The 111,147-nt window shown below is 48.0% G+C and overlaps 2 protein-coding genes across 3 annotated transcripts in view; one reads left to right on the plus strand and one right to left on the minus strand.

The window, feature by feature from the left end:
- Positions 1-2,326, plus strand: part of LHX4 (LIM homeobox 4) — a 13,516-nt gene extending 11,190 nt beyond the window's left edge. The window contains exons 3-6 of the mRNA XM_074597766.1: positions 91-293; positions 501-655; positions 1,667-1,838; positions 1,929-2,326. Coding sequence (XP_074453867.1) covers positions 91-293; positions 501-655; positions 1,667-1,838; positions 1,929-2,326 — 928 coding nt within the window. The remainder of the gene's footprint in view (positions 1-90; positions 294-500; positions 656-1,666; positions 1,839-1,928) is intronic.
- A 4,481-nt stretch (positions 2,327-6,807) lies between these two features.
- On the minus strand, positions 6,808-97,811 carry ACBD6 (acyl-CoA binding domain containing 6). Of its 2 annotated transcripts, XM_074598065.1 has the most exons (8): positions 97,556-97,807; positions 91,014-91,078; positions 90,391-90,487; positions 70,624-70,706; positions 59,305-59,410; positions 52,369-52,458; positions 11,608-11,638; positions 6,808-7,452 (listed from the first exon to the last, which is right to left on the minus strand). In XM_074598065.1, the coding sequence occupies exons 1-8, from the start codon at positions 97,751-97,753 to the stop codon at positions 7,298-7,300; spliced, it is 825 nt and encodes a 274-aa protein (XP_074454166.1). In that variant the 5' UTR covers positions 97,754-97,807; the 3' UTR covers positions 6,808-7,297. The 2 variants fall into 2 exon arrangements, with proteins under 2 accessions (XP_074454166.1, XP_074454167.1); XM_074598066.1 differs by lacking the exons at positions 6,808-7,452; positions 11,608-11,638 and adding an exon at positions 41,034-41,162 and having other exon boundaries at positions 97,556-97,811.
- Positions 97,812-111,147: the final 13,336 nt, after the last annotated feature.

The raw sequence follows: 111,147 nt of genomic DNA on the forward strand, positions 1-111,147 counted from the left end.
TTAAACTCTGCCCCGTCTCCTGGTCCCCACCCAGCCTCCGGCGAAGCCCACCTCGGTGGGGAGCTCAGGGTTGCCCTCTTCTCCTTGCAGGCGTTTCGGGACCAAATGCACGGCGTGCCAGCAGGGCATCCCCCCTACCCAGGTGGTCCGCAAAGCCCAGGACTTCGTCTACCACCTCCACTGCTTCGCCTGCATCATCTGCAGCCGGCAGCTGGCCACCGGCGACGAATTCTACCTGATGGAGGACGGGCGCCTGGTCTGCAAGGAGGACTACGAGACCGCCAAGCAGAACGGTAGGCACCCCGAAAGGGCGACGAGGTGGGACATCACACCGAGGGGTGGCCACGGGTCATGTCACCGGCGTTGTCCCTGTGGGAAGGGGTTGCTGCGGGCTCTGAGGCGGCTGGTTTTAGGGAGCTTTTCCCCAGTGCCGTGGGCTGGCAGTTCAGGGATGCTCACGCTGCTGTAGTTGGGGCTGGTACGGACTCCTTGGCTTGCAGACGACTCCGAGGCGGGTGCTAAGCGGCCCCGGACGACCATCACGGCCAAGCAGCTGGAGACACTGAAGAACGCCTACAAAAATTCCCCCAAGCCCGCCCGGCACGTTCGGGAGCAGCTCTCCTCCGAGACGGGGCTTGACATGAGGGTGGTGCAGGTGAGACCATGGGGATGCCCCTCTCCACCCTGCCCCTAGGGAAGGGGGACACTGGGGTCCCACGGGGCTGCAGGGGTGCCAGGGTGCAGGGGATGCAGGGGTGCCAGGGGTACTGGGGTGGCATGGGTGCCCAGGAGCCGGATTGCGGGGATGCTGGGGTGCGTGGGTGTGTGGGAGCTGGGTAGCAGGGGTGCCGGCATGCAGGGGTGCCAGGGTGCTGGTGAGCCAAGGTGCTGGCATGCCGGGATGCAGGGGTGCTGGGCTGCAGGGGTGCTGGCGTGTGGGGTGTCAGAGGTGTAGGGACGCTGGTGTGCTGGGATTGTAGGGGTGCCATGGTGCTGGCATGCCGGGATGCAGGGGTGCCTGGACGCAGGGTTGCAGGGGTACTGGGTTGCATGAGCGTGTGGGAGCCGGGGTACATAGGTGTTGGCATGCTGGGTTGCCGGGGTGCTGGCTTGCGGGTTTACATGGGTGCTGGGTGACAGAGGTGCAGGGAAGCTGGCATGCTGGGATGTGGGGATGGCCAGGCGCCGGCATGCCGGGATGCAGGGGTGCCTGGATGCTGGGTTGCCGGAGTGCTGGCTGGCATCCTGTGTGGGAGCTGGGATGCTGGCATGTAGGGTTCCAGGGGTGCTGAGTTGCATGGGTGTGTAGGAGTTGGGTTGCAGGGTCCCTGGGGTGTTGGGATGCAAGGGTGCCAGGGTGCTGGCATGCTGGAGTGCAGGGGTGCTGGGTTGCATGGGTGTGTAGGAGTTGGATTGCAGGGTCCCTGGGGTGTTGGGATGCAAGGGTGCCAGGGTGCTGGCACGCTGGAGTGCAGGGGTGCTGGGTTGCATGGGTGTGTGGGTGCTGGGTGGCAGAGGTGCAGGGATGCTGGCATGCTGGGATGTAGGGATGCCCGGGTGCTGGCGTGCCGGGATGCAGGGGTGCTGGTATGTTGGGTGGCAGAGGTGCCAGCATGCAGGGGTGCCAGGGTGCCACGGTGCCATCGATATCCCCGTTTCTCCCCAGGTGTGGTTCCAGAACCGCCGGGCCAAGGAGAAGCGGCTGAAGAAGGATGCGGGTCGGCACCGCTGGGGACAGTTTTACAAGAGCGTCAAGCGGAGCCGCGGGGGCGGGAAGCTGGAGAAGGAGAGCTCGGCCGAGGACTGCGGCGTCAGCGACAGCGAGCTCAGCTTCCGTGGTGAGTGGGGCGCTGGCGTGGGGTGGAGGGGCTGTGGGGCTCCCCCTGGCACTGACCCCCTCGCTCTGCTCTCCCTCTTCTCCTCGGCAGAAGACCAGATCCTCTCCGAGCTCGGCCACACCAACAGGGTTTACGGCACCGTGGGGGACGTGGCGGGCGGACAGTTGCTGAATGGCAGCTTCTCCATGGAGGGGACGGGACAGTCGTACCAGGACTTGCGGGACGGCAGTCCCTACGGCCTCCCCCAGTCGCCGTCCTCCATCTCCTCCCTGCCCTCCCACCCGCCCTTGCTCAACGGGCTGGACTACGCCATGGACGGCAGCCTGGGGCTGGTGGCCCACGGGGCGCAGGGGGTGAGTCAGACGCTGCGGGCCATGGCTGGGGGGGGCCCCACCTCCGACATCTCCACGGGGAGCAGCGTCGGGTACCCAGACTTTCCCACCAGCCCGGCCTCCTGGCTGGATGACATGGATCACCCTCCTTTCTAAGCGCCGCTCGCCCCCTGCCCCAGCCCCCTCCTCGGTCCCCCCCCCAGCCGGCAAGCGCAGCACTGAGGGCACCCGCCGGCGGTGGACCTTTCCAGGATTTCCCATGGGAATCGTCCCCGGAGGAGGGCTGGAGGAAGGGAGGGGGTAGCATCGGCGACGGCTGGGGGGGGCTGTGCCCAGGGCGGGGGCGGAGGGGGGGGGGCATGGATGCCTTTGGGTGTAAGCACAAGAGAGGTGTCGGCACATGGGACGCACGGCGAGGACTCCGGCGAGGGCTGGGGCACGGCGGGATGTGCGACAGCTCGAGCCGGCGGGAGGGAAGGACAATCAGGGATGGCAGAGTCCGTCCCAGCGCCCCCGCCAGCCCCACACCGCCCCGGCCGAGCACCGCTGCTATTTTCAAGAGTTATTTTTCAATACGGAGTTGAAACGCGACTTGGCGCTTGCCTGGAGCCTCAGCGGAAAGAGAAGTCTATATTGTAGAAGGGTTTATTTTAGCGAGGCCGGGGACATGTCCAGGCAGGGCCGCTGCCCGGGGGCAATGCTGCCCACTCCGGGTGCGGTGGGAGCGGAGCTGTCATGTGGTGGCTTTGGGGGACGTCGCTTGTCCCCCGGGCACGCAGGAGTGCTTACGGTGCATCGCTGTGGGTTTTACCTTGGTCAAGCGACAGGGAAGAATTAGAAAAGAAAAAAAAAAACAACACAAAAACCCGCCTCTAGCCCGAGATGCCCCCTGGCCGAGCTGGGCTGTGGCGGGGGATGCTGGGGGCTGGCACACGGAGAGCAGTGCTGGGGGAGGGTGGGTGGGAAAGGTGGGGAATGTTTGCTCCCAGGGTGTTGCGAAAACCTCCCCAAAACCAAGGGGAAAAAGGACTTTTCGTCAGCTGCAGAGGCCTCCGCGCGCTAGGGACTGGAGGAGAAGGTGGGGTGAGACCCCTGGCATCGGCCACCCACCTCCACGGTGCCACGGGGCCGAGGGGACCGAGCTGGGGGGTGCAGGCAGCCAGGGAGGACCCGGGTGGTTCCGACACAGCCCGTGAGCCCCGTGGGGTCACTCCTGGCTGAGCAGGACCAGCCCCTTTCTCAAAACCCACATCCCTGGGCTCCTGACGCCCACTTGCCCATCTCACCCAGCACAGCCCGCACACACACCCCCCCCCCCCACACCCCCCATCAGGATGGAGACGTTCATCCCAATGGATAAAATCCAGGTCCACGCTCGCTGCATCGGGGTGCCTGGCTCTGCCCCGGCCGCATGGGGCTGCCTCGGCCCTTGGGTCCCCGCTGTCACCCCCAGCTCCAGGGTGATGCTGATGATCCCAAGCTGCCCTTCACGGCGGGGGGGGCGGGGAGGGGGGGCTGGATCCCATTAGCTGGCTGCTGCCAGAGGCTGCGTTGAGGCAGGTGGGGGTGTTGCGGGGCTGGGGGGGGAGCTCCAAAAGCAAAGGAGAGAAAAGATAAGTGTATTAAAAAAAAAAAAAAAGCCACACAAGAAAGCACATCACTGGTATGTCCCTGTCCCCCCCCCCGCCCCGCCCCGAACCCAACCCCGGCTGGGTGTGCTGGTGCTGCAGGAATTGCTCCGGTGGCACCCATGTGCCTCCCCCCTCCCTGCCTTGGGTGCTGCTTTGTGCCAAGCCCCCGGCCTCGTCGGGCACTGGGGGTGGCTGGTTGGGGAGGGGGACAGTGGGGGGTGGGAGGGGAGCTACATCTGCTGCTCTCCACCCCACCCCCCCCCCACTTCGAGAAGGCCAAAAGCCCCCTCCCCTCGCTGTGTAAATTTTGTACAGTTCCAGAAAGTGAGAGTCTTGTTTCCTGGGGTGGGGGGGAAGGGGAATAAAAAAAAACAAAACAAAACAAAACGAAAAAAACCCAACAAAAAATAATAATAAAAAAATTTCAAAGAATAAAACCTTAATTTATTGCCATGTCTTTGGGGAGAAAGGACACACACCCCCCCTCCCCCCTTCCCCAACAATCCCCCTGAATTCGGGCCCGGGGCGCTGCTTTTGTACCCTGTGCGTTGGCATGAGATGTGTATGGTCACCCCCCCCCCCCCCGCCCACCCCCCGCGTCCCCTCGCCTGGAGGGAAAGCGATGTCAAATAAACTCGGGATGCTCTTTAGCAAGCTGCTGTCTTGGGGATTTTTTTTTTTTTTTCTTTTCTTCTTCCTCGTCGGGGAGGGCAGCGGCCACCATCGGGCATCGCCCGTCTCGGGCGCCGTCGGCTTTTTGGAGCCGGGGGGGGGATCCCCCCGGGTCTTGTCCGGATGGAGGAACCGCCATCCCTGGATGGGGCAAGCGACACCCGTGGCTGTGCCCCGGCTTTTTTGCAGGCACGGAGAGGTGGGCGGGTATCCCAAAATGTTTGGGCATCCCAGAATGTTTGCAGCTTTCCTGCCACCACGCAGCAACGGCGGTGGGTGCCCGTGGTCCTCCCCCGGTGCCGGCCGGCACCGGGGGAGGACCACGGGCACCCACCGCCGTTGCCCACCCACACCACCGCAGCACTCAGTGGGCACAGGTGTGTTGGCTTTCTCTGTTTTAATCATTTTAACATTTAATGCTTCTCAATTAAAGTGATTTCCCGGAGTAGATGCCAAGCTTAGGCTGGCTGCACATTAACCACTTTCCATAGCGGTAGTTAAAGGCAGCGAGGGATTTAAACAGCAATCCGCAGGGCCGCTGGGGAAAGGGTTGGCTGAATAAAGCAGATTATAAACAATAATATATGTCTTTCTCTTCTTACCCCCCCTACCCCCCCCAACCCCTCCTAGTTGTTTGCTATTTTTTGGAAAGGCTCCAACCTCACAAACAGACCTAAAGTGCTATAAACATCTCCAGGGCTGAGTGCTCGGCCCTCCCACCCCCCGCACCCCCCCCCCCACCCGCCACCAACCCCCAAATGTGCTCGCTGAAAGCACTGGCATCGCGGCTACTGCTTTTCAGCCCTGTTTTTAAAAGAAAGAGAGGTGTTTTGTGTTTTTTTATTTATTTATTTATTTTATTGCCCATCGAACCAGGCGGTGGCTGTGTGCGTGGTGGCGCCGCACAAAGGTGGCCTCGCTCGTCCCTCACCTTGATGCCAACCCCATGCCCGCATCCCAAAGGGGTCGGCGTCTTCGCCTCATCGGCACCCGGATGCCGTCACCGACGACGGCGTTGCTGTCGTCACCGATGGCTTTTCGACCGCACGCGCTCTGGCTGCGATGTAGACCGGGCACCGCCACTCTTGGCAGGGTGGGAGGTGAGCAGAAGCCACGGCAGGTCCTCGCTCGAGGGTCAGGGGGCTGCTGCAACGCTTCCATCAAATAAACATCCGAAATAAGCACCCGAAATTTCCGAAAAAACCCTGAAGAGGCCTTTTCCCCCCGCCCCTTCAAAAAACCCATCGCTGCAGCTCCCCAGCCCATCAAACCCCCTCCAATATTAAGTTGATGGAAAATAAGTTGACGTGGCCGATACAAGGGCTCACATGGCCCATTAACTTGCCCAAGCCTTTTTTGTCCCCGCCACCGAGCCTGCCCGTGCCTCGCATGCATGAGCCATGCTGTGGCCGTGTTTCGGCTGCTGGCAGCGTTCAGGCCAGCGCAGCAAACTTCGTCAGCGTTAGCAAAAGCTGGCAGGAGCCGGCAGGTGCCGGCAGGGGCCAAAACCCACGCGTGCCTCCAGCCCAGCCAGTCCTTAGCAGAGGGAATGCTTCCATTTCTTTTCCTATGGCTGGATGCGCTGCTTCCCGTGGATGGCAAGCAGCTTCCCATCAAGAGTGATGGAGATTTCCTACGCTCCCCCCCAGGCTGTAAACCTCTTTGTCCGGGGAAAAGCAGGTGGCATGACAATGCCCTGCAGGGTCTCCTCTTGCCGTGTACACCCACCCACAGCTGGCCCCCTCCCAGCCTGGAGTTAGCCCGCAGCACAAACCCATCCCCAGCAGGTCCCCTGGACCACGGCTGACCCAGGGGGGAACCCCATGAGGATGCAGGAAGCCCCGCATCCATCCCACCTCACTCCAGCACCTGAGGTATTGACACGGACTTCCCATTTTTCTGGGTATTTGGCCAGCTGAGAAGCGGCCGAGGCAGGCCCACAGGGTGACAGGCTGAGTGCAAGTTTATCTCCACACCCGGCTCTTACAGCCCAGCCCTGAATGAGCCACCCCGGGGACCCGCATGTGACAGGAGGACCTGGAGCTGCTGACGGTGAAGGGGTTTTAACGCTGCTTAATTCAGCAAAGCGGTTGTGAGACGTGGTAAAAGTCCTGTCGGCTTGGAGAGGTTGGTTGTAGCCATAAAGCACTTGTCTTCCATACGTTAGGTGAGAACCAGAGGGATGGACAGACAGCTGTACAACCCCGCTGTCTTTTGTAGCCCCCTCTCCCCAGGGGCAGAACTTTCCAAGGGCTATGCCAGCGCGGAGCTGCCTCCCACCCTCATTGCTTCCAAGGAATAAAGTCGCTCCCTGCAAGACAAACGCGCAGAGGCTCCATCCCAACGCTGTGCTTTTATTTATAATATTTCGTTTGGACCCAGAGGAAAAAAAATAAGAAACTAAAACTCACCCCGAAGAGAAAAGTCGAGCATTTCACCTGGCCCAGCCACCCTCCCCTCCCCACGGAGGAGCCGCCCGGTCAGCACAGGCTGCCCTGGTGAGACATCCAACGCAGTATTTGTGTTTAATACATTAAAACGATAGCTGGGGCCTTCTCCAGGCCCCCGCTCCCCTCCCTCGCTCCCTCCCCATTCCCCCCCTCCCCCAAAATACTGATTAATGTCAGAGCATGCAAAACCCTGATCCCATCCTGCCCCGGATATGCGCTGGGCCGGCCAGCCCTCCTGCTGGAGCGCTCACCCAGCCCCGGTGCTCTAAAAGCTCCCCTTATAACCCCCATGGCATTTCAGAGGGCAACGGGGGAAGAGAAGGGGCGTTATTGCGGAGCATCTCTGTCCTCCCGTGCCGCTGGTCGCCGCGGGGTTAGGTCTCACTGGCGGTGTGCTGCCGCAGAGCCGAAGTGATGGCTTTACAGTCTGTCACCTCCTCCGGCAGGCAGCCCTCCTGGTCCCGGAGCGCGGGGTCAGCTCCCGACTTCAGCAACAGTTCCACGATATCCAAAAACTCGCAGGCGGCAGCTGGAGGAAGAAAGGGAAAGGGTTAGTCTGGGGATCCTGACCCGAGGCGGGGGTGATGGGCGTTTCTGGAACGGTGCTGTCGCTGGTGACTTCCCATGCTTGTGCCAGAGGCAAGAAACGCCATCTCAGCACCTGGCCCGGCGGAGCACATCATTTTTCAGGGCAGTGTTCAGTACTCAATGTATTGCTTGCCTTCGGATTTCACAGTGCAAAGGAAAGAGAAAAGACAGAGCGAGAGCGATGAAAAGCCAGAAGCCCTGAGAGGGTGTTACTGGTGCAGCCACGGCCCCAGAGCCCGGCCGGTTTGCAGGGCATCAGGCGGGAGGACGCACAGGGTGCCCGGGCGCAGTTCGGCTAATGCTCCTTCACCTCCAGGATGGGAGAAGACCCTGGGAAGCGCTACTGCAGCACCACAGAGAGCCCCAAAGTGCCACCTGGGAAAGCCTTCCCTGCCTGCTTTTGTACCCAGAATTTATAATGGATTTATAATTTATAACACATTTATAAACCCTTGCCCCTCACCTGCCCCCTGAACCTCCCAGGGCTCCGCAGGTGGCACGTCCCAGGCCGGACAGTGTCAGCACTGCCTCGCTCCCTGCTTTCATCCATCGTTTCTCCTTGCAGAAAATTTGGATGGTTCTTAGCTGCCGGCTGGACTTTTCCTGAGCACCAGCTCCAAGGGCACAGGCCAGTGCCCACGGACAGCCGGTATGGGTATTTCTAACCCGTACGTCCACTAGCAACTATTTTTTGAACCCTGATTTCCTCTGCCGAGATAGAATCAAGTTTTGACCCGAGTTCTTCCCTGTCCCGAGGACAGCCTGGCAGCTTGCAGCTCCCTCTCCGACCTTGCCTAAGCTTTTTTAAGTAAGAACCAGGAAAAGCAGGAAAACTCTCAATACTGAAGAGCTGGGCTTGGCCGATGGCAGCAGAAGTCCCGGTGCCTGGATTCTCCCTTAAGCCCACGCAGAGCAGATCCCAGCGAAGCTGAAAACTGCCTCAGCCCTCACCTGCCTTACGGTACCGCGAAGCCGGCAGCTTCCTATCACGCTGGCAGCAATTGGTTTTAATTATATTTCAGGCGCTTTTACAACACAACCAACTCTTTTTTTTTTTTGCCGTTAAACATAGTAATTAGAGCGTCTTTTTGCATTAACTCTGCAGTTTTCTACTGACCCAAAGGGACAAGCAGCAATGTTTCATTAAACTAAATTTGATGTGTGACCGGAGCTTATACTGAAAAAGATAAAAAAAAAGGGAATGAAAAAAGGGGTATGGGGTTGGTGAGGAAGCAGGTGGGGGTGTGGGTGAGGCTGAGCTGAAGGGCCGGGGGCACATCCCGGGGCGACGGCACAGCACCCTTGCAGAAAGCTGACTTCCAGGGGTGCCAAGGATGCTGTGGTGGCAGCTCCTGGGGATGGGGAGCTGGTGCCCGCCTGGGGAAAGGTGGCTTCCTCGTCTGGTGCCGCTGGCAGGCACAGCCCGTGTCCCTGAGCGGGCCCTGGGATGTCCCCCCCCCCCGGGGACGAGCACGGCTGCTGGATTTATCGCACCCTGGGAGCCTCGATTTGTCAAGGGCCGGAGCGGCAGCCCTGACACTGGCACGGGTGAAGATGGATTTCCATTCAGCGCAGTTCGCCTTCCGACTCCATTAATCCTCAGGGTTCAGATGATGAATTTCTTTCTTTTTTTTTTTTTTTTATTATTTATTTTCCCGCCAGCGTCCCCTCCCACTGCCCTGCCACAGCAGAGAAAGAGCCGAACAGATGGTGCTTTGCAGGGAAGCCGGAGCGCCCATGAGGATACAGAGCCTGCCCACTCCACGGCCACGTGGCCACAAGTGCTCGGAGAAGCCTTGATTTCCTCTGGGAGAGGCAGCGGCAATGATTTTAGTATTCCCGGCGGGTGGGTGGATGGATGGATGGAGAGGAGCTGAAGACTAACGGGCTGTTGAGCGGGGAGACTGTGCTCATACCCATCAACCCAGCCCCGACCGCCGCCTCCAACCCGGAGGAGAGCCGGTCCCACCTTGGGTCCCACCGATGAGCCGGTGCCTTCGGACCATGCTGCCAGCTGGCCTCCACTTAACCTCCGATTAAAGCCGGGGTCGGCGCCAATCGGAAGGAGGCAGGATTTATAACCCGCAGCAGGATGCAGTTTGACACCGGCTGTAATCAGGAGAGCTGTCACCACAAGGACAGCTGTCAGGCCCACGCCGGCTCATAAAAAGGGATGGAGACACCCTAAAAGCAGTGGCTGCCTTGCTGGCCTTGCTCGTGGGATTTAACCCTTCCCTGAACAGCCTCTAACAAAAGGGGAGGCCTTATAAACGCACTGCTCTGCTCAGCACCGCCAGAGACAGTTTTCATACAAGCTCTCATGCCTCCCCGCTGCAATTAACGGCTCGGTGATGAAGTGCTTACCGAGGAGATTTTCAGTGAGTTCCAGTTTCAGGCCAATAGCCACTCGAATCAAACCCGTTCTCTCATTTAACAAGCTGTTTTCAAGATGGGGGTGATTATATGACCAGATCAGCTAAGTAAGGGAATGAGGACAGCCTGGGTGCAGCGATGGTCGGCCAGGGACAGCGGGGCACCCGCGGGGACACCGGACCCGTGTGCCAGTGACGCAGAGAGGCCTCCCCAAAGATAACGGACAGGGAGGGGAAGCGAAAAAATCTTAAGACTCAAAAAAATTCATGGAAAAAGCCTGCAAAAGCGTCACGATGGAACCATCTGAGCTGTCAGGGTGGATCAGAGAAACCACATGTGAAATAACGTTAATTAAATCAGTTATGTTTGTTTGCTTGTGTCAAACAACCTGCGCCAGCCACAGGGATCCACTTGCAAAGAATTTACATTGAGGCGATGCAGCCACCCTCTCCTCTCACGTATTGAACTTGCTTGAAGCAGGTGCTCTCGGATAACTTACGCTCTGCTTTTGCACAACCTACTATAACCCGCCACGCACCCCCGGGGTAGGTAGATGTCGGTGACAGAATGGGGAGTGGGGGAAAAGCATCTCCCCGGGAGAGAGAAAGCCCGAAATGCGGAATGAGCTGGGCAGAAAAAAAGGCAACCTGGCATTGAGTGCTGTCGTTCTGCGGACGGCAGCAGATTCGCTACTTCGGTCAGAAGGGTAAGAACTTGAAAAATAAAGCATCCCACGGGAAAGAGGGCATGGGGAGAAATCATACGCGATCGTAATTACAGTCTCAGTTCAGGGGCCCTGGAATCTGGTAGTTTAGATCCAGGTCCAAATGCTGTGCCTTGGACTGATCGTCTGCAAAGCAATTTTGCCTTCCCGCTAACGTCCTTGTGGAGAGATCAGAACGAGAGAAAAAGACACAAACACTTCAGCATAACAAGTATGCTCTTAATTACACAGTGGCAGGCATAAAATAAGAACTGGTACGTCTTAATTTTGGAAAAAAATTATGATCTAGACTAAATCGATACTTTTTTCCTATTCCCCACGCATCAGCTCTGCGTGTGTCACTTTAGTCTCTACTTCTCTCATTTGGAGACGGAACAACCTTTCAATTAAAAGGATTGATACAAAATCTCATATCTAATTAGCATGTAATTGTAGGAGGGACACAAACCGTAACTTCGCTCTGCTGGTTTTGGTAAGTAGAGGAGCTGCTGCTCTCTCTCAGTTACCATCAGACAGGTTTGTCACCAGGACACGTGGAGGTGAAGTCCAGCTTGCTTGTCCCCTTCCCCTCCCCTGCGAAACCTCTTAAAGCCAGGACAGACCCTCCTCTCTGCCTTGGCATCCCCCAACCAGAGCCACTCCTGGGGCTGGAGGTGACAGAACCAAGTCTTGGAGGTGGCGGAACCACATCTTGGAGACATGACAGGCGCGCAAAACAAACGCTGGAGAAAGTACATCGCTAACTGGGGGGGAAAGGGAGGCTTTAAGGGGAAATTTGCAGAGGAGAAGGAAGGGAGCACAGCAGTCTTCCTCGCTGCTTCTCCCAGGACTCCTACTCATACCACGCTGGGATTTGCTGGCGGAGGTAGCCGCTGGTTAATCAAATCCAGTTTCCCCGCTCGTATTTCTACTGAAATTTGCTTTCTGTACGTAGACCATTTACTCCAGCTGCAAACCCATCCTGTTAAGAGGGAACAACCAAGCTAAAAGGCAGCTTACCGTAATGGAGTGCAGTCTGGCCTTCCCCGTCCTGAAACAGAGAGAGAGAGACTTGATTTTAGAGGTACTGGTAACGTCGTGGGGATACAAGTAAATCCCAGTTTTAAATAAAAAAGCTGAATCACGGCAATATTTAATTGACTAGATAAACAGCCCAGGACACCCAGCTACCTGGCAGTTAGGCTTTGAATCACCATCCCCCATCAATCCATATTGATGGATAATCAATACCTATCCACCCATAAGAGTGCGTGGATCACGTCATGACACGAGTATAATTCAGTTCATAAGCGTTATCACTTCCAGCCCATAAAAATGAAGGATTTCAGTCCTACGGCCTTACTTTGGGACCCTCGCTAATCCCGATGCTTTAGTGCAAGATGCTTCCGTGCAAGCCCAGCCTTGGCCGGCTACTACAGAGAAGGGTAAAGCGGTGGGACGCTGTGATGTGCTGCACTCTTCAGCACAAGGGAGCACACAGGGGAAAACCCCACTTTTCCTCTAGCTGAACGAATCTTAGGTCCTTGCCCTTCAGAATTCAGGTCTGGACATAGGTAGACCCACAAAGCCCAAGTAAATCAAGGTCTCGGTGGAAAGAGACCTGTGAGTCCTGGGGGACAACAGGATGACCATGAGCCAGCAATGTGCCCTTGTGGCCAAGAAGGCCAAGGGCATCCTGGGCTGCATCAAGAAGAGTGTGGCCAGCAGGTGGAGGGAGGTCATCCTCCCCCTCTGCTCTGCTCTGCCCTGGTGAGGCTGCACCTGGAGTACTGTGTCCAGTTCTGGGCTCCCTGGTTCAAGAGGGACAGGGAACTGCTGGAGAGGGGACAGCAAAGGGCTACCAAGATGCTGAGGGGACCAGAACACCTCTCTTATGAAGAAAGGCTGAGGGATTTGGGTCTCTTCAGTCTGGAAAAAAGACGGCTGAGGGGGGACCTTATCCATGTTTATCAATACTTGAAAGGGTGGGTGTCAGCAGGATGGGGCCAGGCTCTTCTCAGTGGTGCCTGGCAACAGGACAAGAGGTAATGGGCACAAACTGGAGCATAGGAAGTTCCACCTAAACACGAGGAGGAACTTCTTTCATTTGAGGGTGGCAGAGCCCTGGCACAGGCTGCCCAGAGATGTGGTGGAGTCTCTGTCTCTGGAGACATTCCAAACCCGCCTGGATGCGTTCCTGTGCCACCTGCTCTGGGTGACCCTGCTCTGGCAGGGGGGTTGGACTAGATGATCTCCAGAGGTCCCTTCCAACCCTATCATTCTATGATTCTATGAAATCCCCGCAGGATGAGGGTGAGGAAAGGGCTAGGCGCAACGCTCGGGAATGAGAGCCGGTTGCTGAGCTCAACCTTGCGAAGCACCTGCAGTGCAACGGCAGAGCAAAGCACGCGATTTGAAGACATGGGCACGCAGTTCCCTCTTCAACTAACACATACGCCGCTGCATCGGCCGCAGTGGTTTGGGAAGCGTGTCCCGTTCCTGGCCTCAGCAAGCGTGGGCAGGGCTTTGCCTGTGAGCAGCTCGTGCTCCCGTGGCACGTCCAGCACCGCAAACCCAGGCACAGCCCCGTGCCGCAGCCCCGTCCTGCCACAGAACAGGTGAAATAACAGAAGGAAAGAATTATTGGCCCCTTTGCTTTCACTACCCCACCGGGATTAGCCTCTAATTCAGTTCTTTGCCTCCTTAATTTATTTGCATCTGTTTATGGAGACTTAAGTTTTTAATTACCATTATCTTTGGGATTAAGGTGCAAATTCTACAGTCTGCTGGGGATTCTGGAGCAGGCGAAAGGGAAAAGAAGAACAGGAAAACAGGTAGAAATCCCACCCGTAGCTGTTTTGGGCCTTCTGGTTTCCCAGCCTAATATTCTTTTGACATTAGCCGTGTTCAGCTGAGGACCTAGGAATGACTTGGGTCTCAGGGCGGGAGGTGCAACGCTTTGCTCTGGGACACCGTTCCAACACAACAAGCACGGGAGCAACAGGGACAAAAGAGAAATGCCCGATTTAAAAGGCATCTGCCGCCTAAACATCCATTTCACGTCTTTGCTGGGGAAAATGCAGGGGGTGAGATTGTTCCTTCCCCCTGCTCCATGCGTGGCCCTCACGCCATCGTTTGGAGGCGCCTCACTTCAGAAGCCTGCTTCTGCCCAAACTGCTAGCAGCGCAACGCGAACGGCTGTCACTAGAAGATCCCACAAACCAAAGAACTGAAGGAATCAAAGACGGCATCCATTGATTATTCCACACTAATAAGGTAACGGATCTGAGCCAGAGCCCCCGAGAGGTCCTTAAGCACATGCCTTCTCGGAGGAGTGACAGGGCCAGTACTGACTTCAGCAAAATACGGAGCAGGGCTGGGGAAGAAGAGGCAGGAGGGCTACGAGTGAGTTAGTGGAAAGGCAGGCTTTCAAATAGGCGGGTCGTGTGTGTGCTGGGGGGTGGGAAGCCAGCTCCCCTCTGCATTGCCGCCTTCAAAACTTTTGAGGCCGGCAAAACCCGCGGGTGAACGGGATTGGAGACGTGCAGCAGAAATCCCTTTCCATGGGAACGCTTTGCTGCAAAACTCCTTAGAAAATACGTAGGGCTGCTCCGGGAATACCACAGCCATTTGCTCCTCTTCCAAAGGAAGAAAAAGGAAACCTTCAGCAGCAGGCTTTTGGCTAACGAGGCTTTTTATTTCTCTTAGATGTACTTTCTGGCATTTATTAGGCTGAGAAGAGAGTGCAAGTCCCAGCATACGAGATGCATCTCTTTAATCCCAGCATGGTTTTTAAAAAGAACTATTAATCCAATGTTATGCAAACACTGGTTACACTTTATTTACACCGCGGATTTGTTTTTTTTTTTCCCCTTTGAGCCTGATGGCTGGCCAAATGCTATTTGTTATACTTCTCAGATGCTATGCTATTTGCTTGTATTTTCTCTGTGACAAATTTTAATCCAGGTAAATGGAAAAAGCTCTAGTGTGGTCACTCACTAAGGGCCTTGAAATGCCCTCCAGAGGCTGCTGATCTCAATCCCTCTTTGACTGGGCTTTTCCGAGCACCGTGGCTAATGGGAGCCCGACGCGCCCAGCTGCTCCACGCACGGCGCCTGCCTCCAGGTACGGCAGCGCTGAGCCTTCAGCGCGACACGGTCACACCTGGGAACTAATCAAAGACGGGCCGTGAAAGCAAGGATTACAGCTCCCACCGCGGAAATTATGGGAGACAAATATTGCCTCCCAGGCGCGGGAAATGTTTCTTTTACAACGAAATAAGACGCACAGAAGTGGTCTTAAGATGAATTGTAGCTCGTGCAACGGATATTTCCTGACGTGTGACAGAAAGCAGTGGTTTCTGGAGCATCCTAGGGAAGGTGCAGAGTGACCTTCTCCCAGGATGTGCCTCTGTTGGGACGAATGACCCCAAACGGTGAGCGGGCAGGGACAGCCTGACACAGCCTCTGCCCTCACCTCGCTGCACCCTGCCCAGGGCACCCGTAAATGTCACCTCCCAGCCTGGGATCGCCGGCACCAGCCAGGAGCAGGGCATCCCGCTCAAATCTCTGCAGCCGGGAGGAACGCAGATGCCGGCAGCAAACAGACAGGCTGTTCCACTCACCTGGCTTCTAAGCGGGGCAGCTAATTTTTCTCCATTGAAAGCCATCAGGATTTTTGTTGGTTTATTTTACACAAAGTACTGAGTTGGAGGGGGGTGTCTGTCACGATTGTTTACTTCTTCTCCCTCCAGTTTAGCTTTCAGATTACAGAAATGTAAATCACACAGAGCTGCAAGTGCAACAAGACCCAGAGTCTGTCAACACACACTGAAACCAATCATTTGATAAATCTGTAACGTAAAAACCTGAATACCGTAACCAGTTATTCCGAAACTGTGCTTATGGAAAGTTAGGTAATCACACTGTGTTATCATTTCTGTGCTAAGGCATGTGAAAAGAAATTAGACTTTTTTTTTTTTTTTTCCTGCAATAAGATCTTCTGTAGCGCGAGAGGAGCACAAAGCGAAGGTGCTGAGTAGGGGAGCTGGTGTCAGGGAGAGCAAGAGAAAAGAGCGCAGCTCTGGGGCCAACACCGAGCTCTGCTCTATGCCAGGATGCTTCTCAGAAATGCCCTTTCAACATTCGCGCATCAGCTGGAATAATGTCAATGCCACAGGTTAAAAAGGAGGCACTCGGCGCTCCGATTCCGTGAACTCCAACACAAAAGGGAGAAAAGGCCAGGCTCAAAGCAGTAACGCTTAGTGTTTCTGTACAGCTTTGCTTTCCGCTTGCAAGGCACCGGCAGGTACCTGTCCCAGAGCCCTTTTAGCAATAGCCTGGGCTAAAAAGAAGGAGCTTGTGGAAATGGCAGAACCCATAGAGGCAGACAGAAGACAACCAGAAAGAAAGGAACGACCATTCATTACACACTCAAATGCACTCAGTCCCACATATGCAAGTTACTGACCAAAACCAGGTCGATTCCAAGCTTTCTTCTTGCCATCTAACGCTGCGTGCCGTCCCCGGTGCCTTTTACAGCCTCCTGGCACATCTGGCCGTGGCAGGATGACAGCCGAGCTGCACGGCCTTCGAGGGAGACGAGAGCGTTTCCAAAGACTTCAAAAACAAAACCAAATGTCCACGACCACCAAAACCATCAAAACAAAGATGCTGCAAAATCACCAGTACCTCCTACGTCCATGGCCTGCGACAGATGTCACTCAATGAAAATCCAACTACTAGTGGGTAACTTATTGGATAACAGGATTGTGTTCTGCTCCTGAGAAATTGAAGCAAGAGAAATGAGAGAAGATGGACCGAGTGCAGATGGACCAACTGTCTTATCCGTTAAGTGGTACTATGGCTACTGCACATCAATTTTGTCTTATAAGTGATAGGATTATATCGGTGTTGCCATCCCACGTTCCTTCCTTGGGAATTTCTGTACCCTGCTTAACCTAACACAAGGTTTTGGGACTGAGGGGCAGAGACATGGAATCGGCTCGGCTGAGCGCTGCTGAGATGCCGCACATGCTATAAAACACGATTCCTGCTGCCCTGCCATGGCAAGCAGACCTTGATGTGCCGGTGTTTGACTCTGCTGGTTTCACGGGACAGTTTTTAAAGCAGTGTTAGACACGCATTGACCTTCACTCTCAAAGCTGCGTGCAGAAACCTCTGCGAGTGGGAGGGCGGCCCTAAGGGAGACCCCGTCTCTTCATCTCAGGTGTTTTATTTAGCCCAAGTACAGAAAGAGGCAAAACAAAACCCTGCTGGTTACCTTGGTGATCTTTGGTTCACGTGGACCCCCTATGGGTGATGAAGCTGGGGCCGGACAGCCCCCCACACCGTCTGTGAGGGTCTGCACAGGATCCCAGACCTCCTTGAGTGCTGGCCCACACTGAGACCTCGTCTCTGTGCCTTCCAGCGCATCGCCAAGCGCAGACACCGCCAGCGCGGAAAGCACAGCAGAAAACATACACACTAGCCTCTCCCTTTTGAGGGATAGCACATGCACTCTTTATTTTAAGGTATTCTTCCCCCCCTACCACCGCCGCATCACCTCTTCTTTCTGTTCATTTGCGCACCTTCTAAGGTGCACACTCGTTCCCATTGACAGACTCCAAATGTTGGCAGGGATCGCAGGAGATAAGAGCGATGAGGTGATAAGAGTGTTTAACAGCGCTGGGTCCTGGGCAGCATGGATGGGCCGGAGGGAAGATAAACATTTACACTACATCTTTAGAAGGCGAGTGAATAAAAAGGGCTAGAATACAGCCTCTGAACAAGCACTGGTGCTTAGGAGCTGTGAATATAAATCTCTGCAGCCTCCCGACACACACTCACTCAAGCCAGGGAGATGAAAAATAGCAAGAAAATACTTCCCTCCACTTTTAAAAAGGGTTTTATTTCTCATTTATTTCCACTTTAGACTTCAACTTCCCAACAATTTACTTTAACCTCATCATCTTCTTTTTCTCTCTCTGAAATTTTATCCCCAAGATGACTGAGGGTGAGACTACAGCTAAAAGCACACCAGGATTTACATGCTAATACCCACCAATACGTAAAACCAGGCAATGCGGGCTAATACGACCAGTCTGAACTCCACCAGACAATTCAGTAGATGGCCTCAACACGGTCTTTATTTTCATTTTACACACAGCAGCCTGGGTTTGGACACGCACACTAATACATGTAAAATGAATGCTTGCCCGATCGAAGCAGACAGACAAGTGCAAATCGCTGTGTGTGCAAATGCTGGCATAGAAAAGGAGGGGTTCAGTTTGCAAACTGATACTGCTCTTTTAAAAACAGAACCTTAGACCAGTGTGTGCCCACACGCACCAGGACTTTTGCTTTTAGTTGCCTTCTGACCCTTTAAGAAATGCCAGCAACAGTGCAATCTGAGAAACAAGACGGCTTTGTGCCAGAACATCTAGAGTCCCAAATAGCTCCGACAGTAGGAAAATGAAGTGGACTTTTATCTTTTCTCCTCATTTTTCAGCTTCTGATTTCGCGAAAGCAAAATACACTTGTGACAGCTCAGCTTCACCTCCTTTTTCAGACTGGGTGTCCCATACGAGGATAACTGGTTGGCTGGTGTTTATGAAGCGCTTGCGTTATTGTTAAGCGTGGGCTGTTGTGAGACGCCGTGATGCGCATCCTTGGTACCAGCTCAAAGTCAGCTCAGGCACTTGCCAAGGACCAACGCCGCGGGACAAAGGATACAGAGCAACCTCCGGTAGAAGCAAAACCAAAATCCATGCGCTGTCACAGGCAGCTTATTTGGGGATTGCAAATAGCCCAAGCTAACAAGAACAGGACTTGGATATCCCCTAAGTTTGGTTCCCCAATTAAATCTTCCACTTCCCTTGCATGTGGGTAGGCTTGGCCGGGACCCTTCTCTTACTGAGCTCTCTGTCTCCAAGAGCTCTCTCCTCTGCCCCCTTCCTCCCATTCGGACCTTCGCCTGCACTGTGCCGGGCAGATATCCGTAAGGATGGAAGGTGCTAGACAGATCTTTATCATCACCTCGTGGGCCGTTCTCCAGAGCCTATCGCCAGGCTATCATTTGGCCTATCTTCTAAGTGCCTACAGATAAATTAAATCTGCATAGAGAAGCAATTATTACATTTCTAATGGCATGGACCCTTACAGCACAATCTGCTACTGAAAGGCAAAGGAAATTGCATTAGCTTTTGTTTGATTCAAAATTACGATCGAGGGAAGAGGGATGTTGAAGCCCTTTAAAGCCAAGCCTCTGAGCTGGGGATCATTCTGCCTGGGGACCTCCCTATTCATATCGGCTGCCTCAGCTCATACTCCCGGTTCATTTAGGTGCACTAATTCGGAGGAGCCCTCCACTTGCAAAGCTGCTGCGAAAACCAGCGCTAAGAAAACTCAGAGAGGACACGATGCCCAGGAACTGCCTGCCGGTCCCTCCCTCCCTCCCTCCCGAAGCCTGCATCTGCTAATGCACCCAAACACCACCGGCCCGAGGAGTTCAGCGTGCCAGGGTTACGCTAATCCCTCATCGCCCTAGTTTCTAACTGGTGGTGTACCTAAATTTCCAAGTGCAATTTCAATGGGATTTATCACGTCTACTATCATCAGCGTGTAGCGCCGCTGGCACAGATACAGGCTCTCCATATCCCACCACAGACACGGCTGTCTTTAATTGCAGAACAAACCGATTTCTGAATCGCACACAGCGGCTCTGAAACTCTCCGGGCTGTTTTCCTATTGAGCATTTTCACCTCAATTTGCAGCCGGCATTCAGAGCACAGCTGCGTATTTGTACGTACGTATTTATAGCTTGCTCCAAAGAGTATTTGCTGCCGCTTGTTACTTCCAGCATCAGGCATCTTTCTGGTAATCAAACAAGTGTGTTGCTGCTATATAGAAAGCTGCGGGGGAGCTTCCTCTGCCCGGGGATCAAAAACGTGTTTGGAAAGAGACGGTGCCCAGAGCTGTAACAAGCGTCACGGCGCTGCAGCTGAGCCGGCCTCCCACAAAACCCTGCAAACAGGACAATATTCCTAAAGGCAAGATGCTAAAATCTCCCTTCTCAGGGTGCTTCCCTGCCCCCTCCCTGCGTAAAAGTTAGTAGCTCTTGTACGGCTTTATCACTTTAGCGTGGCTGAGGCAGATACCTGGTTATTTAAGGGGCAGGATAAATGGGCTGAGACAGCTTTCCCATCCCCAATTCACTAGGGAATGCTTGGAAATTCCACCTGACACCGGGACCGCGCTGTGCTCTTAAACAATCTCCCGTCTGATCCGATTGTTCCCCAGTGGGGAGGCAGGCTGCAGCTCGCTCAAGAGTCATTGATTGGATTAACAGCCTAATTCCCAACAGATGAATAGAATACTGATGTCTTGTCAGCCCACATCATAGAAGGAAAACACAATCTGCTTCTACAGCCCCGAAATTTAACCCTTTGCTTCCCCGCTCCCCGTCCCCAGGGCACGGGGCTGAACGCATCGGTCTGGCACTTTCAGCTTGAGATCCGACCTGTCTGAGTGAGAAAAAATATATTAATCTTTGGGATGGTTTGCCTAATCATCAACGTGCCACGGGATCACACGTTATTCTCCATAAGGTTAATTTTGCAAGAAGCCCTCTCTTCACCCTTTCTAGACAGAAGAGATTTATACTGTGGACCTTAATTTTTTTTTTTCTTCTCTATTTTTACCACCTGCCGTTATAGGAAATACCGTACACTTCACAGTAAGTGGCCGAAAACGCATAACCTTAAAGATATTTTTTCTGAAATATACAGATATTGAACGTTTTCTGAGTCTCTCATTCGATGAGGAGGGCAGACCTGCCTGGAGAGGAGCATCCAGCCGCGCTGCAGGAGAGGCATCGCTGCAGTGCCCTCTCCCTCCAGCCGCTCTTGGCAAGCCGCAGGGCAGGGGAGAGAAGCCGCCGGGCACACCATTTGCTCTCGGAGAGCTCCCGTTCCCCACCTCCTAATGGAGACACTAATGTTTTCTTACCTCATAGAAAGACCGTGATAAGAAATTAATTGCTACTGGTCAAATGTTCACTATTACAGAAGCAGGACTGTATGCATGTTAAAGAGATTCTCCGAGAACAAAATTTATTTATGGCCTCCTTGGCACTGTCCGCATTTATTTCCTTGCTTGGGAGACAAGAATAAATAAAAATCATCTGATTTTAAGACACGTATTCAAAATTACTTATTTTTTTCTCAGATCACTGGGGTCCATGACGCTGTGGGTTTTGTTTCCTTCTAACAGCCACCTTTGATGCTTGCATTTACAAACCAGGCAGATACACATTTGAATACTGTCATTCTTTAAGCAGCAATCCCAGAATATACAGAAACAAACAGAGCTACAGCACTCATGCCAGGACTGTAACCCGTATCGAGAGGTGGCCTCTGGAGTAACTCTGATCCAACAGTCTCAGCGGCAACAGCTGACCAACTCTTCAGCTGTTTTTCCCACCTCTGCCAGGTGTACATCACCTGAGAGTAGCCAGGTTGCTCTGGGAAACAGCAATACAATATTTCCAGTTTCATTTGGATTTTACAGCTTGCGGGCAGAGTGGAAAAATTCCCTCCATCACTCCTTAATTCTAAAAACCTAATTAGCCCAGCACACGCGACAAATAGGAGAGAACGCATGAAAGGATGGAGGTGGACACTTTTTTTTTTTCCCCTTTTCTTTTTAACAGTACCTGCTAGCTACGAGAGTTTTTTCTGGACTTCATCGTTTCACAGCATTAATATGCATACAAAAAACTTGCTAGGAGACTGACTGAAAGAAACAGGCCTTCCTTCTCCTGGCTGCCGATACAGCGACCCTCCAGAGAGACGCAGGGTGCTCCGTGCTCGCAACGCGAGCAGTGGGGAGGCAACAGTACGTGTCAATGACCGAGCTGCCTTAACCAAAACAATTAGCGAGAGATGCCGCATCGACTCAAACAATTCGATTAATGCAGTGTTAGCGCTGGTATTTTAAAGTAATTTGAATTATTAGCTCCTTTTACAATTTGAAACCATAACGTTTCATTTGCAGCCCAGATGTGAATTGTTTCAGAACAGCAATAAATAAGTTAAATGACCCCTGTCCTTTCCAGCCCCTGTCCTGTGACATGGCAGCGTTGTATATTCACGAATCCAGGTTAAGGATGGGGACTGGGGCAGTTGTGCCCTGGAACTAGCAGACTGCAGGTTTTATAAATACATACAGAAATAATTAAAATCTAAGGGGTTTAGAAGGGTTAATCTCCTTTAAATAATCTCTGCCACAAAGCCTGTAAAGTCACTGCTGGCACCGTGCCCGCGTGGGACCGGCTGTCGGATATCAGGACAGCACGTGTGGACGGGAGCAGAGAGATTAAGCGGAAGCGCCGCGGCGGTGGCCCGGCAGACACGCTGCTGCCCCGCATACAGCTCCCCTTGTCACCTCTCATTTCCCGGGGCTGGAAATGCTGCGAGCAGGATGGGATCCGGCCCCAGCCGGCAAGTCAACATGCCACTTGCTCCACCTGATTAAAGAGGGAGAAGAAGCTTGATTAGGCTGCTAAATCTAGCAGGTTGGGCAGGGGACAGCGGGAGCCGAGAGCATTGCTGCCACTGCCCAGTTCTCCTGAGCCCTTTCTGACTTCAAGGCAAATGCTGGCTTATATTTATTTAAAGGGAAATAAATACCTCTTTTCCTATACAGGCTTGAAGCGACAGCCCTGGGCAGCCAAGGAGACGTTGCACTTTTAATTGTCAGCTAGCATGGACTCAGAGCAGCCACTCTGCATTTCAGGACGCCCTCTTCGTATAAAGTGTCATTTTAAAGCCAACAACCCAGTGGCCATTAGAGATAAAGAAATAATAAAAAAAAAACAGAGAAAGCACCCCTGTGTGGGCTAAAGCAGTGCCCTGTCTGAACCCACAGTTTGATTTCTGCTAATTTGGGCAAAAGGCAGGGTCAGCTGAAATGCCCAGGAACCCTGCAGTCGCGGCTGGAGGGAGGTCGCAGTATCGTGACGACTTGCAACAAAACCATGTCTGCAATAAAAGTACAGCTACGCTGCACATGGTGACATGCCGCAGGAGGAGCAGAGGTGCCGCTAACGGCCGAGGGATCTTTTCCTCTTTTAAGTCAGCGAGGATAAATACTCTGAAGATGCTGTTTTGGTCTCATAAACCTTCCCTGTCTTGGTGTGCAAAATCAAAACTTTCCACGTTGAGACGGCCTGAACCATCCTCTGAACTCATTAAATGAGAGCCGGATTTTATTAAGCCAAGCTTGGGGAAGCCTGGGCTCACACGGGAGATGAGTTACAGTGGCCCATGGCCCTCAGCTTGAAAGGCACATTTTTTTTTTATTCTCCTTTAGAAAAACCCAATACCTGGGAGCTTGCTCAGACGTTTTAAAGCATCTCAGGACAGTGCTGTGCCCTGCAGCCTCCAGACAGCCTTTCCTTCCCAAGCACGCCTGTTTCTTAAGCATGCCGACTCCTCTTTGTGGCTAATCTGGAATTAGAGAGGACGTTCGCGCACTCACAGCCGTCTGCCAGAGGGGGAAGGCATCAGAGCCCGGATCCTGGCCCGAAGTGGACCACTGCCAGGGACAAGCTGACTGCACGTGTTGAGTTAAGAAGCTCCCGTCTCATCACCTCAAAGGGCTGCTGCTTTTGTGACATCCAACAGCCTTTTAGCAGCCTCTGCAAATTCTTTTAGTAGCTGATTTACCATTTTTTATTTTATACGGCATGAAGCTGCTCTTTCATGTGATCGTCCACCACCAAGTACAACTACACGTCAGACTGAAAACTCCCCTCTCAGCCTACGATCATTGGGACTGTTCCCTGATGGAAGAAAGGAGAAAGAAATACAGAAGCAAAATTGGTGCTGCGTATTCGCAGATAGACAGGTTTCCAAACAGCTATTAATAAAGTGTCAATACTAAAGGAGAAAAGGAAAAACGTCTGCAGAAAACCGCCACAGGACATCAAACCGTATCAGTTACTGGGATTTCTCGATGGAGCCACAATGCTATTAAAATCAAGCTGAACTAAGTACTTGCAGTTTGGTCTGTCATTACTTATTTAGTGAGATGCAAAATTGATCTTCACTTTAAAGGGCTCTTTCAAAGTCGAGAGGCAGCACTTGCTCCCTCCTTGTGCTGTATAATAGAGGCGTTCCTAATGAAATTCAGCAGGGGCTGGAGGCAACCAAGGAAAACCGCAGCCAACTCCATAACAGGCAGATTTATGTTCAGAGATGTCCTGCTTTTTGAATGAGTTATTCTGCACAGGGCAGGAATAACAGGTTCGCCATTCACGGGTCGTACAAGCGCGGCAGAAGGTCAAGTTCCCCGGCGGTGCTCAGTACGAGCCAAAGGCTGGGCCTGCGCCGAGCCGGTCCATCCCATTTCTGACTAATGCAGCCCAGGGAGCCCGCCGGGACCCGGACATCTGTCCTCAGCGCCCAGAACTGGGACCAGCCCATTTGGCACTGGGCGGATGGCTGGGGAGGAGCAGATGGCAAGGACTGGTGGTGGCGACCGACGTGGGGCAGAGCTGAACCAGTGACCCTGAGGTGAAAGGCTTCGTATCTCCCATTATCAATCCCCAGAGCCCCCTCCGAAGTAAGTGTTGATACATTAATCTTTCTGACTGATGGAAACAAACTGCAAATATAACGTTCCATGGGGGAATCTTTTATTATTTTGAGCCAAAATAATAAAAGCTTAAAAACCTAAAGTTAAGGGCATTCTTCGGTTTCGTTCTTTCATCAATGTTACTATTTAATGCCATCCTTTTCCTCTTCCACGTACCAAATTTAAAGAGCACGTCATCACGCATTAGTCTCCGAGCGCGGCCCCAGTGTGGATTGCTGCAGTAAATAATAAACTGGTGTTTGTGCTTCCTCCTGTGCATGCTGTCCTCCTAAATAGTTTAATAACAAAGGAGTATCTTTAGGAGCGCTGCTGGAGTGCCTCGATGAAGCATGTTGCGTAGCATAAATACCTACACATCAGGACACTTTTCAAAGCCATCAGGCAGAGGGGTCAGTCTGTTGTGGGTTTTTTTAAAACTGCACAAGCTAATGCTTTAAGAGTGTCTTGATGGAATCAGGGAAATTGGATTGTCCCCCCATTTGCTGGCCTAAAACAAGCCTTTTTTTATTTATCCCATTAGAGGAACACAAGAGAAACCTTTTAAATGTCACTAAAATTTTCCCTGCATTGCAAAACCCAGTCAAAAGGGGTTTAATTTTCCCTGAGACCTCTTAAGTAATGCAGTATGTCAAGGTTTAATACATTGCGCGTAGGAGATTCTCTATATTCTGTGCTGTTTCACCAGGGTGACTCTGGCGGGTCGGTCCTGTTTGCTGGATTCGGTCCCTGCCAGCACCCAGCTGCTCACCCAGCTCGCACCTCTTTAGATCAGTTCTGGTCAAACAAATAGACAAGCGATAACGAGACGAGACGTGCCTTCCCAGATCAGTCCGGGATTCCCGAAAATTCAGCAGTGCCTGCCACTCTCCAGTAATTCTGCTCTGTGAGATGGGGCGGCCTCTGCTTTTGTGAGAGCTCGTAATTTATAGGCTTTATTTACTTATTTACAGGAGGACTAGAGAGACTTGGCAAGAGGCACTTATGTACACAAGGCTCCAGATTCCCCCGGAGTATTTAATATGACAAACATAAGCCGCATACCAGAGGCGGAGCCCAGGATTGAAAACTGGCAGCGCACAAAGCGCTAAAGCCTGCCGGCTAAAGGCAGCGACAGGGTCACTTACTCTTTAAAGGCCGGGCTGGTGCCCGCTCAACCCTTGCTGCCCCAATGGCCGTGGGGCATTAACGCCAAAACAGCTTCTCCCGGCCGCTCCAAGCCCATCCCACTTGTCAGCCAGCCTGTAAGAGACGGGTGACCTGTTCTCCCAGAGTAATGCCAACTAGTAACATTTGCTACTAAAATACACCATTATTTCGCTCCTGCAGGATAAGGGAGTTCTCTGTCCGCCCCGTCCTTTTTGCAAACTGCGAACACGTTGTCACAGCACAGCAGAAAAGGACCTGGGGCGGGGGGGGGGGGGCTGAGTCATTTTGGGCTGACTGTATAATCCTCCCCAGCCCTGGTTTTGTAGGGAAAGGAGGAATTAGAGGGCAACGAGCATCCAAGCTGGGGTACGTGAGCCCTCAGCCTCCTGTCCTCAAATCCACATGTACACACCGAGAGCTGGGGAAGGAGCAGAGACGGGGAGAGCAAGGAGGAGGGGGCAAACCCCAGCCTCTCAACTAGTTACAATAAAACACAGCCCAGCGACTAAGATGCTGCCTCCTGATCTTCCCTGTAGGGCTGCATAATCTATTTTACAGAATGTCAAAATTCAGCATGAAAATTGGAAAAAGGGTGGTGGTGGTGGGGGGAAATATCCCAGACTGGCTGGTTATTGGACCAAGGGCTGTGTTAAAAGGATCAGGAGGTGGTGGGCCGAGCGGTGGGGGAGGGAATGGGATAAAGTAGTGGGTCTAATCAAATCAGTTTAAAAAGCTGCAGCCTCTCCGAGTTAACCTTGCCAATCAGAGAGCGAGCAGGAGCATGTCTGTGCACATTAAAGCGGGAGCGTGTCCTTGAACCCGCAGCGTACTCCATCCTCCCCCCGGCAGCCCACGCAGGCTGGGTACCCAACACCCTCGGCAGGCAGCCGCAGAAAAGCCCAGGATTAGGCACCCTCCTTAGCCTCGCTCAAGTGGAAGTCGACACGGCTCGGATGCTTCCCTGCGATTAGAGGTGAGCTCATGGGATTAAGCCGGCAAGAGTTGGAGAAATGTTAAAAAACAAACAAACAAACAAACAAAAAAGAAACGACAAAGAAATCCCTCCCATTGACAAATGCTGTCGTATTGAGCCTGGCAGCTGTGAGACGCATTACTAACCTTTGCTAATGACTAAGGGCACTGAAGTCACTTTAAAATAAATATTCACTAGGAATTACACGGGTAATCTAAAGGGATTATCCTGCTGCCTTAACAGGTCCATAAACTAAATGTTAAATGGTCCACACAAGTGTTTACATTAATTTTGACCCAAATCAACCCTTCTGCTAAAAGCTGCGGAAAGCCAGACTCAATTTTGGAAACCACTTGTCTGCATTGAGTTAGCGTTTTTACAAATGTCCCCAGATCCCCCGTTTTCTGAAGGAAAAAAGGGACTGAGCTCTTGGAAGCCAGGGGCCTGCCAGCAGCCAGGGAAAGGCTTTAGCAGAAATGTGCATTCAGAACACGGAACAGCAGGCACAAATCCAGTCTGCCACATAATCCAGTCCCTGTGGCAAAAGTATCCATGTTCAGAGTCTTAGCTCCAGCCCTTCTTCCCTACGGAGACAGGCAAAGCACAGCGTGGGGAGAAGGAGCTCTGCCAGAAACAGTGGCTGAACCCCAATCATTCCGTGCCTCAGTTTCCCCACCTGTAAAATGGGGAACATGCCATGTGCCTTCCAGCCGGGGCACTTGTCCCCGTGCCTCCCATTTCAGGAGGGGAATTCCGCTGAAGCAGTGCTGTGTGTCTCACTGAGGCTCGGCAGGTCTGGAGAGCAGGAGTTAAGGGGTATGCTTCAACAACGGGGACTGCATTACAAGAGGAGAACAGCTCCTGTGCACCGGCCTGCAGCTCCTGACAGCAGCTTCAGCGTCTGTACGTGAAAAAGTATAGTCTAAAAACACACAGATGCCTTAAAGCCCCCATATGCAGTTGCCTGAATTGTGTCAAATTCCCAAAATAGTATCAAACGCAAACGGGGAGTAAGGACTACACAGGAATAATTAAAACTACATCGATGCTCCCCTCCAGCAGGCATTTCAGACCCAGCCTTAGAAAAAAAGGACTCGGGGTTATCCTCATTTCCCAGCCCGCGCTGCCGGCCAGGGAACACACTGGTGTGTTCAGGGCCCCTCAGCCCAGCAGACAAGGTGCATCTCCAGCCTGTGATCAGACACACTGCACCTGTGCACGCCTTTCAAAACTATGTCATTTTTTTAACCCGGACCCCCTTAGCCTGTCTATCCGAGTCGGCCAGCAGGCACACTTCTGAAGGCAGCTATTTCTCTAAGGCACGCCGAATTCACTTTTAAGAACGCAACAGCACTAAGAGAATGGAAGAGACATAGACTCCTTTGAAATCCCACTGCTCCTACACAATCGCTAGCAATAAGCCAGAGGCAAATCAGGAAAGCGTGGGACATGATCAGGCTGCTTGAAGCACAGAAACGTGCTATGGCAATGGATCTGAACAAACCCAGTCCCTGGGGCCCTTGGAGGTCCACTGTACAACTCGGAAAAGAAGAATCAAGCACAATGGGAAGCTGGCAGACAAAGCACAGTCCAGAGAAAGATCAATATTCAAAAACCTCGCTTTTACTGGTGGAAGGAAGAAAAACACTTGTGACCTTCATGTTTTTTCAACACTTCTTCACGATGTTCAGAATTTCCTTTTTATTAGGGAAAAAAGGAGGAAGGTCTAACCTGGTAAAAGCTAATTTCACGGGAGATCTTCTTCGAAAGCCTTGGCAATAGGAGTGGGAGCGCTGTCTATCACCCACCGAAGGCAGCGCAGGAGGAGCGCTCCAACAAGCGCATTTTAAACTCAAATGCCAGGCAAACATTAACAGCAAGTAAATCCACAATTTTACACACTCTCAAATGAAAAATCATTCCACTAAATGAGATTTCCTCCCTCCAAAATCCATATTTTTATGAACTCTTAAATATATGCTAGAAAAAAAAATTAACATATAAAAACTAGGACTTCTGTCTTTAAAGATGAATTCTCCCCCCTTCCTTTTTAAACAAACAGTTTCAAAGTTTTCTTCATATATTGTAAAAGAATGATCAAGAGGAATAGATCAACATCCTCCTCACTGGTTTCCATCTAAGTGACCTAAAACAATCTCCTGCAGCTGAAGGAGCCCTGAACAAATGGGAGAGTATCACTACTAAGCCAGCTCTAAAACAAAATACTGACCGCTGTAAAAAAGGCACAGTTGCTATTTTCACTCCCCATCCCAGCTGCCAAAGGCTGGGATAAGAAAGCTTTTAAGGAGAAGCCACAGAGGGTGGCAGGGCAAACCCTTACCCACAGGAGTGTCCCTGCAGGCATAGGACAACTCACCCACAGACACCAGCCCCACAGGGTGGGCTGGCACCATCAGCCCTTTCTCAATTGGTGGATAATTCACACCAGCAAAAGTATTTGCACTTGCCAATGAAGCCTTAAATAGGGATTCAGAGCACCAGGTTTGTTGCAGGATTTAAATTGGCCGAAATCACATTCCTGAGTCTATTAAGAGGGAACACCTGTGAGACGTGGTAGTATCGGCTGCTCTGCACTGCAGCTACTGAGGACGTGTGAGTGGAAGGGGAGACCTCTCAGCTCTGCCGAAAGCAACGTGAAGCCTGATAGCTGTATTAAACACGGCTATTCAAATATCAGCTCCTTCCTGAAAAGCTCCTCCAGAAAACTGACAATCCATCCAGGATAACTCCTGGATTGTTGAAGTTCAACAAGGCCAAGTGGAAGGTCCTACACTTGGGTCAGGACAGCCCTCGTTATCAATACAGGCTGGGGGATGATGTGATAGAGAGCAGCCCTGCAGAAAAGGACTTGGGGGTAGTGGTAGATGAAAAGCTAGACATGAGCCAACAATGTGTGTGCTCGCAGCCCAGCAGGCCAATCGCATCCTGGGCTGCATCAAAAGAAGCGTGGCTAGCAGGCCGAGGGAGGGGATTCTGCCCCTCTGCTCCACTCTCGTGAGACCCCACCTGCAGTACTGCATCCAGCTCTGGAGTCCTTAGCACAAGAAGGACATGGACCTGTTGGAACAGGTCCAGAGGAGGCCACAAAGATGATCTGAGGGCTGGAGCACTTCTGCTGTGAGGACAGGCTGAGAGAGTTGGGGGGGCTCAGCCTGGAGAAGAGAAGGCTCCAGGGAGACCTTAGAGCCCCTTCCAGTACCTGAAGGGGGCTACAGGAAGGATGGGGAGGGGCTGTTTACAAGGGCAGGCAGCGATAGGACGAGGGGCAATGGTTTGAAACTAGAGCAGGGCGGGTTTAGATGAGACATTAGGAAGAAGCTCTTTACAGTGAGGGTGGTGAGACACTGGCCCAGGTTGCCCAGAGAGGTGGTGGAGGCCCCATCCCTGGAGACATTCAAGGCCAGGCTGGATGAGGCTCTGAGCAACCTGATCTAGTTGAAGATGTCCCTGCTCACTGCAGGGGGGTTGGACTAGATGGCCTTTAGAGGTCCCTTCCAACCCAACACATCCCATGATTCTATGAGCTCACCCTTACTGCACTTCTTGGTCACACCACAACGCCTCCCAGCACCTAAAGCAGAATGGAAATGACTGCTCAGGAGCTCCAGTTTGTACTGGAGGCAGCAGCCCTCCGTATCTAAATGTATCTACTGAAAGCATGCAAAGTTTAGGTAAGCGAAGCCCTTCTGTGGGCTGCATCAATGCCTGATGCCTAACCAAGACTGAATTTGGATATGGAAATGCATTCATTACTGTATTTCTCTGAGGTGATACAAGCAGCAAGGTATGGAAAAGCTATGTGATATCTGGGGGCCAAGTGGTTTGGGGTTTTTTTGGTGGTGTTTTTTTAATCTTTTTTTTTATCTTTTTTTTCTTCACAATACCCAGTTATGGACGATGCTTACTAAGGAGAATGGGTGAATGTGGACTTTGATCATCCTTCCCCCTCAGGAAACCTTTTCTGCTGTAGGCAGGACTCCTAGTTCAAACACTCCTTGCGCCATTCTGTTGCTTGTTCTGCAAAACTTGCCCCACATCTCTGTGACCCTGTGAAGGGAGAAGCCCCCCAAGTCCCTATGATTTTATGCGGTTGTAGCTGTCATCAGAGCAACTGTGCAACAGCATAAAATTCAAAGATAGATAGCTTCACTTGGTGGCTTTTCACACCTTGAGTGCTCAGGAGACAATACCCTTCTCTGAGAAGAGGCACAGTACTATAGAGCGATGGTACATATTAATTTCTAAAAGAGGATTTTAATCATGCAACGTCCTCTGCAGTCGCACAGAATTTAATCTCATTGCTGACAGTGGGTGATGGGGGAGCATGTTAAGTGGAAAAGTTGTATTCAAGACCTTCTTGCAGATATGTGCTATGGGCAGTCCCTTGGGAGGAAGAAAATGACCCAAACTGGTCTCTCTCACCGGTGAACATCCCGGCCCAGGGCCCTGACGTACCCCAGCCGCTCGCACAGCAGAAATGCAGGTGCATTCCTAAAAGTTCGGTGCAAGGTTCAAGTACGTGTATTAATACCGTTAGCATTTATCAAGGCTTACTTTACAAATATTGATTTATTAATCTAAGCAAGACCCAGGGACATCTGCACATAGTATTCCCCCGTTAGTTACAGAAACTGAGACACGCAAAAAAAAAAAAAACCAACCCACTGTCTGACTTACTCAAGGTCAAACGAGGAACACAGCCCACAGCCAGGATTAGTTTCAGGATCCTGAGCTCCCAGCGCTATGCTCTGACTATCAGGACATGCTGTCCTTTTCCACGCTAGGTCTACCCGCTTCTCATAAGATACATCTTCACCTAAGCCTATGTTCAGTCTCACCTTCATTTAGTAATCTGGGAAGAAAAAAATAACGAAGAGCCAAAAGTTGAAAACCATAAGCCATGAACCGAATCTCTCCCAGCTGCTAAGGAGACCCGCCACAACCGGGTTGGCATCTTAGTTAGCACATGCCTCCTGGATGGTTGTCTTTGGTCTTGTTCTGCTTTTACCAAGGACCACTCGCAGGCAGCTTTCACAAATCAATCAAACAATTAAAGACAAAAATCCCAAAGGAATTAATATAATTTGTTCCACCAGTTTTAATGGGACCTTAAAGCTTATATGAAAACTTGTGCTTGGAATCATGAATACATTCTTTTTTAAAAGCTCCAATTCTTTTTTAAAAGCTCCCACGGAACAAAAGAAAGTAACCACTGCCTAGGAGGGATAAAATTCAATTATTGTCCCCTGCTAAAATAAAAAATACTTCCCTAATATATCTGAAGTTAGGGAAAGCTAAGCGATGGCTCAACAGAACACAATTCCATAAAACCACTACAGTTAAATGAAAAACGGTGCATGTTTTCAGGCAGCACACATCTGATGTCTGCTTTCTAAAGTCAAACTATTGAGCAGGTAAGTCACTCTGTAATCCCCCGTAACCATTCTTTTGGGGTATAAGACCATCTTTGGACTACTCATGGATAAAAACACAGTATGAGACAACAGATCTCCTAGCTTTAAAATCCTGACTAACTGGGAAGAATGACCATAGGGTTTTGTACACGATAGCCATGTCGGCAGCATGGGAGCACTGCAAAAAGGTAAAAGTATCTGAGTGATAACTACCTACACACTATGTCTGAAGGTAGAGCTTTTAGAAGACATGAAATTCAAAGAATACTGCAAAACCCTGCAGGAAAATCATGCCAATGCGTTATGCAAACTTCTTTATAATTTGTGTCACTCTATGTTCTTTATGTCACGGTATGTTCTTTCCACTCTCAGTTTGCCCAGAACATGAGAAGCGTGCTTCTTAGGAAGCCCAAAGTCAAGCCCAAAGTCTCAGGGTAGACAAGAGACAACATGAGAAAAGAGGATAAAACTTTACCAAACACTTAATGACAGAATTAAAGCCTATATTTAGTCCTCATCTTTCTCCAGTTGCTCCTTGACTTCGCTGCTAAAATCCTTGATTTTGTTACCAAAACTTGAGCAGGAAAGTTGCCTACCAGACTGTGCCAGGTGACGTCTCCTTTAAGAAGTATGTTATTCATAAAGACAAGGAAAATTCTATTTATTTGTCTCCTTCCAAAACCAAACCCATCATATTTATGGTGAGGTTTAAAGTTATTTTAAAGAAGTGTTTGAAAACTTCCTTTAAATTTCATTTAAAAAACCCCCTAATTTCCATTCAGATGTGCTTAGACACAAGCGAAACCAAAATGACTAAGTCTAGCAGAGAAGAAACGATTCATTTGCTGTTTTCTAGCCTGATTCAAATGTAAAAATTAAGAATGTGAATACACTAGGTTAAAATACATAATTAAGTAAACATGGACAGACACTGTGTATGTGATTAGCAAAAAGAAGAACTGAATTTACTATAAAGGCTATATTTAGCTGTGAATGAACACATTCTAATGGCTACTAACCAATGAAAATCAACCTTTCCTTAGGAAAAATAACCAAGAACTAGATTTAAATTGATTATTAAATCAATTAAATCAATCCAACCTGTCGGAATCTCTCTCATTAGCGTCACTGTTAGATGCAAAGCTGCTGCCTGTGTGGTATGCCCCCAAAACGCAGGCAAAACACAAAACGCTGCAGTGGCAAAGGTCAGCGATAGCACAGCACCTGCACGGCACGTCCACCCAAAACTACGCCAGGCACTGCCGAATCCTAATGCACGCACACACCTCTCCCAAACCCAGGGCGTCCATTAATACGTGAAGCCCGTTAATGTGTCCTATTTTCCCGTCTTAACCAACCAAACATTAAAAAGCGGGGTCCCTGTAACAGTCCGACCCGTTTTGAGAGTCCAGCGAAGCCAAACTGACTTTTATTTCTTAGAGGGGAAAAAAAAAAAATATTTGTGTTTAAATATAAAGCAACCAGTTGCAGCATTGCGGGATTAGTTGGATGAATCCTTCAGCGGATATAATCAGCTTAATGGCAACAAAGATCACAGCGCGGTTAGTGCAGCTGTGACACTCGGAAGCATTTCACCAAAGGGGAAGGTTTGCATGAGGCTGGAACGGTCCCTTTTATTTCCAACCCTTTTTCCTCTCTCGCTGTGTAGTCAACCTCCCCGTCGGCTCCATTAGCATGAAAGAATTAAGGAGGCAAATGGGTAGGGTGGAGCAATTTACGTCTGCGGGTCAGCGTACTTACACAGCGTCATATAATTCAATTAAATGGACAAATAAAGTGGTGCTAGTTGTTTTCCAAACTCAGGTTAATTTTAACTTAATTCCCATGCTGCTGCGGGCTAAAGGGCTGCCTGCTGTCTGAGGCTGCCTGATGCGCAGCTAAATGACCAGCGACGTATTCCGGAAAGGAAGGCGGTAGGAGCCCTCCTGCTCTTACTGTTAGGATACTCCTGAGAGTATCCTTTCTCTGAGGATATTCGTAGTATTCCTCATCTCCCTGCAAAAAGAGAGGCTGAAAGTAAACACTTAATGATAGCTGTATTTGCACCAGCAAATCCATTGCTTTGTATTGTATCTACTAAATTGCAAAAAAAAAAATAAAAAAAAAATACAGTAGAACATAATAGATATAAGGACATTTAAGCCTGCCCTGTAAGAAATTAAGAAACGCTATTTTCCAGGCTTCTTAAATGAAGACTTTCATCATTAAATCCAGTGATCTACCTCTCATATACAGTATTAACGCACATAAAAATAAGCGACTAAATCCTAATCTATTTACCACTGACTGTTTCTGGGTTTTGCTTCCTCCAGGAAAAAAATCCCCTGAGATGCAGGTGAATGCCCTAATGACTGAATCCAGCTGAGGGTAAATACTGGAGACCCACAAATCTGTTATCTGAAGGAAACTGATGGATAGATAGAACAAAAGTACAAACTCCTTGGAAAGAAGGCATTTGCTGGTAGAGCTTGCTAAGGTCTTCTGCTCTCCAAGCGGGTAAAACTCAAGCCTGTGCAGATGCGCTTTGGAACAAAAGCTCCAAAGGCAAATTAATTCCTGTTCTGTTTGCAGAATAAAGACCTTTTTAAGTACCGCAATGTTTTGGAGCCTTTAAAATAAACCAGTGCTTGAAGATCCACACCACCACTTTCCAAAAGTAATACAAGCGTGCCTCTTTTTCCTCAGCCAAAACTCCTTTGCTTTCTCCAAAACGTCAGTTCAACACCCTGCTGTCATTCTCCCCACCAGAAATACTTGCGTTTCAGCAGTTCTGCATGGATATAATTTGTAAAGTGCTAGGCAAATAAGCACACTCTGAAATGGGAAATGTTATTGACAGACTACCTGGCACCAAGCTTTCAAACCCAGCAGGAACGTCAGGAGGCCAGATTTGCACATGTCAAGTCCATCACCTTAGGAGGCTTTCAAAGTTTTGCTTTTTGTGACTCTACAAAACGCATCTCTGGAGCCATTATATGAATTAGTTGGAAAGGGGTGGGGGGGAAGGAGGAGCGGTTAAGAACAGCAATACACCCCTATGAGGACATTTAGAAGCATCTGGCTCAGAGATATTAAGAAAGGAAAGAAAAATTAATCATGCCGGCTGGGGAAAAAAAAAACCTGGCATCAGCACAGCCACCTTGTCATAAGGCAGATATTAATAATGTGAACCTCCAGGGAACACTCAGACATCTGAAAGATCCACTTGTTGGCTATCACAGAGCAGGCAGGTTTAACTGATGCCTCTTTGAAACCTTCTGAATCTCACTCTAAAACATTGCTGAGGATTTTTTTATTTCCGCAGCAAGACAAAACCCTTGGTGCTAAAGATCAGACATGGACTGCGCTTCTCTCTTTTTCCTAGACGGTATCGAAGAGCAACCCCCCTTGCTGCTTATCATCATGTGCTATCGGCCGCAGCAGAATGGAGCAAAGCCCGGTAACTGGGTGCAAAAATACCAGATGCTGAAGCTGTGGATATCAGATAACTAGGATGTTAGGAAAAAGAAAACACAAGGATTAATTCCTGGGGATACCTAGGCACCTCGCTCCAACAGACTTTAACAGTGGGAGGCTTGATCAGGCGTTAGCGACTTGATGTTTTGTAGACCTGTAGCTTAGCCGCCCAGTAGCTATGAGGGACACACAAGAGAAATGGAGGGGAAAACCAGCTGGGTATTTTAAAAAGAGATGAAACAAAAAGGATCTTGCTGGAATGGAAGACAAGGGGAAAACCCACGCCTGGGCAAGACACTGTGGCAATGGGGACACGTCCTGATACCACATCTCAAATACAACTCCCCAGGGTTAGAGTAGGATGCAAAGTCGGTGGCAGCAACAATAATTAGAACTCACATACTCAAGAGGATTTATATAGCCAACAAAACATGGCAAAACCCTCCTCTTATTCTACCTTCTCTACCTTGTTACCTCAATCATAGAATCACAGGGTTGGAAGGGACCTCTGGAGCTCATCTAGTCCAACCCCCTGCCAGAGAAGGGTTGTCTTAGAGCAGGTTGCACAGGAATGCGTCCAGGCAGGTTTTGAATGTCTCCAGGGACGGAGACTCCACCACCTTTCTGGGCAGCCTGTGCCAGGGCTCTGCCACCCTCAAAGGAGAGAAGTTCCTCCTCACATTGAGATGGAACTTCCTATGGTCAAGTTTGTGCCCGTTACCTCTTGTCCTGTCCCCGGGCACCACTGAGAAGAGCCTGGCCCCATCCTGCTGACACCCACCCTTTCAGTATTTATAAGCATGGATAAGGTCCCCCCTCAGCCGTCTTTTTTCCAGACTAAAGAGACCCAAATCCCTCAGCCTTTCTTCATAAGAGAGGTGTTCCAGTCCCCTCAGCATCTTGGTAGCCCTTTGCTGTCCCCTCTCCAGCAGTTCCCTGTCCTTCTTGAACCAGGCAGCCCAGAATTGGACACAACACTCCAGGTGCGGCCTCACCAGGGCAGAGCAGAGCAGAGGGGGAGGATGACCTCCCTCCACCTGCTGGCCACACTCTTCTTGATGCAGCCCAGGATGCCCTTGGCCTTCTTGGCCACAAGGGCACATTGCTGGCTCATGGTCATCCTGTTGTCCACCAGGACTCCCAGGTCTGTCCTGCCTAACAGCAAAAGCAAACACAATAAAGGAACCACTAATCTGCTTGTGTTTGGGAAATGAGGAGTGTTGCTAAAAGCACACCAGACACCCGCAACGTAATCTTATACACATCTGCTGATCTCTTGGACCATCTGCGACTAGCTGTAACTCCGGATTCACAGGATACACAGCTGACTCACTGAAGTGTAGCACCAGCTACAAACTAAATGTCTCAAAGACAAAACGATGATTGAAAAGCACCAAGTTGGATGTTTATTTGCTATCTGATGATGCAGGAGATGCTACCATAGGAGCTAACAAGCAGTCTCCTCAAACAAGATGGGTTGTGGTTGGTAAATCTAGATGGTCAATTCCCAACTTAAGGAATATTGTTCAGATATTTTCAGTTTAGGAGCAGCAAACTCCTACATTTAAATGGAAGATGACATCCTGGAGACCAGCACTGTACCAGGTGTTTTCAGTAGCTGGGCACAAAGTTGAAAGCATCATCCGTCCAGAAATGCAATGCCACTGTCTGCTTAAATCAGAAACAATTTTGCAGCTGGATGACTGTGTTTTCAAACTACCCTATCCCAGGAGGAAACACTTTCTGCGCTGGGTACAGCTGTGATACATTCCTATGCAAATGAAGCAATTTTCTCTCTTTCTCTATGAAAAGTCTCCCATTTCTTCCCCATCACTGAATTTATCTCCCAATGGACTTGATAAAATGCAACACTTGCCGTTTGTTTTTTTTTTTTTAACCGATCACAGAAAGGGACACATTGAGTCCTAAGATACAGGCCAGTAAAAGTCCCATTGACTTAAGCAGAGAATTCATGTGTTTATCCTTCATCAGAAGTCCTCAATAAAGACACCTTTCCATCCTTTAAATCCTCAGTCAGACTACTTCTGCCATGACCCTCTGTGTCACCGCTGTCTGGCATTGCTTGGGGAAACGATGAGCCAAGAATACCATTTTTCTGCTGATCTCTGTTTTGTTCTTTTCTTTTTACTTCCATTCACTCAACCTTTCCATCTGCACTACCTGTTGCGCTGTATCTGATGCCAAGATGATTTCTTTGGGTTAGGGACGGTCTTCGCTCTTGCTTGATGCCTTGACTGACATTTCTACTAGCTATGACAGACAAAATAAGGTAGAAAAGCTGAGGCAAAATTAAACCTGCCGTTATCTATGTGCCAGTTTACCCAGTTCCATGGGCGCATGGAAAGGCACTGTGGTCACACTCACTGCTCACGTGCATCTGAGGAGAGAACTGGGCAGGGCAGTGGAAACTTGCGTTTTCAGTAAACGTTTTAAAAGCTTGAAAAGCTTTTCGTTTCTGCTCAAGTTGGGCTTTCCTTCCCCCTAGGCAAAACATAACATAACAGTTTCTCTATGATTTTGAGTTATTCTTAGGTAAATCCAGAGACCTTTTCATATTATAATTTACCGTGCACAAGAGGAACACTTGAGCCGATAAGCAAAAAAGAAAAAAAAAAAAGATTACTTAAAACAGGCCTAAATGAATAGTTTATTTCATCTTCAGTTTTAGACTCAAGATACATTTACACATTGTGGTTAATCCCAAGCAACTGGGCTCCCGTGGCTTAGCAAGTTGTTTCTTACCAGCTGATGGGGGCAAACTGACCACATCCGCACTTAACTTTTCCATCCGAGAAGTAAAATTGATGATTTGAAGGCACCACAACTCTAAGTTTTTCTGCTGCTGTGAAACATCCAGATCGAAACAGCCTTCACGGTTTAAATTAACCTCTTTTACTTTGCAATTAGGACCGGAGGTGAGGGTGTATAGGATCACTTCCCGTCATTCAAAAAACAAGCACTCGGTTATTAAGCTATGAAGAATTGATCATTTGCAATCGCTGAGCCATAACTTTACAAATCTCTTCTGAGTTTGACCACTGGAATTTAAAGTGCAATGCTCAATTTCATACCACTTCAGAAGCCAAATTACCATGTAATCTGTGAGCACCGCTTGAAAATATCCTGACAATAGCACCTGGAATAGGGCACCACAGAGAAGGTAACCAGGCAGCTTCAGCAGACCTGGATTCTGACTCAGATTTCATCTGTACAGTCTGAACGTGATTAAAACTTGAGTTTAAAAAAAAAAAAAAAGAAAGAGTAAATTGAAATTTCCTGCACGCAGGTAACCCTGCCTCTGGCCGAGTCCAAGCATGTGTCAAGGTTTCTCTGTAACTTGTTCCAGCCTATAGGTTTCTGAAATACTTCTCTTGTCTTCCTTCTGTGTTGGAGAAAGTCAACCACTTTTGGAACTAGATGATCTTTAAGGTCCCTTCCAACTCGAACCATTCTAACCAGTCAAAACTCCTTCCTTACTGTTTTGGTCATTCATCACTACTTTGTTTTAAGGGCCATGCTGAAAGGGAGACTTTTCTCATCTGACCACCAAAGCTGGTGCTTTCCACCTCTCTCCCAAACGTCTCACACATACACAGAGCTCACCACTAACCGTGCCCAGCCTCTCCATTGGCAGCAGGGATGCATGGCGTTTTCTCCATGACAGGTTCGCCTCAGCAGAGATGCTGCCCGGAGGTATGGCCATCTCTGGCCACTCGGCTCCCCTTGGTTGCTACCCCTCACCATGGCTCCGCTGGCAGAGGCACAGCTGCCCGAAGCACGTGCATGCCATGAACCAGACCTCCGAAACAGTCCTGGATGAGAATAACATTTAATGTTATTCCCAGTCCTCTCCCTTGCTTCACAAAAATACTGCTGGGTGTACAGTAAAGGAAGGAAATACCACGGGGGGGGCGGAATCAATTAAAAGAAATTTGCAAACCATTGTATTTGAGCATCTCATTTAGAGGAGCCACTTTTTATCTATAGGGCAAGTAATTGCAGTACTATTGCGGCAGTAACATCATGCTTCAAAGAAAGCGACAACATTTTTAGGGGTATTTATTGTAGGCATACTAAATTCACGACTGTACCCCGCGAATTAATTTTCAAGGGTGACAGAAGTCAGCTGGCTGGAGCTGTTATTGCTAATAGCTAGAAAAGACCCACTTAATCACTTTGCATTTTTATTTGCAGAAGATAAAGAAACATTTCTTTCACTAATAGTTTCATGCTTGTTTCATCTCATTTTATCCGGACTGCAAGATCTGTTTAATTTCATTTGATCAGTTTTCTAAGGGTCTTAGAAGTACCATATTTTTATAATCTTGTTATATCCATGAGATAAAAAACGATTATTTGCCCCAGCGTTTCCCAAATGGGAAACCAAGACAGAAAGAAATCAAGTGGCTTGTTCAAGGTCATGCCAGGATTCTGTAGCAAAACTGGAGAATTAGAAACCTGAACTCGAGCCTGAAAATAACCATAAAGGGAATTTCCTCACTGAATCAACAGAAAGTCTACAGATCTGGACACCTACTGCTATGTTTTTTAATAACATACATAACTGTGGATAACCCAGCTCTGAATGGACAGATCCTGTTATCTCTCTCAGCTGAAAAAGAAAAAAGAAAACTCTCTCACTAATAAACAAAACTAGCCTCTGGCCACTACCTGGTGGGGGGAGCTGGAAGTTTAGCAAATGCACTTGAAAGTGTATCAATTGCTCGTTCTGAAAATTTCAAATAGCTGGTCTGCATCCCAGGTGTGTCTCTATGAAGAAGAAAAAAAATGGTAATATTTTAAATTTTTTCTCCTAAACCTTAGCAGAGCCATAACGCAAGCTAAAGGACACACGTGGCTCACGACACGTTACTGTTAACTGGTGAATTGTCTGGCACTGCGGTATGTCTGGATTTTTCTGTTAGTTTTTATACGCACACAAAATAAATTACTCAACCCTCCTCTCTCCCCGGTAATGGGGAAAATGACAGTTGCCAACGCAGTTTTGTTTGCGACTGTTACGTGTTTAACAGCCTCAGGAACTCTCTTTTGCTCCTGTCTGGGCTGGGCAGGAATGAAGCTGGAGCGCACAAACAACACAACAGAAACGTGGAGAGGAAAGCCATCAATTTATAAGGCAGAGGCCGAGGTTGTGCTGTGAATGGGACATGAAGGAGGATAGTAAAGTAGTATATAGTAAAAGTAGTCTATAGTAATAGCAAGTGTATATATGTACTGAAGAGCTGCCTTGTTCACTGCATTCCGCCCATACGAAGCAACGACCCGCAGTGGAAAACAAGAGATGTTTTCCAGAGACAGTTCCAGCAGAAATAGCAACAGTTGCTCATTATGTTAAAACCCAAAAGCTGACCAGACAAGGCATTTGACCTAAACCTCTAAACCTCAACCATGCAGCCGAAGAGATCTTCTGAGTATTTTTGGCAAGTCAGACGTTAACAGATGCTTTAGACTTATGCAGTGTTAATGGGAGGAGCAGGTATGTCAAACTAAGTCACTAGCTGCGTCCAAGCTGCGGTTTCCATCTCTCTTCCAAGCCGTGTTGAAGTACATTGGCAGAACAACATCCATCAGGGATGTATCGAATGCTGACCACAGCAGTATTTGTCCTCTGCAAAGAGGATACGAGCGGAACAGTCAAATCTGCATAAACATCGCATTAATAACAGACCGGGTGAAGATTGCATTTTAATATTTAACTCAAGTTGGAGTACCTACCTGTTTAAAAGTTCAGAGAAGCTTCTTCAGTTGTTAGTATTGACGAATATTTCAATTCCCACTCCTAGGGAAGGCTGTGTGGACAATGCAATGCCACAGGTCTCAGGCCAGGACCTCATGCTTCTTGCCCTGGTTGGGGAGTTAGGGGATCAGTGTTGCAGTCAACACCCAAAGTCATGCTGTCCTTGGGTAAGGGCTTGGAAAACCAGCCATCACGAGCACATACAAAACCCTACAAACGTTTTGGAGGTCAGAACAGACACACCGACTGCTTTTCTGAAGACCAGATGAGACCACATCTGCCTCTGCTGGTTTCTCTCACACTACAAATGATTATTTACACTTCTCTCTTCCAACCTTCCTCTCTCCTCTTATGTAAACATACTATAAATACAGACTTGGCATAAAGCCCATCAATCTACTGCTCAGCTTCCCCCGGTCCTAAAGGTCTTTCTCTGGACAAGCTGTGATTTAGCTCCAAGTTCCTGTAAGCCTGAGCAACTTCTTCCAGCCTCCATCAGCACTAATGTGACACATGCCCTTGTGCTACCGATAAGGGACCCGTACCTTGACAAACCAAATGCAAATTTCAATGTGACTCACACGGACTTCTCTATGGGTGTTCTTCTGCTGGGGCTCCCATGAGGCCTTTGCGGGTTCTTCAGGGTTTTGGAAGGAACACTGACAAAAGTCACCCTACACTGTACATGCCACAGGACTTTGCCCTGAACAAGACCAAGACCTCTGGCCAGTGTCAGATAATCCGTCACTATAAGCTACTTGTATCCAAGCCAGATATTTATTGCTATTGATCTGCCTGGTCCCAGCGAAAGACTTTTGTTCTCCCAACCCGGGACTTTGACCTCAATTAAGTTATGAATTTCAATCCGATAGACTGCTCCACTTACCCTGCTGCTCTCCCTGACTGGATTAATTAGAATTAGCTAGGCTGGGAGTCACCCCGAGCGCCTCATGGATCATGTTATTTTAATAATAAATAAAGAGACGGCAGCAGCATACAAGGAAGGATTTTGAAAGATTGTTCATCCAAGAGCATCATTCAGAACCTGCCAATACTAATTTCTCTGAGTTTGATTACCTCATTTACTTCTTTTTATTTCTATTCATTAATTGAGTTTTATCCCCCATTACTTCAGCTCCCCAAATGTGCCCTTCCTATAAAGGAACCAGACACACGCTTTGCTGTTACAAAGTTTTATTACTGCAGCTCATCAAAAGTATAGTTAGCAGGAATGGAATAGTCATTAAGCATTTTTAATACTCTAATAGTGCTGAGAAAATATATATATAATAGGGGAGGGGAAAAGGAAGGGAGAGGGACAAGGCATCCCTGCCTATCGCCATAAAGCGTGCACCGAGGGCTCTTTATACAGACAGTTAACTGGCTGGTGGACAAAACCAAGCGTTATCAAGAAGGTAACATCTAAGACTGGAGAAAATGCATACATCCATCAGGGTATTTTCTGACGTCACAATAATGCCTTTGGAAGGAGCCTAAAAATGGGCTGAATACCGAAGAAATGTGATTGGCAAGGAGAAGTTTCTCAACTAGTGAGTCGGGGCCCGATAGCTACATTATCCTTATTACTTCTCTTTCCCTATAAAAGCAATTACATGCTCGAAGATGTCGGGTTGCCCAGGACTGTACCAAAATGGATTGTCTCGGCCAGCCATGTCACAGACACACTACAGAGTTATTGACCCATAAATGAACGCTTATTTGTCATGCTCATTTTAACGTTTAATTGGCTGGAACAACAGAAACGGATTTAGATGATGGAAGTTTACCAATTCTTCCAACCCTGCTACCCAGCTTGCAGATAGTCAACTCTTAACCCAAGAACAAACGTGTCAGAAAACTTCTGCTACCCCTCACACCAGTGGGGATGCCTCTTCACATGGATTTCCAAAAGCCTTTTGATACATCCTCTCGCCAAAGGCTATTAAACGATTCTGTCGTAGAGCAAGCGGGAAGTCTTTGCACTGCTTGACAACGGATTACAAAAGTAAAGGTTGGAGAGGAATAACCAACCAGCTGGCACAACTGCTGGTGATGGTTGGAGTCTCTGAGGCATCTGTGCAAGGGCTTGGGTTGTTCAACGCACACAAATGAAGAGGGGAAGCAGGCTGAGAGTGAAGCATCCAAGTCTGTTAAACCAAAAGCTGACTGTAAAATGCTACAAAAGGATCTCGGAGTGACAAGGTGAAAAATCTGCCGATGAAATTCAGCGCTAATAAGCACCAAGTAATGCACATGTGGAAAAACAATCTTCAGTCTAAATCCAGAGTGATGGGCTCCAAACTAGCTATTACCTCTGCGGAAACAGATCATGAGTTATAATAGACAGCTCTATTATAACACCAGCTCAGTATTCAATGGTAGTTAATATGAGGCAAACAACAAGGAGGCATTTGGGGAAAAAAAAAAGATTAAATAAGAAAACATTGTTATGTTGCTTCATTAAACCTCATATCGCACTTACAGCTTGGGTGTCGAGAGAAATGCCACTGCTGCTCCCCTCATTTGGAAGGAAATAAGGAAGAACTAGAAATGATTCAAAGGGTGACAAGGAGGAGCAAAGTTACTGAGCATCTTCCAAACAGGGTACGATTAAATAGATTAAACTTCTCCATCTGAAAAAGAAGTGATCAAGGGGAATCAAGGAGGCCAATAAAGTCAAAAGCAGGACAGAGAAGGTAACTGTGGGAACAATTACTGTTTCTCATTACACAAGAACGATGGGCTCTCACATGAAATGACCGTGGCAAGTGCAAAGCAAATGCACAGTTAAACTACAGAGCTCCCACTGGCATAAAAGGTTGGGAATCCAAAGAGGGATGAGAGAAATTTATCAAAGAAAAATCCAGGAGCGCAAAGATAATACCAATGGTTCAGAAAGCCTCCGAGCCACAGACTCTGGGAAAGTATATGAAATTATCACTGCATTCTTACCCTACTCTGTCCCCTACGCATTCACTCTTCCCTGCTGCTGGAGATGTGATCCTGAGCTGGAAAGACGACTGCACTGACAGCTATTCTCATGGATGCACAAGTAAGACGTGGAAGTTGAGAGACAGGAACCTCCTAAATTAGCTTTGCCATTTTGAGTGTCGTCTTGCCACTTACAATTCATGACGCCAAGAAACAGCTATGATCACACACAAAAAAATATCTTAAAGTCTAAATGAAATAAGCATAGGCAGTGTTCCCCTGACATCTAAAGTGTTAGAACAATCTTATTTAGGAAAACGTACAAAAATATTTTGCACCCAAGACTGCAAATTCAACATGCCCCAACGATGCCCTCAGAATTGCTTTTTTGTTGGTTTGTTTAGTTTTGTTTTTTAGAGCAAAGTGGAAGATTCAACTGCTGAAAACAGGTGAATACAAAATTCCATTTGGAAAGTAAACCCAGACTTTCTCATATTGGAAAGTCCTCAGGGGGAAGGTGAGTGGCAGAACTCCTTCAAAACAGGGAACGCTTTTTCAAGAGGCTGAACACACACACACACACACAAACAAACACACAAACAAACACACACACACAAAAATGTTCTAGGAACCCTCTCTCCTGAGCAGAGTAGCTGATTGCTTGGCAAAGGTGGTTCCTCTGGCAGGGAGAGGTGACGCCAAGGCTAGCGGAAATGAAGCAAGGCTAGAGACCATTCCTATGGTGATTAGAGACCATTCCTATGGTGATGTGTTCACCTGAAAAACCAGCCCGGCCATCCGTGGTATCCTGTTTGTGCAGTTAACCAAACACCTTAATAAGGGGCTAAAGCATTTCCAACAATGACTTCACAAATTACAGGCGTTTTAACACATGCGTATTTCAAAGATGACCTGGGGACCAAGAGAAAAAGGGGCACAGGACCACCCCATGGCCTCGAAGAGAGGCTTTCAAGGTAAGGTCCTTCCCTGCCTCTGCAGACATATCAAGACAGTAGAAAGATACCCGTTTCTCCTCTGCACCAGAACATACGACAGCACCGTGGTGCCACCTGTACTGACCCCAAAGCTCACTGTTGCTGGCCTCTGTCTACTGTGAGCTTTGTCAGAGATTGCAGACACTACACCACGAAATAGCTGTGCTGGTCAGGCATGTGAACAGGCACAAGGCTCCTTGATGCGGAAGGTGGTCACGCTCCCTGAGCTAAAACTGCGTGCCTACCACCAGACTGCATTCCTTCTGCGCCAGCACTGGCCACCAAAGTGCCTCCCTCTGCACAACACGGCTCTCAGTACAAGGTGATGCCCACAAGCCACGCAATCTCCCAGCAATCCGCTAAAAGGTGCTGCTGTCCTCCATCCCCGGCTTTAAACCCTGCATTTTGATTACCCTGAAAGCAGCCTTAGATTTTGAGGGCAAAGCAGAGACTACTGCCAGTTTTTTCAGGACCAGCTTTTGGATTTCACTTTTCAAATGCTGGTTTTGCATGTAGCGGTTGAAAGGACCGCGTGGACCCTGAAATTTCTGCTGGAACAAGGCAGAAGCCCTGCAGTTGCTTTCTCGGCTGGTGAGCCTGCTTTGCAGGCAATGCTGGACGCGTACTGCCTGAGCGAGGGTGCCAACTGCTTTGCTGCACCAGCAACGAAGCAATGATTCATGTGTCTACGGGGAGCAGAAGAAACAAAGACTGTACACGTCGAGCTGGAAGATGGGAAGAAACAATGCAAAAAAGCCGAGCCTGCACAAGCAGGAGGAGACATCTCGTTATCTGTACAACCTACAGTTTGTGTTGATGAGGCTTGAGGTGTCTTCAGAAGCTGAAGAGCAAACCAGGGGTAAATCTCTGCATCCCCCAGCATAAATTTAGAGCTGCAAATATTTTGCAAATGTTTCTGCTGAAAGGGACTTTTCTCCCAGTAGGTAAAATCAGCATCTGCTGAGTGGTGACCATTTAACATTCAACCTGCTGCCAATCGACATTCCACAGAGAGACCCGCAGGAGAGACATGGAGCTGTGCCACTTCTAATAACTGTGTGACTGGCACCATGTCAATGCTTTAATGTAGAAAGCTACCCTCTGTCACTAAGCAGATCTCTCCTTTCTTTTGGCTAATGGCTTTCACACCCATTGGCAACAATGTCAAGACTGAAGGGGTACGAGCCTGCAGAGCCTTCTGAGATCTGCCTGGCAAAGCTGACTACAGAAATATCGAGACAGGGACTGGGGGGCCAGGGAGGTATAAGGAAAGAAAGAAATGATTGCGGTTAATAATTCTGCTCTCATTGCTTTGCTTTTCATCTTTGTTTAGTGCCTTCATCCATTTGCCACCATCCCTTCCCACCACAGCAATGGCCAATTCAGCAGTACCTGAGACATCCTTTGCTTGCTGCGAGCGTTAACTATGCCAAACCCTCTGCAGCAATCATCAGATCCAGGACAGGGTCCCTCCTGGCTTTATGAGCCAGGCTTTTAGTCTATTTAGGGGGAAAATTTATACTAGGGACATTAACTGCAAGGGCACAAGGCTCAGACATTTTCCTTTTTAATGCCAGCCAGGTTTAGAGAATGGCCGTAACGACAGAGCGCTTTGGCAGACGGCGTCCCATCTGCAAGTGTCTTTGCACCGATCAGCTTGCAGCAGAGACGGTGGCTGCGTGGACACACACGCGCGCTCGCTGGGGAGGGGGAAGGCTGTGTAGACACCGCCTGTGGCCTTTGGTCCTTGGTCAGAACAGCCAAGATGCCCACGCTGATTTCCTCAACGTGTCCCTACAGCTACAGAAAAATGAGGGCATGACCCGTATTCAGTGCAGGAGGCAGGGAAGGGACGCGCGTTTGCTGGGACCAGCTTCATTTTTAAGTGTCTACACAACGCCTCCAACCCGAGGCCCGTGCAGAGACTGAAGCAGTTTGTATTCTTGCTGTGAAATCCAAACGAACAAGACTGAAAAGAAAAAAAACCAGGCAATGACAGGCAGGCAAGCAGGCCTGACTTTTCCGTGCTTCTTTTTTTTTTCCTCTACAGACACAATCCTTTTAGAGTCAGGGAGGAAAACAGAAAAAATATACAAATAAACAAAAACCAACAGACCACCAATCTCAACAATCTTCAACGTCTGTAATTTCTACTTCATTTTTAGCTAATGGTGGAAATTAGTCTTTGGGTAGTTGATAAAAATCAACCTGTCTCTGCTGGGTTAGTACCATGATCTGTGGCCCAGCAACTACTTCCAGTACAATTGATTTTCCTTTTTGGCAACCAATAGGCCAGTCAATAATAATGTTGTTTGAGAAGGATTGAGTCATGAGGGAGATGAACCCTCCCTGCCATTTATTATGTTTGTATTGTCTTCATTTGAAAAGATTTTTTCTTTTTCTTTTTTTTTTTTTTTGTTCCCCCAATAAGGATGTGAGTGAAGGTATTACAAAGGGATGGCTACTCCACATCTCCCCCTCTCCAGAAGCTCTCCGACTCACAAGCCTGTTAGCATGCAAATAGGGAGGAGGTGGGGAGGCAACCACACTCCTCCTGCTACTCTAGATGTCTTTTAGGGAAAAAAAAAAAAAAAAAAAAAAAGGAAAAAAAATCCAGCTAATTCACATGCTAAGAAGCATGACTTCACACAGCCGTGCAGTGAATGGGTACAAGACACAAACACAACAGTGGCACCAAAGAGCAACCAACTCTTCCTGCAGACAGCACAGACACTACATGCTTTTCACTGAAATTACTGGTGGATATGAATGACTAAAATAAAGTCCACGTATACTAGCAACAGATTTCCTATCCTGGTGATTTTCAGCTTGGGTTCTCAAACTACGTCGTTCTGGAACCCCTGACGATCCACAGGTGACCACTGAGAACTTGCTGACAAGCGGTTTAAAGTCCCAGTGCAGTGATCTGCACCTTTACTAGGAAAGCGAAAGGCCAGCAACTAAAAACTGAAGATCAGTTACAGCTTTTTTTCATACTTGCAGTAATAATTAGAGTACAATTTTAGCATACACAAATGATTACCGTAACATTGGTAAACTGCTTAATAGACCTGTACAATGATGTAGTTTAAAAATAATATTTAGATACAATTTTAACCGAGCTGCTCTACCACACAGATACACACGTACACAGCTCTTAATTATCCTGCACGCCAAGTGATACGGTTCCACTTACAACTAACAGTATTTATTTTAAGACTTGTTTTCATGGTCAGATAGGCTTGAAAAGCTTTTTCAGAGTAAGCTGATCTGAGCAACCGCTCCAACATAGTTCCCCGAGCATTCCGAAGGGCACGCCCTGAATGCACAGATTATTATTTGGGAGCAAAGAGTACTCACAAATGGAACAAAGTGCAGCCACAGCAAGTCCGGGAGGAGAGTCTATCGTCTACTGTTTTGATGTTACAAATGAGAGATGCTATTTGTCTTTCTCTCTCTCATTGGACAATTACTATACCACAATGCCCTTCATCTTTCTTAAAACAGCACTAGTAATTTGTATACCTGCAATGCTCCCTGCGCAGGACGAGCAGTCACGTGGGGGCCTTTTCACCAGAGGGCAGAATCCGCCTTTTCAAGCCACCTTACTTGCCTTGCTCTTGCAGGAGGAGGTGACCAGACTTAGATCTGGCCCCAAGAGCACTCTTCCAGCTCATAGCACGGAAGCAGTACGCTCTGTCTAAATTTCCCCCTAAATACACTAAAGGAGCTCTTCTGAAAGCTGGTTGAGCAGCATCTCACATCCAGGAGCGGAGACAAGTTCTGCTGTCTCCTCCACGCTGGCACTGCACCACAGGTACAGCTGAGGACCAATAATGCCCGTGACGGGGCCAGCTTGCTGCTCTTGGCGCGGGGAAGGCTGAGGATGCCATGGCAGAGCCGCCGGGGAGCACGAAGCCGGGGTGCGATTCTTCCATTCGGTGCCTCCCCCGGCCCCAGAAAACCTCCTTGCCAAGGCCAGAGAAAACATTGCAAGGAAGAACTCTCCCTTGTAGGGGGAAAAGGTTTCCCTTTGTTGCTCATCCTCTGCAAGGAAAAAAACATTCACGTCTTCATATATTTTAAGCTAGAAACGGGTATTATAATCATGTTGCCGAGCTCCTTCGTAACTGTTATGTTATGAATATACTCCCCTTCCTTTCACTTCATTGCACAATTAAAAGCCTACATGTTGGGCAAACAGTTCCGGTGGAAGGAGGCTGTTTTCAAGACTAAGCCCCAAGCTCTGGCTATTTCCAGCAGAGCTCCAAAATACCATACCACCACCCACTTTGAAATGGCCTCTGGCTCTGAAGATTTAGGTAATTCAATTACACAAATGCCCCTTTTCAACAAAGTAGAGAGGCCTGTTGCCTTTCTGTATCCCCTTGCCCATGGCAATCGCTTACCACCTCTTTTCAAATATGCTATTAGAACTAATTATGAACAATCAGAGAACTCAATGGCTGTAGCTTTTCACCGACATTTAGTGAACCACCCTTTTGAAACTGCAGTACCACTGTTTAAAGCCAAAAGCGCAGGCGCTGGACCACTGCAGTCCAGCAGTGTGTGGGTATTCCCAGAATTAAAGCGGTTTTGAGGATGCTACAGGAATCAAGCAGAGCCAGGCGACCCTTCCTCCTGCTCCCAAGCTGTCTGTTTACCAACAAAGAGCAGTAAGTTGACTCTTGCCGAGCCTCTCGACACAGAGACTGCAAGTAGATGGACAATAGGTAGTACAAATATAACTAAAATAAGGCAGCGACACGTGAACAAGGCACATCTACAGGCACAGAGAACTGGTATGACTCGCTCCAGGTCACCTAGCAAGAGCACCACCGTCACCATCTGCTTAGGGCAGCTAAATCCTTTAGCACACACCAAGAGAGCCAAGATGGAAGAGCATTTATTAAAAAGGCAATGGAAGAGAGCATAAATCTGCCATGCTGTTTGACTAACTTTTTAGAAGCCTACTAAAACACAGGCAATTAAAAAAAATAATTGGTCTGTAACATTTCTCTCCTTCACTACCTGCTCGTAACTCTCATAATCCCTAATTTATTCTTTATCTCATATGCTTCCTGCACCCAGGTACCGTTGTAAAATTGAGCAAGACATAAAAACACCTGAAGACCTGAGCAGTGGGTGGAAATCGCAGCGGCATGTGTCAGCAGAGGTGTCACATGCAGCCTGCAAAGGGAACCTCTACCGGGAGCACATCGCGCTGGAATAACAGCGACACTGATCCAAGTCACCAGAGATTCCCTTACACTTAACCCGCCGTTCTTTATAGCCTACACATTAACTGATACTGCATTTGGTAATGTATAATAGCAGGCGCTGCGGTGCTTATGGCCTGTTAGGAAGGCAGAGTTTTTCCCTCCCCCTTTTTCTTCTGGTTGCTCTGCTCTTAAAATTCCTTCTGCTTTTGCTTTGGATGTGAATTCTTAGGGGGTAAAGGTCAAAAAAGAAAAAAAAAGAAATAAACATTAGGTCGCAAAGTCTTGAAATGTTATTGCAATTTATATATGGCTGAGAATAAAAATGTATCTGCCTTCTCTAGGAACACACCTACGTGTGAGCAGAGACCTTTATAAAAAATTCTCCTTTATTACCTTGGTGGGGAAAAAAAATATTCAAAGATTGATTTTTTTTTTTAATGGCTATTATTAACCTTTTGTTACTGGCCAAAAATAATCTGGTTGGGAAATGTGCAATACATCAAAAAGAAAAAAAAAAAGAGAAGAAGAATTTAACAGAAAGTTATTGTTCAGGGAGAAAATAAGATGACTTTCCCTTCAGCCTTTTCTTCTGAGTCAGACTTTACCTCCAAAGAAATGAGACAAGCATCAGAGAAGTGACTTTTCAAACTGCTGCGGTGGTACGGCATCCCAGACAGAACCCGGCTGCCAGGGCAAAGGGGGCAGGCAGGTGCCTGATCCAGTTCTTCCCTGATTTCAAGGCAAAGCTGTTCCCACGTTTATCTGACACGTCACTCACCAGCTCTGACTGAAAGGCCGCAGCTGACAGTGGGGCATGCAAAGCCCCCCATTTGGACTGGTTCTACTGCCCCTCTCCCATGTACGGAAAAACTCCTATAAAATCCATTACAATCAAAATCCCCGCGGTTTAAGCACGAAATGATTCTATGATTCTATGAAGATATGTCTCTTACCAGCTACTGCAGAGCCACGCTTCCTAACACCCATTCCACCTGCAATTCTGCCCAGGCAAGGGCAAGAGTGAGTTTTTTTTACAATGATTTCATGTGGGCAAATACCAAGACAGCTGTTTGTAGCCTGCGAACGCTACAGGCCTGCTGACAAGCCTTCAGATTGCAACGGTACTTAAGGTCTACCTCTTACAAATTCCTGAAGCATTTATCGCAAGGCTGCTTAAGATCTCACTGGTAAGAGCTAGCAAATTTGTCAGCAGAGGTGTATCTATGTCCAAACCGGGCAGGGGAACAATGCCAGTAAGTGCCACACTGGTAAAGAGCAGTCAATCATAATTTGACAGAAATATGTTGGACAATTATTTCCGAACACGATCGCAGTTACACAGGTCAGCCCTTAATTACAACAAGCTGACAAAACTAGGAGCGTTGACTCATGAGCGCAGGCAGACTCGAGCTGGCTGGCTGGAAGGAACCACTTGCAAAGCAGTTGCTGAGCAGTTCACAGCCTGGTCTGTTAAGGTTACCCGAAAACTGCTGCTAGTTCAGCTCAGACGCGCGGGCTGCAAACCGCGGTGGCTAAAAAGCTGCTTTATGTTAAGTCAAACTGTGCTAGAAATAGTGACCCCCAAGGGGGTGAGGTGGGTACGTGGGGATGGAAGTGGCATAAACCGTTGGACTTTGCCCTCAGTCAGCACCGAGATCCTACTGTAGCCGTCACATGCCCACCACGCCGTGACCTGAGGCATCACCTAACCCTGGGGGGTGCTCTGCCAAAACCAGGCACTTAGTGGATCCTTTTCTGCTAGGCAAAGTGGGATTCCCTTTCCGTTAGTCCATAAAGGTCTGCTAAGAGTATAGTCTTACAAAAAATACATTGGAGAACGCACTTTATGTAGGAAGCTGCCAAACACCTCGTACGCAGGAAATCCCTATTTCCATCAGTACCATGAGTCACACTGGAAGCCACAGCCAGTGATCAAAAAACTTTACTGCAGGGAGAAGTTTCATCAGGAACTGAAAAAGGCCCCTTATGACTATATATTTCATGCAACCAAATTCTGTTATTTTTCCCAGGTTACTTTTTTGGATGTTCTTCTGCCCTGAGAGAACTTTCTATGGAGTTTTGGAAGAACTCCGTTTCATTTGAAACATTTGGTCAGGAGGCTACATAAGACATCAATCAAATTCAACTTCTTATTCTTTTCTTACCTGGCTGTTAACGTCAGCAGCATGCTGTAACAGTACTGAAACCAGCTCCTTGTGTCCTCTGTCGCACGCCCAGTGGAGCAGAGCCCGGCCCTGCAACATCCAGGAGAAAATTAACAAAGCCAGCCAAAAAATCACAGTGTGGCAATTAAGTCTTGCTATTAAGTATTGAATGCTAACAACAAAATTAACACAGACTTTTAAAAAAAACCCACACTAATATTAGGATGCAACACGCTATTGCTCCTGATTTGGACTTAGAGAACAATGCCAGAAACGTTGCAAGTGATGCATGGTTCGATTTTTCGTTAATTTAGCATCAAACCCAAAAGCCAGCAAAAACTATAGAGGGGAAAAGCAGCAAAGCATGAAAAGCAGGAGCCATGACATGATTTTTTTTTTTTTTTTCCCCCCTACATAGATTTGGGATTTTGACACCTCTGACTTTTCTGGGAGCGACGACTTACACAGTTAAGGGTAAGATTTTCAATGCTGCCTAAGTCACTAAGTCCCCAAAAGCTCATTCCTCTGGCAGGTCTGAAACACCCAGCCCACGGGCCCCGCCTCTGCTGCAAGAGAAGATTAAAACCGGGTGTCTGGGCAGGCGTCACCCACCGCCGTCCCCCTCTCAGCTCTGCAACACGGGCTGCTGCATCCATGGCTCCAGCCCCTCCCAAACCTCCGCAGTTTTCTTCCCATCGTCCTCCTATAAGTCGCCGCCACCACGGGAGAGGATGCGATGGAGGTTCAGATCTTCCTGCCTGTCAAGGACATGGGAAGTGGCCCAGGACCCCTCCGGGGGCTGACACGCACATCTGAACAACCCAGCTGGCCTCGGAAAGGGCTGTGGATGTAATGAAGTGAAGTCAAGCTTTTGGGCCCGGGGTCACGGGCGCCGCACTGATTTTGGGCTAGCACAGCCCAAACCCTGTGAAGGGTAACACTTGTTTTCGCAACAGGACATCAGAGCAGAGCCGTGACACAGTCTCACACCCTCTAACAGTCCTGTGCTGAGGCCGGAGTGCTTATCCTCTTAAATTCCCAAAATGCATTTGAAGCAGCAACAGAGCCTTCTGACCAGCAGCTCTCAGGCATTTTCTATGAACTACAGAAGATTTTATATATCGGCCACTCCAAAGGGAGCTCAAGGTACTCCAAGGTAGCTCAAAGTAGTTTGAGATGGAAGGTTTTCTTCTTTGTTTGCTATGTACACTTAGCACTTACTGTTAGTACCAGTCTCTCCTGATTTAGCATGGCATGTGGCACGTTTGCAGGGGATTCCTTGGAAATCACCCTGCAGATAACCAAGAAATCATCCCCCGAAGCTGTGACACCGTCAGGCTGACCCGTGTTTTCCAGTGTGCTACACAAAACAGTCGCAGACCTTCACAGATGAAATCAGCTAAATTAGCCCACGCCTGCTCATAAATCTCTTGCCAGAGCAGTGGGGAACAAGGTGAGCAACTCATTTATCTGCTAATGGGAACCGAGAGCCAAATTTCCCGACCACAGTGCCAAAACAGCAGGAAGGGCAGAAGACACCTGCAAGCGAAGCTCACGCTGCTTCTGCTGGATATTCTTGGGCAAGGCAGCAGAGGTAGAACATGATTTTGAGTATGGAAATGTGATCTCAGACACAAGGCATTAAGCTTTTTAACACACTTTTTGACCCAGCAAGTAATTAATTTTTGTAACACATAATTTTAATGTTACACTAATTAACCTTGAATTAGAATGAATTTTCTGACCATGACTGTCTATGGAAGCACTGATGACATCCACGGGCCATTTAATGATTAATGTTCTTGAACTCAACACCACTATCAAAGTCTAAAAGGGGGAAAGATACAATTTAAAACAATTGGTAAACATGGAAATAACTTTAATTCATGTTTAGCATCCTTAGCTCATCTCTGGACTGGTAATTACTTAAGATGTAAGATTTCAGTTGGACAAATACCAAGTTTTTTTGCTACAGATGTTTATTTCAAAACAAAGAAGCACTACCTGCAATATGCACAACAGCAATAAATACTTCAACAAATGATTTCAGTTTCTTTATATATGTGTAGAGGAATAATATTGTAATTACACAAGCGTAATCATTGTGCAATTACACGACAAAACAAAGGCATTTCCATCCTTTATATCAAAACTCACATTACAGGCTAGTGGCTGTCATAGGCTGGTTTGCGTTTGTCTCTGGACAAGCACAATCTCATTTTATTGGTACTGAACTTGGCTGAGACCAATAGAGGAAAACCAATTCTGTCAGCTCAGGGGTACTGCCGCACTGCGCGACTGGTCCCTGCCCGTGACACCGGAAGGCCGGTCCTGCTGCAAACATTGCCTTTTGAACAAGAAAAGAAACCGAAGCCTGTTCATCTATAGTCATTAAAAATCTCCTTGTGCTATTTGCAGGAGTATGGATTTCAAGTCTTGGGCCAATTCCACTTTGGGTAATTACACTCTGCTTACCTATATATTTTCTCTGCAATTCTAAATGGATACAATATTTTCCAATTAGTGCCTTAAATGGCTCCGCATTGTAATTGTGCGCTATTAAAAAGCTGACGCGTTCCACCCAAGAAACGTCTGCATCCTTGCAGCATCCTATGCCGTAAACACGGGGCGTAAGGGACTTCGGAGACATCCTGTGCAAGAGCATACCAGTTGATATGGAAGTATCTCAACATACTTACCATATAACAAAAAGCATTACTAAGAAACTTGTATTTAAAACAAGATAACATTCACTACTGTTTACATCAGACAAATTAAAACACTGAGGAGTTCTAGCTAATGTACTTACGCAGCTCTACAGCTACAAAGTCCACTTGTTTCCCACGTCTTCCTTAAAACAAACCTCAGCAATAAGGCAAACAAGCTGAATGTACAGTTCAACTCTCTGTATAGCACGGGTATCACCTGTGCGCGTTGCAAAATCCTTTAGTCTGCACAGCTGCTGCTTTATATCAGCATATAGCATGCGTCTGTGTGTTTAAATAACATGGCAAAAATCTTAAGGGCCACAGATTGAGCTTCCCCAAAACAGTTCCCATATGACTATTTCATTAAGCAGCGAGAGACTCAGAGCAACACAAATAATTTCGTATCGGAAAGCACTGCAGTAGCGAGGTCTTGACTAAATGCAATCAAACATCAAGGTACTCCCTCCATGCAACTCAAACACACAACAGTTGCTGCAGAAGTTACTTGAGAGGATGCACTTCCCCCTGCCTTTGAAGTATTTAATAAAAAAAGCATAAAAATAGCCCCAGTGCACTAACCCTGCCTCTTAAATCTTCTGTGCTTTGCTTGGGTAACCGCTGCCAGCTTGGCCAGCTTCTGCAGCAGTTTCTCAAGCCAACAGCACATCAATTTTGCTCAGCTCCAAGTCACAGGGTGTTCACAAACAAAGCACAGGACAGGGATTTGTCTCAGATAGACCGAGTCTCGGCAGACAAACGGATGGGAATGATTTTCACATCAATTAGCCAATGCAGAGAAAGAGGAGAACAAAGCCAAACTGAATGGATGTGCTACAATATTAAGCTATACTTCTAGGCACGTTGTTTGCAGCTGGAATGGCTGTATAGTGATGAGAGCCACTCTAACTTGTGGCAAGTGTTTTATTACCGGTAATTAAGAAGAGAGATATGTATATATAGAATGGCTGCATCCGCCCATGACAGCAAAAACAGTGAACGGAAGGGTCGTTGTTGTGATTATACAGGTAAACTCCAGATTTGATTCGGGAGTCAATCATTTCCAGAGCTCTGAAACATTTGGGGAAGTTTTTCTAATGGGAGAAAGCCTGTAAATCCAGAAGTACGAGATCCTTCTTCAAACCCATTTTTCCCCCCCCCGTCCTTTCCTTGGCAAGCTGGCAGCAATTTGGCACTTGCCGTCTCAAAAGCACGAGGATCGGGGACTAAGCGAGCGTCATTTCAGACGCCTTTTGTTAAAGTTTTGGCAAGGGCTTAAATACTGCACACAGGTAACATGTTTGTTTGCTGGGTTTTCTCCAATGATTAAAAAAAAATAATAAATATTTCTCTATCTACAACCTCCCCAGCCTTTGGCACAAATTACAAAAGCAACTCATCTATACTTTTGAACAGTTTCTGGTTTGTTAAAAAGTTGAAGAAATACTGTTCTCAAAAAGGCAGGAAGCAATCCACGCTACCGGGATGTGCCTGCGGCGACTTCACAGCCACAGTCCATTTCTTATTTCATTAGTCCTGCTGACATACGCAAGAGAAACGGCTTGTTTTTAGTCTGCGCTACTTCTTCTAAGTGAATGCAAGCTATTCTGTTGAACTCTGGGCAATTTAGATACAGTAAATGGAAGCCGGTACATGATTACTGTCATTAGATTCTTTGTTTAATTCTAAATTGAAGTTTATTATATCCAAACTGTTAGCAGGTATGCTGGCTTGAATGCTCTACATGAGGATCTTTATTTCTTGTGGGGAGAAGACCACTTATGCTTTGAAAGTTACCAAGCGCATCTATCTAAGCCCCAGAGATTTCTATTACCCTTTTTTAAACCCTATTGATTTGAGTAAGTTGGCTTGTCCCCATTTTACGTTTTAATTCTTGATTTCTTTTCTCCTTTTGCTAACTTATTTCAGGTTTGCACAAAATGAGGGGACACAATTAGATACAGTACTAACGCATCACATAAAAATAAAATCTAAACACGTTACAACCTCAGTCAAGGCTTTATTGTACAAGGAAAGGCTGAGCCCAGCATCTTTGCAGTTTAGCATGAGGCTATTTGGTGCTTCAGTAGATTTTGTTTCCTAACAAGTTAACTCTTTGTATGTATTTCTGCTGCCATTTTAAATTTATAGGCATTTAAATCAAAGGACTGACAGCGTGAGTTATGTTCAGAGGGCTAGGAGAGGCATCTTTTGGATATGGCAGGATGTATTTATACAGTAACACTAAAAGAGTTAATAAAAACGACAAGATTATGCTTGCGTACACTTCACTATACCAAAGGCTCGGTCTGGGTTATCTCCAGTCTAAAATAGGTTCTAAAACTTCAATCAACCGGCATGATACTGGAAAATAAGCTACCCTACGTGAAGAACATGTTTGGATACCAAACAACATCGGTAATGGTTTCAGCTCCTTAACGTGACATGAAATATTTCTTTCAGATTTTTCTTTTTGGTATGCTAATTTTTTTTTTTTTTTGGACCAGTTAGAGAAAAGCCTAAGGAAGCCAGCACGGAATAAAAAAGTTCTTACTTCCCTGTTTGAGCATTTGCTGAGGTAAGCCAAAAATCACCGAGTCTGTGAGAATTTCATCTCTGAGGGAATTTTGCACCAGGGGGAATCTTCCCCTGAGCCCTTCACAAGCAGGCAGCCTTTTCAGCTCCTCTCTGTGCCGAAGCAATTCCGTACTCTGCAAGAGTCATGTGCTAATACCCATTAGTTCAGAACTAGGTCTCCTCTTACATCAGAGACTCATGGATAATTCCCAAAGAGGATGTCACCTGGCATTTTTCAGATCTGGCTCTAAACAGATCTAAAATATCTCAGCCCTCTTTCACAAAATATTTTGATTTTTTTTTTTTTTTTTAAAACCCCAAAATTTATTTGGCTGAAAACAAGCACATTTGCTGCTTGAATACAAAGTGAGGTACAAGCTTCTGGACGCTTCTAACTATGCAAGAGCAGCTGAGCAGTGGAAACAAAGCAATGCTAGCAATAAGTGTATAATAACATCATGCAAGCGTGTGATCCCCAAAATGATCTTTTATTAATGAAAGGATTCCAGCCACGTTCTGTGGGACTGCCCTGGACATTTACTTCTGTAACCTGTGATCGGCAGAAGGAGGGATGGAGCTCGGCAACAGCGCTGTTGCAGCCACTGTGTGGCACATGACAGTTTCAGTTCATTGAATTTATGATGTGAAATTCCAACCCTGATCGTGAACACCCTCCCCTCCTCTCCTCTGAAAATTAATTCACATGAATTCCTGATTAATAATAAAAGGCCGTGCCATCAGCATTCAGAGCCCCAGCCGGGGCTGTCATGGCTCAGAGGGCAGAAATCTGCTTAGAGCTACAGGAGAACCCAACTGAATTTGTGGCGTCTCAGTCTATGAATGTGTAAGCACTTCATCTGTTCACCAAAACACAATGTGCTGGAAAGCAGCGGGCAAAAGTAGCTGTACGTACGATGGACCAGGAGCAGGGCTAGGTGGCAGTATGCAAGCATCAAAACCAAGGCAGTAAAGCTGGTACTGCTATGTTTCCTGAAGGATGAACAGGAAAAACCATCCACACCAGGGTGTTTACTTTTACCAAGAAAAGGATCAAGCCAATTCGCAATTTTAGACAAATATCTTTTTCTTGGGGTTTCTGGCAATGCCTGTATTACCTCCCTATGGGGAAAATGATGTTTTGAGTTTGATGAGCAGGGAAAAAACCAGACAATGTCACTGCTTTTGTGAAGCTGGAAAGCCTGTGGCACTCATGTGCCTTCTGCTTGGGAACGACGAAAAGCTGATGGCGCAGCAGAAACCCTCCTTCACCCATGGACAGAGTTCATCATTCAAGAAAAGCCATTTCCCTCACTTCCTACTTCTATTTGACCACATTTTGCATACAAGGTGGGGAAAAGGGGGTCTTCAGAAGATCTTATTCTGCAAGTGGCTGCTGGCGTTGCTTAAAATAACATAGAAAGTAAGTTTCTGGTATGCTACAGCATCGCAGTCAGTACATCCACACTACCAGAAATCCAGTGGAAAATAGATTTTCTAGATTTTCAAATAGATTATCCCTGTCTTGATGACCAAATGTTTGTCCGACTGTTTAGTACCTTGTTCTAACAGTCCTAACCAGGGAATTTTGAAAAGGAGCAGCACTGAATTAATAGACAAAACAAAAGACTGACAGTGCTCATCTTTTTCTCCATACCTCCTCATCTGTGACGTTCACATCCACTTTTTTTGATCGAATGGCTTTGGTTACATAGTCAATGTTGTTTTCTCTGCAGTAATCAAAAATGTTCTTGTCCTCTTCCCTATTCAGGAAACAAAAGCAAAAGGAGCATCATGTTACTGCACAACACAAAGGCCACATGCACATCATACACTCTGACTTTGGTACAGACGTTTTAATAGTATCACTGGACTGAAATAGACACCTAGTATTGCACATGTAGAATAATATGTTTTTTTTTTTCCAAGGTAAGAGACAGAAGATCCTGCTTCCTAAAAAACAAAGGTTGTTTTTAAACAATATTATGCCAGGACAAAAGTCAGCTTACTTCTGTAAATTGCACAAGAAGTCTATAAAGTTAGCCAGCAAAAAATCACATTCCAGTCCTGGTACAAATCACTGCGATCCCACAGAAGGTAAAAGGCTAAAGCTGCTCTTCTCCCCGCTATACAAACTTGTAACAGCCATGCAGGGTCACACCAAAGACCCTTCTGATGCCATCCATCTCAGACAGTGGCCACTAACGGTGGCTTGGAGAAAAAAGCAGATGAAACAGGACACACGCAAAGTAATCTGGCCCTGGTTAGATCCTCCCAGCTTCAGAAACGCAGTGGCTTAAGGATTTCTGTAGCTAGAGGCTGCATCCAGATGAGATTTTTATCAGCCTTTTCCAGGTCCTTTTTCCACTCTGTTCTGCTCTTTAGCCCGTTCATACTCTTGGCCTCTCTAAAGGACGAGCTCCACAACTTAGCATTTTGTGTGTGAAGGGGTGAACACTGGGCAAGTGCTTTCTCATGGTGACTTCAAAACAGGTGCCTGCTATTATTGGATACTCTTTGGTAAGTGATTCTCCAGGTATTTGTGAAATCTTTGGTGTTTGTCTTGGAATCTGACCACAGGGCTTGGTTTTTCCTAATTTTTTTTTTTTAATTTACCACCCTGCAAGTGACCTAATTGCACTCCTCCTTTTTTTTGTTGACAGTGTTAAGACAAACTTGACGGTGATCTCTGCTCAGAGCAGCAGGCTGGTGTATGGAGAGGGACCGGCACGGGTCTGTGCCAGGATGCCAGGGCGTCCTCGCTTACACCTGCCTGCAGGCAGAAAGATCAAGTTGTGGTGTCACAGGTGCTTGAGTTACACCTATAGCTTCTTCTACAGCTAGAAGTAATACCCTGGCTTCAGACCCAGTAAAACTTCTATTCTTACCAGCCAACCAAACCTGTAATGAAGTTAAGGCCTTTCACGGATTCTTAAAACATTACAAAAGAGCTTTGTATGAGTGACTGGAGCTACAGTGCTTCGTGGCAGTTGCTCTGTCACCCTTAAAGTAAAGAAGTTTTTCCTTGTGTTGAGATGGAATTTCCTGTGTTCCAGCTTGTGCCTGTTGCCCCTTGTCCTGTTGCCTGGCACCACTGAAAAGAGTCAGGCCCCATCCTCCTGACACCCACCCTTTAGATATTGACAAGCACTGATGAGGTCCCCTCTCAGTCTTCTCTTCCCCAGGCTGAGCAGACCCAGCTCTCTCAGCCTTTCCTCATCAGACGTGCTCCATTCCCTTATCTTTGTAGTCCTCCACTGGACTCCTTCCAGTAGTTCCCTGTCTTTCTTGAACTGGGGAGCCCAGAACTGGACAGAGTACTCCAGATGTGGCCTCACCAGGGCAGAGCAGAGGAGGAGGATGACCTCCCTCGACCTGCTGGCCACACTCTTTTTAATACACTGTAGGAGACCATTGGCCTTCTGGGCCACAAGGGCACATTGCTGGCTCACGGACCCATCAGCATTGCTATGGGACTTGGCAGCTTCACAAGAGTTAAACGCAAAACAGTTGCCTCTCGTGACATCTCCAGTTTCACCTTAACTTAAGACAGTCTGGGATGTTCAGCAGAACTCAGGCCCGACAGCCTCAAAGGAAATTTGTCATAAAAAAAATTGTTGCTGGAGAAGGTCAAACCCACCAGGGAGGTCATTCTGCTGTGGGCCTTTTGGGCAGGAGAGAACCACCTCTGCAACACAATGGGTCAGTTCGAGAACCAATCCCCTGGTGCTAAAAGGCAACTCCTATTCATCTGCACTGCTCTTGAACCTCACAGGCTGAAGAGCATCAGAGCAAGGAAAAGTACAATCTAAACGTTATTTGCATTTCTGAGCAATGGGTTACAAACAAAAAGTGATGCTCTTCAACCTGTAGTCCCCAGAAAAATGAAAATACCAATGTCACCAAGATCATGTTCCCTGCTCCCATCAGGACAGGCAGAGCTCCATGACTCAACTTTTACTTCCACTCTTATTATTACACACCTGGCTTACTAAGCTACGCTCTGTTCTTCAGACCTCAAGCATCCCTTTTCTTCCTCAGTGCCAGTAAAAGGTGGGGAAAAATGTACTGATATTTAGCTCCTGTACTAAAGTGCTGCTTTCCCCAAAGAAATAACTTCCTCTGACCTCTCTCGCACGTTGCTCCTTTAGTAGCACTGTTCTCCTGCACACCACCCCTGTTCTTTATACACAAAGAGTCCTTCCTGATAGCCAACTTGCACTTTTCTGGCAGAGCCAGATGCTGCACAAGATTTCACAGTCCATGTATAGGCCTAGGGACATTACAGAAGTCTTCCAGGTTCTTAACCAGCCTCTCATGAACTCATTTGCTGGACATCTTGTCTGTACACTACACAAGCTCCTGGGAAATAGATCACTGCATGCTTTAGATGCAATTACTTTGAAATCTGGGGGGGGGGAAAACAAAAGAATCCCATGGCGGGATTAGAAAAGGCAAAAGCTTATTTTGCTCGAGATGGAACTTGACAGATTCATGATGGAGGTTATGAGACATGCCTGCCCCCACTAACAAGGGCTGACTTGATGTGCTGGGAAGTCCCTCTAGTCCTACCTTGTTAGTCCAACCTCTCAAACACACCCGTAGCTGCTGAAAGCAGCCCTTTGGGTGAAGCTGCTTTTCAGACAACGCTGTATAGTAACTTGGTTCCAGCAGCTTTTTCCCCCATTACACTTTGTTTATTAGAGATCACTCTTTCTTCCGTAACACCAAAGCAGAGCCCAGTCTCTCCTTGCTAGAAAAGTCCACAACCATCCTCAGTTACTCCTGGATGATCTTCCATGTCACAAACGCAAGCCAGAGGTACCAGCAGAGCAGAAGGTACGTGGCAGCGATAAAGCGACCGTGCTCCATGGGGAGCGTGCTGCGGGGTCTGCACCAGCAGAGAGAGGGAACATTAATACTGACGCAGCAAAACCAGGCAATCTTCCTACCACAGCCTCCAGACAAGACTTCTACAGTCTTTTCCCAAGTATATTATTGTCTGTAAGGTGGAAATGACATGACACAGCTATTTGGATATGATTTAGCTTTTCTGGAATAACCACCTCTGCAAATGCTCTATATACCCCCCCCTTCCAAAAAACCACTTTTCTTTCAGAGGTCTCCACAATGGAATTTATCCAGAATAGCAATTTCCCCACATGAAGATATGGTTTTGGGAAATTTTGTCTTTCTGCTTGCATTTATCGGTCAAGCTTTAAACCATTCCTCTGTTCCTGATGCCTCCTTTAAAATGAACATTAGCATATATTATCTACAACTTTTCTATAGATATTGCCAAAGAGAAATGAGCCCTTTCCTGAATAGATTTGAGAGAAGTCCATATAGTCCTAAGAAAGACATCTTGTCTGCAAACCAAATAATCACATTTAAATGTCTGCATTAATTAAAACAATTTGATCTAGTCACATGCCAAAACCAGGAAGGGAAATGGAGAAAAGAGCTCAGAGGAGTTAAAACCATTTTAAAGATTTTTGGAGGGACCAACACTGGGGAAAAAGCTTGGCTTGAATGGTAAATGGAATAAAGATAAGTTACTGTTATTTGCTAACTTTGCATTCAAAACCACACAGGGCAAGTAAGGAACATAGCTTGAGAACATTGCAGCTCAGGGTTGGGGTTTTCCCCCCCCTTTATTGCACATGTGTGCATGCGTACATGCTGAATAATCCCTCCACCGTAGTAGCTACAGGAAAACAAAAAGGATGCCGTGTTTTTATCAGACCAGTTCCCAGCAGGAATTCGCATTCCCCATAAAACTGGTAGGAGTCAGCAGCAAGGGCTAGAAACTGGTAGAAACAGTCTGAAAACCACACAGACAGAGGGACATCAGAAATACAAAAGTGACACTGCAAAGACATTGCTCAGATAATGTTGGGGGGTGGCTGGGTGGGGGACGGAGACGAATGATCCCATGGCATTTGTATCAGTGTTTTCAGAAAAAAAAATAAAAATCTTCATTTAAGTAGAAATACAGCATTCAAGACATCTTCAGATGGGAAAGACCATAAAACTCAACCTAATGGAGATGTGCACAACTATTTAAAACTTGTAGCTAAAAGAAGACTGAGACGCAATTTTGTTTCCATGTCACATTGTCTGATATACAAGCAACAGCACTTTTTGTTGAGCTAAAAAAGAGTCTTCAAATCAGTGACCACTTGACTGTCAGTAAAAGCAGCGAATATGTTTATAATTATTTCTTGAGGACGGCCAGAAGGGTTTCTCTTCTCCCTTGCTGACACATGTTCAACTCCCAAAGCTAATTTCTTCTGCTCTCCCCCATCCCCAGTAAGAGATGCTAACTCTGATTTAATGTCGAGCTGAAGCCTCTCTGTTGCCTGCAGGTAACACATGGGCAGCTTTACCACCCTTGAACAAAAGGATGTGGAATGACTTAAACCAAGCCATCTCTTCCCAGGCCTGGAAGGCTTCATAAGCTGTCCAAAACAGACGTTTTGAGCCTACCGTTATTAAACAGCTCATGGGAAAGATCTGCCACTGGTTAATCAGCCTTCACTTCTTACCTGGAGTGCTATGAACCTATTTACTTCCTAAACAGCCACCGAGACTGCCATGAAAAAGGGCACAGAAGAGACACTGAAATTCAGATATTCCGCTTGTGCGCAGAGAGCGTCCTCCAGGTTTGCCGCGTCCCCTTCCTCCCCCCCTTGCAGGTTACCTCCAGCACAAAGCTCTGGGCAGGGGGCTGCGATCAGGTGCTAGTTTGGGCGTCCTCTCCCCTTTTTCCCAGGGCTGGTCCAAGCCATGTCCCAGCGGAGCGGCCCCGGTTGCCACTAACAGGTGGCTTTGCCTGTCCAGCTTGGCACACTGCAGCCGGGAGAGCGGGAGCGCGGCAGAGCGGAGCAGGCAGCGCACAGGGAGCTGAGAGACACTCGCAACACTTACTGTTTATGTCAAGGCCCTCGGCCCCCAAGGGACCCATTTTCACATAATCTATAATTATCTCTTCGCTTTAATCGCCTCGTCACTTCTGAGGCTCTCCTGGGCACAGGAAGAGGAAAAGCTCATTAACTGAACCTTTTCTCCTCTCTCCAGCCACCCATAGCTTTTAATTGCTTGGTGTTGTTATTATCTATCAGTGCAACTGGGATCATTTTCATAAGAAAGGGTGGTGGGAGGGAGGGAGGCAGGAGCGGGTCCCTGAGGTATGCACCACAGACAAACCTTTGCTTTCTCAATTATTTATGCCAGCTGAGGTTTTACAAGCTGAATAAATCCATAACTCAAGTTTATTTTGAGCCGGCAGGCTGTCCCGGGGGAAGTGTTGCCCACTTGCTGGCACACTCACGCGCCGTCCTCTGAGAGCAGCCGGGACATAGCGAGACACGTGTCATCCAATTCCCCACCCGTCGCTGCGCTGCGCCACGCACTTTGGCAGATTAGTGGCAGCACCAGAGGGGAGGCGGCCGTGCAAACCCCAAACAGGAGCCGCCACCAAAGGATGAGCTCTCCCAAAGGGAAGGCAGGCCGAGCCCAGCTGCCCCTTTGCACAACAAAGCGAAGCCCCAAGGGTCACTGCTCCGGGGACAATAAAAAGGGGGTGGGAAAGCAATAAACTTGGCAATCATCTTGAAGTCAGGGACTTGACTGCTAAAGATCACCAGAAGAGCATCCATTTCTAAATAACACTGACCTGAAAAAAATACCAACCCCAAGCCCAGCTGCCTGGACCCGCAGGTGTTTTGTTTGAGACGCGCCACGGCTGAGCACGCCAGGGGCTGCGTGGGCTCCGCACAACCGGGAAAGCTCTTCTGCAGGGATTGCACAGCCCGGCATTTGTGCAAGCGACGGACATCTGCGGCACAACCACCCAAACGCATGCACAATACCAGCCCGAGCCCGTGATTCCCAACACGGCAAGGATGCCTGCCTCCCACACCTCCGCAGCTTTGCGCTGCCGACAGTGGGGACGAAGGGAGAGAACAAAACCCCAGTCGTGCTCCGGAGCGCTGGGCTCGTCTCAAAAAGCTGTCGCCGCTCCAAAGCGGCATCCTTGCAATGGATGCTGGAAGCAGCTCTTTAAAATTCAGCAGCCTTTGTGCCTGACCACACGCAGCGACCTCTGGTATTTTCTGCCAAAACAGTTCATTTGTCTCACACAACAACTAATCAATTCCTGAGGCCATCCATCACGGGGGCTCGTGCGAGCCGGCCCGGCAGCGGGGCCAGATGGCGGCTGCGTTAGTGGGATTAATAAAATTCTGATAGATTACATGGCATCAAGCAGGCTCCCAAATAACGAGGGGTGCCCGCTCTGCACCCTGATCCTAAATGAAGCCCCACTCGCGGCCAGGGTCACTCCCAAGCATTATGGGAAAGAATGGAAGTTTCTACCAGAGAAGGGCTTCTCCAGCATCCCTCGGCAATGCATAAAGCTTAGCTCAGGGAGGCCTCTGTGCCGACCTGGCACACCGAGGCCACATGGAAGTAGCCCACGGCAGAATGCAGGAGGGCTCCTCCAGTGGAAGGGGAATGGGACACAGACGTTTGGCAACATTATTTTGCATTCTCCATCTGCCAAGTCAATGCTTTCGTTCCCTGGAAAGACTTGTAAACTGCCTACCCCCTCATCCCTGCTTGAAAGTTGAATTTCCAATGCTACAGTATTTTTGGCATCTCCCTCAGTTTGTGTCTTAGATTAGATTTATATGGGTGACACATCAGTCAACCTCATCTCACCGCTCATTTCCCAGGTTTGTGAAACTGTAATTATAGCTATTTGATCATGAAAAAGCGCAACTACTACTGCTTTTGTTCTGGTAATAAGATCAGAAAACAGGCATAAAGCTTTATGCAGCAGTAAAAAGCCCACTGCTATACCCAGCCGGAAATCACAGGTAATTTCTAAATCCTCCTTCCAGAGGAACCTCCAAGTCCCATCATCAGTCACCAGCACGCGTTATTTTTATGTAATGCCCAAAGTGAGAGAAGTGATTTGCAGAGAAACACAGAGGCAGAGCACTATGCTAATACATTCTGCAACTGCTCCCCATTAGTCACTGGGGGTACTTGCGCTCTTTATTGCCAGGGTTTATTAATGACTCTTAATTGATGACCAGTGCCCAGCACCCCAAAGTAAATAACTGCTATGCCTCATTAGCTCAAGAGACCTTATCCTGATTTGAGGATTGATCTATGAACACACAAATTGCACTGATTTAACCGAATCTCTTTCTAAATTGATTTAATTAGATCGGTATAACCTGTTTCTATGGATGCTCTTGAATTTATTTGGAATCAGTGCAACATACTTCTGTGAGCCAGAATGACCATTTTTCTATCTTGTTCTCAAAGCAGAAACATTTGAGATAATTAGCGATATGGCAAAATCAGCCCTGGCACCATCCCAGTTCCTCCTCCTTCTGATCCACCCGACCTTAGGGTAGGGTATGGTTACTCCACTTTGTCCAACATTTACAGATTTGCACCCTAAAACCCAAGCATTTCATTCCATAAAAGGAATATAAGCATTATTTATGCCTAATTTTAGACACTCAGTTTGAAAGCAATGACATTGCTGCTTCACTTGATAATTTACCGTTGATGGTAAACTAGTGGTTCACAATATTTAAAACAAGATCTCTCATCTTCTTGTTACATAGCAGTAGCTTGGAGGAGGTTAATTATTTGACAAACTGTTCAAAAGCTTCTGGTAAGAAGAAAATAAGCGAACCTGCTTAGGTGAACCTTCAAAACTCTGCACTTGCATTCTTGTCTGTCTCCTGGTGCAAGGCGAGGTTGGGAAGATGCCGGGCTCCAGATAAATTAGACAGCCTTTTCCTGCCTTTGCATCAGCAGAATCCTAAAAGGGCATATGGTAGGCTGTGTTTGGCAGAGCAATGCCTGCTAAGAAATTGCTTTCAGCGGTCTGTCAGAACCCAGGGCTGATGAGGACCTCAAGTTTTAGATTTAGTATACAAAATAAGATATTTATTTTTGTTGCTTATTCCGGGCTTCCTCAATAGGATAAATACTTTGTAATTACAGGATCATATCAACAGCCCTGGGAAACAGGGACTAAAGTGGTTTGATTTACGTTCCAGTTTTTGCAAGCTTGTGGTAAAACTTCAGTAAGGCCCACCGTAGGCAACTGAGCCAAACAGCCTGCACCAAAGTTTCTTTTCTCAGATCTTAGGTTTCAAAGCAGTATACACATACACACTGAACTTTCAGCATGGGACTTACCAGTAACTATCAATGTGTTTTATGCTGGCTCAAGCTATTAAGTTTTCTTTCCCCTTAAACATTTTCATTTTCTTCCTCTACAGAAAATGCCATATTTTTTTTTAAGACTACATTCTATTCACAAATGCACTTAAGTATTACTGAGTGCTAATCTTACAGTCTTGTATCAGTCACAGCTGCAGAAAAGCCACCCTTCTCAGGTGAGTGGTATTACTATCAAACCAATTCACACTTTAAATAAACTTGGATGCCAAATTCAACATCTAGGGCCATCCTTCTTTGGCTCACCTGCTTGCAGATTTTGTACCAGTGCAATTTTGCTGTTTAGGACTACGCTTTTACTATTGTAATTATCACTGTTAGAGATGTGCCTATACTTGCACACATTTATTCCCTGTTGTAGTAAGAGAATGAACAGTAGAAAAAAGCCTTAATACCTGGGCAACCGAGAAATTGGAAGCTGTACAACTTGCACGTAGGCAAGGTTGTGACGACACTTGCTCACTTTCTATCTTGCAACTGAAGACACTGATGCCTGTGAGGAAAGCAGTACTAATGGACCACATGAGTTTCCATTCTGGCAGCACAGTCTGGAGACTTCATTTCATAGAATCATAGAATCTTCATGGATGGAAAGGGCCTCTGAGATCATCGAATCCAACCATACACACATGCACATAAAAAAACACCCCAAAAAACCAAACAAAAAACCGCCAACAACCTACAGTCTCTGCCCTTCAAAGCACGCCCTGAAGTGCCAAATCTAGACGTTTCTTAAATACCTCTAGGGATGGTGACTCAACCACCTCCCTGGGCAGGCTGTTCCAGTGCCTGACCACTCCTTCAGTAAAGTAATTCTTCCTAATATCTAATCTAAACCTCCCCTGCCACAGCTTCAGACCATTTCCTCTGGTCCTGCCATTATTCACCTGGGAGAAGAGGCCAACACCCACCTCTCTCCAACCTCCTTTCAGGTAGTTGTAGAGGACAATGAGGTCTCCCCTCAGCCTCCTCTTCTCCAAGCTAAACATGCCCAGCTCCCTCAGCCTCTCCTCATATGGCTTGAGGCTCTCCTCATATTTAACTCCCTTTCAGCAGAATCATCCTATTCCAGCTGAGTCAGAGACTACATCTGCCCACAGCCAGTATAGCTATGCTATACTAAACATACGTGCTGTATGTTCCTCGTGGTATGTTTGGGGAAAAAAAAAAATGCATTTGGAGCTGTATTGGGAGCTTCAAGTCCTGCATAAGTCATGTTCTTATAGAAATAAAAACCAAAAATATGACAAGAAGATTTAGACTAGTGAAGCCAACCAGGGCAAACTCTGTTTTCCTGTATATTGTGCTGTATTTCATACAAAAGGAGGGGCACAGGCAGTACTTTGGATAGCCAAGCCTCCCGAAGCACTGTAGGACTAAGCATAGCTCACACTGAGCACCCAACACTGGGCAGTACTGAGATGTTCCACTCCTAAAAGAACAGCTAGAACATGAAGGATGTTGGCTGAGACCAACTTGGACAGAGCAGGGAAGAAAAGCAGCTTGTGGCTAGCAGAAGCGCTATTCCTCAAACAGTGTGTTAAACCAAGGTCATACCTGACCACCTCTGGTCAAGGTCCAGGCAACAGTTAAAGATGTTGGCTCCCCGTGCGAGGTGGAGAAGGCTACTCCTGGCCAATTGTTCCATCTCGCTATAAATCCGATTGCAACACTGAGGGAAGCGCCTGCAATACTTCCGAGCACAAAGCTGCCGCCGTATTTGCTCACTCAGAATGCAGCCATACCAATTCGTACCCAAGCTCCTTGCAAAGGGTTTGGAGCCACCTGCTCGAGATTTATTTTTCATTAGGTTGTGACAACAAGTCAAAGAAATGCTGTGTTAAGAGTTCTAACACTTCAGGAAAGTTCCCAGCAAGCCTGGGAGGCTGTGTCTAGAGAAATCAGCGTTTATCTATTAATTTCCTGGGACTAAAATGACGCAAGACATTCAATAAAATAAATGGGATCACATACACATAAATGGGTGACCACAACACGACAGCAAACACCGCTCAAAAATACAGTCTTCCCTGACTGTTCATCTTCACTAAAAATGTGATGCTGTATTCTGAAAGATCCTCCAGACAATCGTTTAGGTATTGGAGTTAATATTATACCCATGATTAGTAGTCTGGAACAGTAAAAACCAACCAAACAAGAAAACCCAGCTGTCCTTATTCAGTAGCTAATGTCACTTACTACTTGCACCTTGACAGGTTTTAAATAGCAGCCATTCTAGTTCAGTAAATGCGTTTCTGCTATGCGAGCTGCAGAAGCTAGAAAAAATTAAATCTGATATAAGGTACAAACTCTCCCTGAAGGCAAACATTGTCCAACATTAAAACCTTCACCGAACAATCCTTAATGAATGTATTGGTAAAGAAATAACTATTTGAGAAAAGTAGTGTCTGAATAGCTTTCCATTAAAAACATCCAATATTACCTTTTTTTAGCCGTATAACTGAAAAATGGGAAGCCTTGCCCTTCCCCCACATCTTGCGCTAGGGAAAGGTTACTACCTGGCAGTGATACAGGCAGTTATTGATTTAAATGATTATGGACCTGAAAAGTTCTTTCCTGTCATTTATTATCCTGTTGTAGTTGCCACCACACTTGTGCAATATTAAAAAAAAAAAGAAAAAAGGCTTAACAAAATGACATTAGAAAAATACTGTTTTAACTAAAGTCCAGCGCAGATAATCACCTGATTGTTTCTTCTTGATATAATGAGCTGACAACAGGGCCTCCAAATGCTGTTTTGCTTTCCTTTCCCCTCTTCTCTGCCGTCTGAAAGAAAAAGAAAGATTGGTCCAGCATCCTGGCTCCCATCCTGTCCCAGCCTGTGCCACCCCTCTGCCATCTCCCACCCCTTCCCCTGCCCAAGAGATGGGATCAGCCCTCCGGAAGCCTTATCTCCATGGCAGATGGTACCCCATGACCCTACTCCAGCCAGAACAGCTGGATGGATCTCTTAGCAAACCGGATCAATGCTCCTCTGAAGGTGGCCCAGGAGGGTCACCCGAGGGGTAGGCTTGGTGTCCTCACCATCCTGCTCACAACGAGCCAAAGCGCTGCCTCCGCAGCACTCCCAGCCGTGGCCCCTTAGGACCCAAAAGCAGAGCCTCTGTGAGGTAGCATAATGTTATGTTACTAGATTGCAAAGCTTGCCTTTATAAATCTATTTAATATAGATTTAAAATTAAATTTTATAATGGGCAGCTTTTCCAAATGATTTACTCCCAGGAACTCTAGGATTCTGCGTGTTTCCCACCATAATAGAAATGAACAATTAGAATAATGATTGATCGATACGGAGCCTCAGGCCTACCTTTTCAAAAAAGCATTCTGCAGCTTGGGATCTTCAACTGCCTGACTTTACAAAGACACCAGACTTTCAGCAAAGGGTAAGTGCCTGCTGCCTGAAAGCCTGACCCTATTAGGGGGTACAGGGCACCAGAAACCCTAACTCTTCCAGGGCATCTGGTATCTCAGCCTTCAGGTAAGCAGTCAAAACTGGTTTACATTTCGCAGCAGTCATTCCTCGTAAAGCCAGCCCATTAATTGCAACGTGCCGTTGTCAGTGGACAGTTCTGCGGCTTTTGGTGACAAGAGATTATCGCACCCAGGGTGAATAAAATCAGAAGCATGGGGAAAGCCATCCCAACCTCTAGCAGTCTCTCAGTAGCTGCAATACATTGCTGATGATACCAAAAAGCGTTGCTGCCTCATCAGAATTCTACCTAGAAATATGTTGATTTTTTTTTTTTTAATAAAACCTGCTTACATTTGTTTTTCTTCCTGCTCCCTAGGTTGCTTTTGTTTTAAATCCATTTATTATTTCCCCATGGTACATTTACTTTTACATTCTGCCCAGTTTGAGCCGACCTGTTCCACCTTTCAGCTCTCCCATACCAGCCCAAAGCTGTAATATTTGGGTTTGCAGGTATCAGACGTATTTTCTTATAAGAAAAAATGGAAAGGAAATTGGCTTTGAAAACTATTCTACGGCAAGCAGGCTTTCTCTAATTTAGAGTAAAAGCTGACATGAAGTTCTCCTTTCCTGAAGGGAAAGGCCTTCAGACTCTTTACAGTGCAATGCCCCTCTTAAAAAATTATTTAGCAGAGAACCTTACTGTCCGTCAATTATTTCCACACTGTTTATAAAGAAAATTAATTTCAGATCACCTGCTAGAACATGCAAGAGTTATTTCTATAAAATGAAGCTATATTCACCACTAGTTTATCTTCTCTGATATTGAGGGACAGTGGTCATTCGACCAGTATTTGAAGCTATAAAAATTTTTTAATCTATATTCTTTCATCTCTTCCCACTACAGTTTTTGGTTGTTGCTTTTTTTCAAAGTCAGAAACAACACTTGAGAAAATACATTTCGTTTTTCTAGAGGCAGAAATTGTAAAAAAGGTTTCTTGGATTAAGTTCACCTTCTTTGCACAACCAATGCATTTCTACCAAAGATTAATCATGTTGATTGAGTGCACAAGATCATTGGGAAACTTAGCGATAAAGGCCTTCCCAAAAATGCTCAGGCAAAACCTTTTCTGGCTTTTAATCCATATACAGGTTACTTTGTCCATGTAGCTTTTATCTCACCTCTTTCACACAGAAATAGGTAACTCAATATTCCATTTATGAACGTTGAACCAAGCTTATTTCATCACAGTCCTCAATATGTAGAACAAGTTTATGAAAAATGTACCGGAAGAGTTTCGGCTATGCTCTCGGGATTTAGTGTGCACCTCTACTCCGCAAAGCCATGAAAGACAGAGTCATGGCTCTACCAGCCATCACCATCAGACTTCCCAAGGGGAATCTGTCCAGGCTATGAGGAACGTTTCTTCCCAAAAACATTAACTCTGCCTCAACGCAGATACAAACTGGTTTCTTTCCAGCCGCCCTTGACAACTTGCCTATACCATGAGCTCATCTGCCCGTTTCCAATATCCGTACTACCCAGCCTGCCAGGGACTCGCACGCAATATCTGAGCGCAACATACCAAACCGGGTAATGAAAGAGGTGGGACAAAGCAGCGGCTCCTTCCAAACCACGTCACAGCTATTGCACTAACAGGAACCAGCATTTTTATTTGTCGCTCACACTAGCTGGTGAGTTGAGTAACACGCGGATGCATTTTCCTTCTCAAATCTCTTGACATTTCTACAGCAGAAAGAGGCTTTTAGGGCTGGAAAGACAAAGGAAATGCTACGTATACCCAGATGATGACCAGTGAGTTTACAATCACATTAGCTTGCAAACCACAGTGAAATTAAAAACTGACACTGCAAAATCTCTCTCCTCCTTTAAAAAAAAAAAAGGCAGTAATAATTAACTATGTGGCTCTCGATTAAGCCAGTTCAATTTCTTTCACTGCAGGCAGTGCTGTCCAAGAGCACTGCAGATACACACGTAACTAAGGACAGGTAAGAAATAACATGATCTCAGGCTTCCTTAATTTGCAGCCTGAATTCGAGAGAGATGACAGCAATATTATATCCAGTCAGGACCATGTAAGGGAGATGCGGTGGAGAAGGCAAAATTACTGTGGGCTCCATGAGCCTGAGGGGGCTGCCCTCAAGCCACCAGTTAAAAACTGTGGGAATAAAGGGGCATTTGTGACAGCACAGGAAGAAACCTCAGAGGATTGTATTGTAGTGCCAAAGCACAGGGAGTGATGTGTAAGAGATGGGGGAAGAGATGATAAAGAAGCATAAGAGATGCCTTAAGAGGCACTGGAATTTCTCATGTCTTCCCCTAACTCTTGCCCATTGATTCTTTGTTGCTCGTGTACAATTAAGGCTGATATCACAGTCACTATTGCTCTTGACAGTTAACTTTGGTAGGTGGATCTGGTTGACCAAAGCTAGCATAAATCACAGGCAAATATGGGCTTCAGTATGCAGCATACGTACTCATTAAGAGACATTTTCAACTCCCCTGACTCCCAATGCGCTCACAGACTGGCGCAGGGAACTCAACTAAGCCCAGAACTATCCTTCTCAAATGTCACCAGGAATGCCAGGAGAAAAGCCACACTCCTCCTGGAACAGACAGCAGAGCATCCTCATCCCTGCCTCAGTGCACTGTATTTGTCAATAAAAGACTGGCTCGATTCAAGGTACAATCGCATCTCGACTGGCTGTCACTGACAATGCTGCTCCAGATGGCCTCAGAGCCTGACAACCACTTTCTGAACAAAATGGAAATACAGGGACTAATATTTGCTAACATCATTAATTCATTTTTTTCCCTCCACTCCCCCTTCTTCCTTTATCCACCATGTCAAGATGTATACCTTTAAATTGTTGTCAGCCACAAAACAGAAGTTGTGTCCCAGTTCAGAGGTTAACATATAATGACAGACACGTTAAAAAAGCCTGTCCAATGCCTCACTGACAATTTCAGCTCCATCTTCTCTTCAACAAGACAGTAGCTCAAACTCACTTATAAGCTTTAACTACATTAAAGTCTAATCATGATTGAAAAATAAAGGAGAAAGAAGATAGTTTTATCATACTAAGTATTATGGAAACGGAAAACAATTAGAGACAGACATTTTCTTTGCTGAGGGTTTTGAGTTCACCTTCTATTAAAAGTCTCCCATGATCACAGCATGATCCATTTCTCTTCTTGCATTTTAGGAGAGCAGGATGAAAATTATTGTGTAAGAGGAAGAGCAGCAGTTTCCTGCCAGGGGTTGGTTTGGTGGGCCAGCCTCTTGCTATATCCCTGAAGACAGGACAGGGATTTATTATTTTTTTGTCTCTGAGCCCAAGCTTTATTCCAATCTACACAAAACAGACTACAACAGATTCGACAGGGTGGCACTTCCAAGGGCCCTTCCAATGACTCACTTCAAACTCACATGCCAGAACTTGTTACAGAGATGCAAGTGAACTTACCAGTGGTAATTAGCTGGGACTGAACGGTACACAGCTATTTTATATGTAGGGCAAGGGACTCGAATCTGACAGAAAGAAAGATACCGAGAAGTCCTACAACGATACTACAAAACAGCAGAAATAGCACATGTTTCAGTAAAGCTTTAAAAAAAATTAAAAAAATAAAATACTGTAACTTGGGAGTTATCAAAAGAGCTAGATCCTAGGTATGGGTTAAATTTAGGGTATCCCAGTTTTATCCAGAGCGAAATGAGAACTCTGCCTGGCTAGTTTTGCGTGTCTAGATGTCCAGCACGCCCAGCAGTAATAGCTGTTTGGCAAGGCACGTGGCTGCGTTGCGCAGCACATTTATCATCCCCCAATTCCCTCACATCTCACTCTGGCTTTTGTCCGCACCCAAAACCTTTAAGTAGCTTCACATAAATATGTATTTAAGAAAAAGAGAAAGCCATTAGCAAAAAGGTTCATCTCATCAAAATACTTATCTCAAAGTTACATTGGATAATGCCTTAAAACAGTCAAGACTAAGTTTTTCATCATTGTGGAAATGGAAAAGCGAGGAAACTTCAAGTTAGAGCTACACATCAGGATCTCGCACCCGAGCCACCACAGTGCATGGAAGAAGTTATCTCAGGTTATGTTCAGAGGCTATGTATTGTATTGTCTCTTCCTCTGAGCCTGATGCAACTTGAGTCAGAGCATTAGCAGTAGCTGCCTTTATGGGATGGAGACAAGAAATACTCCCAACGAAATGAGTACAAATAAAACTTCTCACGTGTTTCTGCAGCAGCAAATACATAGTGCAGATTCCAGCCTGCAATTTGTTCTGCATCATTCACCTTCCTACAGCTTACCCGTTCCTGCAGTCGTAGATGTCTGCATGGCATGCTCCCGGGCTTCCCTGCACGGCCCTGGGCAGAACCCAGTGCTGGGGCCAAGGACACACGTTACCTTGCTTCGTACCAGTTTGTAGAAAGGTGCCTACACAGCAGTGAAACGCCCGGCTCGACAGGAACGTGGCAGCCTTCAGCAGCCACCAAAGCAGCAACCTAAGTCTGCCTCGGCCTTGCAGGGCTTTGGGGTGCAACCGAGGGTCCCGAGCCACCAAGCCTGGAGGAGCTGCAAGTGCTGGACATTCAGAGGTCTGCTTGGCAGGAGAAACCTTGGCCCACATCCCAACCCTTTGAACTACACCTGGGGGGTGGTCAGCAGCTCCATTCTCAGCTGCCAACACAGGACAGGTGACATCCCGCAACCCCGTCAGGCTCACATGAAGGTACCAGTAAATCCCTGAAGCACGATGATGGAATTGTAATTAAGCTGGTATAGTCTCAGGTGACAAATTTGACAGACGACACTTCAGAGTTAACCCAACAGCTGACTTCATGGCCTGCTTTGCTGGCCACCATGTCCTCTTAATGCTCTGGATTAACATTTCTGGACACAATTTGAGAAGCGAGGATTATTAGGGAGGTAACAAGAAAACATAAACTCTCCTAAAGTTTCAGACACTCGCCCCCCTCCTCTCCCTCTGTGCCGTGTGGCCTGGCCATCCCCCTGGGAAGGGAACTTGGTCAGACACTAATTGTATTTGACAGCAGCAATTACACGCAAGGCTGGAGATTAGAAGCTCGTTAATTGTGTGTGCCATAATTGCTGCCGTCTTTTCCTTCACTAGTTAAGGCCAGTGCCAGGAGAGCCAAGGGGAGGCGGGTGCTCTCCACCCCAAACGCAGGTGGTCCAAAGATGAGAGCCCTTGGACAGGGAGGAGATGTCCCCTCTCCCCCAACACCGCGGGAGGCTCCTGACCCCGTAACAATGCGGGACAGTCCTCCGGCAGAGCGGCTAATGAAGCATGAAATGAGGACAAACAATGTCCTCTTCCAAAGGTATTTTCCACCTGTTTCTGACTTTACAACTTGGCTGAACTTCATGCTACCTGCAGCGGGAGGGAAGGTAAATATTAACCCTTCTGAGGTGATGCTACTAAAGGATTTTTTTTTTTTTTTACCCTCTATAAAGTTAGGTGCTGTGTTAAATTGAACAGGATTCATAAAATCCTCCCTTCCCCACTTAAGTGTATGAGCTCAGCACGTCTTGCCGCTCTTTACAGACTAGCGGTGGCCAGTTATATCCGAACAAGATAAAAAATACATGCCGGCTGAGGGCAGCCTGCCTGCTAGACCCTGCTGCAAAGCCACCTTTCATGAAAGGCTGCTGCACCCTCCGCACCAGCCGTATTAATGGCCGTCATAAACAGACTATTTTAATATTCCTCTCTCAACAATCCTTCTTGGCTCCCAGCAGCAGCTCAGCCGTGCACATGACTCAGCACCTGGAGCGTTTTCAAGAGACCACTGAGGATCTGTACAATTTGAGCAAACTGTCCTATAAAAAAAAAGACAGTATGCTCCGCAGGATAATGTCAGGTTTTTTTTTGTTTGTTTGTTTTAAATGTTGCAGAGAGTTTAGTTAATATTCCATTAATGGCTACATAAACAAAAAAGTTTTCTGGTTCTTCCAAATTTCATCGCAGAATTTCCTCTTTTAAACATGATGTGAGACAGGGAAAATATTTTCAATATTATATTAAAAAAATTAAACCAAACATATTATAATTAATGTGACTGTGCTGCATAGTTAAACAGCACTGTGATCTAAAACAAGGCTTCGCAGATAACTCATTTAACCTATAACGAGTTAATTAATAACTGTACCATTATCACAGTTAGTAAAGACAGTCGGGGAGGGGAAATAAACGTAAAATGCTTAACAATTTTGAGCAACTTTTATGCTTGCTAATAGCTGTGATTTCATGACTCACTGTACACATTTTATCATATGCATGGAATGAAAAAAATATGCTCAATCAAAAAACCTAATGCAGTGGGCTTCCAATAGTTTTTGATTTGTGGAGGGTTTGTTTTTTTTTTTTTTTTTAAATGGAAAAACAGATATGGAGGTGGCAAACACGAGAGTGACAGCAGCCTCTCCTTTCCCCATCTCCTTTTTGTGGAGGCTGCAGTAACTCGCAGACTCCCAACGTCCTCAGACCAAAGGGGGAAGCAAGTGGCCTCTTTGCACCCTTCCAGCGTGAGCGCAGACATCAGGAGCTTTCCAGAGGGGAACACAGAGCACAGCATGGTCAGTCCTGGAAGCCATCAATCACTTCTGTCACATCACCCATAGGAAAATCCACAAATGCCCAGGCAGAGGGGACCAAGCTATAGATACAAACACAGCCTGTACTGTAATTGCTGAGTTCCATCAATCTAACACAAGATACTCATTTATATAGATTTACGCAGACATTTGTATGAGCAAGAAGTGTATTCCGAGCCAAAATGGAAATACAGAAAGGCTATATAGCTTGGGCTGAAACACGTGCTCTGAAGCTTGAAAGCTGAAAGCAACCCTAACTTTTGAATAATAAAGAAAGGACATCAGCCCCCACCCTCAGCCTGCCTGTCGACCTATTCATCCTCTACTTGCTGGAGCGACACTGGACCAAACAGCATCCCAGCAGCATCCCAGGCCAATTTCCCCATTCGCAGAAGGAACAGCTCCAAGGCTGCTTGACCAGCACCATGGAAATTTGTTTCCTCCAACAGCTCCGGGCTGTGAAGGCAGAGGATGGATTTATGAGCTCTGCAGACAGAGGAATGGCAGAATGAAGAGATCTTCACTGGTCCCTGTCCCCACAGACTCAGGCAAGGGAAGGATCAGAGCATCCCAGCAGGAACAGCTTTCTGGAGGTGTGGTGTAACCCTTCACAGGCTCGGCCAGAAGGATGCAGTAGGATCTGTAGGCAGCTGCCTGCTGAACAGCCTTTAGCACTGTGCAGCGAGGCTGTGTGGGAGCCTTTACATGCCTTTGTCTTGGTTAGTTCAGCTCAAAATACTTATAGGATGCTCTAGAGACATTTAGGGGAGTACCTTTTTTTCTTACAATAGGAGTAATGGGGTACAATAGTGCCCAAGTATCTGAGTACTATACAATACCCGCCCTTTTAAAGGATAACTCTTTTTCCACTCTAAGACACAAATAGCATTTATAAGACATTAGCCAACGTGTTAGCTAACATCCAAACAAAATCTTAGTCTCCAGTAATTACACTCAATACTGCCTTGATTCTTTGTGTAAAGAGCAAACTAAACATAACCACTTCAGATTTTCTAACCCAAAAAGCTGTATTTTCACTAAAGAAACAGCTTAATAGCTTATGTTATACACAAACCGATTACAGCTATTTTCTCCTAACTAAAAGTGCATGCTATTTTTAACTTTACATAGCCATACGAAGCAGCAGGTACGTGGACCCTTCCTGTGTCTGAATACCATCAAGTAAATATCTACAACTCCACACCTAAAAATCAAGGTATTACCTACTCCACAGTAAGATACACCTGTAATTTCTACCCAAGTTCCTGAATTATTATTATTTTTTAACAGCCTCTGACACAGCAAGTTGAAAGTTCTGCAACAGCTTCAATTACATTGAAAAATTGGAATTTTTAATTAGAGGTTGTACCCTTCCCAGTTTAAAACGGTACCGCTGCTAGCACAGCCTGGTGGGCCGCTGGCCAAATCGGGAGCAAGAGTTTGACGAGAGGATGCCACAAGCTCCTCAGCGAGCCATGGAGCAAGCCAAAGCCCACCTCCTGAACACCCACCTCGTGCCATGAGCAGAAGAGACTGACCCTGCTCCTCCCACCTTCGCTCACCACCTCGCTTTACTAGTCACACCAACAGGACTCGGGTCTATTAAATCAGGCTCTTGTGGGTTTCTGGGCACCCCAGGAAGATATTGGGTGTCCATGGATGTCAGGGAGGCTCCCTGCTGCTTAGAAAGCAGCCTGGCCAGCGGGAAGCTAAGACTGATCAGAGAAAGCACCTCTTACCCTCCTGGTCCTCTCCACCTCCCCTTGCATCTTCCTCTTTGGCTTTCCTCCCATTTCAGACCCCTTTACATCAGGCTCAGGTTCAGCCTGCTCCACTTTCTGCTTCTGCCCCAAGGTCCTAACTCCATCTTCACTGCCCGCTTACCTCTCCTGCCTCTACAGCCCATGACAACATCCTGCTTGGTTCAACACCTCTCCTCTGTCAGCCCACGCTGCAACCTCCCCAGATCCCAACTCTGTAACATTGCCCAGCATCACCAAAAGCTTCATTTTCCAACTTGCTTCGTCTGGTGGAGTTCCAGTACAGAAGTAAACTTAACAGGAAAGTTTTGACTGCCGGTGGAGTTGCTTCTTATGCCACAACACTGCTCCTTTGTGCTTCCAGCCTCACACAGCCATTTAACAAAACCCGGCTTTTTAATACTTTTGTTATCGACATTTTTGTTGCTGGGGAGAGGAAGCATTGCTGCTGAAGTCTGCGACACACGAAAACAACGGCAGACAGCAGTTAAAACCCTTCCTTGCCACCTCAAGGCAGAAATGGCAGAGGGCAATACATGATTGCATCTCAGCCACTTCAGCTTGCAGTCTGACACCTTAACAAATTCAACCTCGCCATCTCAATTTAAGCCAAGACCTTGGGCTCTCCCTGGAAGTATCAGCACCTATCCGTTTCCCATCAACTCAACCATAACAGCAGCAGCCTTCAGCAGAGGATCAGCAGCAACTTATGATCCGGTGGCCCTCCTCTGATATTGAGATGCCCTCTCAGCTAGGAGAGCACTTGCTCAGGTGAAGTTTCAAGACCCCAGAGCTCAGCTGTGTCCCATGCCTCCACTCCCACAGCTGCAGGATCACAGAACAACCAGGTGCTGTGGGACTGCTACCTGTGCACTACAGCCACACAGCAAAACCTGTTACTTCTGGGCATCTATTAAGGGAGGGGAAAAAAAAAAAGCAATTAGGTCCTTGCTGCACAGAAAGTTACACAGGAAAGTAACTCGCCTCATGCTGTTATAGCTTGTCATCATTGAATGCCAAGAGTTTGATTTTATTTTTTTTTTTAATATATAGACAGTTATTTGTTTGGTTGGTTTTTTTTTTCGGTTGCCTCTGGTATATCTGGCTAGCATGCAGTGTCTTAATCCACCAATAAGCCAGGAATCATGATGCCAGGATGCCACATGCATCACTATGCTGCACCAGCACACACAGCATCAGCAAGGCAGAGCTACGCCTCTAATTATTCTTTTTTTCTGAATACATTCCAGATAGTAAAAGGTATTTTTTTTGAATTAGTGCAAGATGATGAAAATTAATTCACTGACATATTCAAAAGGAAAAATATTTCATCTTTGCTTAAATGTTTAACCAAAATCACTGCATTGGTAGCCAAAAGTGACAAGCCCCCCAACTTCTTGCTCGCAATTCCAGAAAACAACTACCATTATGTTCTCAAACAGCTGCCCACAGTACAATAACAACACAGCACATCAGCACTGCTGGATCTGAGCCAGAAAAATAGGGGCTAACATTGTTATAAGCAAAAGTTAGCTTTGCAGGGCTAGTAAGACTGTATATTTAACATACAAAATGCTTTTAGCAAGACCAGGCAGCTTAAAAGGAGAGAGAGAGAAGAGGTATAAATCCTTGTCATGATAATGCTTTACTTTGAAGAAGTTCAGGAATATAGAAACACGGGCAACCTCTGTACAAGATTCCAGCGCAGCTTTCACTATGTGGCTGTTTGCATTGCTGGTTTGCTTTCTAAACTTCAAGCCTTTCTAAAATACAGGCTTGCAGCTTGGCACCGTTGTATTTCTATCAATCGCTTGAATGAGGATTGCGATGTCATAAATAAAAGGAGCTAAGACCATAAATTTCCGCGGAGATGTAAAATCAAAGAGAACAATCCAATAGACTCCCAGGGGGTGGGAGGCTGACACATATTCCAGCTGTTTATATTTCTACTATGAGGCACTTGTTCATTTTAACTTTTCACTTATGCACAGCTTGCCAGAACCACAATTCCAAAACCACTGAAAATCTCACTCTGGATCTGGCATTATGTTTTGTGCTCTACAACAAAATGCAGATGCAGAGGAGAAAAAACCCTATAATTTATCAAGCTTTTCCACAGGCAAAACCCCAGACCGTCACAGCTGATAGCCCCCAGCAGCACAGCACCCCACCTCCTGGCCACGTGAGTTACTTACTAGAACAAAGCATCCTCGGGACATAGAATCACAGAATGGTTCGGGTTGGAAGGGACATTAAAGATCACCCAGTTCCAGCCCCCTGCCCTGGGCAGGGACACCTCCCACTAGACCAGGCTGCTCAAAGCCCCATCCAGCCTGGCCTTGAACACCTCCAGGGATGGGGCACCCACAGCCTCCCTGAGCAACCTGTTCCAGTGTCTCACCACCCTCACAGGAAAGAGTTTCTTCCTCAACTTCCAACAAGTCCATCCTCAGGCCACGGGTTCACGGCAAACGACCGCCAGCTCCCATCTACATTGTCATCGTTACGAACAGAAGTTACGCATACCATTTCATTAATCCGTTCCCTCACTTGAACAACAGCCAAGGGATGGCAGTGTTATCTTGGCAGTACTGTGCGAGGGCTCGCACTGCCCAGGAGCCTGTGCTGCTTCTAAACCCAGTAAGTATAAATAGGAAGCTGAATTTGATTTGCTGCTCAGAGCATAATAATCTATACAACAAAGCAGGTAGGCGACACACTACCTCCTGCTTGGCGTGCCAGCGTTGAGCTACCTCGCGTGGAATGAAACTGATGAACAGTTACATATGCAAAGACGGGGCAGAAAAGTAGCAAACAACCTATGGACAGCTTGGTTTATGAGTAGGACCTACGTCAAGTGCTCAAAGCACCAGCACACGTTCCTCGTGAGAAGGTACAGAGGAATTTAATTCATGTTTGCAGACTGATATTTTACTGTCTTACACAACAGGAACAAGAGAACATCCCCTTGCTATTAAGAAAAGTTGGTTACGAAAGCATGCTCCAAAAGCAAAACACTCGAGTCCTAACTTGTGCAGCTAATAAACTGACATTTTCCCAACTTGGATAAAATAAGGTGGGTCATTCTGCCTGTAGTCTTACATGTATGAACAAGGTGAGGCCACCTACAAGCTTTTGTTGGCCATGGATGGCACAGATTACTCCCTCCCACAGGAAGGCTGCATCTACCACTAACTCCGCTTGTGTGCTAGAGACCGTCCCTCACACAGCTGGCCAAAGGCAGCAGGGCAGAACCCTCCTTCTGTGCTAAGATCAACCCCTCTCAGGACGTACACCAAACTACCACATAGCCCAAGGAGGTTCACAAAAAAACCTGCAGTTTTGCAAGGCTGCCTAAACCCAGAGGACACCGCAGCCTTACGTGCCCCAAAGCCAGAAGCCTGAGGTGGATCAGTTTTTTGGTTCTTAATTTCTAGTGCTCTTTTTTCTGTTAAAAGAATAAAAAAAATAACAACAATACAGGCTTGCTGGTGGTTTGGGGGGTTTTTTGGGTTTTTTGTTTGTTTGTTTTTAAAGAGGAACAGCCCAATTATGAATTATCTCAGTGATTTGCTTCTTCTGATGTGGACATCCATTGAAATAAGATGCTTTCAAAAATATATATAGCGAACAGTGCAGTTTGTTTTCTGCACTTTGTTACCACTTTTATTCTTAAGCACAAATTATCAACATTTGGGTAAAGCCGAAAAAACAGTCAAAGACAAAATTCACTAAGTGGGAAGTGACTCGCCAGGATCTATACAAACCCCGAAAGAAAAGGGGAGCAGCGAAGAGCTCGCAGGGGCACGGGAGGCTCCTCTCCCCAGCGCGCTGCGTTAGCACTGCACAGGAAGGCAAGCTTTAAGGAGCACAGCCATAATTTGATTAGTCCCCACTTTACACGATGCAATTAGATTGCTTTTATACTACAAAAAGAAATAAAGTCACTGTTTTTAAAGTTTTTGACCTCGGTATAGCAAGCTATAAACTGAGACATTTACCCAAACTCACTGCACAGCAGGTACGCGAACACACTGTTTGCTCATGACAGACAGAGACCCAAACAGGTCTTCTCCTTTCCTGCTCTTCCCATCCCCCTTGTAATCCTGCCTACACCACTGTGCTGCTTTTTCCCAACCACAAACAGTGGCTGCTTGGACAGATTATCAAGGGAGACATCTGTTTGACTGACAGACAAAACAGACAAACATGATGGGTGCACTCATTTTGTTTACAGACCATTTTTTTTTCCTAATGCATTTCTTAATTGCCAGAAGAAATTCCATCGGCCTGCAGTACCAATCAAGAAATCCACAGATTTCAGCCCAAAACTATGGTATGATTTACCATTCACTACTGTAATTCTTAGAAGTTGACCAAACATAAAACTCAAACTGCTTGCTCCAGACACGAACAGGGCAAATTTAAAGGAAAAAAAAATCAGGTTTGGATTTCCAAATGCCTGTTTTAACATCATTGGACACACAGATTGTATTTGAGTCACTACAGAAATTTTAAGTTGCCTTGGAGATCCTACTTAAATACAAGAGGCTCATCAATTTAAATCAATCGTGGAAATATTTCAGTAGCACCTGGTGCAACCCACGAGAAGCATACATACCAGCTCAGCTCCTCTGCCAATCGGGAAATTGTTTCTCCTGCTTTTCACTGTATCCTTGAATTGTAAATTCTCTGTTCCACATTTTAGTTTCAACTTGCTTGTTGCATTTAAAATGTGATAGAGAAAGGTTATTTCAACAGAAAGAAGGGAGGATGGAGCCCAGCCCTGTGCCTAGGGTAACTGGCCACCCACCTTAGCAAATATTGCCCCCTGCAGTACTTCCTGCAAAAACACCCACTGGCCACCAGACAAGTCGATTTGCTTTGTTCCTGCAGGTTTTTCCATCTTACTGGACCGCTCTGAGCCTGCAGCAATAGTGCTATTTGCTGTTTTATTCAGTCTGAAGTTTCTTTTCTCTTTCATGAGCCTGACTGTCTGTTGCTGGTCCAAATGCTGCGACTCAGTGCTCCCACACCAACACAGAGGTATTTCACTCTTACTGACCACTCTGTCCAGAGTACAGAGAAATAAATCCTCCTCTACTCAAACAAGGCACAGAACAGTAGCTGAAAAAACAGAACACAGGCAGCTTTGTCCCCTGCAAACATCAGCACTGGAGTTTCAAACCTTTAAGAGCTTAAAAAGATGTCTCGTGGATGTCTATTTTCTTGGAACTCAAGCTCTCTTCCTGCTTTGCCTTAGAGACGTGTCTCTGCTCTTCAGATTCCTAATATGCAACTTTCCTCATTATGCAGCAGAAATCTTACTAAGTGCAAGACAAGTCAAGCAAGCTAAAATGCCAATTTTATTTTTTTTTTTAAGTATAGAAATAGAAAATCATTAAGTCCTCCTGCGAGTTTCAGCAGTCAAAGCAAATAGAGAGAAGGCCTCTAGATGTCTGGCAAAGGATGCCACTGAAGTTAGTAGCGTGACAAGCTGTTGAGATTGGAACTGGTAAACGCACAACATAAGGAATAGGAAAAGGAAATATTTAGAATCAAGAGATGCCAAAACTGCAATCAGCAAATGGAAAGCTAAAACTGATGAGCAAATCTGGATGCCTTTTTTTTATTATTTATTTTTATTGTTTAAGCTGTGCCATATAACCGCCTTGTTACAAGAAACAATCAATAAGAGCTCCTAACCGCCTCACTGCAGTGTCATGTACACACCTCCACCCACATCCCCTGCGACACGAACTTGGTTGAAGAGATGTGTACAACGCTGCTGAGCCAAAGAGGTGGCTGTCCCGCTCCTGCCTCCGGATGGTCAGTGCCTGCAGACACAAACTCCCGCGGCAATTTGAGGTTTGAAAAAAAAATCCGCATGCTTAAAGCTAATGGGGATTTGTGACATCAAATAGATGACAGAGGTTAGAATTTTAGAGCGTGTGGGGAAATGGAAATATAGCCACTAAGAATGTCACAAAAACTGCAAGTCCTGAAAGTGCCCCAATTATATAGTAGAGCCCACGAGAACACGAGTACAAAGTTATTGCATAAAGGTGGAAGACGACCAGTTTGTGAAGGCGAACCTCCCTAAATCCCCAAACACCCTGCTGTGACAGCCGGGGGAGCACCGCAGCAGCGGGTACCACAGAGCCACAGCCCAGGAGAAGGGTCGGAGGGAGGAGCACACGGAGGCAACAAGCTGCAGGAGGCTGGCAGGGAGAGCAGATGAATATCATCGCCAAACTCACACACACATCAGCAAAAGCCACCAAAAGCAACATGTCATTTGCTGCCAGTAAAGCAGGAAGACAGGTGAACGTAAAAGCAGTGAAGCAGCTGGGACACATAGTCCTCTCTAAAGGACCCAAAGCAGTGAGATGTGTTGACGGCATGAAACATTTCTGTTTAAGGATAGAGAATGCAAAACAATTGCTTCATAAATTATTCTCTGTTGTGGAGGAAGAGTGAATAGACTTGAAGGACAGGTGATGTCTCTGAAATATGCAAATAGAGCTGAGCTGGTCCAAGCAATTACCTTTCCACTGCCTGGAACTTCAGACTGAAAGGAATGACTCACAAGAAAGAACAAGAAACAAAAGATGCGCTAAAAGGTAGAAATGACAAAGGAAGACTGCATCAAGAGAAGAATGGAGACAAGCATGGAAAAGTATAGTCCTGACCTCCTACTAACAGCTGTTCTTGGGAAAAGGAAAAAAATGACCTACGACACAAAACACAATAAGACCATGCCAACACAGGAGGACCTAACTGCCAAGCATCTAGAAAGGCAACTGTGATCATTGGTTCTAGACTTCTGGGTTTAAGATAAATACAGCAAGGAGACTCCTGTAGCTTCATGAATGTAAAGACAATGGATCTTGCCTCAATATCATTTAGATTATCTGCTATTTTAAAGATTTCCAAGCCAGAAAAAAAAAATTGCTGAAAATAAATGCTGTATGATCATTTCCTTCCAGGTTTTAGGCAAAGCTCTGAAATAAAAGATTAGGCATGACTATCAGACAGCCTGCTAGCAGCAAGGGTGAGGAAGAAAGTAAAACACATTGGAAATAGCCATGGAGATGAGCCAACAGATGTGCCTCTACTGCCAAAAGTGGCAGACCGCTTCACAGAGCGGAGAGCAGCTGTGCCACTGCCTCTCCTCATTCAGTTGTCTCCTAATATGCTGCAGGTTAGATTTTGGCTGCTACTGGTGCTCTCATTGCTTCCGAACGCAAATTCAGGGTGTTCCTACTGCATCAAAATGCTTTTACTTTGGGTTTTTTTTTTTCCATCCAAAACAAGCAGAGATTACTAAATTATAGCAGTTACAGCCTGATGCTGAAAATGTACTAATACAGAAACTGCAAGGTCAATATGAAAGAATGAATCAATGAAGAACCAAGAAAAAGAAATTAAGAAGTAGATCTATTTGGACTGCATAAGAAAGACTGCATTTAGTTCCACTCGATTTATTAAGAAAAATACCGACAGCCTGAAAGCTGCAGAACAGCAGCAAATCTGCTGGGAAAAAAATGAACCCATCAAAGAGATAAGGTGTTTCTAACTTTTAAATTTTGCATATTAGTACTAAAGGATAAAGATATTAAAACCCCTTTGCAAATATGCGAAACGGGAGACTGAGGAGTATTTAAGATAACACACAAGGAAAACTTTAAGGGGTAAGATGAACCGTTGAAGAAAAAAATATCTAGGTAATATTGAGAAAGCAAAATTAATGAAGCTGTACAATGAGAAATTCAACACCCTTGTACTATAATTCCTATTTAGGATTCATAATGATCTGAAAGCCGAACTTTTCCAATTTGTATGAAGCACTTCATACTGCTTTTAACCAAATACTAGGAGTATTTCATTCATGATCTACTGAAAGCAAGAGAAATCCAAAGGAACTCAGCAGATGAGCATGTAAAATAGACACAATGACAGTGATGAAGCACTTTGTAATGTACCCACAGATCTTTTCTATAAATCCAATTTGAAATTTGAAGACTAAAATAGCTATTTTATCTCCATCCCCTGACACATGCATCTCCATCATTTTAAAGAACAGAGCTCCCTCTCGTGGCTCCAGAAGGTGGATTTGGTAGGGGGAGTAGAGGAGTAGAGGACAGCACGAGACAGAGCAGAGCGGGAGGACTCTTGATAGCATTTTGGTTGTATGAAAGGTGAATTAAAAGGAAGGACAGGTGACTTCTTTTACAGAAAGCAATGTCACCTGGTCTTTAACACTAACTTTTAAATTACATTCTCTGCTAATGTAGCTCCTGCTGCTTGGCCTTTCTGCACCTGAGCATATCCCTTCATTGTAAAGAGCTCAGCTCTCTTAACAAGTTTTAGCTCAGTCATGGGCAAGGCACAGGAAAAGGAAAGAGTCATGACAAGAAATGCCTCACCTGAGCAGCAGGGTGCAGGGACAGTAAGCCACATAACACCCTACCGATTTTCCTCAGCATTATAGCTCTGTGCGCTGAGACCACACAGAGGGGAAAAAAAAAAATCATTTGGCTTCAAAAAGCTAAGAAACATATGCAGAGTTACATGAATGAAAGAAGGATGTCTATTGAAACACTGCAACAAAAGCATCTGAAGAAAGAAAAATCACATTTCTTTAAACCACTCTGGCAGCTTCAGCATTGGTCTCCTCCTGCAAGCCCACACTTCTTGCATCAACTATTCAAAAGGGGGGGATGGAGCAATGCATGAATGAGCAAACACGCTGGCGCAACAGCATTACCCAGCAGGGTCTAGTTTCTGCTGAGTCCTGGGGACAGGCTTATGCAAGGACAGAACTGGAAGAAACACGCTCATACACGTTCACTCCTCACCTTAGGGGAGGAGCAGTGCTGCAAACTATTCTTTGTTTACTGTATGGCTTCTTTAATTTATTTAAAAAAAATAATTATTCCACTTCCCTAGCTGACAGCTTTGTAACCTGAAGGTTACACCTGGGACAATAAGTATTTCTCTGAGGCAAGAAAACAACGGGAGTACCCAAAGCCAAGCTTGTCACCATGCATGAGAAGTCTTTTTATGAACAGAAGCTCTAGCCAGAAAAATTCAGGAAACTGTTGGGTGCTTCTGTTTGTTTGTTTGTTGTTTGGGTTTTTTTTTTTTTTTTTTGAATTGTTTAACACATATTCATACAGAATCATAAAATGGTTAGAGTTGGAAGGGACCTTAAAGAACATCCCCCTGCCCTGGGCAGGGACACCTCCCACTAGACCAGGCTGCTCAAAGCCCCATCCAGCCTGGTCTTGAACATTTCCATGGAAGGGACAACCACAACTTCCCTGGGCAACCTGTTCTAGTGCCCCACCACCCTCACAGGAAAGAATTTCTTCCTAATATCTAATCTAAATCTCCCCTCTTTCAGTTTAAAACCGCTACCCCTCGTCCTATCGCTACACTCCCTGATAAAGAGTCCCTCCCCAGCTTTCCTGTAGGCCCCCTTTAGCTGCCAGAAGGGGCTACAAGCTCTCACTTTACACCGCTAGATGCTTTCTTCATTCAGGATCATACATGGATTCTTTTTAAATTATTTTATTTCTGTATGAGAATTCTAGATTGGGCAAGAATTTACAAAGCATGCAGCTAGCTTTTGCTAACTGCACTTCACAGCATATTGCTAAGTGTGCTGCATAGCTTATAAAGCTATTTTCCCTGAGGCTATTAAAAAGGGGTTCCTCTAAATGACAATATTTGTCTGCTGTAAAAACAGGATCAACGCCATGAAACACAAACTAGTGAAGAAAAAACAATTACTCTCAAGCCTCCAGAACAGCACCAGAAGACAACTAAGAATCAAATTCTTGATTCATAGGCTTGTGCTCACGCAAGATTTTGCTTCCAAAACACAGGATCAAAAATGAATCGGTTTCCTGCTATGAAAAGAAATTACCATGCCTTCAGCATTTTGCTATTAGTAAAATATCTGCAATCAAAGGCAGTACTTTTTCTAAAGAGCAATCCTCTTTAAAAAATGTATAAAAATCAGTCTATAAACAGGGAGGTATCCTTAAATATTCAATCAAGTAATAAACCTGATAGATGAAAGACAGATTAATTAAGATGACAGTACAGTCCCCCTATAAGACACACATACGGGATTTACAAATACACTTGTTATGTTGGAGTACCTAATCATAATCAGATTTGGTAATTTGCTGCATCGAAACAAAAAGGAAACATTTTTAGAATTGATCATTCAGTTCATGTCACTTTCATGGAGATTACTTTGTATTGATCAACATTTAAATAGTAGTTGAAAAGAGAAAGACGAGAAAAGGATAAAAAGTATCTTTACATGCTAAATACAGCATGAACCAATAAAGGCAAAATAAATTAGATCACTATGGCCAAACGAACCCTGTGCATGCGCTCCCTGTAATGAAGATAATTACGAATGAAAGAGATGGTTCTTCATGTTTCAGTCATAACAAAAAGAGAGTTTTTAAAATGAATTTAGACTTTAATCTGCTCAAAATGAAGTTTGCCAGGCAGCAATTAACATCTGTGTGAAGCTGAACCATTGTTACCTTTACAAAGACACAAATGCTGGTTTGTTTTCTGAACAATATTTTCGTGTTTTTCCTACCTGTGGATTCCAACTGGGGTCCAGTTTTTTCACTGTAGCAATATACTCCTGCATAGCTTGATGAGGGCTGATGTCTCCCAGGGCTTTCCAAGCCTCCCTAGGAGAGAAAGCAAAACATCAGTGAGCCCCTCGGAGACAGCACAATGTGTTTTTATAGTGTCATCAGTGGAACACAGCGAACAGATTCATCTAAACATATTCAGGGGGTGTAAAGCCATCTTTCATTCAGTTTGAAATGGTCGACTTTTCTCTGAAGCCATGAATGGCCACAGTCAGTGCAGCACTCTGCTGTGAAAGGATCTTTCAGAGGATCGTGATCCAGGCTGGAACATCACTTTGCGTTCACAAGGTAAAGCCGTTTGTAAAGCTATAGCTATATTTTCTCAAAATTTCTGTTGCATGCAGGCTAATCCTGGATAAATAGGGTAAATATAGGAGTCTCGTATTTCATGTCTGCATCAGGCGTAGCAGCAAACATTTCCCTATTAAACAAAGGATTTTAAAGCTAGTTCAGTGGCAGACTCTCAGACCTAACATCCTCTAGGTCCAGAATCTGTCAACAGATAAGATGCAGCAAAAAGCAGAGCCAGAAATTGCTAGGTATTACAAGGATTTTCTCTTACCATTTCTGCTTTCCCTCAAAATCAAAGAAGCTCGGCTTGGGAGTGTTACAGGTTCCAAATTTCACCTAAAGAAAAGAAATTTCCTTCTGTTAGAACAAAGCAAAGGGAAGGGGGCTTGCATAAGGAAATACTGGGTTCTGATGGTTTCAGGGCAATTTTGTTCTTGTGCCAGAGGTAAGGTTTTTGAGGGAAAGAACTGACACAACTCAACCCCCTTTCACCCTCATTTTAGTGCTCTCGCAGTTATTAGCGCCTCTGCATCCCTGTGTTTTCTTTGCGTGATGCAAGTGAAGCAATTTTGTTATGCAGCTCATTTCTTTTGCATGCATTACCTAACAGGGACAACCAGCAAGTGATTTCTCACTTAATGTTATGTTTATTACCCAGCCAAATGCCTCATCCTCCACTAGTATCAAGAAAAATTCTGTTGATTAGGGTTTCTACAGAGATGATTATTCATTAAGGCTGAAATTCACCTGCTTCTGCACAAAGCTCAAGTAAACAGACTTTGCTTAATTATTTTCAAGGTCCTCTGGAAGGCAAGGGGACACACTCAGAGCAAAGGAACGCCAAGCAGCTTCTGAATTTGCTCCAAGGCATCGGGCTGCATAAGAAGCACTGGGTGAGAGACAAGTCAAGGCCTGAGCAGAAACACCGGAGGTGAACCAGTCTGTCAGAAGCAAGCCAGAAATTAAACTGCGTGGGGAAAAATAAGAAACAACAACAAGGAAGCCAGGGAATGAGCCAGAACTGGTGGAGAGATATATGGAAAAATAAAAAAATCTTACAGCCAGTGTAAAATGGACTTGGTGCCAGTGGGATTCAGGCAGTTTTCCATAGGCTGGTGTACTGATGGGACAAGGTCCTTCCTCTCATAGCAGGGAAGTCTAGTAGCTGATCTCCTTTGTAAGCTAGCCCACAAAGGGGAACCCAGAGGACTGGCAGAGGCTACGCCTGCCCAAGGCTCCAAAGGCACAACCACATTCCTGTGATGAGGCCAGCGCTGACAGTTGCCTCAAGAACAGAGCAATTAGCAGGTTGAGATTTGGGTAACACATATTTTGTTGAAGTCAGCTCAGGAGAATGTATAAGCAAACGTGCCTCCATCCCTGCCTGGAAGATCGAGGGCATACGGGTCAAGACCCACCAGATCTGGCAGTTACCAGTGCCCCTTTCTCATAGAAAATAAAGCCCTTTGCACACAGGTGCCACTGGTAAAATTAATGTAACTGAAATGAAAATGTCATTGGGATAGGGAACAAATTTCAACAAACCATTGGTTTTTGTTTGGGTTTTTTTTTTTTTTTTTAAAAAAAGAGTGCTATATATCCCACAGGGATGATAGAAAGACTGTAGGAGCCAGAGGAGAACCACAGCTCCAAATGCAACAGGCCCTGGAAAGCACTTTATGACACCAAGTCCCCATTGACACACGGCACAGCCCAGTACAAAGGAAGCCCAGCACGGATGGGGTGTTTAAACAGACCCCAGGGAGGGAACACAGATACGTTCTGGAGGTGGGCAAAGGCTGCTGGTTGAATGTTTTGTTAGCCAAGCAAAAAACTAAGCTGCATTCATCAAATGTTTTTATGAAATATGCTCAAGTGTTCAGGCAGGTGAAGTGCTTAAATCAACTAACAATTCTTCACCTTAACAGGGTGGGGATTTTATGCTGAGGACGGAATCATTAATCAGGCTTTAAAGAGAGCATGCCCACGCTGAGAGATATTTATTAGTTACACTATGTTTTCATTTAAAGTGTTAGAGGATATGAGTGACTGTAACTGAAATTAATTTTCTGTACATCTGACTGTCTCCCCGTGAGCAATTCATTCAAATTAGAACATCTTAGCTGGCCTTTAAAACAACATATTGCATTTCATGGAGAAATAAAAGAATGGGCTAGCAACAGTTAAGTCCTATAAATTAGTCACAATTCATGTACTGTAAGTGTTTCCTCCTGTGCTCAGACGTAGGCTGGACCACTTGTTTCAAAAACGAAAACATGGAAATAAAATGCAAATTCATTATCCGTATGGAAAACGCCTGCTTGGCAATTCTTTAGTTCAACATCTAACCTGCAAAAATTGGCCAAGTTGGATAAAAAAAAAAAGAATAATCTGTTTTAATATTAATTTTCCACTATCATCATCAAAACATGGCAGCAGTTTCCTCTCTTTAGATTTGGCATTCAAAGTCTGTTCCAGTGTCGGAAAAGACTGTTAGTAACATCGACAGTAATACAAATCAAGGAACAGTAGTTAAATTTCATCCATCAAGAGGGGAAGAAGTGCACTTGTGCCCTGCTTGCTATTTTAAGCTGTATTAAAAAGGCTTGCAAGGGGTTTGCTGGAAAGAAGAAAATAAAGATTTTGGCTTCCCTCTTTTTGCTGCAAGACTCCATAATGCATCAGAAACCAACCAGAAATCTAACATTAGAGGGGACCTGAGGCTGAGGAAGGGGAGTTTTAGCTAAATATGCCAGTGCAAATTCATGACAAATACTGGGGGGGAAGGGGAATTTTGTGAAGGATTCTGCCCTCCTGCCACTTCCCTGGTGGGCCTCAAAAGCTGTTTTTCTCCACAACCAGCAGACAGACAAGAGCCCATATTAGTATTTCAAGTCAGAGTTTCTCATTCTGTGTCCACAAAATAATTACTGGTGGTCTCCAGGGGGCTGACTGGTCACTTGAGGCTTAGATCTCCTCATTTACAGTTCATCAGCTGCATTAAAAAAAGACCAGAGCCAGAACGCATTAAATACTTTGCTAGTATTGCTTCTGCGTGCAGAGTCGCCTGCAGACATAATACTCATGAATCGTACCAGGATGACCCAGGCAGCTCCAAGTGGGAAGTGTCTGCAGACATCTCCATTTGTGGCCAAAATAGAAATTTAGAGACCTTGGATGAAGCCTTCACCTGAGAGCTGAAGGTCACAACATTCTGAAGAGTGCTCGGATAGACAGATGCTCAGAGACTTCTTAGCACTGCACACCCTCCCCACGTAACCTCAGCTGCTGGTCCAGACTGTGAGAAACCTTGAGATTTCCCCTTACTCATTACTCCAAAACTGAATCCCCCAGCTCCCCCTTCACCCCTGGTGGTGGTGATAAAATGGCTCTTTGCTAATTTTTCAACTAATACATTTATACAGCAGGGAGTTCCAGCCAAATATTCTTACCTGATTGTAAATCTTGTAAGGTGAACCATATTTCCAGCCTCCCTATGGAGCAGTAATAAGAATAGAGCTCGTCTCCGTGGACAGCAGGACTAAGCTCTAACTGTACACAGGCCAAGTACGCTGAATTTCTTTGGCAAGACCGGAATTCCTGCCTGTTCCTCCAAAGCTCTGCTCCACTAACTTGCACCAAACCGTGGGAAAGACCTGTACTCAACTGACTGAAAGCAGGGCGTAAGGAACAAGCAAACATCACCTACAGAAGGCAAGGGGTCCTAGCCTTGATGACCAAGGGGCTGTATGTCCCAGAGACACAGAGAGAGTGACACTGGTAACACCGACTCAGTGCCATCGCACCGCTCCACACAACAGGAAGCTGCAGAAAGAAATACTCGCGTTCAGGGCAGGCTTGTGCCGTCACGTTCTACAATATTTGAAAGACATCATGCAGAAACAGGATTATGTTCTTGAGCCTACACTCAAAGACAACATAAGCCCCATTTTGCCACTGGCACTGGGTTTCCAGCTTGCCAGCACCTCTCAGCATTTACTTAGGCACTGACACATCTTCCTAGCAGGGCAGTTTTCTCAATCTGATCATTTCCAGCAAGTTCTGGATTCCCTCCCCTCTCTGAATGAGGAGCACCAAATTGGTCTCTATTGCTACACTTTCTGAAGCTCAGATTTTTGCATCCTCAATGTGACAGGCAAGCGCTATCTTCACTACAGACTCAAGGCACAGAGAAGTAATTTGCCCAAAGCCGCACAGAGAAGTCATTTGCCCGAGGCCACACAGAAAGCATGGGGAGAAACAGAAAATCAGTCCCAGTCCAGAGCCTTACCAACTAGTCCGTTCTTCCTCCTGTTCTGGGGCATAGTCGTAAACTCAGCAACATCTTCTGAAAACCTCACTGGAGATGACAACTAAGCAATTCCCTTATTTTCAAGTCTCTGACACATAAACAAAATCAGAGAGAAAAGTAATAAAATCCTGAAATGGCCTCCAATAAAAGGTAATAAAATTCCAGGAAAATGCCTATATACCCAAACACTTTGAAATAAATAATATACAGTATTTTAACAGAGAGCTCAGCTGTTACTGTCACCTCTTTTATGATGGTGCTGTATCTTAAATCAAAGCCCTTAGTGACATAAAACACTAAACTGAGGAAAGACAAGGATGCCAAATCAAGGACAGTGGACAGATCTGAGTCAGCACCTTTTGTGCGCTAGCAATACTACTGTCCACCAGAGTAATATATTAGCAGCCCATTATGCATACTGATACAGCTGCTATAATTAAATAGAGAAAACTTGCATTAAGCGCCCTCGTTTTGATTTAAAGCACAAAACGCTGCAAAACTCAAAGTTAGCAGAGCACAATCCTGCAGTAGCTGTGCTAGCAAACTTCTCCCATCTCCAGCACTACCCTCCCAGGGACTCTGTAACAGGGATGGCACCTTTCTGGAGAGCACTGGGCAGCCAAAGGCATGGAAACCCAGGAGCCAAGCACCGCCTGAAACCAAGGAGCACAAAGGCACTTGCTGTTGCATCCTGCTTGGCCAGGGACAAGAGGGACAGAGGAGAAGAGGACAGAAGTGCCCTATTCCCCTCAGCTGAAGGCAACTGGAAATCTGTGCTGATGCAGTGTTAATTATCAGCTTTTTCTGACTTCTATCAAAACTGTTGCAAAATAGCTTCTGATTTAAGTAATTTTTAACATAAAAGACCCTATTAGTCTTACAGAGCTAACACCAGGAAACCTTCTGGAGTCTATTGATGATCACGTGCTGATGCGCAAATAATGTCTTCCCATTTCCACCTCGGTCAGTTACAAAGCATTTGGCACAAAGCAAAAAAATAAGAGGTTACATGCAACAAATCTCCTGAGAATACAGACAAAAAAATTACAGAAGAGAAAATACACCCTTTCTTTTCATCTCATCCTAGGCATGCTCTTGCTACTTTTGAGAGTTCTCCTAGTATTTTTTTCTACCCTCCTTTTTCTTGAAAAGGGAAAGGGGAACCTGGAGACCTGTTTAAGCGCCAGAAAAATCTGAAAACAAAAGCTCACGTGACCATTCTGCTTTTAATACAATTAATGGTCCACAAACCACAGCCTAGGAGCCATCAGCTTAAAGGATAATTAAATATTGCATTAAAAAATGAAAGCACTTATATAAGCAGCAGTAGTAGGATAAGGGTATTCCATATGGGAGGAAAATCATGGGGAAGATGTGCACACCCAACTTCAATTACTCATCCAAATGGGTGGGATTCAGTTTTCAAGTCGAGCCAGCATCTATTGTCACACACCTGAGTCATATTTGTACTTTTACTCTTCAATCTTTAAGGTGCAACAATATTTATTACAGTCCTTTGTATCTTAAGTGGTGCTTTTGTTTGGTTTACATAACTTCTCCTACCAGAGCCAGAAAAAGTCACATGGTGTATTTTCACAGGATGCATCCTATAGCTTGCTCGGTTCACAGGGAATGAATAGGAAAAGGAATCATGTTCAACATTAGAACTGGAACCAACAAATTTAGTTTCCCAGTCTACTCCAAAGCCCTCCGCAGACAGACCTGCATGGGCATATCCTTCATGTGGTTGCATCAAAACCCCAGAGATTCAATGCCCACACCTGGGTCATTACTGCAGATCCCCAGTGTCTCCAATGGGGAGGCAAGCACCAGTGCTAGCCGTGCACTACAAAGCATTCAATCACCTTCTCTAGCCCATCCCAGTCGCCTCATCGCCCAGCACGCAAGGGGAGCTTGGCAAACACAGGGGAGAGAACTGTATTTACCAGGGAAAGGCTGGTACTTTACTTTGAAAAGACTCAGTGGATGCTTGGACAGGCCACCAACCCACGGGTGACCTGCCACTGAGGCCAAATCCTCTGCGCTGACACCTGACTGTGATGCACTGTGCAGCCCGCTGAAGGCAAACCCACGTCTCTGCAGCAGAGGCGACCAGCGCGATGGCGTTCGGGCTCTCCACGCTGAGCCACGGGGAAAGCGAGGAACTACCACCAGTGCGATGAACTTAGCACGACTCTGCTCCACCAGACTTCATCTCACCTTCACCACCGGCACCGAACTCAGTGCTGGACAAAAAGCTCCCTCCACTCTCTTTTCCCGCACCCCGACACAACTTTTCCCACATGGCACGGACACGTTTTGGGTGCCAGCGGCCGCCCAGGCCCTTGGCCGGCGGCCCCGGGAGCCCCAGGCCCAGCCAACTCGGGTACCGGGCCGGCTCCCGCCCCTCTCCTTCACCCGGGCCCCGGGCCCCGCCCGCGGCCGCGGGGTGGCCGGGCTCAGCCTGTGGGTCGGGCCGGGCCGCCCCGGTCCCGCCTCACCTGCTTGTAGCGGGCGTACAGGTAGAGCAGCTGCTCCTTGCTGGCGGCGGGCAGCAGCGCCGGCAGCCGCTCGGCCGCCTGCTCGAAGAGGGCGGCCAGGTCGCGGCCGGGCAGCGCCGCCGTCCCCGTCTCCTCGGACCCCGAGCTCGCCTCGCCGCCGCTCCCGGCCCCCGCCACCACCAGCGGGGGCGACGCCATGGCGGCCCGCCGCCCGCCCAGGTCCGCCACCGCGCCGGTCCCCCGCACGCCTCGGTACGCGCGGACGGGCTGCCCGGCGGGAAACGCGCACCACGCCCGAGGGTTCCGGAGCGGCCGCTGGCCCGAGCGCGACATGTCGGCGACATATTCCCTAAGCTGGCTTTTATAACTCCCCGCCCGCGGCTCTGCTGACGGGGATTAAACAGAAACAGCGGACGAGGGGGCTTCCCGCACCCTCAAACTCTTTAGAACCTTTGCCAAACGTACCTCCCCCTCCCCAGCACCCCGCGCCCCCAAACCCCCCCTGTGCCCTTGGCTGGCACCCCCTGTCCCCCGAGGTCCTGTCCCGGCGGCCGGTGCCACCGCTCCCGCGGCTGCCGGGTCGGGGGGACCCGTTGCCTCCCCGCTGCCGCTGGAGGGCACTCGCAGGCCGCCGGCGGCTCCGGGCCGGGCGGGAGCGGGGATGGGGCGCGGGGAAGAGCCCCCGGTGGCGGCCGGAGCTGGGGGGGGACGGCGGGTGCCGGACGGCAGTCAGCATCCTCCCGGGATGGGGGTGCCGGGTGGTGGCCCTGCCTGCCCTGCCCGTCGCCCCGGGGGGGTCCCAACCAGGCATCATCCCAAAGGCGGTTTATATTTAGCCCGGTATCGACTTCGGGTGGAAAGTTTCTCTCCCCCCCCGCCCCGCCCCCAGCTCCCTGGCACAGCTGTCGAGTCCATCTCCCTCCTCCACCCCCGGCCTCAGCAAATGGCAGCCCTGAGTCGCCCGGGGAAACCTTGGCCACCCCGGCAGCGCCCCGACCCGCTCGTCCCGGGGTCGTCCTCGTCATGGGGGGCTGCCCCACAGCCTGACCCCCCCCTCTCATGGGTGGGCACACCGAGGCGAAGAGGGACAAGCATCAAGCTGAAGTTTTGCACCTTGGTTTTAGAGGTCGCCGTCTTGCTCCAGAGCGCTGGGTGTTGGATGCACCCTCATTTCCTCGGGTGCGAGGGTGAGGATGAAGGTGATCCCGCACGTGACGTGGTCCATCCGCACGGCTACTTGTGGTCTTCTGGCCATGTCCCAGATGCTACAGACTCATTCACGCAGCCTGTGAGCAATGCACACACCCCTCTTTCCAGCCTGGGACTCGCAGGAGCTGTGGAAAAAAGACCTTCCATCAGAGCCAGAAATAAGCTGGCTTTTATTTTCTTACTCCCTTTACAGCCCCTTCCCTGCCTCTCTGGGCATGAGAGCTTTTACTCAGGGGGAAAAAGCCCCAGTGCAGGCAGGGCAGTAAGTCGGAGCATCGCTGGAGCCCCTGGACATGGCCCTGCAGGGCCACCACCACTCTCCTACTGGGCTACCAAGTTGTGCCAATGTCCCTGTCCCTGGGCTGTACATCCAAGAAAGGGGTCAGGGTCCAACCTGTGGGATTGTAGCCACACTGGATCACCCCTGCAGGGGGTGGGAGGGGACACCTGCATCCCAGCCAGTGTGAGAGGAGTGGTGGGGCCTTCGTCTCTGCTCAGTCCTGGGGCAGAGATGGGCTCAGCTGTGCCAGAGCCGGGAGCGTGCTTGAAAGCACCCACTCTGCCTGGGGCTGCCTGCCGAGGAGACGAAGGGTGTCCTGTGAGCGGGTCTGCAGCCCCCCACAGCCTCCTTGCCTGTGCAGGGGGTGGCAAAGCCCCATCTTGAACCAGGACCTGGAGGAAAGAGGACATCAGCTTGGCTACGCCGCTTGCAAATAAAAAAATTATAACCCCTCTTCAGTGTGTGATTAACACCCGGGTTCATAAACAGACCGCAATATTTACAGCGAACTCGCCCTCCCTGCTGCTCTCCACTGGGAGCCGATCGGCTCCATCCAGCTGACTGCATCGCCCCGGCCAGCCCCGCTTGCCGTGGGGAAACATCGCCTGGTCCAAGCCTGCTGGCGTTCAGCAAGGGACAGGCAGAGGGGCAGGCTGGAGGAACAAAACTGCCCCTGAACAGCTTGGAAAATGTACTCGCAGCAAATTAATCGAAGCGCTCAGCCTCCGCACGCTCTCCGGCTCGTCTCCATGGTGAGAGAGGCCTCACTACCTTGCTGAGTTTCTTTGCTAGAGCACTTACAGTTCCTACTAGATCTCTCTTACTTTTTCCTTGCCTTTTTTTTAAAGAGCGATTGCACTGAGGGCCTGATCCTTCCTTCCACCCCCTCGCTTTGGCAGGCGTGGGAGCAGGTTTGATGCAAGGCACCCGTGGAGGGTTTTGGAGCCTGGCATGGAAAACACTGAGGAGGGGAATGTTGGGCTCAGAAACGCCGCGCCTGCTCTGCGGGATGACGTTTATCTGGTTGCTGGTCCCTGGCAGCCTGGGAGAGGGCAGGAACGGTGCCTGGGGGATGCCGGTGCTGATGCCCTTGTGCCGGATGCACCAGCCACCCATGTGAACATGAAGCAGTGCAGGGCTGGGAGAGCCCTTCATCCCAGTATGAACTGGGCCAAATTCAGCCCATTCTTCCAGCTCCTGGCTGCAGACCGCACAAAACCAGAAGCGTTACAGGCACTAAGCAGTAAAAAGAATCGTGCAGGGCCCTTGTGTGAGCCGTGTGTGTGGTTCAGCCCCACGTCCAGCGCTGGGATCACAGAAGCACAATAAGAGGCTGTGGCCAGCAGTGCCGAGCAGGGAAAAAATATTCTATCCCCGTATAATTATCATATCCATCCTCTGGTCAGCCCGGAGACCTGTCATTGTCCCTCTGCAGAGGGCAGAGGCCACTGCACACACCAAACCCTGGGCAGCCTGGACACAACATCTGAAGGGATCCCTGCGAGCTAAGCTATGATTACTTTTTTTTTTTCCCCCCACAACAAAAGAAGAAAGAGGCAATTAGGAGCTGGTTTGTTTGTAGCCATACATTTTACTGGAGAGACACCTGTCTGTGGAGAAGGAGCAGGCTGCGGGCTGGGGACGCCCGTGCCCTCCTGAGGACAAGGTGCATGGGGAGCCGAGGGAGCCCGAGCACATTCTTCTCCCATGGCACAGCCCCCAGCGTGCCTCAACCCTCACAAGCCAACACATCACCTCTGCTGTGGGCAGAGCTGCGCTTCTGGTTAATAAATGTCCCCTCCTGTCTCCCGAGCTCCTCTGGGCTATGCATTGTGTTGGTCCTCATCCCACTGCTCTCAGATCCTTTGTCTCCCTCATCGCTTCTTCTTGGGAGATTTGCCCCCTGCACCCACGCCTCGGCGGGGAGAAGCTTCGTCCCCATTGTGCCTCCCACCATCCCCGTGTGTGGGAGCACAGGAGGGACCGAGGGGGGACCCGCTCCTGACCGAGCCTTTTGCCTTTGCCCAATATCCCCATGGGGCACTGCCAAGCCCCCCCCCAAAGCCGGGGCCCTCCAGACTGGGACAGGCTTTGCCCACTGACGAAGCCTGGAGCTGCGCGGGTGGCAGCTGCCTGCCAAAGCCCTGCGCGAGCCCTGCACAATTTTCTTTACTGCTTGGTGCCTGTAACATTTCTGGGTTTGCGTGCTCTGCAGCCAGGGGCTGGGAGAATAGGCTGAATTTGGCCCAGCTCATACTTGGTGGGACATGAGGCTGATGGCGAAGAGCTTTTCTGCTGGCCCTCATGGTGCAAAACCAAGCCATGCCGTGAGTTTCTGGCAGGTGGCACGCCAGTGCGATGCTCTGGGCTCTGGGCTTCATCCTGCCTTCTATCCTGTGGTGCTACCACCTCTTGTATCTATTCCGGGTCCTGCACCGAGAAGGTCCTTTCACTGCTCTGGTGGCGCCCCAGACCCCACGTCCCCATGCAGAAAGCGGACCCCTGAGCACAACTGCCTCCCTGCATTGAGCAGAGCTGTCATCCTTCCCTGCCCGGACCTGCAGGAGAACAGTCCGCATGGGGCTTGGGCTGGAGAAGCGCCTGGCTCACCAGGCTTGCACGGGGTGGCACATGCTTGCCTTGAGCTATGATTTCCATCTGGAATACGGATTTTTTTCCATGTCTCGCCGCACACAGTAAGTGTCACAGCACGTGTCACAGCACCCAGCTTCCCTTCGCCCCTGCAGTGGGAGAGGGAGGAGGGGAGACGACCACCCACCGCCACCCCCTCTGCTCCACACGCTCACCGCTTTAGCAGAGAGAGGGAAAAAAACCTGCTCATTTTTCACCTCGTGCATGTGTCCTCTGTTGGCAAGACAGAGCAAATGCACACCCTGCTCAACATTTTTGGGAGCTGATAGGTGCCGTAGCAGGCAGGAGCCCTTTGCGTGGCTGCGAGAGCCACACCCGCCCTGTCCCCGACAAGCGAGGTGATTTCCATGAAATGGAAATGGAATCACAGGCAACAGGAAACCAAAATTCAATACTGGCCGGGGAAGAAGCTAAAGGACTGAGGTCTCTGCCCCGGCATAAGCAATTCTCCCTCCTGTGCATCGCCTCTGTGGAGTTCAGCTCTGTGGTACATTTTACCTGCATTCATTATAGTACCAGGGCCATTTGTTTGTTTACAATAAAGGGGATCTGTGAGAAAAGCGGGTAATTAGCACATCCATCATATAGGTTTTTTAGATATCAATAAAACATCGATTGCCTCCTTCCATAAATTCCTGCGCCGTGGTGAATACAAATCAGTAGCCCTGATGGAAAAGGAATGCATAATCCCCCTCGAAGGTACATAAATCTCCCCTCTCCCCGGCATATCATTAAACCTCTTAAACCTTCATGGAAAAACTCCTCTGCCAGGTGTCAAGCGCCGCTCCCCAAGCATGCCTGAAGCCCTGCCGGGCAGCAAGGGCAGCGGGCTGGGCTGATATCAGCAATAATGTGGTTGCAAAACCAAGGCTGGCCAGCGGTTCAAAGGTTGGAGCCGGAGCTGTGCAAACAGTGGATCTTTCCATGGAGGGAGGTGTCTTACCACTAAGTCTTTCCAGTTTGGGACAACCGGATGAAATTTTGTACTGTTATTTCCTTTCCTAAATTCAAGTGAAAACTGTAAGGAGAAATTTCAGCTTGGTTTGACCTAGAGTGTTTTGCTTGGTGTGAAACAAACACAAAAAGCTTCATTTTTGTTTCGCTTTACTCAGCCTCCCGCTCCGTCCATCCCCTTTCCCACCTCTTTTCACGCACGAGAAAAAAACGGAGCAGAGCCCTTAGTTTTGAAAAAAAATTCTAGGTGTTATTGATCAAAACCAGCAAAATAAAAAGTCACATCTTACATGTTTGTTTGGTTGTTTTTTTTTTTCACCTAAGATAATTGTGACATTTAGCTCACTTTTGGACGTTTCAGTTCCCCTGAAACTGTGTAGAGAAGAGGCAGGAAAGCCCGGCTGAGGTTCGGCTGCTGCAGGGCTGCTGCCTCCACGCTCCCCTGCCTCTTACCAGCTCCCCCTCGTCTCACATCGCCGCGTGGCACCAGACAGCGAGTAACGGCTCTGTTTGTCACTGCCCTGTCACTGCAAGGCCACCGATGTCCCTCATTTTACTCTCCATCTATCTCCCCCAGGCAAGGTCCTCTGCACCCCTCTGGTACCCGGCTCCCAAATCCCCTGGCAGCTCCCCGGCTGCCGTGACTGGTGGTACCCTGGTGCCTACCTGCCTGGGACGCACCGAACGTCTCCCAGACAGGAGATCTAGACTGTGGTGTTGGCAAGAAGTGCCCGGCAGTGACCCGCCTGCGATGCTGCCCTCACCTGCAGCCCACCTTGGGCTTACCTGGGGCCACCAGCAGCATTTCTTCCTGGCGAGCGCTCGGTCCTGCTGTCTGTCCCTGCGCAGCCCTGGGGCAATCCCCCCGTCCTGCCCACAGAGGCGAACACAAGCTGGTGTCGTCCCCACGGAGGGGAGCACCAGCTGACGTGTTCCATGAGCTCTCCTTACTGGCGAGCATCCTGCATCCCTCCCCAAACCCTCCTCACTGGGGGTTACTCCCCATCCTACATCCCTCCCCCAAACCCCTCCCTGAGCACTGTCTGTGGGTGACAACGTCCACCAGAGAGGGGACACGGCTCCAGAAAAGCCTTTCCCAACCCCTTCCCTGCTCTGGCCCTGGCTCGTTTCTCCCCCAGCGAGGAGCGATCGAAGGGAGTGCCTGTAATTGCAGCTGTCAGCAGTAACAATCACGGAGCTGCCGTTATAAATGGCTCCGGCCTGACTTTTACTTACAGATTTCCCTCACGTGATGCTACAATTCGTGCAAGGAAAAACCTGCACCGCAGAAAAGCAATTGCACCTTCCAGCTCTGGGGAAGGAGATTTATGGCTTGTTTTGGCTGTAAAATACGGCGGGGAGGGCTCGAGTTGCAGGTCAGCATGTCCTGAGTGGGCAGGCTGGGGTGGTTTGGGGGAAGGGGACACCCTGCGTCCCCTCCACATCACCCTGCTGGGGATGAGCCCGGGTACCAGAGCCCCTGCGCGTTTGGTGATCCCTGTGTGCAAGGGAAGGGTTTTAGCCTAATTCCCGCCGGATGTATGATAAAATCACGACGACGTCTGGAGCTGGAGAGGAACTGCAGGAGACGGGGGTCCCAGGCTGTAGAGGCGACCCTTGCCAAATCTGCTGGCATCAATCAGAGGCACTGAGAGATGCTGGGTGGTTTCTGCATACGTGTGGTTTGCAGCACTGGGACTAATTTCTACAGCAAGGACAAAGCTGTGGCTGCTGGTGGAGACCAGAGCCGTTTTTTTCCGAGCAGCTGGCTGCGAACAGATGTGGAGTCCTCATCACGAGCTCAGCCCAGCTGCTTCCCAGCCCACAGCTGGGCTGGCAACCCAGCTGATGTGCCACCTCTCGCTCTCTGCCCCGGTGGCACAAGGACTTTTGGGATGTGTCCCCACTTGTTTTAAATGGGTTTCCAATTTGGTATCTGTCCCGAGGTTGCAGGACCCGGAGCTGTGTGTTATGGCACCTATGGACAGTTCCCACTCAGCCCTGATGCATAAGGGAATGACCTTCTGGAGAGCCTCTGCTGTGAGGACAGGCTGAGAGAGTTGGGGGTGTTCAGCCTGGAGGAGAGAAGGCTCCGAGGAGACCTTAGAGCCCCTTCCAGTCCCTAAAGGGGGCTACAGGAAGAATGGGGAGGGACTCTGGATCAGGGAGTGTAATGATAGGATGAGGGGTAATAGTTTTAAACTGAAGGAGGGGAGACTTAGATTGGATATCAGGAAGAAATTCTTTCCTGTGAGGGTGGTGAGGCACTGGAACAGGTTGCCCGGAGAAGCTGTGGCGGCCCCATCCCTGGAGGTGTTCAAGGCCAGGCTGGATGGGGCTTTGAGCAGCCTGGTCTGGTGGGAGGTGTCCCTGCCCAGGGCAGGGGGTTGGAACTGGGTGGTCTTTAAGGTCCCTTCCAACCCGAACCATTCTGCGATTCTGTGATTCTGTGTGACCTGGAGACCCACAATTCCTTCCAGGCTGAAGAACCTCCATGTGGAGAAACAGCTTAGCCACAGCGCTGTCCCAGGAGATCACCAAATGGACTCACTGTGGACAAGGTCTGTCCCTGCAGTGCACTGGGGGCATCATCAGGAGTCATCCACCCTAAGGATGGGAACGAAGCAGGGCTCGGCAGTGATGTTGGATCCCAAGCAGCAGGCTCAAGCCAGGTTTGGCAAGGGTGGCTGCTGTTTTCCTAACACGGCCCTTGCAAATAGGAAGCCTGTGGCCTTTTGTGTACTTTGATAAGGTTCAGAGGTTGTGAAAGAAAAACCACAAAGCTATGACAGGATTTCCAAAAATTCCCAGAAAGTCCAGCCAGCTTTGGAGATTTCTGCCATAGCTATTACCACACACCTCAACCACGGCTGCACTTTGCTTTTTGTTGCCGTTATAGACATGCCGGTTAAGTTTTAGTGCAGAGAATCGCAGTGACATGTCCTCTGGCATGCGGTTACACCAAACACTTGGTGTCACACAGGGGTACGGTCTACTCTCCTTTCCCAGCGGGGACCGCTCCCCAAATATCAAGCATCTTCGTACCGGCACCAAGGCACAACCCTGGCATTCGTCCATCCTCAGCCCATCGACCACGGGGGTGGCACAGAAAAGGGTGGTTTCCCCAGAGCTACCCCCACACCCCTGGATCCAGCTGGCTTTGGCGCAGAGGAAGGAAGGGAGCCGCTCGGCGTGGGCTCCTGCCCCAGGGCAGTGGGAAGGAGGGAGCTGGTCACCTGTGCAAGGGGCACGGTGCCGCTGCCAGTGCCACCCCGCCGCTTTATTGTGCTTGTGGCAGCTTGGTGCCTGCAGCATCGATGCGCTGAGGTGCCCCGATATCTTGTGTTTCCTGCCGCGACTCCGGCATGATGGTGGTGTTGGCGCTTTCTTGTCCCAGGTCACCTCCCTTCCCAGTGTTTGGTGGGGTGCTGCCCCCCTTCCTTCGCCCCCCTCACGTGGTATATCCCCCCGGGAAGGGGCCAGCAGCCAGGATGGTGGGGGGGAGGTGAGAATGTGTTTAACAAAGCAACCGAGGTGGGGGTAAACAGGATGGGGACAGTCCCAAGGCCACCTGGCACTTTACCAGTCCCTGTGCCCTGGAGAATATTCCAAAGGGATAAGGGTTCATCCTGCCCCAGGGCACAGCAGGGCAATGCCATGGACATGGAAAGGTGCTAAAGAGGGACAAATACTGTGCCCTGCCCTGCTGCAAGCATCGAGGAGGGGGATTTAGCAGTGGGGCAGTCCCGGGGACAGAGCCGGGAGGGCAGAGGTTCTTCCCGGAGCTCTCCTGGAAGCAGCCCAGGCAGCACCAGGGCTCGGAGGAAGCAGCTCTTATTTCTTCTCTAATTTTAGACCTTTTCGGGGTGTTCAGTTTTCTTAACCACCGGTCAGCTGCTGTCTTCTCGCACAAAGCAAGCGTGCATCAATTGAACGAGACACGTATATATACGTATTGGAAATGATCCAGGAACAATCACTTCCACGCCAGCAAAGGGCGTGAAACCCCCCATCTGCTGCCGGTTGTAAGAAGGCGCAGCGAGTCCCCAGCCCGGCCACCACCAGCACAGCTCCCCGGGGCTCGGCCCTCTGTGGCGGTGGGGGGACGCTGCACACCTCATATCGCAGGAGTGGGGCTGGGAAACAACCTGGCAGGGGGGCATCTTGACCTAAACCGTCAGGGCAGATGGGTTTTTCCTTACTCTCTGGCTGAGTTTCCGAGCAGAACGCCCCTGCGATCTCAAGCGCAGCCGAGGGGACGCATGTGAGCAGCAAGGAGCATACGTCGGTTGTGAGTCAGCCCGGGAAAGGTCAGCCTGCTCGGGGGTGTCAGGCGATGAGCGGAGGCAGCCCCACTCTCCCCCCAGGGCAGATTCCCGGCGAAGGGGAGCTGCTGCCACTTTGGCTTTTCGCTCCTTTTTTCTGCGTCTTTACGCTTTTCGGCAGCAATCGTGCCTCTACACGCAGGCTTGCAGCCAGGGGTATGTTGCTGTCCAACCTTGGGATTTTTAATGTCGGGCACATTTACACCGGCTGAGCAATGTACGGGCCAAATCCTGCCCCAGAGAGCACAGGGGAGGTGACACACCAGCCTGGCAGGGCACAGTCACTGCCCACAGACCCCCATGCCCATGAGCTGGTGGTTGGGGACGGGGCAGCCCCATCGCTGGGGCTGGCTCTTGGTGATCTGGAGTCCTAAATCCACCTCTGTGATGGGCTCAAGTCCCAGTGGATCAAATTCAGCCGGCGGGTAAAGTGACCCACCTGCAGCCAAGGCGGAGGGTGGTACATCCCGTCCTGGCATGTCTCATCCTGGCCCCTGCTGAATCGGGGATGAAAGCATCATCTTACCCAGCTCAGAAGAGCCACAGGAGGTTATGGCTGCTGGGATAGAGCTTGGAAGAGCCTGGATCAGCACCGACATCCCTGCCACTGGAATTAGGCTCATCCAGTGCATTATTATTGCCTGGAAGCCACTGCTCTTCTTGGCTTAACCTGCTGCGGGCAGTTTGCCTGGGTGTGTAAGTGTCCTAACAATTCCCAGTGGATTGGTCTGCGCTGCTCCCGGTCTGACCCTGCGCACTGCCTCTGCCCTGGGGACTGAGCCCCCCCCTCTGCCTCCCGATGCTCATAATCACACCCTCATCCTCCACCAGTACCCAGCGGGAAGGGAGAATATATGAAAAATCAATACCTCCAGCGCAGGCTGCCGGAGCATTTGTGCATTTTGCACCACTGTCTCTGGGAAATCCAATATATCGACTGTGTTTCTCAAGACCGGTATCGATGAAGCAGATAATATGAGTGTTGGGGCTGGCCGGCGGATGCCAAGGATGTCCGAAGCCCAGGGCTGCTGCTGTATTTATTGATCCTGGCAGGCAGGGCAGCATCTTCTGGTGTGATTTACTAAATCCCCTTGCTGTTCCACGCCAAGATCACCCCTGACCTGTTTTTACTTGCCTTTTTATTTATTCCCCCCTCCTTTCTTTCCAAGCAGTGGCAGCGAAGCCCCTGCTCGTCCCTCTGGAGCAGGAAGCGCTGCCCGGGCAGGGCAGGGCAGCGGAGGATGCAGAGAGCAGCCATTCCCCCGCCAATGTCCCTGATGCCTCTGCAGAGCGGCTCTGGCCGGCGGCAGAGAGCAGCTTTGCCACAACAGGCTTGGGGGCACGCCGCCGTCACCAGTCCCCCAGGCTCAGGCATTATTTCTTCTGGTTTCGATGGAGAGGAGATGAATTTATCACCCCAGCTCCCCCTGATGTTAACCCACGCAGAGGTGCAGGCTCAGCACATCCTGCTCTGCTCGTGGGGCCAGGGAGGGTTGTGCTGCTAAAGCATCCCCTCCCCTGACAAACCGAGCCCCTAAATATCCAGGCATCTTAAAATTCAGCTGCCTGGGGAGGAGGTGGAAAGAGAGATGTAGAAATGGTTGTCTGTGGGTGTCCCGCATTGTCTCCTGCTACGGAAAACCCTCCTCTTCGTGATTTTATGAATGCCATTAAAGCAAATTTTCCCTCTGAGAGTCTCTTTTTCTAAAGACTCTTTTGAAGACTCCTTCTCCCCAGCAATGCAGGATTTTTAAAAGAATAATTATATTTCTTTAAAAAAAGCTTACCATGCTATTTATAAATCATTCTATACGCTCTCAACAAAGCAAGTGCCAGACTGCACTGGCGGAAAGCCCACTCCCGACTTCTCCTTGCTCAGTTTAAAAATGCAAATAATGTTGCTGCTTTTATTTTTTCCTAGCTACAACAGCATGGGGGAAAACCACAGTGCAAACTCTTTCCTGGAAAAGGGCGAGAGACGAGGGGAATGTGGTGGCCTGGTGCAAATGAGGCATGGGGACCGGGATCCAGATCCGAGGCGCAGGGACCGGGATCGGCTGGGATGGGGCATCCTTCCTCGGCTGGGAAGCGTTGCCTGCATTCCCCCTGCCTGCCCTCCAGCCCGGCCGCGGGCAGAAGGCGGCGGAGGCAGGCAGCGGTGGCCCTTCCTCTTTCATTTAAGGCTTCTCCTGCCCTCTCTTCCTTCCTCCCCCAGCCCCTGGATGTGCAGAGCGGAGAGTTTTGAAACATTTTGAGGAGTCGGAAAGCCCCGAGTCCCAGCAGAACAGTGAAACACTGTCACGATGCCAAGCGCGGTCCCAAAGCGCATCTGATAACGGGAGTCGGGGTTTTGCCAATCAGATATTTAACCGGAGCTGTTGCTAGAGAACATGGCAATGGTGAATAAGAAGTCGTCCAGCCTCTGCTCTGCCTCCCCTGCTATCTTCTGTTTAACACCAATAAGTAGCATTTATCTGTATTAAATAAATAAATAGAATTTACTTGTGGGTAAAAAAACTCCCTGAGGTACAAAGGGAAGGGGGATCACGAGTTATTTTCAGTTGCTGAATTTGCAAGCCGTCGTCTCAGAAGATATTCTATGATTATACATCAGGGTACACATTTCACGCGATGCACCCGGCAAATACTAAAGGGAATATTTATTTCTTAATCCATTCTCCTCCCCCCACGCCTCCGCGTTATCTCTGGAAGCCCGATGGTATTCAAAGGGTCAAAGCTGCACGGACCCACCTCACGTCTGCCCCCACTGAAGTCGGTGCCCATTGATCATGGCGGGAGCGGGCTCGGCCCCCGTGCGATTTTATCTGGTGGAAGCCTGCAAAGGCAATGCATTAAAAAGCTGGCGACGTGCTAAATGTAAGTCAAGCTGTGACATAGCGGTTGGCTCGCACCGAGGTCAGTGCCGGGCAGGTTGCTGAGCGTGAAGTTTCAGACGAAGGGCACTAAAGCTCTATTCATTAAAGGTTTTTCTGCAAACATAATTAAGAGATCGTATCAGTGAGCATCGCTGCTGCTGCCTGCGCCGCTGTCGCTGCTGGGTAAATCTCAGCGCGGGGAAAAACGCTCGCAAATCAGAGGTCCCCAGGCCTATGACAGGACCCCAATAAATCACCACAGCAAACGAGCTCTGCTCCTGCGGATGTCAGTAGGAGTGATGCTCCGGGCAGCTGCCTGTGGTGGTGTGGGGGGAACGCTGCCGTGCTGAAGGGCTGGCAGCCGGGATGGGATTGGTCTTGCTGTGGGGATGGGAAAGAGCTGAAAGCTATCAGCTGAAGTTGTGCTGGAGGCTGGGAGGCTTGAAGGAAAACCAAAATTAATCCCAAACGCAGCAAATTCCCCAAATCTGGGAACTGGGGAGGGGTAAGATTAGGGCCATTGGGATACCTGAGGACAACCGAGGGCTGCAGCCCCGCTCCAAACGGCTCCATTTTGGTCTCTCCTGCTGTGGCGCAGCAGGTACCGAACCCTCCAGCTCCTGGAGGTGTCTGTTATTTCAGGGCAGCGGTGCCCTGCGTGGGTGGGCTTGCTCTTAGAGCTGCCCTGGGTTTCCCTGCAGTGTGCACGGTGCCTTGCCGGTAAGCCTGATAGTGGAAGGGCAAAGGCTTTTGTGATTGTGCAACTTTTGGAGAATTCCTCCCCCCCCCCTTTTTTTTTCCCCTTTCTCTTCCCCTCCTCCTTTTCCTTTGCACTGTCTTTTCTTTCTTTTCCTCCCCCCCGGCTATTTGTGGCCTGTCAGCCTGATTTCCCTCCTCCCTCAATTCTTACTCATCTGTCTTGTGTCTTCTCCTGCTCTTCCCCTCCATCTCCATCCTCACTCTCTCGTTTTTCCCTGGCTGGTACCTCCTCATCCCTTCGCCTCTTCCCCACCACGCACACCGCTCTCCCTGCCGCACTTATCCCCATGCCATCCCCATTCCCATCCCATCCCATTCCTGTTTCCATCCCCATCCCATCCCATTCCCATTCCCATCCCATCCCATTCCTGTTTCCATCCCCATCCCACCCCATTCCCATTCCCATTCCATCCCCATACCATTCCCATTCCTATCCCCATCCCATCATATCCAGTCCCCATTCCCATCCCCATTCCATCCCATTCCCATCCCATTCCCCCATCCCGTCCCAATCCGCATCCTCTCCAATACCCATCC

Source organism: Larus michahellis, chromosome 8, assembly GCF_964199755.1.
Source record: "Larus michahellis chromosome 8, bLarMic1.1, whole genome shotgun sequence".
In the NCBI taxonomy this organism is placed as follows: Eukaryota; Metazoa; Chordata; class Aves; order Charadriiformes; family Laridae; genus Larus; species Larus michahellis.

Coding starts and splice junctions, on each gene's coding strand:
- ACBD6 (XM_074598065.1), bottom strand. CDS start 97,753: ATGGCGTCGCCCCCGCTGGTGGTGGCGGGGGCCGGGAGCGGCGGCGAG. Junction 90,488..91,013: donor TTTGAGGGAAAGCAGAAATG/GTAAGAGAAAAT, acceptor TTTCTCTCCTAG/GGAGGCTTGGAAAGCCCTGG. Junction 70,707..90,390: donor ACCCCAGTTGGAATCCACAG/GTAGGAAAAACA, acceptor TTTTTCTTTCAG/ACGGCAGAGAAGAGGGGAAA.